At 40.9% G+C, this 110,150-nt stretch overlaps 2 protein-coding genes across 12 annotated transcripts; both read right to left on the reverse strand.

Moving 5' to 3' along the window:
* Positions 1-6,041: 6,041 nt before the first annotated feature.
* e2f6 (E2F transcription factor 6) lies at positions 6,042-11,419 on the reverse strand. The gene is made up of 9 exons (XM_033648096.2): positions 11,133-11,419; positions 9,614-9,934; positions 9,315-9,358; positions 8,984-9,039; positions 8,690-8,876; positions 7,783-7,938; positions 7,174-7,288; positions 6,897-7,047; positions 6,042-6,706 (listed from the first exon to the last, which is right to left on the reverse strand). Exons 1-9 carry the CDS (start codon positions 11,247-11,249, stop codon positions 6,669-6,671), a joined length of 1,185 nt encoding a protein of 394 aa, XP_033503987.1. The 5' UTR covers positions 11,250-11,419; the 3' UTR covers positions 6,042-6,668.
* A 4,778-nt stretch (positions 11,420-16,197) lies between these two features.
* Positions 16,198-89,493, reverse strand: myt1la (myelin transcription factor 1-like, a). 11 transcript variants are annotated; one of them, XM_033648573.2, is made up of 26 exons: positions 89,194-89,491; positions 88,893-89,044; positions 72,807-72,895; positions 72,624-72,678; positions 70,375-70,408; positions 61,612-61,674; positions 47,981-48,510; positions 43,959-44,589; positions 42,262-42,677; positions 40,377-40,511; positions 37,389-37,479; positions 34,764-34,874; positions 33,144-33,364; positions 31,079-31,374; positions 30,504-30,521; positions 29,975-30,199; positions 25,493-25,644; positions 25,023-25,091; positions 24,789-24,851; positions 24,610-24,693; positions 22,045-22,266; positions 21,743-21,834; positions 21,561-21,664; positions 20,427-20,570; positions 18,845-18,907; positions 16,198-16,412 (listed from the first exon to the last, which is right to left on the reverse strand). In XM_033648573.2, the coding sequence occupies exons 4-26, from the start codon at positions 72,676-72,678 to the stop codon at positions 16,272-16,274; spliced, it is 3,960 nt and encodes a 1,319-aa protein (XP_033504464.2). In that variant the 5' UTR covers positions 72,807-72,895; positions 88,893-89,044; positions 89,194-89,491; the 3' UTR covers positions 16,198-16,271. The 11 variants fall into 11 exon arrangements, with proteins under 11 accessions (XP_033504464.2, XP_033504466.2, XP_033504468.2 ...); XM_033648575.2 differs by having other exon boundaries at positions 43,959-44,586; positions 88,893-89,493; XM_033648577.2 differs by having other exon boundaries at positions 25,493-25,617; positions 88,893-89,493.
* Between the last annotated feature and the right edge of the window lie 20,657 nt (positions 89,494-110,150).

Here is a 110,150-nt window from a genome sequence, read left to right on the forward strand (position 1 = left end):
TTCAAAATAAACTTTTGTTTTTGAGAGGAAATGTAGTTCAGTCATGACCACTTCAGTCAAAGAAAATTTTCCATTTTCAGTATCACATTTGTCAGCATGGCTCTGTTCTGGGACCTCTCTGCCTTTCCTCGAGCTACGCAGAAAGCCTAAGGCGGAGAGAGCACACCTCCCTGCCCTTCAATGTGCCTACATGGAAAGCCTAAGGCAGGGAGAGCAGCAGCAAAGACCCCCCCCCCCCCTCGGGAACAGGACAGAGCAGCATCAATGACAAACAGAAATGACATTGATAAGTCAGACACAGCATAAAAAGGAGGAGCTGGGGTGGAGGCGGATTGCAAAGCGGCTTACAGAGGAAGCAGCAGCAGTAGACAGGCCAGACCGATTTAAATAAGGTGCCCTGAATGAGACTGGTTGCATAGAAAGAAAATCATGTGATCTATCAGCTGACTCCCTTCCATCAATCAGCTGCTCCATCAGTTGACTGGCTGTTTGAGATCAGCTTGACATAGTGTCCTGCGTGAACTAACACTATGCTCAATTTTCTGTTAGGTTTTCTTCCTTAGGTTTAGCAACAAAAGCACATGGTTTGATTTAGAAAAATACATCATGGCTTGGTTTAAAATAAGTACATTTGTTACTAACATAATGTAACATCATGCTACACATACTAGCACACTATGTCTTTATTAAAATAACTCCACTTACGTTTGGTTTTGCGCAAGATGCAAACAGCGATCTTCCGCTTGAAACTCATCCACCGCCCTTCCACCCAACCTGTGCAAACTTTCTCGCTCTTTATACTACAGCCATTGCTCGGATTGTCAAAAATATGTCACTGCCCAGTGTGCCTTAAACAGCCACATTAGACTGCTGTAGTGTATCGGCATCTAACACTGAGGGCCTCTGACCCAAGCATCAGTATCTGACAAGTTGAGTGTGAGACCCTCTCCTGTTGGTTTCTGATATTGGAGGTCTGACAGTTGAAGCTTGTTCTTTGGTCCGTTTTACCGTCAGTATGTGCTCCTTTGAATGAGAGCATCGTCTCCAAAACCAAGACAGCACAAAGTGCTCTGTGGGTCGCTCTGACAGCTTGATAGATAGAGGAAAGACTCGGCCACAGTTTGGCTGCAGGATTTCGGTTTGAGGTTTGGGGATGTTGTGGTGGCACTCATAGGAAACATTATCTGAGCGTGCACACACACACACACACACACACACACACACACACACACACACACACACACACACACACACACAGAGTGCCTAGCAGCCATAATGTTCCCATCCACAGGCAAAATGAGAGACAATCAAGTATCATTTCCTCTATTACTCTCTGTTCCATATTCACCATGTTCGTGGGAGGAAGGTAGCCTCTTCGTCATGTATATTTGTGACGGACAGGAAGACCCAGATACAGAGGATGCAAGTCTATTAGACGAGATGAATCCTGTAGGCAAATCTAAAAACAATCCAAAAAAACTGTGGCTTTGCTCCCGCTGTTAAAGACTGTCTTAAGGGCATCTGTTGGTCTCCTTCTGCTTTTTAAGAATTCCCAGAACAGGAATCAGGTTTCATTTTGGGAAAAAAATTGAGTCTCCTCTTTTGGAGATGCAGTGATGCAGTCTGTCCATTGGGTGGTGGTGATGTAAAGGGTCAAGATCATTTTAATGCTGCATTGTAAAATATTTGAGATAGTAAATGACCAATGATCATCAACCACAGTGGCTTAAAAAGGGGATACATTGAGGTGTGGGAAAGTAAACTATACAAACTCTCTCTAGTACTCTAGTACAAATACTAGTATGTCACTTTATATCCATCCATCCATCCATCCATCCATTAATAAAGTATTTTGAATCTGAATCTCAATCCATCCATCCATCCATCCATTTTCAACCGCTTATCTGGAGCCAGGTCATGAGGGCAGCAGGCTGAGCTGGTGGTAGCAGCAAATATTCAAATGAGAACTTTGAAGGCCGATTGGCAGAAGGGTTCCATGTGAACAGCAGTTGCACATGGGTCAGCCCATCACTTTATATTACTGATACAATTATTTTAAAGGGAAACTTGAGATTATTTTCACCCTGGACCCTATTTTCCCACGTTTTTGTGTCCAAACTCTTGTTACCACAAAGCAGTCCACTTCAGGTCAGTTATATATTACAAAACTCAGTTTTCTGTTTCCATTGTGAAAAGATGTCGACGGTACCAACAGAACTGTCCTCATTTTTCATCACCCCTCTGTTTGGGGACCTAGCACACTGATCCAATACTAAAAGGTGGAGCTAGAAACATTGCAGTCTGTTGATTGGTCATAGAGAACACTCTAGTTGTGACTGGTTTTGGAAGGTATCTAACCACTTTTCATACCGTGGCAGGTTTTTCATACATAAGTAAACTATAACTATAAAATAAAATGACGTTTTGCAGCCTGTAGCAGCAGCTAAAGACTGAGAAAAAACATAATTTACTTCACTGGGCCGACTGCTGGAGGCCAACTTTTCAGGTGAACGTTTACTCAATGCATGAGTTGGCAATATATCAGTGAACACACCTTAAATGTCAGTATAATAGCTTTGAGCATTCCATTTGTTTTTAATATCTGTTTTGACTGACATACACTGTATGTGTTAAAAAAATGTATATGAATTTCAACCAGCATATATTCTAATTCAAACTTGGGGGAAAAAATGTAGCAAAGGGTAGTTTCAGTGTGCTCTGGCTGCACTACACCCGTGCTCTTGCCTGACAAGGACTCAATGCAAAAACCCACTATTTTTAAATATCCCATCAGGAGAGACTATCACTTCAGCTTGTTCTCTTTTGTTCTGAAAATGTTGCCATGCTACCCTGTGCCATGGACGGTGAATAGTGAATACAGCAAGAGCTGAATGGAGCAGTGAGTGACAACAACCCCGCCTATATGTAAGGACACTGTCTCTGGTGGAAATGCTAAATAGATCTAGGGTCTAGGTACATGTCCATATAGGTTACTAAAGGTACCAAATAACATGACTTTGATCATCTTGTTACAATTCAATGTTCTGCTGAGAAACCTTTGGTCTTTGCATTCATGCGGAGGCCACTTGATGCACTCCACCCACTCAAACACCGTTGCACACCAAGTACACCAGTCATAGCACCGTCACTCCCCGACAAGCACCATGCAACACCCCAGGAACTGCTCAGAAACAGCTCAAGGAACGTGACACAGAACTTAAAGGGATAGTGCACCCAAAAATGAAAATTCAGCCATTATCTACTCACCCATATGCCAACGGAGGCCCTGGTGAAGTTTTAGAGTCCTCACATCCCTTGCAGAGATCGGCGGGGGGAGCGGCTAGCACACCTAATGGCAGACGGCGCCCCAGACTAACGTCCAAGAACACAAAATTGAATCCACAAAGTATCTCCATACTGCTCATCCATAGTGATCCAAGTGTGCTGCAGCTGCGACATAAAAAGTTGTTTCGAAAAACGTCATATGAACTCTGTTTTTAGCCTCACTGTAGCCTGTAGCTCTGACTGCTTCTCTGTGCTCCGTGCTCACGTGTGCGCGCTCAGGGTGATCGGTGATGCATGGTCTCTGAAGAGCAACAGTCTTGTCAGTACTGAGGTCCAGATTCTCAAGTGCAGGCATCGCCAATTCCCAGTCTGAGCAGCAAAGACTTTCCTCATCCATTGGCATTGCTTTGCATTTGAAACAACTACACCACCAGGTTTCCAGTGCTGGACTCCGGTATTCTGCGGCTGGCTGAGGGTTAGGCTCATGAGCTGCGGCGGCTGCTTCGTCCAGTAGCCTGAGTTCCGTCCGTATACTCAGGCTCAAATAAATACGGCTCAACAACAAAATGCTGTTCCTCCTCAGTTTGGTCTCTGCAGCTGTTCTGGGCTCCAGTACAACACACACAGAGCTTTGAGTGTAACTAGAGAGTTGTTAGTTCAGCAATGAAGAACAGTCATGAACAGAGATCCACATCTCACCTCTGAGCTTTGGTCTGGCTGTCTTTCATGTTCCCTACACAGAGTGGCTTAGGAGAAATGGACTCCTTCCTACCTGTCCTCACTCAGAGCTGACATCTTTAACAAAAACACATCTTTACATAATAATGGGAGGATGACAAAGTCATAACCAAGAGGGATCATGAAGGATGCAGATCTCAATCCAAACATCAATATGGCCACTTGTAATGAAAGATGAGTTGTCTGTGTGCAGTGACCCATATCACCTCATTAAAAGTATCAGCATGCATGCTTCCTTAAAATCTAACCCATTCTCTCTTTTCAACACACTGCACAATGCCTTTGAGGATTTTGCAGATCATGCAGTTGCAGTTTGGTGACACAAGAGGTCATAATAACACACCTAGATACAGTACGGGATGTCCATCCTGGAGAGCGATCCTTCCCCTGTTGCTCTTCCTGAGGTTTCCTCCATTTCCCCCCTTTAAATAGTTTTTAGGGGGAGTTTTATCCTGATTGGAATCAAGTGTCTAAAGACCGGGTCCATCAAATACTGTACAGATTGTAAAGCCCCTTGAGACAAATTGTGAATTGTGATATTGGGCTATTAAAGTAAAATTGAAAATTTAATCACATTTTGCTTTCAAGGTGTGTTTGTACTTTAATGTACTTCATTGTTTTCATTTTTTATTTCTGTTGTCATTTCATACTTAGAACTACACTGATTAAAAAAATCAAACCTAAAAAGTAACTCATTGTATGTTTAAATGATTCATTATTTTCTCCAATCTATATCAAAGAAGCTGAACAGCACCACAAACTGAAATTACAATGAAGCTAAATCGACATCTCTCCAAAACATTTTTCATTTGTCCATAACATCCTGAAACAAGGTCATGGGGGATGACGCGTAAAGACACGCTCACATTCATACCTACAGGCAATTTAGAGTCACCAGTTCACCAATTAAGCTAACGTGCCTGTCTTTGGACTGAGAGGAAGCCGGAGAACTCTGAAAACACACACTGACACAGGGAGAACATGTAAACTCCACACAGAAGGGCTGTGGCCTTATTGAGGGCTGAGGGAACTGAGCCAAGGCGTCTTTAGAGAAAGCATTTGTTTATATCTACAGTACTCTTTCTCACTTCTCTACAGATAATTTAAAATGAAAGCATTTGTCCTAAAGCAACTCCTTACCAAGGCTCTGATGATTAAACTAACTTGCCAAGTAAGTCCTCAAACCTTGAGCAGTACTCATGGCTATACAGCCAAAACTTGGCTGATGAAATTATGTAAAAGGACTTGTAGCCTACCTCGTTTCAGTGACTGAAGGCAGCCCACGGACTCTGCAGTTTCAAATGCAGTTCTGCAATAGCACCAATGATTTGGGTGCATCATATTCAACAATGTCGCCTGTATAAAATCAAACTTCAGTCTTCTCTTTCGACAGCTTCTTTAAGTGGTCCGTAATATATACACTGTACACAACAAAGACGAATAATTTTTTTGTGTCTGGCAGGTGAAGTCGGCTCCCTGGCACCGCCACAGTGATCACCTGCCTTGATGAAGTGTGTTTTTCCAAAACTCTATTCTAAACTTTGAGGGAATGAAAATAACAAAACTCACCACCAGTCTTATTGACTTTTAAAGGTGAAAATAAAACATCAAGCATGAAACTATACGGTCACTCCAAATGCTCAAATAACAGCAAATTCCAGTCGATTCAAACAAAGTGCTGCTACTTGAAAACAGGAAGCAATTTTGTCCCTCCCTCAAAAAACACGTACCTCATCGCTCAGATTCCTTGCTTTGTCTGACACATCTCAAGAGTCTGCTGGCAGGTTGAGCTACAGAGGTCAAAGGTCAGCAGCCAGGAAACAGTTGTAGCAGGCCTACAAGCTGGCAGCGATTCAGCACCTTGCTCATGGGCACCTCAGCGACATGTAGAGCCCAAGATGCTGCTGCCCCAGACCAGTCAAAACTTTCCATTTCCTTTACTGCTTCAGGGATTCAGACCAGCAACCTTGAAGGCTGCAGGCTGGTGAGAGGAAACAAGCTGATGTGCGAGAGATATATGAGTTCAATTTGTTTATTGATTACAGCGTGTTTGAGATGTGTTCTCCATTAGAAAGTTCAAGATGAAACAAAGAAAAGTTTAAGACAAACGTATAAACAAAATAAAATATACAACGTACTGCTGGTCAGTACATGATTGTGATATATAATACAAAGCCTCTCTGCAGTACAGAGGCACAGCTGCGTACTGCATCTACACATGAGCTGAGTCACTCCTCTGTCATCTCTCATACAAAAATAAAGCTACTAACATCCCAGTCAAAGTGTCGCCACCCTGTCCTTCATTGTTACGTCATTTCCTTCTTGTGAACCAATGTAATAAAACGACAAACAAATGAAACAGATCCATGAGTAGTGTCGTCCATGTTGATCTCTATGATGAAACGTCTTTGTTTTGCTTCTGATCAGTTTGAACCTGATGATATATGTGAATGCTTCAGCTGATTTAAACATGTATCAGCTGGGTATTATTTCAATATTGTACCACATGTGAGCTCAGTCAGCTGAAATCTCTGTAACTGTTGAGGCTTAGCTGTATTCACTACCCGGAGCACATCTACTCAGGCTTCTGTGGTTTTTCCTGGCTGGTGTCTGACAGCTGGCGCCTCCTGGTGGTCAGCTGGTGGCTACGCGCTCTGCACAGCACTCTGTGGACTTGATGACTCTGCAACAACATCAGCAAAAAACAAATGAAATGAAACAATATTAAACACTTAGTGGCTGAGTTTAGCTTATCATAGATGTACTGCTATCGCTGTCGGCCAATGAGAGACAAGAAACTGCAGTGTACACATGCAAAGGGGTGTTTAGGCATGTGTTGTTGTTGTTGTTGTTGTTGTTGTTGTTGTTGTTACCTGTGTGTAGCGTAGCAGTCTTTATCCGGCTTTCCTCCAGCGTTAACAAGCAGCCATTGCCATTCTCTGCAGATGCACCTCCTGCCCCGACCTCACAGGTCACCACCATGATGGGACCCTTACCCCCCTTCAGATGGACCTGGATGCTGTCCTGTGTCAACACACACACACACACACACACACACACACACACACACACACACACACTATCTTCTTGGATATTGAACCAAACACACCGGATCATCCAGAAAACTACTCAGTCATTGTTTTTTTTCACCTCTTTGGGTGCAGGAACCTCCAGCTTGGTTTCTTCCGGAGCTTTGACGACGATCACCGTCTGCTCCTCGAAGGCTCTGACTCTGCTGATATCCTCGCAGGTCACGTAGGCCAACGTGCAGAAAAGGTTAAAGAAAACCTGCTCAACATTTACAACTGTTTCATTCACTCCCTAGATTAAAAAACTTATTGTAGGCCTCCAAGATTAATCTGAAGGTTTACATGAGCTCGATGCCTGTTTTTCCTCCCATGTCTGTCTTGGCAACATGAGACAAATTAAATCTGATTCATAAAACAGTGTCTAATGTTTTTGCACTATGGGGAGAATGCACTAGGAAGTGAGGATTTTTGGTGGATTTCCTTCTTTTTGGTTTGTTTAATAAACCTGCATTAACTGATGTTTTGGCCACATGGGGGCAGTGAAGCAAGCTGGAAACACAACATAACATTTCATCCTATAGAGCTGATACGGCTCAAGTTGTGAGAAGCTCTGGGATTCAGGTCGTTAATTTCCCGTAGCAATAAAGGGCTCATGTCTGATGAATGGATAGAATGAAATCTATTCTAAAAAGACAGGACAGGCTCCTCTGGGTCTGGTGTGAAAGGATATGCTGCATTGTCCACGTCGTCGGTCATGTCAAAGAGCTGCTGGGCACAGCCTTTGATGAGGGTGTCGAGCGTTTCCTCCACCAGCTTCAGGTTCTCCAGCTCTCTCTCGAACCTTTGCCGGTTCTTCCACAGGAAGTTGGAGATCTGACAGCTTCCTCTGGACAGACGACAGTCAGACAGCAGGTTTACCGCAAAGCTTACCAGCAACACACAAGACTTTTTAACAGCGTTAAAGGATATTCTTGACCTTACAGATTAGAGCTCTCAAAATGAACGATTTTTCCGAGAAAATGCAAAATAGAGCCAGACAGATAAAGTGGCATGCCAAATATTATCAGATGATTTCAGCTCATCATACATACTACATATTGGGGCTGCAACTAGTGGATTTTGCTGCTTGTTTTATGTCAAAATTAAATAAAAAGATAAATGGCATAATCTTTTCCTACAGGCGCTCAGTAACATAATGTTTCTTCATGGTTCTCTCGTGCAACTTGATTGGAATCTGAAAGATTCGTTAAACAAAGTAGATTTGGAAATTAAAAGGGATAGTTTGGTTCTTTTGAAATGGGATCTTGGGAGGTACTGCTGTGGAGGGGTCAGCAACAAAATGTATTTTAGCTACCTTAAAAAAATCTAGGTAGTGGTCCAGGATCAGTTATTTTATTTGTGTTATTGTGTGACTTCGGCGATCACCTTATTCATCTTTTTTCACTTTGTCAAGACAAGTCTACAGTCATCAGATTTGTGACTCAAGTCCACATCTCTGGTTAATTGTTTTTAACTTGGGGTAACAGCGACTAGCAAAGTCCATAAAACACCAAGATATAAAGGCAAACATGCACAGTGTATAACAACACAACCTGAAGACATCCACCCTCATCATATCTTTTCATCCTTTTACTTACATCCACTTGATTTTATTGGCAGACTGCTTCTCAACGAGGCTGATGCCTTCCAGGACGTTGGTGATGTCGTAGACTCGCCGCCTGCGGGTCTGCAGGCTCGTGGTCACCTGCCGGAGATCCACCAAGTTGTCCGGAGCGTTCAGTATCAGCTCCAGGAAATGCTGTGTCAGCGCTCCCAAAGACACATCTGAGTACAACACCACATCCATCTTATTAGTATCTTATTATTTGTGTTAGATATTGTCAAATAAATAAAAGATCAGGTTTGGCTAAAGATATGACAGAAGCACACACCTGTTCTGTTGACTCTTTTGGTCTGGATGCTCTCTTTCTTCTGATAAAGGCTGACGCTGGAAAGAAGAGAAAATGTTTCATTCAACTTGAGTTAAAATTTGTCATTTCTGTCAAGCTCATGTAAAATACACTATGTGCCAACATGTGCAGGAACCACTTCAATGTCCCACCATCACATCTGCTCCTACATGGAAATTACAGCAGATTAATATATTTATTTTTAATCTAACCAAAACGAATTTTTATTTTAACTGATAAAAAGTAGGTGCAAATATTAAATTTAACCAGTAGGCTGTAACACATAAGAGGAAAACCAGAAGATGTGTTTTACCCAGGAGTCATGGCCTCTGAAGTGTTCATGGCTTCTGGATCCTCCTGGAATTCAGAAAGTGAAAACAGCAGATTAAATCTACTCTGATTACATCTAACACATTATAAAGTTTGATTATTAACCAATATTTAAGAGATTACATTTTGAACTTAAAAAACAATGTAGCCATTAATTACAGTTATGTTGATATTATGGGAGTTATTACATGTTATGTGCTTAGTACAAACAGTGTAAGAGAGATGTTTTTGACAGAGATGTGTCATATTCACAAGAGCATATGATATGAACAGTTTCCTGACCTGCTGTGGTATATCCACTACAGGAAGTTCTGGCGCTGGAGGCTCCACATTAGCAGGACCATCATCTACACCTTCATCAGCGTTGTCGTCATCATCATCGTCATCACAGCCGCCACCGGTGGCCCACTGATCTTCTTCCTCTGATGACTCAGCTCCCCAGGGGCTTATCAAGGGCCCATCCAGGCATGGGGGCATGATGGGAATGGCGTCACTGTTGACGCCGTTGGTGGAGATGTCCTCTGGCAGGAAGTGGTCTTCACAGATTAAATGCTGCTCTGTCGAGTCCTGCTTGTCTGTCTCCCTCAAGGCCGCCAGCCATACCTGGACAGAGTCAAAAGTGTTACTGTTGGTACGCTGTATATTTTTACACTGGATACATTTCAACAGAGCTTTGCTGACTAGTTGGAATTTCTGATTACACTATAAAACAAAGAGAGGGTTGCACAGGGTCGGTTAAAGGGTAACACTGCCTATATCAAGAATTCCAATAGGTTATTTTCGTGGCTGGAGAAAGTTCAGTCAGTATTTGTGAACATGAGCTGCTCTTTCTCTCAAAGCCAGAAACCAGAGAAGTTAGTTTCAAACTTGCCTGATTTTGTGAACCCACTGATTGTTTTTCTCTTTTACAACCAAATGGACTTTATTCTATTGTAGCGTCAGAAAATATACCCATATACACAGAACAGTCCCCTGGGTGCTCTCAGTGTCATCTCTAACATCTTTACCAATTCACTGTCTATGGAGCGACTCTAGACTTTATACCCCATGATATCACCATTTGCATTTTAGCACCCTAGTTTCTGGATTTGGGAGACAGTTGTTCGTGTTTACTAATATTTTGGACAGTTTGCACAGTTCGTCTTCAGCTCAGAAATGTTAAAATTTTAGCACACTGTTAATATAAAATTGCATTTTTTAATTATGAATCTATTTTGGCTGTGATACTAGGACTTTAGGCATGTTTTGGTGAAAACTATGCCCTGTCATTGAACTGTAAGTGCAGCACACTCCTCCATCACATGCACAGATCGTTTGCCAGCCTCCCATTAATTAGGACTTCAGCTTGGCTTGTGAAGATGAGGCAACAGCCTGAAATGAAAGACGTCCATAAAGAAAATATGAAGGCCTGGCAGGGAAACTATTGTTTGGAGAAAAGTTTCATAGGGGAGGTTTTCTTTCTGTTGTTCAATGAGAATAAAATACAATATTACCTGAATCAACTCATGTAATTACATTGTTCTTGTTGCCTTTTTCATTGTTATTACAAGGGTTTAAAGGCTCAGGGGCTGAAGAAATAACCCCTAACAGTTAATTTTAGTCCCTTAGCTCCCTGTTTAATCCCATAAATTAACATAAATCCCAAAATTTAAGTTTCCACCTAGAATATTCATTCATTGTTGGATTTTGCAGCCCTAGTTTTTAACAGTGTGAAGTGTTGTTCGCCAAAACACACCATACGTAACTTTACCGTTACATATGTAATAGTATGTTAGGTCTGGTTAAATTCACGTGTCCATACCTTGACTCGTGCGGGGTCTTTGGGGAAGTTGAAGAACCTCTTCGGTGCCCGGTTGTAGATCCCCCGGTTAACGTTCGCCTCGCGGTTCGGACACCCGGAGACAACACACTTCCCCATGGTAACCGTCACTCCTCCACCGGAACCGAGTCAACCCGGGCTAACGCTACATCCGAATCCCGTTAACAATAGCCGTTAACAACTGCTTCTACACGACTAACGTTGTCTCGGTTTGTTTATGTCGTGTTTAGCTGCTTCTTTTCAGACCGGAAAGGGTGTGTTTTTGAACCGGAAATACAACAATGGAGGGAAATATAGAGGAGCGCGCCAATTTGGCGCCATCTACTGTCTGAGCGCCGCTACTACACATTTACACAATAATAAATATATATTTTATGTATCATTATCTACTGATTTATCTCTACTATTATAAAGGTACAACACTGACAGTCTAAAAATCATGTTTTTTTATTTGAAACGCATGGCCTTTCTATTTTATCATGAGAATATCAAAATGACTGAAGTATAATTTGATATGTCTTTTATTTTATGCTATACTTACGTTTGATATTCGGTTACACTGCAATACTATATCATATTAAAATAATCCATAATATTTTGTTATAATTACTACTATTAGCTACATCCTCTATAGGCCTACTAGGCCTATATCTTAAATCCACTATACTGTAGGCTGCTATATCATATTACACTCTGTCTTACCACATCATATAGCCTGCTATATTATATTTCTATTTTGCTTCATTGATATATACAACATAAAGTATCATAACTTAATCACAGCATATATTACTCTGGTGTACACTTATTTGTGTAGCAGTCACTGCTATGAATCAAAGGCTACTGACAAAACATTTATCAGTACTGAGGTATGCTGTCAGAAATATGGTAATATTTGTCAATAGCCAGTAGCGTAATAAGTAGGCCTTATCAAAATAGTTTATATTATATTGGATTACAGCAATTAATGCATTTATTTGTTCATCACTTTAATGTGGCAGCTGGTAAATTGAAAGTCCTTTTTATATTCTTTAACAATACGTATTATTAATTCATTAGTTGATTCTGTATTGTTGTATTGATATGCTGCTGGAGGTTGATATTAATGAATTGAAACTGACAACTGCCTTGAAGGAAGAAAAATACACTTGACAGTAATGTTATAAAGCTAAAACATGAAAAAACACTGGTGTATTATACTTAATGTCTGTTACTAACTTTCCTAATCATCAGCTTGTGATTCAAAACAAGAACAGGTGGTGATCAGTGTTGCAACACAAGATTTATTCAGAGCAAGAGATGCCAACACCAGCATGATAAAAATTGTACAAACTTCACAAGTCAAATTAAAATATCACGTAGCGTATCTCGTGACCTTAAACATACAGCAAAAATATCAACAAAACCCATGCCATGTGGTAAGAAAACTGTTGTTGAAAGTTTGCGAGTAACACAGAAAAAGGGGTAAGAGGAGAGAAAATGAATGTTGTATAAAAACCCCTTATCGATGCACTGCTGAAAAGAAACTGTAACATTTTCATAAACTGATGATTTCACAAATATTCATATGGATTTCTTTTGCATTCTAGCATGTCACATGTTAGTGTTGAGATTCTCTATGTAAATAGTTACAGTTTAGCTTTTACATCTGATATTACAATATCTAGTCTATTGACTGTCTTTAAGTGGCAGAATTGTGCTTTAACTCCCATTTCCTTTGTTATCAATAAGAATAACTGACTAAATAAAAAATACAAGCTGTCAGTCTATCTAATGCAGTAGTTTACTGGCAGGAAGCTGCAGACACGAAGCTTTGGACAGAGATGTAAAGTCAGGGAATGAGGCTCTGCAGTAAAAGTCCAAAGAAGGAGCATCTTTAAAGGAAAACTCCCCCTGTTTGGTGGATATTTTTCTCCCTGTGGGGAAACTAGACTGATAGCAGAGAATGTTTCAGTCATCTAAAAATATGAAAATGGTGTTTTAGGGGTCAGTCCCTCGGAGTCACAAATCAAATTATGATGTTTATTTCTTGATTTTCCTCTTAAATGTCTACATTAGAAAATATTTCCCCCGCATTAGAGTCACATGATGCTTACACAGTGAAAATATGTTATTCAAACCCAAGTTGGCATGTTTTCATTCCATCTTAGCAAAAAATATTTTATATTGTTTTAACCACATTCATATATTTGGAAAGTTTGGGGTGGCTACTTCAATTTAAAGGGTCATAAATTAATCATATGTATTATTTAAATGAAAGCAACAAAGTTTGATGCCTTTCTCTGTTGAAAGGCATTCTGGGTAATGTAGGAAAACACAAACTGAACAGGAAATAGGAGAGACAGGTTAAAGTGTTACACCGAACCAGACTGAAGATTTGTAGTGCTTGAGAAATCAAGCTTTTTTCAACTGTCAGTTTGGAGTGGCGCATAGATCTAAATACTCTGGCACATGTACAGGGCTCAACAATAAGGACTGCCTAATGGACCGAGGCAAGTAAAATGCCACAATGGGCTAGTAAATCGAGCAACTCATGCAACTCAGGCAAGTATTAAACACATTGTTTTTCCTAAGCTGATGACAGAAGTAGCTAAGGAGTGAGCCATCTTCTTCGCCCCTCATCTCATGTTGCACATGCGCACTACCGATTGTACACTCGCAAAAAAAATGGAGGAGGGTAAAGACAAAGCTTGTGAGCTGAAGCGTAAGCAAGCATTTCAATTGTCAAGGGAACAGGAGTTTAGTTGAGTGGCATTGGAGGTTGTGGGAGAAACTCTGTATGTTATGCGCAGTTTTCCAAGTCTGAGATCAAGGCTGACAAAACTGGGCCATTTTTATGACAATTAACTTTGTTTTTATTCCATAACCACTTATAAATAAAACAATTTGTATAGGGGCAGGTAAAAATTGACTTCAGGCAAGTAGATTTCTGACCAACTTACACAACCAGGTAAGTCATTAACATTAAACCCTGCTGTAGGAAAATTTTAAGCTCTGTGGATGTGGTGTCCTGAAATACACCTTGGAAGTTGCATTTAACTTCTCCCCTTCAACTTTTATGTACACATGCTTGTGCCTTTGACTACAATATTTTCCAAAATAGTTATCTTTTGCTCTGATAATTCAACAAGGTGTTTCATGTCCAGCCAAGTTGCCAATGGGCGGACACTCCTATAACAGGAACAATTTACTTTCACAAAAGCTTGACGCCAGAAAAACTCCTCACATTTCTTGACTCTATTGACAGGCTGTACAAAGAGAGACAGGTCTTGTGATAACAAATGCAACAATGCATTTATGTTTTCAAATTTTAATTTGCAACATTATACTTTAGGAGGTTAAAAATAGAGTATTTCTGATGCCTAAGAAAAACCTTCACAAGGTAACATATCAGACAGAAGCTTATCAGTCTGGTTCAGCACTCTGTTTTTGGCTTTCTTTTAAAATGGATTTGATGTTAAAAAAATATACAAAGGTTAAAAATCTAAGGGGACCAGAGGGGGAGTTTTCCTTTAGGTAACAAATCAAATCAGTGAAATTTGTTCCAGGTTGCTTTCAAACAGAAACCACCAGCACAAAGTCTTGTCGAAGTCACAGTTTCCACAAACTCGCTGTACAGTTTTTGCTTCATTTACCACGTGATAATACTTTGACATACTCCAATAAAGTGCATGCATGATCGACGGTGTTCAGAAAACATTTTCCATCAGTACTGTGATTGCAGACTGAATGTCATCGTAAGGCCGATTTAGATCAAATACTCAGTCGGTAAATTCAGTGCGCAGACGTCGCGTCACAACTGCTGGCTCTAGTTTTTATTCTTCTTTTCAATAACAATCAAAGATAATAAAAAAAGTGCTGCTTGGTCATCATGTTGTCTGGCATCATGTCCCATTGTGTCTCACACAATAAGATACATGATTGGAAAGACGTTTTCTACAGAACGAGTGCAATATACAATGACGGATGGGGACGTTTGACCCTGTAAGTCCAGTGGAGCCGTCAGCCTTTAGAAAGAAAAATCATATCTACAAATCCCTTCGCCTGCCGAGTGCCTCTTAATTGACAATAAAAACATCAAAACATGGAAACAAAGGTGTCCCTGTGCAAAGTCGAACATGACAGAACCAAAGTCCTTTCACCCGCGTCAGATTCCTAAAACATGATTGTAGTAAAAGGTTTATACAAAACGCAATACATTTATAGTTAGTAAAAAGATCTATCAGCTCTTTGCTAGTTTTATTCATAAGAAATTGCATATACCCAAACATTTTTTCATATAGATTGCATCCCATATCTAAACAAATGATTTAATATTATCACACCAATATTGCTGACAAGTTGTCCTATTAGCTAGTCAAGGTTGATGATTAAAAGAAATTCATAATGGCAGATTGTCTCCTACATTTTCTGTAGCCATTGGTCTTTCTGCTTCGTTCTCCACACGAACAAAGAAAAGCAACACAACAGTGACAGTTTGAAATGAAACAACTCCGAAGGGGATGATGGGATTTGCACCAGTAAGTTTCCGTGTCATGATGTTTGAAATCTTCGTGCTTATAGCATTGGTTCTTCTCGTAATTTTAGCTAAAGATTTACATTAATATCAGAGTCCACTTTCCAAAGATTACAAAAATGAATGAATTACATCCATTAAACAACCTCAAGCTTGGAAAAGCCTTTCAAAAATGATTGCTCTTCGAGTTCTCCGCTCTGCTCCCCGTTAAACCCGTGACGCCCTGTTTTTTTGATGTATCGCGTTAAAATAAGAAATGATTCAAGCTTACAATAAATAAATACATACATATACACTAGAATGTGCATACATTAGCAGCTATAAACAGTACGTCACATTATATTAGGTCATATGAAAATGTACAAAACGTGAATGTTTGTTTAAAACATCGGTAATTGTTTTTCAAAGCAAGGCAACGACAATCAAAATAATAATTAAAAAAAGAGATAACCATGGAGTTGAGAGCATAACAGCAGAAGAAATAAAAGAACTATGGTAGATTACAGCAGCAAAAAACAACCCATTCCCCTCTTTTTGATTTTTTTGTTGTTGTTGTTGTTGTTGTTGTTTTTGCTTTGCATTTGTTATTTTGGCCTCAGTCAGGGCTAGACTTGGATACCCTGAACGGCCTGTTTGATGTTTTCCAGCAGCGCCTTGTTCTCTGGGCTCTGGTACTGGTCCTGGTGAGTGTACATGTCTGTCAATGTACTCACATAAGTGTCAAAGTTCTGTTCATTCATTGGCTCCTGTGAGGTGGAAAGAAACCCACGAAGAAACAAACAATCAGAGGGGTTAGAGTTGGTGTTTTTAGACAATCAATATATGTTCTGTTAAACACTGTGGGGAAAGGTTTGGAAGACAAGCGGGCAGCAAGGGAGGAAGGGGACACCATCAAGGAAGCATGGCTTGCTTACACAAACTTACTGAAATAGTCCTTTTATATTACATTTTAATATTATGCATAATATCTATACTTCAGCCTGTGAAGGTCTACGCAATGCAACTCCAAACCATGCAAAAATCAGGAGAGGAATGGTTAGCTGGTGGATAGATGGAAGATTAATGTTTAGCATATGGAGACAAAATCAGGATGTTAAAAACTAATGGGAGGTTAATGGGCAGAGGTGAAAGAGACACAACTCGTAGTTCAACTTAGCTTAGCTGACTGGGAGTTTTGGTCGCTGTGATATTTCTCAGAGACAGAGCAGCTTTGGCTTCACAATCTTATAGGTTGAGTTTGACCCCAGTGGGCAGTGGTTTCAAGTTTGTTCAAGTTCGACTGGAAATGTCATGAATTTCTCTTTGTTTGGATGAACGCAGTTAGTTTTGGCGTCCTGCAAGGCTCGATTTTGGAACCAGTTGTTTTTAGCCTGCATGTGGTGTGACAGCCCAGTATCTCTTGAAAATATGTCACTAGTATGCATTTCCCTATCTCTTGTCTAATGCCAGCATGAGAAACAACGTGCCCTATATGCAGCAAGGTGGAAAATAAGCAATGGTTTTTCATACCTAGATGACAAAATAGGTCAATTTCCACTGACTTCCACAGACACTTTTATAACCAGCCCCAGAACTATTGGTTGCAGTTTTAAACACATACTCAGTGTCTTGACACAGTTGCAGTTCTGCTTTTAAACTAGCCAACATTGACTTCAGGACGTAAAACACCAGTCTCCTGAGTGAAACTCCTGTAGTAAGCCCCTTTTACACTGCCAGATCTTCGGTGAATGTTGGGCCGTTTTGCAGGCAAGCTGTGAGCATTTAGACACAGAGCCGGATTGGAAACTTGATCCGAGGTGCCCAGTTTTCCGCCACGTAGGGGTAAACATATTGACAGAACCTTTTGGTTTAAAAAGAACGAGGCGCCCTTCCACCACAGGAATAGCTGTTGATGACTTGTGGAAGGAGCTGTTGATGATGCCACACGTACGACCTGCTGGCGGTGGACTAACAGGAAACAGCTGATAGCAGGAATGAGCAGCTAGTAGCAAGAGGGAAACGCAAACCTGAAAGACACTGTAAAGATGCGCAACTGGGGAGACAAGGAATTGCTCGCCCTCCTTGCCCTCACAAACGAAAAGGCCATTAACCGTCAAATGACGGGAATGGTAAAGGACGGGCCAACTTTTGAGAGAATCGCCGATTCACTCACCAGCCGCGGTTTCCCTCTGAGTACGTCACTGTTTACGTCACACGCTGAGCTACACGTTTTGTTACTTGCTCACGCCCCCCATTGCCCCGAAAAAGGCGCATTCTGTAGGAACAAAAGTAGGTAGGCGGCATTTTGCCGCACTCCCCGATTTTGTTTTTATACTGCCAATGCTGAATGAAAACTGATTGGACTTTACTCCAAATTTGCACAATTCCTATTTAAAAGGGGCTTTTGTTTGACTCATCCACTACACCTCCCACTCACCCTTTAGGGGCTTCTTCTGTAGTTGTACAAGATTACAAGCACTTTGTTGTTTTTTATGTACATCATGCTACTCCCCCTTCTGCTCCTGTAATAACTACTACAGTCACTGGAGGGCGCTGTCTTGCAATAAACTTAAGTATGGTTCATACAAAGCTGCTTGCACAGTCGATCTATGTAGTTGTTTTTTCGGTGGGAGTGGGCTGAAAGTAAGTATTGATGGATGTGTAGCACAGTGTATTTTTGTTATTACTTTTTATGTCATAAATCTGTATTTACATATTCCTGTATGTCGCCATTTACCAAACTTGGACCCAATTGCACTCTGGTTCAACTCAACCAATCATATTATTTCTGATTCCAAAGGAGCTCTGCCTCTAAGTTTGTGGATCTAAAACTACTGGTGGCATAGCTGCGACTTGAGCTATACTTTCATATTTCATATCGATTGCCAAACAAAGTCTTCATGTTAAATTAGCAATTGTTTTCTAATTAATTCTGATCTTAACATTTAAATGCTGGTAGAAATAGTAAATATCAGTTCCTGACCATATCAGATGTTTTTTGTCTGGAATTGTCCACCCATTGGTTAATTACTGATATCGTCAATATTAAAATGACTGAGTTACACTCTTGTAAACTGTGTGGTAGAAATGGAAAGTTATGATGTGCGTACGCTACAATGAGCTAAGGGAGCTATAGGAAGGGGAGAATGACAGTGCAGAAGAGAAGGATAATTGGATAAAGGATAAATGGATCTCTTACTCTGGGAGGCATCTGTAAACAGCAGTTATGCTTTACTGGGGCCTCTTTCTGTGGCAGCGGTCTCTACAGGAGAGGGTGTACAGAGAAGTCTATTAGCCCGCTAGACATACGGAGGTGTCACAAGGCTTCATAAGCTACACCGAGATAAATAAAAAAACACACAGCGTCCGCCTTAGCAAGTTATTTCCCCTCAGGATCTGTTCACACTGCAGCTGAAAGTTTCCCCAATTCCATGTCTTTACAATAAAAGACAAAACAAAAAATCTCTTCATAGGCTCAAATCAAAATGTCTGTTACTATTACAAGTGTATCTCTAATCATCGACTTGAACAATAATCTTAATGGTGTAAAGAATAACAGACATAATGCTGCCTCAAAGTTATTTTGAGCTGTAAGTGAAGGGCACTGAATCAAAAATGGATATGACCTGTTTTTGTCATATTTTACTGTGCATGTTGGTGATTTCCTATCATCAATGGGTATCTTATATCCTTGAGAATTTATGGACAGTCGCACAAAAGTCCTGCAGTGTGAATGGAGCCGTTGATTCAGTTTGTTTTTTTTCCTGGAAACAACAGAAGGGAAAATTCTACCAAATTTTCACTCTGTCCGACGCAAATCAACTAATCTACAGAAAGATTGCATGGTAATCTGAAAACAAGCTATTTTAAAGAATCTAAACGAGTAAAAGTGAGCAGGATTTCGATTTTGAGAGCATTAAAGATCAAATTCCTTGTTAAGATAGACATGTTTCTTGCAGCGTGATAGGAAGCAATCCCACACATGTATGAAAGGACAAGAAGCCAAGAGTCCAGTTATCGAGCAACTCGGGTTCATACAGCTTAAAGAGAGATTATCCAATTAGCCCCAGTCTTCTTTCTACACTGAGACAACATGACATCAAAACAGCCATGAGAACTTCACTCAAACTAAAACAAAAGACAGGGCCGTTTCTTTATGTGAAATTCTGTGAGGTATTGTAAAGCACAGAAGAAGCACAGCATGGACTGCTGGGGAAAAAAAGAAGAAGGTGGCGAACAGAAAGAAGCAGATGAGAAAAAACTTGAGTGTGACAACTTTAACACCTCCCTGGATTAAAACTGTGAGCAGTTCAAATCTTTTACTGTCCCACAAAGAAATTTCAATGTTTAGAATAAGGAAGGAAACAAATTTTGCACATTAAATATGAAACAGAGAAACATCTCCAAACTCCCTGAGATAAATTGATAGGTCACTGAAAATAAAGGATCTTTTATTTCAAGTTAAGAATTCTGCAAAAGATCTCAACTTTAATAAATCGTCTGTCTGTTATTTAGTCAGAAAATTGTATTGTCCTCAATGCAAGACCTAAAAAATCTGTCAACATAACATAATACAGACAAGATCTACCTGCTGGAGTAATTCGTGCAAATGTAAGATCACTCAACTGAAATTAATCTAAGACAAAGCTCATGAGTCTATATACCACAACATATTACTCTTTAAGCTTGTAACTTTCTTCTATTTGAAGCCTAACACTATATAAAAAAAATGTAGTCTTAACAAACCATTTGCCCAGCGATACTGTCAACTTATTTCTTACCATGTGTGGAAGCTGGATGTTAGCTAAACTGTTGATGAGCGACTGGCTGAGGTTGGCCAGCTCATGCAGCAGCGAGTCATTCTGCTGCTCGATCACCTTGTTCTCCTCCTCGATGGACTTCAGGTTGGTCTCCATAGTAGTGATCTACCAGACGAGGAAATCAGTTATCAGCAGCAGTTACTTTCTTAGAGGGCATTTAATGGAGAGAGACAGAGGGAATGAGCAAGAGACCAATTAAATTTCATCGTACCCACCACTCTTCTGCTCTTCCTATCTATAATGAAAATACTGTTTTTATTTACTCAATATAATATATATATATATATATATATATATAATATAATTTGCTTGATTCTGCTTTGCCATTTTTTAAAATCACTTCCTTCAGCTTTAACCTATACCCAGAAAGGACGTGATTTCCCTTAAATGCTCCTGAAAGGCTTTTAATGTGAAACATTTGCACAGGAAGTGTTTCATTTAAAGCAACTTAAAACCAAGCAATAAAACAGCAAAGCTGACATAATGTAGAAAATGTAAACAGTATCTATGTGAGGAACTCTACTTTATACTAAATCTATCAAAACAGATAAACATAGAAAAGATAATTGGAAACTGGGATCAGATAAACAAGATAGATGTCTCACTGAAATATATTATGCTTTATAACAAAGGGGAAATCAGGAGTAAAGGAATGTCTCTACCTTACACGTGTTTTAAATAAAGGCCTAGATGTCTCTGTAGTTGGGGTAAATAAAGGCCTGGATGCTATTTGACAATTTACAGCAAGTTGATTCTCTAAGGCTCTCTAAGATCTTCCATATAAAAGGCCACATCATCTGTAAAATGTTGGCGGTGAAAAGTTAATTCAGCAGAGGGTCTCCCTGTCACTCTCTTCTTGTGCTGTAGTGAATTCAGTTCACATATATTCTACTCATATTAATGTTTGTTTATATTTTATATAAACCCCCTGGTGCTGGGTATAATTACTTGGTTAATTAATGTTTGGCCTGTCAAAGAATTCACCAGACTCTGGTTTATTTTAATCTCTTTTAATCTTTTAAATCTTTTAATCTCTACCCATGTACCTAATGTATTAATGCTACAGTAAACACACACACGCCAAGGCCATCTTACTTGTGTCCTCAGTTTTATCATGTCGGACTCCACTTGATTGTTGGACTCATTTAGATCTTTGATTTCTTCATCCAGCTGTTTGATTTCTTCATCATTTTCGATCCCTAACACCAAAGAGATAATTTAATTAGATTCAAATATGTTTTTTTTCCTTCTGTCTCAGGTCAGGGTATGGCTCTGACCTTTGCTTGCTCTTTGCTTGATTGTCAGCATCTCCACGCCGCTCATTCTGGCCTTCTTCATGGCCGAGGTGGCACGGGGACAGCCAGAGAGACTGGAATACAACACAAACACATTGATGAAAGCTTGACTTTGATGGATTATTAATCAGACTGTAAGCAAGGAAATCAATCTACATTTTGGCAAAATGGTCATCAAGATTAACATCGCAGAGTTAAGAAAAGCATTCAGTAAAAACAGTTATAATAACAAATACAAATTTCTGTAATTTAGTTGAAACAGAATGACACAGAGCCACGCCCACCTTCGGTGGGTCAGGAAGCTCCCACTGACGTGTCCAGAGCCATCGCAGCCTGGGGTCGGGCAGCTCATGCCATCCGTCTTGCCAGATTTCCAGACAAACTGCGAGCCGTTGACGTAGCTGTCCTTCTGCCTCTTTGCCGCCAAGGGGCAGCCTGATGCACTGCGGTGGGAGGCGTACTTCCCCGTCACATGACCCTGTCCATCACAGCCCGGCACTGGACACCTGAAAGGAAGAACAAACACAGAGGTGTCACAGAGCTTGAAATAGGAAATCCATCACAGTCAACATTTAGTTGCCTTTGTTTGGTTTTTCTAACTAGCACAAAGAGCTTTCAAAACTCTTCCTGGTTGGTGCATTCAAAGGACAAGATTCATCAGCTCCTTTAACGCAAGAAACACTCAAAGTCATGTTAACCTTATCACAGCAATACTGAGTGTGAACTGCAGCTAACTCTCATTGTATACAAAAAAGAAACTGGGAATGATACAACACACATGCAGAAGAAAATCAATCAAACTGCCAATTTGTAATGCCATTGCAAATTAGACTTCATGAGGAGAAATCAAAATGTTTTCCTGCTTGCAACTGCATTATCAAGCAACAACTTAAATAAAAACCAGAATTACCACCTCGCAGTTGTATACCACCTAGAACCAGTCAAGTTGGAGTTACAGTTTTCACCCATGTCTGTCCAGACTCATATGCAGCCATGACAGTTGACAATGCTTCAACTATGGATGCTCTTGCAAATAAGCTATAAATTCTAAAAGGTGAATGCTGCACACACATTTCCCCCTAGGCAGCATGGAAGATATATACAATCAGCACAGTTTCAGGGTGGGCACCCAGTTTAGTGTCATCAATTCAGTATCCAACCAAATGTTTCTCCTTCTGTTCCTATGATGTTAAGTAATAGCCAGAAAAGTGTTTTTGCAGAACATTATCACAATGTCACAATGAAGCTGACCTTTGACATTTTAGATACAAAACATCATCACTTCATCATTTTATCCTTGAAATGTTGCTATAATTAGGGTATAAATTGTTACTTCAAAAAACATGTTTGGGATGTCACAGTGACCTTTGAGCTCGGAAAACCAAATTCTAATCGGTCTTCGTTGAGTCCTAGTGGATGTTTGTGCCAAATTTGAGGAAATTCCCTCAAGGCCTTCTTGAGATATCACTTTTACAAGAATGAGACGAATGCATGGCGACAGTTACCTTTACCTTTGACCATCAAAATCAATTCAGTTCATTGTAGTCCAAGTAGACGTTTGTGCCAAATTTGAAGAATTGTGTCTTAAGGCGCTCTTGACTGACAGACATAGGCAGAGGCATGAAAACTGTTGACGAAATGTTAGCTACAATGTTGTCTGTCTTGAGTAAAAAGTCACTGCAAGCTGATTTACACAGGAATTAATTCACTTTAAATCTCAAGAAACCTTAATACTGACAGATGTTTTGGAAAATGTTTGACAAAAACTTGACCTACGTATATGCAAGGTCTAGTTGTTGAGATGAAACAAAGAAAGAAAATGGTGCAGTTTGTTTTTTAAAAGTATCTGTTCAGGACTCATTTGATAGAAAGAGGGAGGATGCACAGAGTCACCTCCAACCCTCTCCTCCACCCACCTCCTCCTCTCATCGGCCTCAAGGCCACAGCAGTGCAACGACGAGCAGAACAAACACAGCTCGCTCTGCAGATGACACCTCCTCAGCTTCCAGACACTCTGCTCTGCCTCCTGCATCCCAAAACGCCCTTCGCAGTGACATTTGTGCTGATTAGAATGAGCCAAGCGTCAGCGGGGCCGCTCCCCAGCCGAGCTCAGGTTAAGCTTAATTATGATTCCACTGTTAACGATGATGGCGGATGGAACAGAGGTGGCAGCAACAGCTGGCTGCAGACTGACACCAGCTGAACTTATTATTCACAAGGTCGTATTGGCTTAACATTATGGCTCTGCTTTAAGGAAAATGTCAAACGCTCACTAGTGCTAACCTTTAGTGGACTCGGCCTGCTGGGAGCGGGAGGTGAAGTGGAGGACTGACCACAGCTCCTCTCTAAAATATTCTTTCCTAAAGTTAGAAAGGTCAGCGCACACAGGCAGCATTTTAAGAGAGTAGACGGATGAATCTGTCAGCATTACATCAGTGTGGCTGATTTAAATTTTATTTACACACCAGAAAATATTTATCTTGTATTTATAGAAATGATAAAAACTGTATCAATGCACAAAGTTTGGTAGGTTTCAAGGGGCAGATTTTTTTTTTTTTTTTTCAAATTTGATTTTAAATTCTTTTTTTTAATTTTAATTTTAGTTAGTGCTGGATTAATCTATTAGTCAACAGATTATTTATTGTCAACAAATTTTCTGACATTCTGATGTGATGAAAAGTATATGGCTTCCATGATGTAGATGTGAGGAGGTAATCTGAGAGCATAATTTAGCAATTGAGGGAATGACATGAGCATATTGACTGCAAAAATGACTAATCTGAGGTTTCTCACAATTCTCTGCTGACACACTTCCCAGGCTTTATATCAAAGCTACAAAGAAACCTTACTTGATTGGCTCTTGGTCGTCCTTGTCTTCTTTGCTGTGCAGGATTTTGATGCCGCTCTTCTTGGCTCGTGGACAACCTGACAGACTGCAGGACAGGAAGACATTTTTAATTTTGAAACACACGTATAGTGGAACTCCTTGAGTAGCTGCGGGCAGCTGTAGTGTGATGGTAACCTGTACCTCCTGTGGGAGGCGTAGTTTCCTGTGATGTGTCCGGATCCATCGCAGCCGGGGGTCGGACACCTGAGGTATAAGCACATGGGTGAAACAGCGTCTTGGTCTTGCACCATGAGCTCAACCCACATTTGGACTTCATCTTAACCTCCAAACTGCTCATTCCTGGTCTTGTTTAGTGGTCATGACTGCAGCCCTGTCCTGAATATGCTCAGATGTAAAGTGACTTTGTAGATTCACCTGAGTTCTTGGGAGTTGGTCGTCATCATTCCGCGGATGTTCTTGTCGGCCAGCTGGCAGCTTGACAACCTGCAGGAGGGAAAGAGACACAAACTGAGCACAAACTTAACTTGACTCTGATTGGGTTATTTATTTTTTAAAGGCACTAGTAATAAGTTTATGTTCGTCACACTAATGTAATGACTTGACTTATTTACTTCAAGTCAGAGTTTTTGTTTTTCATCATTAAGATAAGCAGCTTTATATTAAAAAATAAGAAACACATACAATTATTGTATACCTCTGGCTACTGTATCATGTTTCTAAATGTATGTTTATATGTATTCATTTATGTACTGCATGTTGTCAAAGCCAGTTTCACATGAAGGGACTGCAAAGTGAAGTCTGGTTGGCTTTGAGTACCTTGAGTACCTTTACACATCTCATGACAGCGCTGTGTTAATGAGAACACAGGTAATAGTGAGTCTTACGTGATGAGCTCCTTCTTGCTCTCCTTGCAGGGCGGGTACTTGTGGTGTTTGGGGCTGGGCATAGTGACCTCAGCGGGGTAGCGCTGCTCGTCCAGCAGCTCCTGGAAGGGATCCAGCTCGTCGCTCTGGTGTAGAGATGAGAAATAAGCAGACTACGACACGTCACTATGACATCTGTGTTAACACATTAACAAAGCAGGCTGCAGTTCTACAACATTATGTTTCCATTTGAGGCACAGATAGCTCGTACAAAGAACATCCATATCAAGTTATTTAATGTAGTGTTTTTCTAATCTTACTTTCTTGAACACTTGTTTTTAGAAGGAGAGGCACAACTCACTGGTAGATTTTTCATTTGCAAGACTTAATGACATTTTATTGTAAGACACATTTTTTTTTACAGTTTAGTGTAATTTTATCCTCTGTGGGACAGCTTATAATTAATTTCCCCTTAACTCCTAACAGGACATATGAGCGATCACAGCCATTCTGTCGCATGGCTGAACATGCAGTTTTGTGATAATTTAAGCCCTTTTAAGCCATTAAAAACTTTCAAAAGTCACTGGAACACAAGAAACTTCCTTCAGTTCACTACTGAACTTTAGGAAAATGACCAGCACTGTTTTGGTGTTTGCTTTTCTGATGATCAACATGATTAAAATGTTCCATGATTACATTTTGAAACTGTGATGATGAGAACTCTGCAGCTACTCTCAGCTTTTTTTAATTAATTTATTTATTTTTTTGTAGTTGTTTTTACAGTAGTGATGCATGTTTGTGGCAAGGCATTTATATTCCCATAGTATTGACAATGAAGAATAAATAAACATAATAATGTCAATATTAACTTCAAGCCTCATCTTTGTTTAATGACACAGAATCTGTTTGTTTTGATAACAAAATAATAAAGCTATGATCTGAATTAGAGCTGAAACATTTAGTCAAACGACAGAATAATCAAATTTTTAAGCCATTTTTCAAGCAAAAATGTGAAATATTTCCAGCTTCACTGTTGAGAGGATTCACGGCTTTTCTTCTTATGTGATAATAAAGTCAATATCTTTAGATTTCTAACTACATTGGGTCTGGGAAATTATATTTTATAGAACAAAAGAAAATAATAGTTGCAGCTGTGATCTCATTTTAAAAAAGCCGACAGAATTATGAGCAACTGCAGCTGCCATTGGCTTCTGTATATTTCTGATACGGACCAAGGAAAACCTACTAAGGCTGTAAATGTACTGTTCAGTTAACAGGACACATAGGACAGCCTGATAATCTCAGCATTATACATGTTTGGCTGCTTTTGAGAGCCTGTTTATTTTCTTAATGTCATTATATATCCATGTATGTATTGTTTGATTCAACACATGATAATGCTTCAGTGAATTGTATCAGTCCCAGTTAACCAGTTCAAAGTCCTCCTGCACCAGTTGAACTCAGTGAACAGGAGCCTTTGTGGCTGTGTAGCACTGCAGTCTGCTCTGCAGTCCACACATCACACCTCCTCAGTCGGGAGCAGAAATTGTTCAGGACTGTCTGGAGAAAATCCCATCAGCCGGCAAGCTCCAGGCTCCGGCCTCCTCTGCAATGTCGTGCTTCATTAACAAACGCAATTACTCTCCTGATTAAAACCTTTCACTTCAGCGCTCTAAATCCAATGAGGCAAATGTAGCAATTTGCTGCATGGATTGCTCTGTGTGATATCAGATCTGTGAGGATTTAAAGTGTGCAGATGATCTATCGTGTTTTACTTATGTATTAGTGGTGTAATTCAGCATTTTAATGCACCATGCTCGAGCTCCTGAAGCGTTCATTCAGAGAGCTGCTGGATCTGAACTGATGCAGTGCAGCCTTTCACCACAGGAGAGCGCAATGAGCCTGCTGGAGGGATGGCTGCGTCTCCCCTATCAACCAGAGTGATTCATCAAACTGCTAGAAGTGAAATTTTAACTTCAGCGAAAGTAAAATTACTTTTACTTTTACTCCTACTCACACACTTACAGAATACATGTTATCTATCACATTTATTTTGAATTTAATCAAAAGTTTTGAAGTGATTGCACAAAATGTTATTTAAATATACATGTGTAATTCAGAGTAAGGCAGATCTACTATTAGCATAATTAGCAGCACAAACCTAAAGCTGGCATGGGTTGAGTTTGCAATCACTTTTCATGCATCTTCACAGTCTGCACCTGTCAGTGTGGTCCTAGAGTATAACTTGTCTATATGTTGGATTTACATATTCAAAACTTAATACAATCCCATATGTTTTTTTCTTTTCTTTTTTTTAAAATTCAAAATAACATCACAGTGTAGGCTAAAAAAAGTTTTTTTTAAAGACAGCACTGGGGCCAATGTAGTCTTCTGTATGGAAGCCCATTTTCACTATTGTGATGAAGAAGTAAGGCATTATAATGAGAAACTTTCACAAAATAATTACATAGTATCTCTAAATAATGACTTACTATCTTAAAATAATGACTTGGTATCTTAAAATAATGACTATGTATCTCTAAATAATGATTAAGTATCTTAAAATAATGACTTAGTATCTCTAAATAATGACTTAGTATCTTATAATAATGACTTAGTATCTCTAAATAATGACTTCTTATCTTAAAATAATGACTTAGTATCTCTAAATAATGACTATCTTAAAATAATGACTTGGTATCTTAAAATAATGACTTAGTATCTCTAAATAATGACTAAGTATCTTAAAATAATGACTTAGTATCTCTAAATAATGACTGTGTATCTTAAAATAATGACTTAGTATCTCTAAATAATGACTTAGTATCTTATAATAATGACTTCTTATCTTAAAATAATGACTTAGTATCTCTAAATAATGACTATCTTAAAATAATGACTTGGTATCTTAAAATAATGACTTAGTATCTCTAAATAATGACTAAGTATCTTAAAATAATGACTTAGTATCTCTAAATAATGACTATGTATCTTAAAATAATGACTTAGTATCTCTAAATAATGACTTAGAATCTCTAAATAATGACTTCTTATCTTAAAATAATGACTAAGTATCTCTAAATAATGACTTAGTATCTTAAAATAATGACTAAGTATCTCTAAATAATGACTTGATATCTTTAAATAATGACTAAGTATCTTAAAATAATGACTTAGTATCTTAAAATAATGACTAAGTATCTTAAAATAATGACTTCATATCTCTAAATATTGCCATAAAATCTTAGAATAATAACAAAGTGTCTCAAAACAATGAAAACTTTCTTTATGAATGACTTCATATCTTAAAATAATGACTTTTTGAATTTTCTCCCTAACTCTCTAGGGTTCACACTTTGCTGTTAGTAGTAAATTAAATTGCTTTAATATGTGTCTTATTCTCCTCTATAGTCAAAGAATTTGTTTTTTTAAAGCACTCTTAAGTGTAATTGTCAGAAGTTTGATGAATATGTATCCTGCTCTGATTAGGGTTATCTTCTGTCACTTAGAACATTTAAACTACCCCTCTGCAACAGCTGTGGCACCTTTTCTTTTTCTATATCATAGTTAATAAAACTCAAACAATATTCTATTTCCTTGAGAGTAAAACAAGCCCCTACAGCACCGCCTTTGTCTTTGGCCTTTCCTTATTATTTGCAGTGCTGAACTACTTCTATGTAGCAGCTCCAGGGTGAGGAATAACAACAATAACCGCGCTGTGATGTACAACTTTGGCAAGCACTGTCGTTCTGTGCGGTCTCCATGCCTTTGGTTAGTGAAGTTGTACATACACACACACACTGGCCCTTTCCAAACTCACAAAATTCCCTCTTATGTATGTAAAGTGATGCAAAAATTATGCGTACTAGCAACCAGAGCTACGCCCTCGCAAAATAAGTCCACAACTTCTCCGTGGCGCTTTTCTGCTATGCACCAGGGGACAAGCATCCCTTTAAATAGCTTATAAAGCGTAATCATCTCTTAATCTATGCGTGCACCCTTTAATATAAACTCTGGGTTCCTTAAATCTCTCAATTTCATGCTTCAAATTATCCTTACTTGGCATGATTAGGGGACAGGCTGCCTAAATATTAAATTAGGTGCTTAAAGCCTTTAATCATAACTATAAGGGCAGAGTGTGGAGCATGAGCAGCATTTAAAGCTTCAATTTGGTCTAAAATTGATTCCATTTTTACATTTTCATGTCACTTATTCAATGCCTACCTTACATTCATCTTCCAATGAAAAGTTTAGGGTGGCTTTAAGGTTCAGAGTTAAGTGATTTTATTCTCTCTGCCTCCACATCACTGAACTTTAGAATAGTTTGAACTGAAGCTATTGTACAGAGATCACCCCAAGAATCCATTAAAATGTGTCGGTGTAAATCAGTTCATCTACAAAACTCACTGACTGATCTGCAGTGCCTTTTGTCAATATGATGCCTGTAAACTTTGAACTATAAATAGTATGATGTCGTTTCTATGACATAGACCTTCCAGTTACCTCTTTGTGGTCCTGCTCATCCCCCAGCCGTTTGATCTTGGTGTAGTCGACTGGCAGGTCCCAGCAGTCGGTGTCGCTCAGCTGGTAGCAGCGACTGCTGAGAAGAGCCTGCCGCTGGGGCGACATCGGCTGCAGGGGGGTTAACACCGTCCCGCTGCCCTCTGGACCGCCGGGCTGTCCCGCAACATCCACAGCACCGCTGTCGTCCATGTCGCCAACAGGGCTCTGATGGAAAGAGAGGCAGACGATCACTTGTGTAGCAGTAAACAATTAACAGTGGTTGGTGACAATCCTGAGGGTCAGTATCTGCCTTAAATGTCAAAATTGGTCTGGCTTTCATGTCCAAGACTTTAAGCAGTCTCAGGGTCACAAAAAGGTGTTCATATTGCCAAAGCGTCATCTGAACTGATCCCAGATTTAGATTAACTCCTACATGAAATCACCCTTAACCCTCATTTTATTACGACTTGGGCCCTTTTTTCATGGTGTTGTCCATCATTTCTGTCAGTAATAATAACATTGTACTCACCAAGTTGACTGCTGAGATCTAGAAACACGGAAAACATGGGGAAAAAGAAAAGTTTATCCAGATTATCTAAGATACTTTATTTAGAGGTAAAACAGCAAGTAAGTACACTTTAAATGTTAGCCATAATCTCTCATTGCCGAGCAGAACTGTGTGCAAACAAGTATGCTAAGTACAGCAGGTCAAAGTTGACCGTAGAGGTGAGTCTGTAACTGTGATGGATGTTTAAAACAGACAGTTTGGTAACATTTAATAATCACTGCTCGAGTTTCTTCACCTGTCTGACTTCTTTTAAGTGATTTCACCATGTTCTGAAATCTTAACAGTTACCTTGGTGGGTACAATGTTATTGCTGATAGAACAAAACAAAGGCTACAGTTGTAATAAATATGAATTATCCTATAAAAACTCACCATGATGAACATGAGTCAAACTTTATTTGATATCTTATATATAGTATTTCTTACACATAATATCAAAATAATGTTCTGATAGTAATATAATGTTTATTGTTTCATGCTCTTGTGTAACTGTGGTGTGTGAAGGCAGACATGTTTGTGCACACCGCCTCAGACTACCTGAGTCAGCAGGTCCTGGGGTTTCCCTCCCAGAGCATGCGGGAGCTCCCTGCACCTTGTCGACAGGTTGAGGATGGCCGTGGCCGCCATGTGGGCCGCCTCCATGTCGTGGGTGTAGTCGAAGCTGCTCTTACTGCAGGTGCTGCTGGCGCTGCTTCCTCCTCCTCCTCCTCCTCCACCACCTCCTCCTCCGCCACCACCTCCTCCTCCTCCACAGCTTAGGCTGCTGCTGCTGCTGGGAGCGTAGCTGCTGGTCGTACTGCTGGCCGGGCTTGATGTCTTACAGTAGCGTTTGGCTGTGGGGAGGCGCGCACACACGTATGGTTTATTTGTTTGATTGGTGCTGGCTTTTGGCCAAAGTGTGCAGCAGATGGATGAAAAATTACAGAAAGAGGTTCTGTTGTATTTAAAAACTAGACTGATGAAGGCAAAGAGAGACAGAATGGTGATATTCTGTATTCAGACCCAAACCAACAGTGAATGTATCAACTACTGAGTTTCAAGTGTGTATAAAAGCCTGATATATCTTCTTCCTCTGTGCCATAGAGCTCCACTGTTACCCAAAAACTATTAAAAACACATCAATGAGCCGCACTGTTGCACTGGGTGACATGTTCCTTCATTACCATGAACACACACACTGTAGTTTATTTTGACTCAGTTCCACATGCACCATCCTGCTGCCTCAGATACTCACAAGAGCACCAAATGTGGATTAATCCGCCACTGAAAATAGTTCCCAACAAATTCACTCTTTCCTCCTGTTTGAGTGACATTTCCTAAAAACTACAATGACCACCTGTTTTTGGAAATTCTGGACTACATATTAAAACTACATGTATGAGGATTTAAGTCTTCAGTAGGAGCGAATGGGCCTGGAGCCACAGACAGTGGTAGAGAAGTCATAAAGTACTGAGAGATGGACAAACACATTGTTGGTTTTGCTCTTTTCATGGGATTTGTTGACAACAGTAAGAATATAGAATAACACCAGGCAAGAAGAGACACACAGAGAGTCAAAATATGACAGGCAGAGGTAAAAAGAGAGGCAGCTGTAGGGACAAAGAACAAGGGAGAAAGCCACAGCGATTGTATGCTGGTGCGATGGTGAATCGGGGCTCGGCAGGCTGGAGTGATGCTGATGGAGGGAAGGATGTTGGAAAGGAGGGAGGGAGTCGTGACGGAGAGGGGAGCGCAGACACCTCGTTTAAAAAACCTCCCTCTTGCCTGCGTCTCACTAATGGCTCCCAGCCAAAGGAACAGGGCTCGCCTCCATTATCTCTCTCCTGTTTCACAATCCCTCCATCTGCACCTCCTCCCTTCCTCCATCCCTCCATCCACTGCTCAGAGGAGGCAGGCTCTTGGCTTGGCATTTCCATAACTCTGCTCTGCTTTCACTCTAGCCATGTGGAGAGGCGGAAAACACCGGCGTTTTCAGCGCTATAACAAAGAGAATACACTGAGTGCTGAGTGTGTGTGCGTGTGTGTGTGTTATCAAGCTTTTGTCGTCAAGTACAAAATGTTCTTGCTAGAATAGGAAAATGAATAGAAATCCTCCATAGTGGTTTTATTCCCTAAAACTGAGACAAAGGACTGATCGTAAATCTATTTCAGTCCACCTGGTGTTTTTTTGCTCATTTTGAATTTATAAGAAAAATTACGAATAAAAGCACCATGATTTTAAATAATGTGTTTTATGTTTGCCAGGGGTGGAGAATTCGACATATCCAAAAACATAAATTGGATTTAGACTGACTGTAACAGATTTTTCAGATAAATAATGACGCTGTGACACCTGCTTCTTCTTGTTACTACTTGTTATTCTTCTTCTAACTTATTTAAATTCTAGCATTGTACTGTAGATGCAGCATCTGTGTTGTTGCCACCCACTGTGACATATTTCTTTCCACCAGCAAGCCAAAAAAAAGAAACAAGAACACCACACCTCCTCTGAACAAAGGAGACAAATAAATGACATAAATGATAAATGATGGCACATCCCCAGACTGTGAGACTGACGATTTAGAATTCGATCATCGTGTTGATGTGCGTTCATTTTTCTTACCATCGTATCCCTTTGGGGAGGTGTCTCGCCCGTGGTGGGATTTGGTTGACGGGCCTCTCTTTCCATAGCTGCCATGCTGACTGTCGTAGCCACCGTAGTCGTAGCTGGTCTTGGAGTATTTTTCCAGCTCCTTGGCCAGATTGGATCGCGGCGTGCTGGTGGGAACGTTATTTTTGTAGCCATACTGAGGAATCTCCAGCTGCTTGACGAAACACATTGGCCTGAAAGGCAACCATAAGGGATTTCTCTGCACCATTCAGCATCCCTGATATAAGCATTATGTGTTAATATAATTGACATGTCTCCCAATGCCAAGATGACAATCAACAAGATAACGTAGACTGTGGGTTCATAATGTATGCTGGAAATTTGACTGCACCATTCAGCATCCCTTAATAATACTAATTAGCGGTTTACCTACATAACAAAACACACTGGCTCAGGAGGAGAATGTCTGCATACTGCTAATTGCTCTGCATTATTTGACATGCCTGCTATCTGTGGAATATGTAAATGTAATCAAAACATGGTTCCAAATCTTAGGAAATAGGAAACCATTTAGCATCCTTCATTTGAGAGACAAGAAAATGGAGTCTAAAGATATGTTCCAAAGCTTTTTTGTCTTGTGAATGTTTCTAAGAGGTTGCACTATTTTTCTTCCCCAGTCAATTAAGGTTAGTATGACCTACAGCTGCTTCCCGCCATCACAAGTATGAAGAATTTGCTGCATTTACTACACCATTTAGCATACCTGATTTAGGTAACATTGTTAAATATAATCTACTGCTATTTTCCCATCCCAAATTGCAATGAACAAACCAAGGGATGTGCTGTATTTATGGCTTATGCTTACATTTCAATGTCCTATTTGGCATCCCTAATTAACATATGACAGTTGGAAGTTAAGCTGCATTGACCAATATACTCAGAAAACATACTCAATCTGCTTCCACATCTTAGGAGACAATCAACAAGGACAGTTAATTTGTTTTCTATGCTGGTTATCTACTAGCTATTTGGCATCCCTGATCTAAGACATCTTCAATTTTCACAGTACTATTTGGCATCCACAGTGTACCAGAACTGACTGCACATATGTCTGAAAGCTGTTTCAGAATCCATGTTGGCTTTTAGGACAGCACAGAAAAGGAAAATTTTAATGTGCTGGTGACTTCACTGCACTATTTGACATCCCTATTTACAAGACACACAATAACCTTTAGACACTTGCTAAAGCCTACTTGTCTTATGGAGCTTTTTGAGAGGATAACTGGACTGTTTTTTTTGTTTGTTTGTTTTTTTTTTACAGTTTTTCCTCATCTAAATAAGATTGACATTATCTGTAGCTGCAATTGTAGGGATTCAGCACCATTAAGAATGAGCACCATTTGGCATCCCTGATTTAACTGAGTATGGTAAATGTACTCCATAGCTGTTTCCCAAACCAAAAAGAAATAAGACAAGGTAGGCTTTGTGATTATGGTACATGTTCAAATTTGAATGCACCATTCAGCATCCCTCAATAATACATGACAATTAACTGTACGCTTAATGACAAAGCAGATCATTTTTATTAAAACACGTTATGTAAATCCGTCTAACTCTCTAAGTGGGAGGTACCTGAGGACACGGTCTGATGTCTGATTGGTCTTACTGCCGCTGTCAGTCGGGAGGCTCTTCTCGTGGACCTTCGCCATCTTCTCTGCGGCAGCAATGGGACAGCCGGACAGACTGGAGGAGGAGGCGTGAGGATGGAGGAGGGGGGAAGAAAGCACACGGCCTGGTTACATACTGTACTGTCCACACACACACACACACACACACACACACACACACACACACACACACACACACACACACACACAGCATCTGGCTCTGAATGAAGAGCGGTTCAGCTGTCAGTAACAGCAGTTCAATATGAATTATGGATTTAATATGGCCTACTTCATGATGACTGCATTACGGGTTTACTGACTGATGGTTCGTGACTGATGCACTGACTAACTGGTTTACAAGCTGAGGGTTAAACTGGTTTTCTAGCTGACTAACTGGTCAACTAGTGGGCTGTTCTGCACTAACTGTCTGCTTTATAAATTTCACAGCACTGATGAGTTCACACAACAGAACTGTTGCTGACTCATTTACGAACGGACTGGTTTACTGGTTCTCTGACTGCCTGGTTATATACTGGCTTACTGGTGCAGTGACTGTTCAAACTGTACCTAACTAGTTTGGTACTGGTTTACCATTTTACTGACTACTGTTTACTGACTGGTTGACAGACAGCTGTAAGCAAAAAGCAGCGAAGACTGCTCCAAACAAACACTGTTTTCTCGAGTGACAAATGTGTTACTTCACACCAACTCCCAAAGACGAGCATAAGTAAGCAACACTCTCTAAATTTGTATCAAGTTCAATTTTTTTTTTTCTGTCTACAGTCAAGTGTAACCCCGCAGGCAGCTATGCAGATGACACAAATCTACTACTTTCCATCAGCTGTTATATCTGCAGTGATTGTTTAAATAGAGTACATTACACTTATTTACTGTAGCAGCTGTGTCGGCTCTAATTAACATGGTTTCATTCAACCTCCACAAGAACAAAGGCTGGAAGTTGCCAACAATTGTAAGTGCATTCCTTTTAAACAAAAAAGTAAACTACAAGTCAAAAGTGAGAATAGAAATAGTCCTGTTAACGCAGGCTGACATGTACATATCTGTTGGTTTAGCTAATGAAAACTCATTTTGTCCACCAAACAGTCTGATGGTATCATGGTATTTCTGGTGAAGACAGTTTGTCCTAAATAAAGTTGGTGTTGACTGGACAGGCAGTCATTTCCGAGTTGCTGACGGGGTTATTCTGATGTGAATTTGGGGTAAAAGAGAAGTCGATTGCCTGAAACACACTTTGTATTCAAAACTAAAACTTCCTGCTTCTCCCTCTGTCTGTCACTCCGGGCAATTTCTAATCACTTCATACACAGAGGGAATGAAATACTGTTATTACCAATACACACATACACACACACACACACACACACACACACGCGCGCACGCACACATTTTTAAGGATGATAGGAGTGTGTGAGGAGTGTGTGACAGATCAGCACGGCGGCTGCTGCTAGTGCTGCTATGAAGGCGTTTCCATGGTGACTGCCAGACATGAAAGCTATGTGAGCTGGTAGCTAACAGTAGCTAAGCTAACTAGCTAGTGCTTTGTTTCCTCTCCCAGCGGAGCTGTGCTACATAACACACCCTGCAGCCACGTCTGAGCGAGTGTGTGTGTGTGTGTGTGTGTGTGTGTGTGTGTGCTTCTCTGTCTGCCAGCGCACGTGTGCTGCTGTCTGTGAGCTAATTTGTAAGTGTCTGTGTGTGTGTGTGTGTAAGTGTGTGTGTGTGTGCGCGTGCGCACAAGAGTGTGTTCCAGTCAGAGTGTGTGCATAAGACAGTGTGTATGTCTGTGATTTGAGGCTCTACGTATGTGTGAGAAAATGAGTGTGAATCCTAATCACTTTACATAATTCAAAAAAATGCATGTGTGTAAGCATGTGTGCGTGTGTGTGTGTGTGCATTCACTGCCTGTATGTGATGCTCTGCTCTGCCTGTTAAACAGCTGAACTGCTGCTGTGACGCAGACACACCTTCAACTCAAACATGGCAACATTTAAAACATAAAACGTTTTAAGCCCCTTTCCCACACACATCCAAACCTGGGAATGTTCCAGCATGTCTGCATGAAGGCGGCAGAAACAGAGATAATTTTCTACGAAAGAGAATGTGGCAATTTTTGGTATCAGGGTTGAGATAATCCTCTGTAAGTCTGTGGCCAATAGCTCTTTTTGGGACAAAAACTGTACCTTTAGTGGGTAACAAACACCCACAAGACTACCTGTGAGCAGTTCCTCTTGGTTTTTGACAGACTTGACTTACATGAGACTTTACATTTTACGACTGAACTCATGATAATGCTCATGTTCCACCTAGAAAAACACTTTTAACAGCTTTAAACAAAAAATATCCAAATGCCGTGTCATTTAATGGTCAGCATTCAGAGTCTGAAAGACTCACAACTGACTTGACTGAGTTTTCTCATTAAGACTAAACTTCAGGCAGCACTGAAATGACCCCCTTTTAATGTTCTCTATAAAACAACACACAAGCTGACACTGTCTGTGCTGTAAATCTGCCACATTCACATGTCGGCGGTGTATTCAGCGGCCCAGCTGAAGGCCACTCACTCACTCACCTGCGATGCGAGTTCCTGTTGCTATTGACATGACCCCGTCCAGAGCAGCCAGGAGTGGGGCACTTTAAAACATTCTCATACATGGCAAGGACTTTGACAGACAGGAAAAGGTGAGAAAGACAGCGAGGGTTAGGAGCAGACAGGAGAGTTACCGGGTGTTTAGCTGCGACGGTTAGGCATGCACAGATTACAGCTGCACGACTGGCACGACAGATTATAGATGCACGACTGACACGACAGTGGGCCACTAAAATTTCCCAAAATGAGCATGAATGCTGCAACAAAGAGTCAGTGTTGTGACAAACTCCAGCATGAAAGAATTACATGTCAATGGCAGAAAATGAACACACAACTGTTCATTTAGTGAAACTACTTTAACAAGTTGCAAAAACAATTTAAGTTGGAGGTAAATGTCTCTTTCTGTTTCTAGTCATGTCTTCTCCGTGTAATCCTTTCCTGCTGGGGAAACACAAGTCTCATTTGCATTTTGATCACTGGGCTCATTTTCATGAAATTTCATGAGACGAGAACATACTGGAAGCAAAAGTTTGTCATGCACTGTTAAAATCTGCTGATGACTCTGCAGATGGTAAAGGAACAACGAGTGCGGTGATAAAAATACAAGGGTTTATGATTTTGCATCATGAGAACTAAGTATTGGGTTGCAACAATGGTTTACATGGTGTGTATCCATCTACAGTGTAAGTTCAGCTTGCATGTCTCTACACCAAGACTTTACCTTTATACAGGTTAGGTTTATTTTCCATAATTTTTCTGCATAATGTTTCTCATTTTTAATTTATTGTGTTGTCTTAATGTACTATACATGCCATAATGCATACTTCCATCCACATATTTCATTTAAAATTACCCTCTTTGAGGAAAATACTGGAAAAGTTGGGATTTGATGTGTCTTGGAAAATGTAATGTAACTTTTAGAAAATGTTTGCTTTATTACCATAAATTTAACGATGGTAACAATGCTACATTTCTCAGTTGTAGTAATCTTAATTTGTATTCTATTCTGGTCTTCTTTATATTGTTACATTTTGCAAGTGCGACACCAAGATAGCGCCACCAAGCTGACTTAAGTTTTATCTAATCTAATGTCACACATAACCTGTGACTTTAGTATGTGTGATTAAAGCAGGTTCAGATGTTCGGAGGTGTTTTCATGCAGGTTGGTTTGTGAGATTTTTGCAGCCAGCAGGTGAAATGAAACTGATTGTTCATGCTGTTCACGTTACATCAGCAACACAGATACCAAAACCAGACATCAGGCAGGTGTGATGAGGAGAAAGAAAAGAAAGTAAAGGAGGACACGAAAACTAAAGCAAAAAAAAAAGAAAAACCTTCTCAATTGTGCCACTGTAAACATACTATACAACAACCAACGCTTTTGCACTATGGAGACTGCACAGAAACAATGAAATCTTCACTTCAACACTAAAATAAAACCACCAGTAGTTTAAATGTGCTTTTTCACACATGATTAAGTTCTCATTTATAACACTGCTAATTATTTCGATATAGATGAGCAATACATCCTCAGCTCCATTTGTAGCTTTTACCAAGTCAAATGCAGCATATCTATAAAACACTCCCAACACAACAAAACACGATGCAGAGTCATGCAGGACAAATGCATGATGGTGGACGGCTAACATGCCAAAAACTGTCCAACTTTCACTGCGACACAGTCCATCAAACAAGTCATTTGAAGTCTGAGTTAATTCTTCAAATCTTAATCTATAAATATCTACATGTTGAGAAGATACCAGTTTTGTACAATGGGAATTTAGTTTTAAGAGTTTTCTGAAATCAGGTGATATTATCCTGGTCTGACCAGTAAATTAACTTAAATTTTGAAATAAGACAGTGAGTGAGTTTTGGATCATGGAGCATGTGTCATGATACTGTGTATACAAGAATTTACTTTTCTATAGACATCTAGCACTGTGGTGTAGCTGTTGACTGTTATTTTTGAATACTGTTATGTAATGAGGTTGGGAAGTAATTTATTTGTTTCAAGGTTAAAAAAAAGAAGTTTCAGATCTACAAACATTTCTCAGAGGCAAAAATAATCAGATTTATTGTAAGTTAAACCTCAGATGTTGAAGCTAAAGGACTGTGATTTTCTGGATGAGTAACACTGCATTATTCCAACATATGGTAGTAATTCTCTTTGCTACACTTGTAGTCACACCACATAAAGAGCCAAAATTAGCTACTTTGTTGTGTTATTTCTTATTTGTGTTAATCACCTTTTAATTAGCTGACGTTAATGTAACTGCAAGCGGTTGGTTGTTTCACAGACATTTTACCTCAGATTTGACGACAGTTCTATATTGTGTTTTCAGTAAATGGTAAATATCATAGCTAGAAAAACCAAATACCTCCAAATCTTTACTATAACTAGGAAACTGGAAAGTTTTTCCCTTTCAGCTGCTTAATTAGCTACAATCTGAACAATATCACGTGAATGCAGCATTAGACCCAGTGAGACCCATTAAGCTGAAATATGATAAATTAAAGAGAAAGAAACAATGTTATAGCCAAAACCACGAAAGCAAGCTAACTAGCCAAGGCAATTTAACTTAGCTAATTAGCCTAGCTTACCCCTAAAGTTCAGTCTAGTGGTTATACAGTATTATTGTTCACTAGCCTGCTAAACTTCATACTTTATTTTGTAATGCTAATTGTTTTATTACACCGGAGTTCCTTCTTTGACATTTAATTTTGGCATTTACCCAAATTTCGCTAACTAGAGCACATTTGGGGATCCTTATCTCCCCAGCTGAGGTTTAACTCAAATAATAACATCATTTGTGGCCTCAAGCAGCTCTACCTTTGAGAAATGATAAGCTAGCTAAAATGCTACTACTACTACTACTACTACTAAGTTAGCTGAAATGACTTGTCAGACTGTTATTATTTTGAGCTGGGTGTTTTTTCAGTGCAGCATAACATCCAGGCAGTGGGACCTACTTTCAGGCGGGACTCTGTCTTTGTGAGGACACCCAGACAGGCTGCGGTGGTGTGGGTACAGACCCGTCACATGTCCAGTCCCGTCACAGCCCGGCGTCGGACACTTGCTCTCCTTCTTCTCCCCCCTGGAAGAGTCTGCAAAGGATAGAGAGATGAGGTGGTGTTGAGTCAAAAGGTCAAGTGTCGGCACAGTCACCTAGGTCTGATGTTGTTCCCACTCATGATCGTAATTGAAAAATGGCGACAAGCTTAGATGATAATGACACAGTTGTACAAGTTGTTGTTTGTTGAAATGACAACTCTTAAATTGGCATATTTCTGCTACTACTGCAGCTGCTGTGTCAACTGAAGATGACCTTTTTTCTAGGATGAATACATCACAAGCTAAAAAAGAAATTACCAACAAGAAATCAGCGAACATGACCACAAAATAAGGCTAAATGAATAAAGTGAAACAAAATGGCAGGCTACAGTTTAAGGGGCGCAGGTTTTGGTCAGTTGGGCTGAGAATTAGCTCAAGTTAGCAGAACTCAGGTCAGCTTTGAGCCAGAGATTGACACCTGGAATTGGCCCGAATCTAATGTCCTTGGTGAGATTCTTGCTCTTGAAGCTTTCCTGCGGACTAATAAAAACTTCCTGTGGGCTGACAAAGGTATCCTGTGTGCTAATGAAGCAGTCTGAAGCCAATCTGAGCCTGTTGTGTGGCTGATAACCGCACAGCTCCCGCTCCCTCCCAGCGGCAGTGGGGTTGTATTTGAGTGGATTTAGAGAAATAGGCCGCAGATAGCGTCCCACAGATGGATTTGCTCTCCTAACGGGCCGTGCAGATTGCCATTACTCATGCCTGACAAGTCGGTCGTCTGATGTTCCCACACCGGCCTATTTTAACAACATAAGCTGCTGTCAGAGGAAAACCATGCATCTGCGGAAAAAAACAACAAAAAACTGTGTTGGTCCTGAATGCTGAAAATGAGCGCCCATTATCTCATTGGCGGCCATGTACAACATTTCTGGAATAACACAATGGGATTTTAACAGGTTCCAAGAGCCCAGGGGTCAGAAAACTCATTCAGTGCGCACAGAAATGTTCAAATCAGGGGGGAAAAAGACAGACATTAAAGTTACAGTTATGTGTTTTTTTTTCCTGCTACAGCAGTGATAGCCTCTGGCTGCTGCAGTGCTGAGGATTACAATAAGTCAGGCAGACAAGATAAACTTCCTCCTTGCTGACCTGGGGTCAGATTTTTGGAGTAAAAGCAGTTGCAGGTCAAACATGATGCAAAGAGGTGATGTGAAGTTGGCAGAATTTGGAGAGGAAACATGATGAGATGATAACTTTGTGAGTGCCGTTTTTAGGAATATTTGTTGTAGAGAACAAACATTGTTTTATTGTTTTTATCATCTTGCAGTGTGACTTGTTTGAAGATTCTGTCGTTTCAGAGATTGCTTATTACTTAATTTTACTGTAACACATTTCTCTTAGAATTGTTATGAAATGATTTTGTTCAGGTGCTGTAAATAGTGATGCAGTTTAATACTGTAGAGCTACACACACTGACTGACTGAACTAAATTTGCCTCTGGAAGTCCAGCAGTCAAGGTAAAAATAGTCCTGGCATGAAAAAAAAACCTCCCAGACAATAGTTTCTCTTTCACAGATGTAAAATATCTGAGTGTACAACCACGTGGATAAGGATACAATGTAGACAAAACTCCTCATGAACACAAAACACAACATGTCTATAACTCAATATGTGATATACCAACATTTTCCATTTTCCCAGTGTTTATAATGAACAAACATCGAGAATCAACATATATGACTGACAACTTTGCTGAACACAAATCAATGATGACACAGTCAGGGTCAGTGTGTGGGTTTTTACCTTTAGGGTAGTACGCCCTCTTCAACCCGTCGTGGTGCATCCTGGACTTGCGCTCCTCGCCGGCGCAGCTCAGCCTTGAGCTATGCTCGCCGTGACCTCGATGATGATGGTGATCCCGACGGGGCAACGAGTGCTCTGAGGCCATACGGTCCCTCATGACCTTCGCCCTCTCTGATTCCAAGGCGATGGCCTTCTCCAGCAGCGACAGGTTTCCTTTGGCCATGTCAAAGGTCTCGTCCGAGCGATCGGAGGCCACAGATGTGGTGTCCTCATCACCCTCCTGACTGCAGCTGGTTGGATAACCTCTGGACCCTGGGCTCAGCTGCTCCTCTAGCTTCATCAGGTTCACCATGTCGGAGTAGTTGCGTTCCAGAGACCTGTTCTCGTCCTGGTCGCCCTGCTGGCAGCTGTCATACCTGAGCCGTAAGTAGGACAAGAAATTACCAACAGTGACAAAATACTGGAAAATTGTGGTGAAGATTCTCCATCATCCAGGTCATGGTTGTCTTAAGTGCTATATCTTAGACAACTGGACTTGCTTGAGTTTCTTGAAGACGTTTCACCTCTCATCCAAGAGACTTCTTCAGTTCTTTAAGACACTCAAGCAAGACCAGTTGCCTCAGATATAACATTTAAGACTGAGCTTGAGTAGTAAGTTAGAAGAGGTCCAAATCTGTTCTCAGAGCCTGGAGGCATAATGGTTTACCCAGGAAACCAGATAATGTTTGGAGTTCCTGTTCCACCCAGCCACAAATAGAGGTTCAGTGCAGTTTGATGTAAGGCAACACTTGGTGTGTAGTCTGAAATTATTGTCAATTTGTGATACAAAAAGCTCATACCTTCTTTTGTTCGATTAAATCAATAGTTGACCCGTAGGCCAGATCTGGCCCTCCAGCAAAAATAGTTACATATAAACTGAATTTTCACTTTTAGAATTTACATCAAAACTAAGATTTTTCACAAATATGCTGTTGATAACTGTGGCGGTTTAAGGCTCTTGGAAATCCTAAATATGATCTTGTAAAATCTGATATGTCTGGACATGAAGAAAGAGGCAAACCAATGCAACCAACAAATTAAAATGTTGCCATGGAATCAGTTAGGTGTGTGCTACAACTTCAGGGACTTTTTTAGCCTAGACTTGTTTACATTTTTGGCAAATTGGTACCATTTTAAGTATGTTGAATTACCCATTAGCAGTTCCTGTTTGCAGTGTACCCATGGATGCTCAGACAGCTTTCACTGGATTACTTTGATACTGAAGAGAACTTAAAAATGTGGTGATTCTCAGGCAAACTCTGGGACCATCTTTTTTTCAGGTTGCTATGGTTTGTAAGTATTTTAATTGCCTCTACGACCTGTGTCACAGCTGTTGACAGTGTTGATAAGGGGTCCGAGTCACACAGTAACTAACATCCTGTTGTTTTTAGTAGACCACTGTTATGCACCTGTCTCTTTCATCTCACTATCTCACCATTGCCTCATGTCTCTCCCCCTGCGCCCACCCTTCAACTCGCTTCAAATCCAGCCCATTGAGTCACAGTAGAAATGTCAGTGGTAATTATGCTAATATGGGTCATTAGTATAAAGAATACTCTAATCTACCTGCAGAGCCTTTAATATGACACAAAAGTGGATAAAATATGAATATTTGGAATAAACAAAAACATGATCAAAAGACTTTAGAGATGACGTACCTGTTCAGGTGATGCACCTGATGGTCTGTTGGGATTTGGAGTTGGTGATGGAGGACGTGGTGGACGGGTCGATCACATGTCTGTGTCTCGCTCAGTTTCCGAGCCAGATCGAAGCATTGGTTCCTCAGACACTCCAGACTGCTGAGACACACCTCCTCCTCGCTCTCCTCCGCCTGACCTCTAGGCCCCAAACCAGGCCGCCCATTAGCGTGGCCAACATCGTCCACCATAGCGCCTTCTGGGTAGCCGTCCTCAGGCAGCATGGCACCATGTCCCTGCGCCAGGAGCTTCAGAGAATCCACTGTCTCCCTGACTACATCGCTGTCCAGGTCCACGCTGAGTTCGCCCTTCCGGTCGCCATGATTGCTGCCATCATATTCCTCATCATCGTCATCTTCTCCGGCGCTGTTGGAAGAGTTGCTGTTCATCTCAGACTCGGTCATGGCCTGGTAAGCGGCGTCTTCTGCGATCTTCCCTAGGTTGAGGAGCGACTTGGCAACAAGCTCGTCGTAGTTCTCGTACTCCTCTCCGGTGCCGTTACCGGTGCTGATGGTGCAGCTGTTGTTGTTGTTGTCGTCCTTCTGAATTGGAATGAGCTTTGATTGTCCACTGGGTTTGTAGTGGTTCTCTACTGTCAGGAAAGAAAAAAAACAAACCTCTCAGGCTTTACATCTAAACACAAAACCCATCTCAAATCACAGTCAGCTATCAGCACAGTTTCGCTCAGTATTTTTCCCTCTAAACAACATAAACAGAAGGTAATTGGTCAAAAATAAAAGAGAAAATGGATTCATTTTGTAGATAATGTAACTATCTGTTCGTTTATAGAATAAAAATCCTGCAGATGAAAAGGAAATGAAGCTTATACAGCCTCTAATAAACTCAGCAATGCTGATGAACCCAGTTTCTTCTCATATATTCCTGAATACATTAGCTGCATCCCTCCCAATTATGATCCACTGTTTACTCACAAAAAACATACAACCCAGAGCTGTGCAGAGCTGTGCAGAGCAGCGCTGCTCTCCCCACTAAACCTCGCTGTTGATTTTGGGGACAGAGACGGCGAATGAGAGCAGAGAAATTGAAAAGGGAGGCGTGTGAGGTGCTCCGATTCGGGAGCCATAAATATTCTCAGGAGGAGAAGCCGAGGCAGAGCGCATGTGACACGTCCGCCGAGACGAGGAGGCGAATGGGGAAGGAAGGGAGGGGAGGGTGGGAGTTAATAACTCAGCAGAGCTCCTCTCCCGATTATTCGTGAAGCGCTGTCAGAAGCGATTGAGGACACGGGGGGTGTTGGGGGGAATCGAGGGAAACGTGACGGGAGGGAGAGCGCAGAGCATCTGGTCTACCACAGATTCTGCTCAGCAGCTCTCATCACTTTCTCCTCTCCTACTGCTGATCCAAAATACAATGCAAATTAAGACTGGACACCAGTTTGACCCAGAACAGGACCTGAATATGAGCATGTTACTGGCTTCATCTATCCATAAAAGTTAGAGCATTTTGGCTTTCATACATAGCCTATGTTCGCCTTTTGGAAAAGTTCCATGTTGACTTTTTTCAAACATGGACACTTGCAGATTGAGCTGCAGCTGTCCCAAGATATTTAGCATCAAACTTGCAAGACTCAGGGACTGTGTTCCTAAAAAAACATAATCAGACATTTCCTCTTGACTTATGACCTCATGCGGCCATGAGAATAATGACTGCAATACTATGGCTATATTGTGAACTGCAGCAAAGACCAGCTGGGATGCCGACTGGAATGCACACTGGAAAGGTCCCCAGTCTATCACAGGGCTGACACATACAAGCAGACAACTATTCACACCTACTATGGGCAATTAAGACATTCCAGTTAACCAAAATGCAATTGGACTGGGAGAGGAAACTGGGGCACCTGGAGAAAACCCATGCAAGCACAGGGAGATCATGCAAACACACTTCTTGCTGTGGGGCCACAGTGTTAACCACTGCACCAGACCTATGACACAAATTCATGTACTTTACAAGCAAAGTTGGTGAGGTGAGCTGTAGTCTGGATCTCATTATACAATAGTTTGCCCTGAAATATAATAATTCCAGAGCAGGGACACTCAACTTGCTTCGCAAAATAACGGGAGCCCAAGGGCCAGTTAATAAAAAACATTAATATATTTATCAGTGGATGAATTGTCTGTTTTCAACCTTTAGATCTTTGTTGTCCTCATTCATCTTTGCCAAGAGGTAAATCCAATCATGGCAGTCCCTCAAAGGTCAGGTGTGTGCAGGGACGCTTCTAAGATTTGAGAATATTTGGGGCTGTTGGGGGATCCAGGGGGTCCTCCCTGTTTTTATTTCTGACTTTAATGCACTTTCTCACCTTCTTTAGTTTCAAAAAACAGTGTGAATCGATTTATTTTGAGTGTGTATTAGAAAACGGTTGGCGGGACTAGCACTCTGGTCGTTGTATGAATTTGTTTTGTTGCACCACAGAAGCAGGGGAGGAAGTTAGGGAACAGCAAGTGTCTAAGGTTGGCACCAGAGACAGCGAAACATATCATGACTCCTACCAACAATCGACTTTGATTCCTGTTAACCATGATCCCAATGTGTATCTTACCCAAATAGGTTTTTTCTAGGGATGGGCAGCACAAGCAAAAACAGTATTCGAAAATCTTGGCAACTATTCGACGATTTTTCGAATAATAGCCAGCTGGGTTGTTTACCGTTTGCCAAGCCGACAGGCTGCATGTAGGCTACATGAAATGTTAAAGTTATTACATACATTTGAGTTATCTACAAGTTTACTGTACTGTTTGTCATCTAGGCTACTCGCTTTCAAATGTCCGCCACAGACATTTACACAATGTCACGGATAAACATGGGTAAATGCATGAAAAAAAAAATCATCACATATCACCTCTAATAATGGTTTATTCATTTAAAAACACATTGTGCTCGTTTAGCACACTATTTCATGTAGTTTTTATCCGCTGGAGGGTCGCGTAGGGGAGCGTAGCGCGACAAAAATAGAAGAGCCGCGTAAAATAGAGAGCTGTCGCGCGACAGACGGGGGTTGTCGCGCTGCTCCCGTTGCCGTTGGAGCCGCTGTAATTGATTAACAGGGGGGCGAGCTGCTACGGGACTCGTGCTGCAGACGTTTCGCACCGCTGAGCCCGGCCATAAGGTCCCTCGCCGCCTCCTGCGTGCCTCGCTCTCAAATGACTGTGCATACTTGTTGTAGACTTGTGATATGCAAGCTTTGCCTCACAGAGTTTGCACTGCACCTCATTTTTGTTTATTTTGTCAAAGTTGTTCCACACGGAACTTTTTGATGACTGTAGTAGTCTCTGCATGTTTCTCCTGTTTGTAGAAGCCCATCTCACACCGCTGTAGCAATCCTATACTGCCCTCGTGCGGTTAGGAGCTGAATTGCATGTCAAATAAAGGGGGGAAATAAGACGGCGAATAGTAATAGTCGCATTAAAAAATCGATTTTTCAAAATAAAACGACTATTCGAAAATTCGAAAATCGTGACCCATCCCTAGTTTTTTCCCATCTAAATCATACCTTTTGGACAGCCAGGGCTGCCACAAGATTTATTTCTATTTCAATGTACACTTTTAATAATGTTTCACAACATCAGCAGACAATTTGTCTTTTTTCAATGTGAGTGGCGGAGTCCACCATTTCCATGCTTAATTTAGATCTCCTACCTACACACAAGAGATTTACAGGAAATGAGGCATGCACGTAATCCAACATTAAACTGATGAAATACGGGGTGGCTTTTATTGTGAAGCAGTCACAGGAAACCCCATTAATTTTGGGTAAACCCAATGCAATTGTTCACCAAGACTGCATTGACGAAACAGTCACTTCTGCACATAGGGATACAATGGGGGAAAAAATCGGTGATAGGGTGGCATGGCTTCATAGATTTTAAACCCACCATATGATGTCATCTAGCAAACAACCACATAGAAAGCAGAATGAAAATGCAGGAAATAAGCAGCAATAGCCAAATAGAGAAACTCACCATGCTGACGATTCTGCTCCTCCTCTTCCTCCTCCTCTTCTTGCTCGTCATCCTCTCCTTCATCCTCCTGCTCCTCCTCATCATCACCATCCTCCACTTCTTCCTCCTCCTCATACATCCCTTCCTCCTCCTCGTCCTCCTCCTCCTCTGCCCGCACTCCTCCCATTGTTGTATCTGCTCTCTCTACCTCTACCTCCTCCTCTTCTTCTTCCTCCTCCTCCTCTTCTTCCTCCTCTTCTCCCTGCTCCTCGTTGTCCTCTGAGAACTCGTCCTCCACATCACCGTCTTCGTCTCCTTCTCTCTCCCCCTCCTCTTCCTCCTCTTCCTCCTCCACTATCTCCCCCTGCTCCTTCCCTTCCTCCCCCACTTCCATGGCTTCATTCTCGTAGGTGGTGTAGGCACTGGGGTCCTCTTCCTCCTCCTCCTCCTCGCCTGTGCAGGAGGTGAGGAAGGGCCTCCTCTTGGCAGCCGGCTCCAGTGGTTGTTTTTCCAGAGCCTTCCTCTTCTTGGCCAGCGGGCAGCCGTAGACACTGAAGTGAGACAGAGGGCACATACATGATCAGTAGCCATCTTTGTTCTGGTATTTACTATTTGATCTTCACTGCCCCAAAGCTTTCCTTCCTGCCGCTAACTGGAGCCGATTCTCAGGTCAAATAAGTTTGAACACTGAGCCACATCTGGCAGACACATATGGGCCAGACCTGGCTCACACTGGCTCCCACAGAGCCAGAACACAGCCAAGCCTGCCGACACTCAGCTGAAAACAACACAACATGGTTGGCACGCATGGTAATGCTATATTTGGCCCTTCAAAACTATCAAGGGATTAATAAACCCTGCTGTCACTAGACGTCAGAAAGATGTTGGACTCTTATGTTGGACAGACGTTAACTTTTAGTTGGAATGAAAATCGGAATGACAATATTTCAAATGTCTAATGTCAGAATTTCACATTGTGTAGACATTAACATTAAAGTGTTTTGCTTAATATGTCTCTGAGATTTGATAAAAAAAACCCACTTTAATTTCAGCCATTCCTTTTGCTTTAGCTCAGATTCATTGTGAAAAGTCAATAGAATCATCAGCTTTTCGAGTTTTTGACTCAAGTTAATAATCATTACTTGAGAATTTCTGAAAACGTTCTCTTGTATTTGTCTGTGATTGACCTGCAAGAGAATGAAATTAGTGAGCAAAGCAAAATCATATTGTTGCAAGCGAATAACTCTATGCCTTGTTTTCTCTTCTCTGGGAGGTACACGTAATTGGTAGACTGGGTGGGAACACCTGGGCCCAGAGCTCCCAGTCATTACATAAGGTGTCCCTAAATCCTATCTGAGACACTCTCCAGGCTCTTTCTTTGAGACTTCCTTAGTCATTTTTCCCCCAAAACACCCACACTTATGTCCCACATGTCCACTAACTGACATCACTGACTTTACTGCCATCCACATTTCGGCTAATTATTTAATTTAAATAACACCCAATACTTTTGTTGAATTGCTTTGTGATTTCAAAGTTTAAAAAAACAATTTTGAGACCACTAAATACTTATAGCCTGAGAACATAAAGCTTGCTCTGTCAAGACCACACCACAATTACAATTTTCACAATTAAAAAAGAAAGCTGCTCAGCTGTCAAAATTGAAAAATATTAATAGAAAAAAAACAAAAATAAGTACCTATGACCACAAATTTCACTTGACTTTGATGTTTCTATCTCTAACAGCAAGTATCAGCACAGACCCACATGGAGGCCTTAGATGTACATGTTTTGGTCGAGCAGCAACCTTCAGGGCTGAAAAATGAAGCCAATACGGAAGTGCCAAAAACTGCAGTTCTTTGAATGGCCACACAAGGCTGACTCCAGAAGCCAGTCAATCCCCATAGACCCCCATTTTTAAATGCCCAAATTCACAGCAGAAATAAACATGTTTACAGCCTGGTACAAAAAAACTGTTTTGGTCTCTATAGCTCATTTCCCCCTTTATGACAACTATGTGGGGGTGAATTTTTATATTACTCACCCGTTTACATTTTATTAAAGCTTAAAGTTACACAAAATGAAGGGGAGCTGCTTTGAGTGACAGGCTGTCTGCCAGTAGCGTCCTCGGCTTCTTAGTCAGATCCACCCTTTGCTTCTCCATAGCTGCAGCCTCTTGCCCAAAATGGTCACTCCTGTCTCCAAAAAACCAAGATGGTGAGAGCAGTAATGCTGATCTTGAGGCTTCAAAACACAAGTCCACAAACCAGTGGGCCACTTCACTGTGGCTATGTCCATGTTTTTTTTGTTTTTTTACAGTCTATGGTTTTTCTACATCAAATGTCATTCTGTTGTATAGAGAGATGTTTTCTCGCTCATGGAAAAATCCCCTTCCACAGATAAATTGTCAAAACAAAAGGCCAGAGTTTGATGTCATATGTTTTTATAACCAGAAGGGTCATATGCAGGCATGGCTTTGTGTGTAAAGGTCAAAGGTTAAAGTGCTGTGACTCCCTCTCCTGTAGCTCATGTGCTGAGACACTGCAGTGGATTTCCACTCGCCTTTACTGAGGAGGAGAATCAGCTTCTAAAAAAAACAAAAAACCCAAAGCTTATTCAACCGGGGCCTCAATTACGCAAATCCCATAATAGTCATTAACTGTTGGGAAAATTCTGCTTTAATTGCTCCAAAACAGCAAGCACAATTATACACGGCTTTAATGTGGATTTTAGGAAATCAATTAGTCCATTTCCATATGAAAGAGCTTATTTTGTGTTTGGAGGGCGGGTTGGAGGAGGTTACGCTGCTTTTGACTGAAACCGCTGTGTGCTCGTCTGACAAACCTGCAAAAATATACAACATTTTAAACATTTGACAATTACTTTCTTATTTTTCAAGTGTCAGTGTTTCAATCAACGCTATCCTGCCATTGAACTGCTTTCATACAAGTTCCCAGTTATTTTGAGAAAATGTCTGAGATAAACTAAACTATACTGAAGGCATTGAAGCTCTGCTAGTTGTTTTGTATTTTCACATTTACTGGAGCCAGAAAGTCCCAATTTGGTGAAAAGGGGCTCGAGCTTGGGATAAAAAAAAGCTGAGAAAATAAAGCCCTTTGAAAGGTCTTCTTAATGCATCATAATTATGAGATTCTGAGCTAGAGAACATAGGACCCTGGAAACACAGGACTCCGGGGACATATGTTCACATATATATGGTCACAAATTTTACTTTTGGCTATGAGCTTTTAGCTCATGTCTTTTCATTGATCCCTGGATTAAAAAAAATGCAGGATTTCAGCCATGACGTTAACTATTTTTGCAGTAAACACTGGTCACCTGCAGTGTTGGGATTGACGAATTATAAGGTAACACGTAACTATAATTCCACTACCTTTGGTGGAAACAAGACATGTAGCTTATTACTTTTTCAAATCAATAACTTGATTACAACTGAAATTTAAATCAGCTCATTATTCATTACTTGTCTTGATCCTGGCAGAAAAACACAGCCTATTCCCCGTAGTTGTTCTTGGTTATGATCTAACATCACACATAGTGATGGGCAGCTCAGGTGAGCAGTGCTCAGGCCCTCTGTCTTGTGTGTGTTTGAGAGACTGAGAGAGACCATTTCAGAGAGGGAAAGAGAGAGTGGAAGGTGGACTATTGCACGCAGTGTTTCAGTAAGTTGTTAAAACTTACTCAGAATGCCACTGGACCTGCCTGTTGTCCAGTGCATTACTGGTCACCTGACCTTACAGCAAAGCAATAAATGGTGTGAATCGTTCAGTCAATAAAATAATAAAATTGTCACTGTACACAACAGCCAACAGTTCAGGTAGGCTGAGCTTGCTGTCCTGATTACATGGACATTATCTTTCCCTCCTCGACATCAAGGACAAATTAGGCCTATGGTGGTGATTAGTAATCTATGTGCAATATTGGACTTACTGTTAAGACTAAATAAATCTAAATATCAGTGTGTTTTTGTAAATCACTAATCAATTTTATTTTATTAGGCCTATAGTGCTAAGAAACTACTGTAAAATGTCTGAGAAAAGTTGTATTTTTTTTTTTTTACTGTGCCTAGAGTATTAAAAACTAACTTGTGTTGCTTGATTTGAAGGCCTGTCCAGGCTGCGATAAAAGGGCCTATAAAAACATGTTGTGTTTTCATCATCATGATAATGGGTACAATCATAGATAAAATTTAACAGTTGTTTTATCTCACACTTTTCACAGCAACACAAAAATGTGCCCTTATAAGAGAACTGAAGCAGATATTTTAGAGTAACGCAAAAGTTTATTTTCCCTGTAACAAACTACTTTTTTATGCAATAATTGGTAAAATAAGTCAATTATTTTTGAGAGAATTCACTAGTAACTATAATCAATCAATCAGTTTTATTTATAAAGCCCAATATCACAAATCACAGTTTGCCTCACAGGGCTTTACAGCATACGACATCCCTCTGTCCTTTGGACCCTCACAGCAGATAAGGAAAAACTCCCCCAAAAAAACCTTTAACGGGGGAAAAAAACGGTAGAAACCTCAGGAAGAGCAACTGAGGAGGGATCCCTCTTCCAGGACGGACAGACATGTAATAGATGTCGTACAGAACAGATCAACATGATAAATTAACAGTAATGACAACTAACTAATTACTAATTTTCAGTAACTTGCACAAGACTTGTCACCTGGCAGTAAAAGGGAAGTTTAAACTCAAAATTATGCCAAATTCACTAATATTGATAAAGAGACCTGATTTTTCGTGACTGTCCTAATTTTGAGAGCCAAATAAAATGATACATTCTAAAATCTCCAACACTTCAATATCAATTACCAGTTGCCATAATTGCAGGACTTATAGTGCAACATATAGCTGAGTGTCAGCAGCATATTTGCAGAAACATATTATGTGTTTCAAGGAAAAATGTGACCCAAGGAGTCTGAACAACAATTGAGGACCTAGGATTGACCCCTGTTGAACTCCAAAGGAAAGACTACATTTTTAAATGTCACTCTTTTTATTTTTAAAATCAGAAATTTGATTTTCACATCAGTGAGACAAACAAGGTCATCCAGCTTTAGTTAACATTATCTACAGAAATTCACTAAACCTATGACTTTAATACCCAATGCTTAATAAACAAAATAATGCTAAATGTAGTCATATTGTTATAATATTCGTAAGAAAATGTATATGAGAACACCATTGCTTCAGTAGAAGGTTTTATCCATTATCATTTTTCATCTTATGTACTCATTGTCTTGATCTGTTTTTAGATGTTGTCATCTCTTCACAAAAAGATAGATATTCAATTTCCTGTAATCAAATTAATTACAGTAATATGTTCATGATTTGGCAGCATTTGATATGTCACAAAGACCAGTATAGAATCGGAATTTGATTAGAGAGAACAGAGAGAGAAAAGAAACTGTGCTTGCATCAGTTTCATACACCATATAACACTGCAGCATATATTCCTACCACCAGATAACACACATACACACACACACACACACACACACACAGGCTTCTCCTCAAATGATCCCTCCATCTTTTACCTTATAGGCTGTCTGCTTTCCTGTGTGTGTGTGTGTGTGTGTGTGTGTGTGTGTGTGTGTGTGTGACCTTAGCCACCTTGCTGTCTCCCGCCAATTAAAATTCTGGTGGTAATTAAAGCAGATCAGAAACGAGGGAATGCTGCAGACAAGGGCGAGAGACTACGCATGGTAATTATGTGGAGGGAGAGAGAGAGAGAGAGAGAGAGAGAGAGAGGAGGAGGGGGTTCACACATCCCATTTTCTCTTCTCACTAATCTGATCTGCTGCAGTCTGATATGATGCACCGTCATTGATTACATACTGTGCCTTGAATCGATCAGTAACTGATTGGTTGTCTATATGAAGACCTTGACTGATGCTAATGAGGATCGGCCAAAATATGTATCCTAAATTTTCATAGAAGAATTACATTTGAGAAACAGTTATATTGTAGGATGACACATTCATCAGATGTACTTTTTAAATGATGAGAGTAGCATACGAGAGCTTCTGCAGCGTTTGAAGCCTTACTGTCGCTAGGCTCGCAATTACTTCAGGTCCATTTATAGTGTTTCTTTTAGAATTAGTGCTTAATTAGCCCCTGTTAACCCAGAACACCTGGAACTGCACTACTGCCTCTACAATGACACCTGTAGTCCATTTCTGTCTCTAGGATGATGCCTGGAAGTCATTGTTGTCTCTAAATTGTTTATGTTCTCTACATGAATACCTGGAAGTCTATTATTGTCTCTGTGCGTGTTCTGGCAGTATACCATGATCTTCATGTAGATACTTGTCTCTGTGTGGACACCTGGAGTCCATTGTCTCTACATGGAATCTACATTTTGCCTCTAAAAGGATACCTAGTGTACTTTTTGTTCCCCAATGTGGACATTTAAGGTCCATTTTTCTTTCTACGAGGACACCTGCAGTCCCTTATTGTCTCTACAGAGATGCCTGTAGTCCATTATTGTCTCTACATGAAGCCTGTCTCAATAATTACATTACTGACTTATCGTACGATTTATGGACATTACCTCAATCTATTTGCTGACCTTGATATTCCCTGTCGTTTGTTTACATAAGAATGTCACCAACATTTTAGCCAATACAATGCCAGAATAAACAGCAGGATTTTCCCAACCATCATTTCTCTCCACCCCCGCCCATTTGCAAGAGTCCTAGGAAATATAAGACACTTTAAAGACAACACAGCGTATCATTAGCTCAACGGTGGAAGAGTCCTGATAGTCGTTAGCTTGCCAACTCCTGGCACTGAGGGAAAAAGGTAGTTGTTTTATATTCCATTTCCAACGTATGAACATTCTACTTGTATTATTATGCCCTCATATTATCATTATATCAGTGGTATAAAATAATCTAAAAATGACAATATCATTTGTTGCAATTATTTCTGAGACAATATATAATATACTTTCCTGCAAAAGTGGTTATTGCGACAGGCCTACTCTACATGAACACCTGGGGTCCATTATTGTCTCTATGAGGATACCTGGAGCGCATTTTCATTGCTATGTACACACCTACAGTCCAGTTTTTTCTACAGGCACACCTGAAGTCTACTATTGTCTCTATAGGACACCTGGAGCCCATTATTGTCTCAACATGGGCACCTGGAGTTTATTTTTGTCATTATGTAGACACCTGAAGTCTATTATTGTCCCTACATGGTCACTTGAGGTCCATTTTTGTCTCTATGAAGTCACCTGCAGTTGGTTATTGTTTCTACAGGGATACCTGGAGTCCATGAAGACATCTAGGGGTCCATATTTGCCTCCTATACTATTGTTAACTTTTTCAAAGCAACAAAGAGACGCTGTGTTTAAATCCACCTTTTACGGTTTAAAGTGTTGTTTGTAGTCACAAGTCACTTAACTGCTATCAGAGCCTGAAGCATCGGTACTGTTGCTACGGTTACCTGCAGTTTATTATACCTTGAGCACTTATTTAAACCAGAACTATGCTTGAGGCCAATACCTGTCAGCCAATCAGAAACGGGTATTTTCTGCCACTGGGGTCTCATCATTATCAAACACTGAGGAGAGATATAATTTGGAATTTTATTTACTGTATCCATTAAATTATCCAGTTCTCCATTTATGAAAATAGACTGAATCACTGTTTAATTTGTCAGATAATCAACTTGAAGACTGTTATTTTAATATTATCAGGTTTAAAAAAAAAAAGTTAGTTCTTGGTGTCAATGAAGAGAGTGATTCAGGCGACAGAAATATCTGCAGTGTGATAATTACATCTAGGTATGTGTGGTTAGGTGGAATCATTGCCCCCGGCAACGCCACGTGCCAACACTCATCGCCGTGGCAACGCTTTGGCACCAACAGAGGGTGGCGGTGGTGGAGGTGGGGGGCTATATAAGAGATTGGATGGTGGCGATGAGATGAATAGGGGGGGCGGGGGGGGGGGGGGGTGGGGGGGGGGGGGGGGTAATGTGGGCGACATGATGTTCACATCCTATACTAGCGGTTGCCATGGGAGACAGGCTGCATCCCTCCTGGTCCTCATACTGCAGCATCCGCACGGTGCTGTCGCCATGGTGACATCCTCCAGAGAGAGAGAGGGAGGGAGGGAGAGGTAAAGTGAAAGAGAGAGACAAAGAAAGGTAGGGGAGGAAGAAAGAAACACAGGGGGGAGAGACAATGACTTTGAACCCCCCCCCACCCCCCCCCCCCCCCCCCCCCCCCCCCCCCCCCCCCCCTTCCCAACCCCCAACTCATTCAGTACCAGGCACTGCACTACAACTGTGTCTCTGCTTTAGGAAGTTAAAGATTCCAGCAGCCTGATGTGGAGAAATGTGATTGTGGAAAGGTTAGGTTAGGAATGAGATTAGGTTAAAGGAAATAAGCACACCCTATACTCGTCATCTTCTTATTGTCAACAAATTTAAAAGCCAAATCTCAAAACTGCTTGCCTATGCACAAGGGATTCACACGCCGTGGTCTGGTTCCATACCACATACTAACTGTAGGAGTCAACCAGAAATGAAATCCTAAGAATTTCAAGGCGTAGGTTAAGTGGGGAAGAGGTTAAAAATGATCACTTTAGCTAGTTTTCCTTTAGCTCTTCATAGCATTTTAGCATCTTTCAGATCATTGTTTTGGTCTCTACAGATTTACAGTGTTCTTTCTGTTTCTTATACGTCATTTCCAGTAGCAGCAGAGAGTTGTTTAAAGCCACTGTACGCTACCTGCTCAGCAGCAAACAGCAGACAGTCAGAAACTAGCCGGTGAAGAAAGTGGAACATCTACCATAGCAGCTAAAGAGCTAATGGAGACCTAACCAAGGAGAGTTCATGTTGGATTTCCAGTGCTTTCAGAAAGTATTCAGACCCTCTCACATTTTTTCACACTTTGTCATATTGCAGCCTTGTACTAAAATCATTTCAATTCATTTTCCCTTCATCAATCTATACTCAGCACCCCATAGTGACAGAGCAAAAATATGAGTTTTTCCTTCAAAAACAATTCAAGGCACACTGTGGGGTTTGTACAAAAATTAAAATGCCTTTATCTTATATGGCAATATAGATTAAAAAGACACATGCATCAACACTTACAGGTCTTCATCAGGGTTATTGTCTGCTGTAGCTGACACACCTGTGTTGTGTTACACCAATGAGCTGAGTGAGAGGATGACACCTTAAGTGTGCAAGTTTATTAGTCAAAAAACAAGGAAGTGATACACCAATAGAAAGGAGGAGGGGGAGGGAGAGTGATATCTCATCCGCCTCATCAGCAATCAGCTTCAGAGCCATCAACCACCACCTCCACCGGTGTCTGGACTGCATGGGGAGATTTATCTTGCTGCTGCTCAGATTTCCTTCAATCACAAAAAAATCTCCCTCTGGTGTCCAAGTGCCAAAGACTTCAGTTAAATCTTAATCAGCACAAATCATCTGCTAATCTGTACACTCATTCTGTATTAAATTCTATCTTTACTTCACTGTCTGTTTCTCCTGATTGAAACATTTCCATTTACATGCAGCCCTGCATTCTCAGTTTAACGTGTCCTAACATGTCATTCAAAAAAAAAAAAAAAAAATGCTCCACTAGTGGCGAACATGTTTGACTGGGTGAATACTTCTTTCATTCCTTTATCCACCTTCTTGAAAAGTATGGTTTTGCAACATTTGCACATATCCAAAAACATGATATCCAAGTCTATCAAAATGTTTAAAACTTTGTTTCTACTCCTGACCAGAAATGTGGGCTTTTCTCTTAGGCATGCATCCCTACTCCACAGCCTTGCAAACTGCTGGGTAGTTGTGTACAATGCAAAGAGTTGATCATAAACAGGCCGTGTGTTACAAACTTCAGTAAAAACCCCAGTTGAGATGCATATTCTGAATAAGCTGCACATATATCCAAAGATTGCTCCCAAAACCAGAATGATATTGGCACATCTCTCATCTTAATTCGGAAAAAGCGACATTTGAAAAATGTAAAAATAAACAAACAGAATAGGCTGTTTACATGACCCGGATCAAATTCAGAGTATTGTTATACTCAGAATAATAGCAGAGTGTGCATGTAAACGTAGTCTCTGAGTTTCCTAGCTGCCTTTGTCAAGGCTGAAAGGAGTAATAAAGTTTGCCATCAGAGTTCAGACTATGGAGCCTCTGTGTTGTTGTTTTATTATCCTTCAAGCATGGGCACAACATGATTGGTTGATGCCTTTATTCCTGGAGCGAAAGCTCAGAAAAATCGACCTCTTTTGGGGAAAAAAAATGCTTTTTGCTGCATCATATTTGCATTGTGTGTGGAAGTACTCATGACAAAAGGAACAGTTCCTGTTGCCATGTGAATTCATCGAATCAAAAAAGGCCCTCAGTGTGTGAAAAATTGAATTCAAATACTTTCTGGATGCAATGTTCATTCCCCTAAGTGGCCAAAAAGCGTTTTATCATAACACTATGTCAGCACTCTCTTCTGAAAAAGGAGCTAGACAGCTAGTTTCAGTGCTTGAGATTATGAGGTCACCCTACCAATTGTACACTGACTGTACAAAGATAAAGATTCGAAAGAAAAGATTTACCAAGCAAATTTGGAAATTTTGTTGAGTGTAATGCATTAGATTGGATGCTATGAGCAACACATTCTCACTCCGACCTTGTCACATATTTACGTTTGGTCATGGACTTTCCACGTCCATAAACGACGTGCAAGGTACCCTGGGTGCATTGGTTGTTGACGTTCTAGGACGCCATGTCAAGTTATGCCTCTTACATGCACTGTCTTCTTTCAAGATACACTTACGTTTTTACAGGAAATTTAAAGCTAACACATGGTTAGCTTTATGAAAAAAGGACAGGGTTTGGCTATAGAATCTTAAAGGACAAGAACACGCTCTCTCGACTGAAAGTCAGTGTCTGTTGGACCCATCTAGCCTGAGTGTCAAACTGAAGCTCCCAGAACCTTCAGTCTGACATCGCCTCCACTGAAGGCGATTTACAAGGGGGAGGGATTTTGATTTTTCCCTAACCAATCAGTAGAGATCAACGACTCACCCGGAATCTGACGTCATTAGTATCCATGCCTCAGGGGTGTCGTGCACGCCCAGCTGCATTGCCATTAAATTGTATTTCTTCATACCTGACCTAGGCAAGCAGTTAGTTTCGTGCTAAGCTAGACAAAACACATCCAGCACCTATCTCTGTACTGCACACACCGAGATGAAACATATCCATTTCTCTTCTGACTCTGTAAAAGGCACTTATGGCAAATAAAGCAAGTTAGATATGGTTGATCTATGTTTGGGAGAGTTAGAGGAAACTTTCCAACCTGTATAGAATGAACTAAAAAGAAAACAAAGAAGTGAGTGATTTTGCAGATGCTGTGTTCTCCCTCTCTGCTGCATGACTTTGTAAAATCAGATGTTTGTGTACTGTACACCCCTGTGATCAGCTGATGATTAACTGATTAAATGATTCAGCCGTCGTATCCCCAGAGAGGGAGACATCAGACGACCTACTTCTCTCTCTCTACCTCTCCTTCTCAGTCTGTCTGGCTCTATGTGTCTCTACCTCTGTCTTTCCTTCTCTGTCACTTCAGTAATTTGTCGGCACGACTATTTCTGAGACACGATAAAAGGAAAAACAGTCCTGCGGTGAGATTGTTACCGCTTGTTTCCACTGTCAAGAGAGAACTCTGAGCCTCAGCTTTTTAGTCAACATGGATGAGAAGTCTTTAAAGTGTTCGGAAAACATGGAAAATTACAATTCTATGACAATCAGCAGATGAAAAACGTAATGATCTAAAGAAGGAACAGTTTAGAAAAAGTATCATTTCATAAAGCAACTCAGTTTGTTAATATTCCCACAAACATTATGTCTTATCCTTTAAGAAGTGCCATTAAGGTTTTTATAAGAAGATACATGTAAATATCTGAGCTCTTATTTTGGAGTTTGATTTTCTAAACGCCTGATGCTGAATTTTCCTGAGAGTCTCGGTGCCCTTTGCAGCACCATCAGTCTGCTCTGCCAGCGATTCGCCATCCTGCCCTTCTCATTATCTCCCTGTTACCTCGGGCGTCAAACCACCGCTGTCCTGAGCTGTGCAACCTCTCTATATGCCAGCCTCCCACACACACACACACACACACACACACACACACACACACACACACACACACATGCAAGCCTCTACACTGAAAAACAATACCATAGAGATACTCCAAAATAACCTCAAAACATCTCAACCAGTGCTTTGATTTCATAATGGATGTTTAAATCTGATTGTTTAGCCTAAAATATGCCTATACCTAAAAGAAAAATACTCCAATTTACTCCCCCACAGCCTTGTATTCAGCCTTCAAATGATATTTTCTTTGAGTGACAACCACTGCTACGTCAATGCAGCTACAGTGCACCTGCTTTGATGTATATTTCACCTGTTTTATAAAATGTATGATGTTTCGACAGGGGTTTTTGCAGAAGAATGTTTTTGTAGCCTCCCTAAAATATGGAATCAACATATTTGTATTAGAAGAAAATGAAATCGTCACATCTCATTGGCAGTTTTTTTAATCATGAAAGTAAATAAGATAATATTAAGACCTAAGCATAATGATCTCACTCTGCCTGCAGGTTTACTTCAGAAAAACAGAGATTTCAGCACTTGACTCAGGCTGAAATGACTCGTAGAGAGCGTCACTTTTTGAAGCGGCCCCCTGCATTTGTTAGTAATTCACCGTTTCCAAAGGCGACGGAGATCTGAGGCAGAAACCATCAAGCATTCCCACCCCTTGGGCTGCAGGATGGACAACCATCGGTAGGGGTGACCTGGGGCCGTCACAGCTCTAGACTCTGCCTGATTGGTTTTCTATGTGCAGCCCTGTGACAGAGCGGTAGATTTACTGAGCTGGAGGCTGCGACCTGCTGCCAATCCTGGAGGTTTGAAACCGTGACTTGAGATCACTTATTGCTGGTACGATTGCTGAGCTGCTGAGTGAGACGTTTGAAGCCTGCAGGCCAGGCCAGAGCCAACCACACCCCTTCAATTTTTTTCATGATCCAGCATGAGGATGCTGTACAATTTTCTGATTATTTTTCAGCTTTTTAAACATTTTATTATTATGTGTTTGATTCATTCGAATTTTGAGAGTGTGATACCATGGCCAGGAAATCCGGAACCACTATGGACATAAACCATCCACATTCAGACACAAAAGAATAAGATAACTGGGCTGATTCTTCCATCATCCATTTTGATATTCATAGAAGTACCCAAGACTATACATGCCATATGTGTATATGATATAGAAATGTACATATAATATTTTATGTACATGTATTATGTGCATGTATAGCATGTATAGAATATTCTGAACAAACAACAAGTAGTAAAATATATAAAACCATGACTGAAAGAGCCAATTAACCACAAACATTTATATTAAAACAAGCATCAGGGCAAATGTCATCAGTATCAGGTGGCACAATTGCAATAAGTCTCTTCTTCTATCCAGAGTTACAGAGTCCCTTTGACACCTAAGAATCACTGACTTAGAGAACTGTCTAAACGATAACTGCATTATCAGCATACAAAATAGGTTGAGCAGTTCATACCTGCGGTGTCTGGCGTACTTCCCACTGACATGACCGCTGCCATCACAGCCTGGAGTGGGACAGCTGAAGAGGAAACACACATGTGGTCAGGACACACACAGCAGCACACAAACTGTGGTGTTGATGCAACTTTAGGAAGTGTTTGTCATGCAAGGGTTCATATGGCATCTTATGAAAATGCACATACAACAGGTCTTATGATATCTAACAAGTTAGTGCCCACTGAATAAGCGCCCCAACTGGTTAGGTTAGATTTAGGGAAAGAATCATGGTTGGGCATCGTCACATTATGTATGTAATGTAAAGTTACATACTTAACTACAGTTATGCAGGTTAGGTTTAGGAAAGTAAAGTTACGTAGGTTAGGTTTGGGAAAAGAATTATGATTGGGCATCATCACAATACATACTTAACATAAATGCAAAGTTACGCAGGTTAGGGTTAGGAAAACAAACACAGTTAGGCATTGTCACGCTACATACTTCCTACATATGTTAAGTTATGTACTTAACATTACATGACGACCCTAAAATAACTCAAAGTCCACTTGATTTCACACGGGACACAAACACCAGTCTCCTGGGGAAAAGTCCTTTGTTGTTTGACCCATCCATCACTCCAGCCCACTTCCTTATGGGGAGATTCGTCCTCTCATACTACTTCCTTCTTTCCTCCTGTAGCGCATTTGTCATGTGATCACAGCCTTCATGATTACGTGGGTTCTGCACAAATTACTGGCTCATAATCATTTGGGTTACAACAATTCTGATGGATGACTTTTCATAGGTATACACAGTGCATAAGAACAGCCTACTGGATTTTGTTGTTCACTAGCTAGTTCTGAAGCTCTTGTGAAAGTAGCATCATTTGTGGTTTCTGGCAAAGTGACTACTATTTAGAGCACGCTGAATTTACAAACTAATGCTGCAGATGTTGATTATATTGCAGGAATGGTCTGAGAAATGACCACCATGACTCTGGGTCTCCACTGTAACTGCTAAAGTAGGAGTCTGTCCTCCAGATACAAGCACGATACAAACCTGCTCACTAGATGTTTGGTGGATTGCTCCTACAGGCTGTGTTTAGATAGACCACAGCTCTGCATGAAAGAACTCAGCCCCCTCATTCATTTCAATGAGGCCACTGCAACACAGGGAGTTCTGGCAAAAGGAGGTCTGTTAAAAAAGTTTAACCTGGCATAACTTTTTCGCATTACAATACGACCTCACCCGCCAACGCACAATGTTGGCCAGTCAAATACATGCAAGCGTACATTCCTGGTAGATTACTTTTTGACATGAATGCTGTATTTCTACTTTCGCTTTTACTTTTGAAAGGGAAACTTACTTCACTTTACCTTACTTTACTTTCCTTGTTTTCCCTTATGAGCGTAAAGAAAGAGGATACAAGTTTGCAGCTGTGATAACTTTCCAAAGTTGTAAAATCTTGCCTCATAGTATATAACGATAGTGCAGTTTGATATTTCTTCAACATCATGGATCTATAGCTCAAACTAGCCTATATCATTGTCTCACTGGTACCTGAATTAACACCACTAGTGCAGCCCCTTGTGTTGTTGCCCTTTCCACCTAAACATCCGTTAACCCAGACTTACTGTTAGCCTGTGGTTAATAAATACGAATGAAACAAGGTTAAGCTGGGGTTTCTGTAGTCCAGAGTGTACATTAGCACAGGGCTAAGAAATGTGAGCAAAGTGGATTTTGAAAAAGCTTGTGAAGATAAAGGATGAATTTTCTACATTATTTTCATCTGGCCTTGATTTGGAAAACTCCAACACATCTCATTCAGCAGCAGGTTGAAGTGTTTCTGTCTGGATGTGTTTTGTTTATTTATTTATTTATTTATTTATTTTGTATTGTGGCTGCAGTCGGCAGCAGGTTTCTCCAGAGCTCTGAGTCACTCTGCTGCAGCTCTCAGGCCGCTCTGCCCTGAAGACACGCAGACCGCCAGCCAACGCATGCCGCCTGCCTCCGGGGACTCCACACCCACGACCTCTGACCCCCCCACACTGCGGAGCTCCACCCACCCTCCACCCAACATCACCTGATCTATACACTCTGTAACTGCAGGCTAAAAATGTGAGCTGCACCAAGATAAATGTGAAGATTTAACATCACGAGCACAGGGCAGGAGAGGAGGAGGAGGAGGAGGAGGAGGAGGAGAATGAAGAGGAGGAGGAAGAAGAGGGAGAGAGGGAAGGAAGATGTGAAGAAGACAGAGGAAGAGGGTGAGGAAAAGAGGGTAACAGTGAGGAACATAGGGGGAGAAGGGGGTAGGAGGGAATGAAGAGAGGAGGATAAGAAGAAAAGAAGCAGGTTGAGGTGGTGGAAGAAGAGGAGGATGAAAATATTGTAGAAAGAGGGGAAATAACACAAAGAGGAGCAGAAGGAGAAAATAATGAGAAGGAGAGCGCGGCAGGAAAAAGGAAAAAGAACAGGAGGAAAAGCAGAGGGAGAAGGAACGTGATGAGAAGGAGAAAAGAGAAGGAAGAACAGGAGGAAGAGCAGAGGGAGAAAGAACATGATGAGAAGGAGAAAGAGAGGAGGAAGAACAGGAGGAAGAGCAGAGGGAGAAAGAACATGATGAGAAGGAGAAAGAGAGGAGGAAGAAAAGGCAGACATGCAGAGGGAGAAAAAAACATAATGAGAAGTGAAACAAGAGGAGGGAGAACAGGAGGAAGAGGAGAGGAAAAACATGATGAAAAGGAGAATGAGAGGAGGAAAAACAAGAGGAGAGAAAAACATGATTAGAAGGAGAAAGAGAGGAGGAAGAGCAGAAAGAAAAAACACAATGAGAAGGCAAACAAGAGGAGGAAGAACAGGAAAAAGAGGAGAGGGAGAAAAACATGATGAAAAGGAGAACGGGGGAGGAAACAGGAGGAGGAAGGACAAGAGGAAGAGCAGAGTAAAAACATGAAGGAAGGAGAGCAAGAGAAGGAAATACAAGAGAAAGAGAACAGGAGGAAAAACAAGAGGAAGAGAGGATGGAGAAAAAGAATGATGAGGAGAATTAGAGGAGGAAGACCAGGAGGAGAAGGAGAGCGAAAAACATAATGAGGAGAAGAATTAGAGGAGGAAGAGCAGAGAGAGAAAAAACAGTATGAAAAGGAGTACGGGGGAGGAAACAGGAGGAGAAATAACACGAGGAAGAGAACATGGAGAAAAAGAACGAGGAGGAAAATTAGAGAATGAAGAACAGGAGGAAAAGGAGAGGGAAAAACATAATGAGGAGAAGAATGAGAGGAGGAGGAACAGGAGGATGAACAGAGAGAGAAAAAACATGACAAGAAGGAGAATGGAGGAGGAAAAAGGAGGAGGAAGACCAGGAGGAAGAGAGCAAGGAGAAAAAGCATGACGAGGAGAATTAAAGGAGGAAGAACAGAAGGAAAAGGAGAGGGAAAACATGATGAAAAATGAGAGGAGAAACAGGAGGAAGAGGAGGAGAAAAAAACATGGAGAGAGCTACAATGGGGAAGGAAAATGGAGGAGGAAGAACAGGGGGAAGAGGAAAGGGGGAAAAAATATTAGAAGGAGAGAAGGAAGAATAGGAGGAAGAGCAGAGGGAGTGAAAATATGATGAGAAGGGGTATGAGAGGAGTAAAAAAAGAGTGAGGAAGAAGAGGCAGTTTGTTCAAGGTGAGGCGGCTCATCAATCAGAGTGGTAGCAGAGACTGATCGAGTTGCCATATTGATCCCGGCACAGCTGTGTGTGTGTGTGTGTGTGTGTGTGTTTGAGTGTGTGTAAGCAATACAATGTCAGACACACTTTCCAATCATGCTAAAATTCCCAAAATGCATCAGTGCAACCTTAACCTCAACAAGCTGTTGCGCCGAGTCTCAAAATCCTCCTTTTCTTAAGACTACAAAATATTTCTTTTTCCCTCTGTGGAGTGAAACTTCCACTTGTTTCCAAAGCAACTGAATATTTCTTTCACTAAGTTTCTTGACTCCAGTGCTACTTTTCTTGATCTCAGTGCAGAGATCTGAATTACTTATTGATGTCAACATCAACGCAGACAGGAGACACATAGAAACAGTTTCAATCATTTTTTAAGTAGGGAAGGCAGCGTGCTAAACCTTCCTGTGCTATTGAAGCTGAAACAGAAGGCCAGAGCTGTGCCGGAAAACCAGAAGGCTTTTTACAACAAGAAAAATGATTGGAGAATAAAGACGTATGATCCAGACAAAGCAGCAAGTGGCACAGGAGAATTCGTTTTCACACAACACTGTAGGTGGTACAGGAAGCTTGGAGGGTAGTGACGTCTTTGGGTCATGTGACACAGGTAATAGAATATAGTAGCTACCCTTAAATCAATCAATCAAAAGTATTGCAGAGATGGTGCAAATCTCCATCTCAAATTAAGTAAATCCATTGATTGAAGCCATTCCACTGACATTAATTGCTTTCTGTCTAAGGTTTTGCTGTTATAACCTGGTCCGAAGGCTGCCCATGCCTACTGCAAACAGACCACAAAGCACTTAACAGTAAAAGCCTGTTTGACACAGCTATATAAACTAACAGTGCACACAACTTAAAGACTGCTGGAGACAACATTAGTAATTTCTGAACAAAAACAAAAGAGGTGTTTCTGTTATTTAGCTTACCCCCACTGACGTAAACAGGATGGATAAAATAATAGAAACACTTATCAATATAATATAGCTCAGTTCAACAGCACAACTACATCTCTACATCCTCCAAAATGACCATAAAGTTGACTAAGCAACTCTCAAACAGTTTCAACAAGAACAGAACACTATAACCTTCATGAAGGGAGGATTTATTGCAAGACTGCTGTACTATGCCTCATTTTCACGGCTTGGTATGGCACATCCAACTTGACTCAACTTGTTTTTCATTAGCAAAAGTTGAGGACCGTGCCCGGTATCTGGAACTTTTTTTGGGATGATCTCGGTAAAGTTTCCAAGTAAGCTGAGCCGATAAGGTGGAGTTAAAACACTGCAGACCACTGAATATATTGCGATGCAAGACATCCTGCACAAACCCATTATATTCAAATGGTGACGCTATAGTCAATAGTGACAGCAACTTTTAAGTCACTCTTCCCACATTTTAAACTAGTAATACTGCCTTGCTGTTGTTTGTCTTTGCCAACCAGTTAAGTTGCGGTTACAGTTTTCATCCAAGATGTTGCTGCAAAGAAGCCACTAATTCTAAAACATGGATGCTTCTCACACATCTTCAACACAACAGCACCGATTTATACAACCAGCAAAGTTTCAAGATGGACAGCCAAGATTAGTGTCATCAATTCAATATCTGACCAAATGTCCCCCCTTCTGTTCCTGAGATGGAGTGTTGAGTAATGACCAGAAAAGTGTTTTTGTAGAACATTATGATGTCACAGTGATGTTGGCCTTTGACCTTTTGGAAGTAAAACATCATTGCATCATCATTCTATCCTATTAGACAGTTGTGTGAAATTTTGTTATAATTAGTGGATGAATTCTTCAGTTATGGCCAGAATCAAAAAACTGAGTCTGCGTGGACGTTTGTGCCAAATTTGAGGAAATTACCTCAAAGCCATCTTGGGATATTGCATTCACGAGAATAAGATGGATGTGAGATCACAGTGACCTTGATCTTTGACCACAAAAATCGAATCAGTTCATTGTGGAGTCAAAGTGGACGTTTGTGCCAAATTTGAAGAAATCCCATCAATGCGGAGAGGCATACCAAAGGCAGCCAACTAATGGTCAACTAATGAAGCGCAGCCATTCCTCTGTTTGGTTGCTGATGAAAAGACTACATTAGACTACATTAGTTTAAGCAACAGAGCACCTGTCTGCATCCTGCTTTGGTGTTTCTTTTAAATCTGTATGTTTCTGGCACCATGTTTTTGCTTCCATTCTTTCTCTCATCGTCAACACAATGTGTGGAACAGTGTCAATCTCAATCACCCACTCTTAAGAGATCAGGCTAAGGTGGGACTGTACCCACTCATTTATTCCCCTACTGCTGACTTGGTTGCAATGTTATCAGGGTGCTTCAACTCCGTCAACTCACGGTGCTGCCAAAAACACACCCAGCACTCTCTGGATGGTGTGGATGCATCCTCAGAGGAGCATGGCCAGGCTCATCAAAGTTCACTAGAATGCATCCATTGAATTTTGCTATTTCTTGTGTACAAGGAGGAAATGTCATTTTGTCATTGACATGTTAGGATTCATCCTCAGAGGACCATGAATATATAATATGGACAGTCAGTCTGTGTTACAACATTTCCATCTTTATTCCCCTCAGTTAGGAGAACAAAAATCACTTATAGGCAAACTGGAATTAAAGTTAAAATTCCGAGCTTTGATGCAGCACACACTGCGGCTCTTATTCCCTGAGCTGACAGATGTGATGAGTTTATTTAGCAATTAACATTAAGTCATGGAAGACTTTTAATATCGCGGCCACATGTCTTTTTCCCCCAAATCTGCCACATCACACCACAATGACAAATTAATTTATATACGGTATGTTTATCCCCGCAGATTAGTCAGATTAGTCACTAACTGTGATGGGAAAAAAATAAAATTGATGAAAAACATTCAATGACTGCTCATAGCATGCTTATAGTATTTCACAGTATTTACTGTATGAGTCATTTCTACCATTGCTGCTAACTTCAAAGCTTCGCTGTCCACATCAGGCCCCCGGGTGCACAGCCCTCACCAGCACCCATCAGATTTAAATTCTGGGTGAATCACGCTGAGTTGTCTGCTCCTCTGCTCAGGGCTCGCACAGCACAGACAGGACATGTTGTTTACAGTAAAGCATTGACCTGGATCAAACCGGGTTCAACCATAATCTGCTGCACACACCAATATTTGTCAGTTTTACTAAATGAGATTAAGTGAAGCAGAAACACACACACACACACACACACACACACACACAGGTAGCAGTGATATTCAGCATTTACCGCGACAGCTGCTGGTGTGTTTTCCAGTCATGATGTAAAATGTAGTAAGTCAACATTATGTAATGAATTATTGGTTGATTTAGATTAAAACTGTCACATATTAACAGAAAACACCACTGACCCACAACTGACTCACTACTGTATGTGATAATATCAAGATTTTCTCAGAGCAACCACATCCATCTATTCACTTTGCCTTTAACGTCAGCTCCGTCTTCGGCTCAAAAAGCTGGTATAGATTCTGCTTCGCTGCCAATGTAAGGCATCAATCCACCTATTAATCTCACACTCCGTCTTCGGCTCACTCGTGACTAAGACAATCCATTGTTTTGTGAAAAGTACCATGGTTTTAAACTTGAATCATTCCGGCTGCTTCATTCTCAGTTGCAAGCCACCCAAACATGCTCAAGAAGACTTAACTGAACTCTATCATCTGCAAGAAGCAAACATGTAATTCATGAAAGTATTCTGAATTTCATGACGATCGTGTAAACAGCATATTCCATTTGGATATTACAAATAAGGCCCTTTCCAGAATGTAGCATTTTCAGGTTCAGATATGTGGGATATGCCAATATTACTCAGGTTTTAGCAGCATTCTTTGGGCATGTATACAGCGCATTTGGGATATGCAGCTCAACTGGGGTTTTTACTGCAGTTTGCTACACATGGCCTTTTGTTTGTTTACTATCAGCTCTGTGTGGACACATTGTACACAAACCAACTCGCCAACAGTTTGCGAGGCTGGGGGTAAAGTATGCCCAAAAGAAAAGGCCATATTTCTTGCCAAAAGAGAAACACACCTGCTTTTAAATATTATGAAAGACATGGATATCAACCTATTTTTGGATATGTGCAAATATCGCAATGCTGACCTTTTCAAGAGGGTGGTTAAAGGAATGAAAGAGGGAGGCTGTATTTTCACAATCCATCAAGGGTACTAATGGTGGAAAACTATCAAAAAAATCCTATTTTGATGGAAAGAAGCAAAATAGCACAAGCAGCTCCGGCTCCATTTTCATTAACCATGTAAACAGCTTCGTAGACATATTGTCTTTTTGGGAATAAGGGTAAAAAAATATTTTGTGCATGTAAATGTAGTCAGTGTCTCTCTCATTGTCTCCTTTTCCCTCCAGCTCGTAATTGTTGTCAGTGTCATTATTGTCAAACAGTTTTTTCTTGTTTACAAAGTTTAATACTGAACCATAGTGTGTTCACTTCATATTTGTAGTAAATGTGTGCTGTAATTAGCTATTAAGCTCAAGGCTTATGGAACGACGAGGGGACATTTGGTTCCTCAGTTTGTCTTCAAGACCAGGCTTGGTGCTGTTTTACTGGATTACTTATGTTGCCTGGGAAGAGGCGCTGTCTTAAAGGCGAAAGCCAGGGAACAAAAATCTCTAGTGTGCAATAAAAAAAACCCACAGATTATATGAAAGATTGTAACGTAATTGCCTGTGGTTTATTCTGCAAGATGTGCAATGACATGTATTTATAATAAATCCCCATAACCAAACTAAAATAAAAGTCACAAAAATAATCTGTCTCTCAACCTTGGTGAAGTCCAGCTCTCAGTGAGAGCAGGTTCGACTCAAGCTTGTCAAAAACACTGATACAGTTATTGCACTCATTCCTGGGTGACATGTATACTGCATGGCTAAACTCCCATGACTCCCCATGCAAGCATAAAGACCTGATCTATTCTTCCACAACCAGGACAGATAAATATAATACCAAAACTGCAGTAATGATAGTGCAAAACATTAAAGAATGTATTTGTGAGGGTGGCTCAGCAGAGGTTTACCTACCTGAATAACTCCTGTGTTACTGCTTCCACGGCAGCTGCAGACAGAACAAAAAGACTCATGTTATAACCTCGACAATCAAGAGGCCACAATAACTTGCACTTCTACTGTACGTGGGCTTCAAATTAATAATCAGTTATGTTTAGAGTCAAGTATTAACCTATTTGTGTTTAGTATAATGTCTCTTTTGTTATCACTCAAATTTGTTACTATAGAAGTTATTATAAAATCAAAGGAAATTATTAACGAAAGTATTTGTTGTACACAGCAGTTTAAATAATGTACATTAGTATTAGGGAAATATATACAGTATGCAGTGATGAATTGTAATTACTCAAGTATTGTAGTTTAATACAAATTCAAGGTACTTGTAGGCTACTCGTACAGTTTTGACATATTTGAGGATTTCCATTTTCTGCACCTCATAACTCTAACGTTACTCCACAACATCTCAGAGTTAAATACTTCACTTTTTATTTCAATACATTTGTCTGACAGCTTTAGATAGTTGTCAAATTACAGTTGTTCATCACCTTCCTGTCCAGTAAAAACTTCACTTCCACTTCTTAAGATGAATACACTTTTGAAAACTCTCTTGGATCAGCTGGAAAATTCATTGCCACAAAGCTGAAAACAGGGCTGCTTTTCTGACACCATAAAAATTTGACTTTTAAGATATATGTGGTTCTCACAGGACAGCAATGCTAGAAAAATATGATGATATCATTGAATATGATGCATTACTGTAGATTAAACTACCCAACTTTTTATAAAGGAGTCAGCGTTGCCAGATGTATGATAATTATCGTATTTGTTTAATTTTGTCTTCTCAATGGTATATAATCAATGATGCTAAAAAGTGCCATAATGTACGTTGATTTGACCATTTTGTGACACTTACAACAAGTAGTTTTGGTTTTACTCTGCTCTGTCTCGTTTTAATTTGTTTCCTGACATGACCAGGGTAGCAAAATACGGGTTCTACATCTCTGCAACCTCTATAATGAATGTGACACATGAGCACAGCTGTGTGCTAGGTCATCATTGCTAGGTTAGCATGCTTTAAAGATGTGGGTAGATTTGTAGACGCATCAAAAGTCGTTAAATACGTGTTTTGTAAAATTACACATTGTTCCCTATTTGTTCACATGGTTATGACTCCCATGCAACAAAGTTATTCAAAATACCATAATTTTAAACCTCTAGTACCATAGTTTAACATTTCAAGCTAAAAGAAGTAAGAATTAGCATCTTATACATCAACGGCAGAAAAATGCAACATTCACATTAATGCAGCAATGGCCTAATATTAATCACATCAAATACAACAACATCATATATAATAGATAGACATTGACAGAGAACACTTTACTGTACAATGAATACTTTTACTTTTCTAATTTCAAGTACATTTTGCTAATAATAAGTTCATACTTTTACTTATGTAAGGTTTTGAATGCATACCTTTGTCTTAATGGAGTATTTTCAGTGTGATATTATCAAGGCTTCTAGGTTAGTTATTGTCGAATGAACAACAATTAAGAGCAGTTGTTGCCATTGAAAGACTTGTGTCACAGTCTCCTTCCAACAATTCAAACTTGATATAAGGACATCAAGTAGTGAATGTTATACTAAAGGATACAATGGAAAAAAAATATAGAGTAAGTGATATAAATCAGTAGTTACATGAATACACAGAATATAATCGGAGTGTGCTGTGCTAAAATGTATATGCTTTGCAAGACTGTAAATAAATATGAATATACAGAGGTGCAAACAGTTTTGTTTTACTAGTACTTTTACTAAAATAAAGGATGTAAATACAGTATTTTGTTAATCCAACAATGTCAAGAAAAGTTAAGAGGGCATTATTGTTGTTGTTAAAGCATAAACCCTCACCAGATAAACAAAGAAAAGTTGTTTATCACTTTCAGACTTAAGGCTACACAGGCTTCATAGCATGGCAGGCTAATATTTGAAAGCTAGCAAGGTAACGTTTACCTTACAATGTTAACATTCCTGCTTCACACTGAGCCAGCTATTTCATCATGTTTGTAACACTGATGTTTTTTTTCGCAAGGAAAATGCATTTAACTAAAGATATGTTACATTAACATGAGTAAAAATAGGTGGTTGGGCAGTTGCTGACTTATTAGCTAGCGTGACAAGCTAAGGCTGCCTTCTTCTAATGTGGAGTGATTCAGGCGTCATGAACCAGGCTATGAATAGAAAGCAGACAGACAGGCTCATACCTCTGACTCCTTTGGATCGTGTACGATGGCGTTTTTTAACCGCATTCACCTCCATCTGAAGAGAAAAACATATCCTCATCAAACATGTTGTGTTTTTTTGTTCATTGCATAATTAGGTGTGTTTACTGCCTGGAAAAACCCTTCAGACAGAAACACCAGTTGGTTAGGACAGTGTACCTTTACCTGGTCAGAGCTCGGTGTGGCCGTGGTGCTGTAGCTGAAGAGTCTTTATACCAAACAGAATTTCAGAAGCCGTCTTCCAGAGTCATGATCTGCAAAAACAAAACACAGCAACGTCAGATTCCCATCGCAGGAATCAAACCTCTCAGCAGCTGTTGTTCTACTTAAGTGTCCTTTAGCAAGAGACTGAACTGTGGGGAGCTTCTGAGTTTTATTGTCTCTGTGAAAATTAGAATTTTCTAATGACATTTCAACACTCGAGAGGCATCAGCCAAATACCATCTACACATTTTTACTGCTATTTTAAAATGTGACATTTCGTTCATTCAGCTTTTACAGGCTGAAAAGATTTCAGCAACCTGCGCCATAACATTTCATTCATTCAGTAGATTAGATGTTTCTTTGGAGAGGTTTTACAGACTCTGCTAAAAACATTTCAGTGACCCACATTATAGACTGCAAATGACCTGTAATAAGGCCAACAACATAGATAAAAGACGTCCTCTACAGCATTTATCTAATTCCTGAAAGGATGAGTTGCTTCAAAGGACAAGACTTCTTCTTACTCCACCAGACGAGAATGAGAAAATTTGAAACTTATGATGGTAGAACCACATTTCAATCAGTTATTTCATTTTCAGTATTGTCTAACCAACCACAATTACAACAACTACATTTATTGGACACATAGCAAATTGTTTTTACTTTAAATAACTCTAGTTATCACTGCATCATGGGGAGTTTGGCTGACATCATACACTGTATACAGAGAACTACTAGAGACATTAAGACAATGATAATTGCGAACATCTCATCGTATGGATAGAGTTTCAGTTAAGAATTTGTAACGCTGCAAATACTCAAAAAAAAAAAAAGATTTAAACTGGAAGGATTGACTTTGGACTGTAAAATAATATCCTTGAGGACGATGTTTCGTGACTAGAAGTTGGAGCTCTTCAGTGCTTGGTCAAACACGAAACTGGTTGAATTATCAGTACAAAATACAAGTGTTTCTTAGATTTAAAATAAAAAGTCAAAGGTGGAAGTTAAAATTTGCATTTCAGTAGAAACAGCATTTAGTTACTTCAAACCACAGACTTGTAGCAAACTTTCAGAATATATGTATATAACTGACTTTGACTACCTTTAAATCCAGGTTCAAAACTTTCATGTTCTCCATTGCCTTTGACTAAACCATAAAACACTCATTGTTTTTCACCTTGCACTTCCATGCTACATGCCCTGATATTTATTTTATACCTAATGTTTTAATTTGCATGTTAATGTTTAATGCTGTATTCCTGTTGTAATGTTCTGAATGCATTATGTGAAGCGTTTTGAATTACCTTGTGTATGAGATGCTCTACAAGAAAACTTGCCTTTGCCTAAAAACACATCTGACCACCGAGCCGCTAATGGTGGGAGATTCTGGGTCAATTCTGAATGAATACAACAACTGAAGTGGTGTTTTGATCTTAACTGCAATGACAAAGTGTTCTGAATTGATCTGCTCTCCTGACTGGCTTCTTCTCCAAATGGCAGCTGAGGGTCATGGTTATTGTAGTATTTTAAAGCCATACCAGACCATACTCCACACCAAACTGACAGAAAACGGATGATATCTCAGAAACAATGATGAGATCTATATTGTTAAATTATTGTTAGTATTGTTCTGAAGCACAGAACCAAAGAGTCTTCCTGCATAATTTAAGGATATGGACTGAATCACCCTGATGTGTTGCACTAACAACAATGATCACTTATGGGTAGACAACTGGCAGTTCATTTCAGATATGTGAAATCTGCAAGCTTGTTTATTGATGTTGTCATTATAACACTTACTGTAACATTTAAAGGTATACAGTATAGTTAAACAAGGTGGCCCAACCTATCTAACATTTCAGCTGTGCTTATTTTATGTAGTGTGTTGCTTTGCTAGCATCTTTGATAAATCAAATCTATAGGCACAGAAGCTAATGTACAGGGGCTGCAAAAACATTTTTTGACCACCTAAAAAAATCAACATCATTGTAAGTGTATGCTATATTTGGAATACTTTCTCCACTTTAACTTACACACTAACCAATTGAGGCAGCGGTAGACCAGCCACTCCCATGTTCTACAAAGTAAAATTACTGTTTTTGAGACACCATTTCATTTTATGTACCTGATGCAGGGGTTTTCTATCTGAAAGTTAACATGAACAAACATTGTGATTGGGCCTGTATACTGTATATTTTAATTTGAAATACAGTAGAGAAAAGTACTCCACTTTGCAACTCTGTAGCAGTTTAAATTAGCTCTATAGATAAACTCTATTGGTTATAAATGGCTAAATTTCTAGGGCTGTGTCTGAAATCATTCCTATGTGTTCATTCTCTCACTCACTTAGTAGTTTACTTTAAAGCTAGCGGTAAATTGAGATCCCAGACACTTATTAATCATCGTCATTAAGACCACTGCAATGCTAATATATCACAAATGCCATCCAAACAAACCTTCCACTTTTTTTTTTTTGGTCTTTTTCAAAATTTTAAATAACATGAAAATCTCATGAGATTTTGCTGGGAGTGTTTTATTGTGAACAGCAACATGAAAGAGAGTAAGACAACACTGAAACAACAGTTTGATGATGAAGACGTGAACACAGCCGCTCTGCGTGCTTCTCTCTCCTCAGCTGCAGTGCAGCTCGGGGGGTTTGCAGCGTTAATATAAATGTAAATTCTGGACAGCCTCGCCTGAACTCTCAGCCTACTCCCATTATGTTGCCACAGCGTACCGAGTCCGGGTGCATCTGAGGCCGCCACTCCACTGAGCGTGCTCCAACGCAACTTACATCAAACATTGTCTTCCCTCCCTCCACTGTGAAGAGCTCAGCCGAAAGAAGAAAAAAAAATTCTTCACCTCCCTATACAACTGAGTGGGCTGCACACTAAATGGGTGTGTGTATGTGCTGCAGTGTGTGCATGCATGTACATGTCTGTGTGTGTGTGTGCAGGCAGATGTTCCAACCTCACCAGTGTGCATGTGTGTCGTCACAAATGTGTGTCCATAGGCTGTGTCCTTGTTCTGCCTCTGCATCTGTGTGTGTGTTTGTCAGTTCTTGTACTGCTATCTTTGTGAGGACCAATTTCATTATCAAACCTCCAGCATGAGGACATTTTGGATTGTCAGGACATTTATGGAAAATGAGGAGTTATTTGTAGAGTGAGGATATTTCTGGAGAGTCAAGACTTTGTACTGTGAGGATTATTGAGAACGTTTTTTTGGGAGGGCCATGATATCTTGCAAAATGAGGACATTTTGGATTGTCAGGACATTTATGAAAAATTAGGATTTACTTGCAAAGGGTGGACACTTGGAGATTCATGATCCTTTATTTAGTGAGGACAAGAAGAATATTTCTTGGGAGGGCCATGACATTTTACAAAGTGAGGACATTTTTGGAAAGTAAGAACCTTTTTGGAATTGGAGGATATTTTTGGAAAGTCACGACATTTTTAGAATGTCAGGACGTATCTGGAAAATGAGCACATTTTTGGAAAGTGAGGACATCATGTTCGTTCTTCATTTCTTCAAAGGGTTAAAACTTGGTTCTAAGGGGAGTGTACTGTGTCAGTGAAGGTTCTCACAAGTGTAAACCCATATGTGGGTGTACACATCTATGTATAATAATGTATTATATTACTTTTTTATTAATATTATACTCCCTGTGAGTTTTTTCATATGTTCTTTCATTTATTTTGCTGTTATGGAAGACTAACCTGAATTATTGAAGCAAAAAAAGTCAGTCTGTGTGTGTGTGTGTGTGTGTGTGTGTGTGTGTGTGTGTCACAGTGTCCTATATGGCTGGGTTGGTGCTGTGTGAAGAGGAGCTTCCTGCTGTTTAGTATTCAGTCCAACACTCTGCCTGTCTGGTACAATATGATGCAGAGCTCCCACACAGACGCACACATCAATTTACCAGCATGTACTTACACACTCACACACACACGCACACACACACACACATAGACATGTAGACTAACAGAATAGCACAGAGGTTCTCCCATTTTGCCACAGAAGTATAGAAATGTACACTCTGTACCTGTGTGATTTTTCTCTCTGAACACAGCCTAGTGGCTGTAGCGTCCCCTGTAGCTCAAAGCCAACACAACACCTCGCACTAATGACACGTTTGTTTTTCTTATGGCTCTAACCGATCATAAAACAACCACATAATGAGCTTGGGAGACTAGTAAGTGAACAACAATGTACAGCAAAGTGCACTAAAGTAAGAGTTTCCTCTGTCAAGTCAAATTTTTTCCATATCAAGGCATCTCAGAGAGTGTCAGGATGCATACAGAATGTGTTTGTTGTAAGTTCAACCCAATGATTAGGTAACTTTCACCAGTCAATTAGCTGCTTATGGAGCCTAATGCATCAGTACTGTTGCTATGGTCACCTGCAGTTTAATATAACTTTTCAGTTGATTGGGAACAGTGATTAAATTGCTGTTGTCGTATGTCTATAGGTGCCTGAAAAACAGACACCTGCCAGCAAATCAACAACAAAGGCAGCCTCTGAAACTGCTTATGACACACGCTTAGGTAAAAATATCATCCAAGCACAATTTGTCTTACCTCCACACCATGGATCTGAACATACTGTCTAGTAATTTAGCTCTTTTGCCCACCTTTATGTACTGTAATCTGATTAAATCAAGTGGCATTCTACAGGACTGAAAAATGAAGTTAACACAGAAGTGCCAAAAACTGCAGTTCTTTGAATGGCCACTTGAGGCCAGCTCCAGAAGCCAGTCAATCCCCATAGACCCCCATGTGAAAATGCACAACTTTACAGCAGAAATGAACATGTTTACAGCCTGGTACAAACACGGTTTTGGTCTCTATTGTGACAACTGTACATTAGGTGATTTTTTTTTTAACTGATCCGTTTACACTTTATTAACACTTAAAAGTATGCATAACTAAGGGTGGGCCGCTATGAGTGATAGGCTGTCTGCCGATAGTGTCCACGGCTCAGTCAGATCCACCCCTCGCTTCTCCACAGCACTTCCCTCCCACATAAAGTCCCTTCTGGCTCCAAAAAATCAAGATGGCAATGGCTGCAATGTTGAATTTGAGGCTTCAAAATGTGAATCCACAAACCAGTGGGTGATGTCATGGTAGCTACATCTATTATTTTTACAGTCTATCGATTAAATACATGGAAATATGTGAAATACAAAAAGGGAAATTTTCCTTTGTGGCATGAGAGCATAATGTTAACTGTACAGAGCATGTGGTTTTTGGAATGAGCAGCTCAGACAATTTTGGGATGGATTCAAAATGAAAATGACTTCGTGGTGCAGAGACTTGAGTACTGAGCCATTTTTGTGAGATTTGCAGGAGGCAAAAAACATCCGGCCATCTATTAAAAGTGAGCCACATAATGTTGGAAAGTTTTATATACATCGATAAGTAGGACGGTCTACAAGATCTCTTGGACACATTTCTCGGCAAAAGCTGTACACAAGATGCCTTAAAACTGAAACAATGAAGTGTTATTGCACAGTTTTACAAGTGAGATGCAGCTTGTTTACTTCCTCCTACAACACAGGTTAGTCTATAGAGTCATCCCCAGCCAATTATCATGATCAGATCAGATAAAAAAAATGACCCAACCACCTGAGGACTCAATTCTGTACTTAAAAATGCTTGTTAGTCACATGTCACAACTCTCTAAAATTGTTCCAGTTTCAGGCCTGCAGAGTCTGCGACACAAACACTCACAGGCAAATGTTTGTGAGCCCAAACAAAGCACACACATACACACACACACACAGCAGCCAGGTGAGGTGTGTGTTTGCCGCGGAGCCCGACAGCAGCTCAGTGTTTTATTACAGCAGAGCACTTTTATCAAACCCAACAAACAGAAACACCTGGTGTGTGATGTGACGCTGCAGTGCACAAACCAAACAACACAACTGAACAGAGAGAGAGGCGCAGCGCTGCTTCAGGTCTGTCTGTTCTTCCGTCTGTCTGTACATCAAAAGTGCGTCAAAGTGCCTACATTTTTAGCCACGGTCGTGTCAGGGCTCCAGGGAGGGCGATGATTGGTCGACTACTTTGGTACAATCTCAAATATCTACCCAATTACCAGATGGAATACCATGAAATTCTGTGCAGAAATTGAGGTTTCCCAGAGGATAAATCCTAAGGTCTTTAGTGATCCTCTGACTTTTTTCTAAGCTCCACCTGCAGGTCAAAAAAATCTCACTCATCCAGAAAAATACCTCAACACCTGCTTGAGATTTTGGCACCAAATTTGGCACAGACATTCGTAATTCCCCGCTGATGAATTCTGCTGCATTCTGATGCATTTCAAAATGTTCTGCGGTACAGTTTGTACAGTTGGTGGTGTAAACACACACACACACACACACACACACACACAAAAGCAGCAGCCGCAGCTAAGCCTGGTGTAAAGGCCCCCCGACTCCCTCCTGTACATCAGCCCCACTCATGGTTTCCATGGAGACTGGCCTGATCGGGTGATTAGCCGCGTCAATTAACCTCTGACCAATCACAGCGAGAGAGTCCGAACAGAAGCAGCTGACTGTGATCTGCAGATACTGAATTGAGACATCTGAACACCGCATGCTAAACAACAATGGAAGCATATGGGAATTCTGCATTAGCATAGCAGATTACATTCCTGCACTTGTTTTATAACCAGCTCCATAGAGTCATTGTTGAGTTTGTAAGCATGTACTTATTTTCTGTCTAAAAAAAAAAAAAGAAAACGAAAATATTAAGGTTTTTGCGAATGTTTTTTTCGAAAATGTAAAACAATTTCATTTTTTTCTTGTTTTCATCTCCCATCTGTCTTCATCATCCAAAATAACTCTTTTTTCTTTTTTTCCTGTTATTTTTTGTGTCTTTTTGAGAATTCCCACTTTCCATGAATAGATGGACACATGTGCCCACTCCACATGAACTTAAAAAAAGTCCCTGCAGGGCTCACTGGCCATAATGAACCCTGGTACACTTCATGTTCACCTTCTAAGCCCTGTAAATGTGAGAATGTGAAAGGGGCCTGGACACAAACGCACCATCGGCCTGCTCTCCCCCCCACGGCTCGATGACCAGGTCTGTAGTGTCATGTCAGCACTTCAGAAGAGATAAAGTCCTCTTCAGCCCTCAGAGCATCTTCTGTCAGAGGATATTCACCTCATAACAGGAACTCATCTACTGTGAGTATCTGCACACAGTCGCAGTATTTAACAATTGCAGGCTGAGTTTATTTTACATGGGATTTGGCTTTTCCTGATGACTGAAATAAGCTGTTTATGTTTGTCAGATAACTGAAAAAGTCTCATAACGTTAAAAGAGTAAGTAAGAGTAATGTTAGGTAATTTCTGTCATCAAATCAGTTTATTATGATCCCACTTATCTTACAGTGGAGACTGTGACTTTCATATAAGTCAGTGTCTTTGAATGATTTGCAACTATAACCTGATTATTGTGAGTTAAAAGTCATTACATACTTCTCAAAAACTTGTTTTTTCTTTAATAATGTGAGTTTGATTTCTTTGATAATCTGGTCACAACACAAAATAAAAGACTGAACATAGAGGATTGTGTTCGGAGGAATGTGGAGAACTATATGTTGAAATTTATTTATTCATACCCCTGGCAGTTAAGGAATGAAATCATGCAAAAGAAGGCACTGAATTTCTGCTAAATTCAAAATGTTACTTAAGTAAAAGTACTGAAGTAATGGCGTAAAAATACACTTAACGTACTAAAAGTAGAAGTAGTCATTATGCAGAAAGGTTTCAGAATAATATACAGTATTTTATATTGCTGGATTATAAGGTTTTGCTCATTTTAATTTCTTTATATCATGCTGAGTATGATCTATAATTATACATCATAATTTACTAGTTGCATGGATGGATTATTAAATGGACCCCACCATTCGGTAATGGGGCCTTCATCCGCAAAATTTCACTGAAATTAACATATACCAACCAGGAGGAGACTCAAAAAGACCAGAAAAAATGCATAGAAACTAGAAAGACAAACAACATAAACTACAGAGAGACATAAAACTGCAAAAAGATGCATGACAACTACAAAAAATGGGCAAAACTACCACAGAGTCTGTGTGTCTTGCCCATATGTAGGAGAGGTGGTTGGCCTTTTACATATCTGTAGCCAGATAGTTAGCGGTTTGTTTCACCTCCCCCCCTTAATTAAAGGTTCTGTATGTGGCATTCAGAGCATTAATTTAGCAGCAAACCACTATTTGCAATGTAAAGATATAGTGGAGTAATGGCGTCCTGAGCAGAGACTGAAGTCACGCTCCTCTGGGCTGTTGTAGCAAACTGATCCGGCTGCATGTGCATGTTAGTACGTGTGTTTCCCACTGAATCGCAGTTGCTCTGCATTGTGCGCATATGGCAGTAACCACTGATGTCAGTGTGGCGTCATCACAGAAGCGTAGTACCCACCCTGCAGTCCCCCCAGTTAACACCGTTAGCTCTGTCAGCACTGTCGCCGTTGTTTAGCTCTGTTTATGGAGTTATCAGTGTTAGCTGCTAGCTGCCAGCTCAGCAACCTCCATGCTGAGAGCCGTGTCCAGACAAATCATATGCTCTGAATTTTGCATAAAGCCCCTGTAAGCCAGCTCACTACCCTGCAGTGAAGAAAACTTAAATTTAAATTATACATTCCTTTAAAATTAAGGTGATTTAATATTGATATTAATGCTACTAATTAGTGTACTGAGCCACCAATTTGCACATGGTCCCTCCCTCTGCTATCAGTCACCTCTGTCGACCAGTCAGAGTAGAGCAGGGGGGGCTCTGTGATTGACAGGTCAAGGAGTGGATGCGGTCAGTGAGTGAAGCTTTAATGATCTGTAACAAGCAGACGAGGCAGGTCGTCAGTGGCAACAGAGATCCACAATCGTTACTCCTCAAGGATTAGTGTGAGTGTGAAGAGAAAACATCCAGATGCATCAGAGGTGATTCAGTGGGTAATTTCTCACTTTTTTATGACTAAAAACCTGAAACAAACCAAGATATTTGACTCAGTGTTTTCTTTCTGTAGCCAGACAGACAGCAGTTAAAAAAAACCAAACCTTCAGCTCAGACATCAGATGTGTTACAGTGTAACTGAGGATGGGGAGGTCAGAGGTCACAGCAGATGGAGCAAATTAAGAAAGTTTTTCATTAATCACAGCTCTAAACCAGCTGCCATTCACATGCAGGGTTTTACACACATGCACATCATCAAGAACAGGATCTACCCACGATTAATCATTAAAAATGTGTGTGTGTCATCAACTAGTGCCTGTGTGTGTGTGTATGTGTGGTTTTTACACTATGAGTCATTCGGAGCTCCAGAATAGAAAGTGGATGATGCCTCTCTGCTGCATGTGTGTGTGTGTGTATGTGTGTGCTGCTGACCTCCATTGATCAGAATGAGTTAATCAGATTGATGGGTGTCTTGGCAGCAGCTCAGATTTAATAAACCTCAGACAGACAGATGGACAGACGGACAGGTAGTTCAAATGAGGTCTCAGTGGTTTAACGTGACAGTTTTATTACCAACTCGACTGTAACCAGCTGAACCTCCATCATGGAGGAGTCAGACACGAGCCTCGCTACATAAATGAATGTGACTATCATGTCACCGCTTCGAAAGCACCAAAGTTACTTTTCTTGCCTGGTTGGTTATAGTAACATTTCCCTAATGCTGTGCACACACCGGCAGATTTTAGCCTTGAATTGGTCGCCCAGGATTCGAATTCTGCCAGATCGGCTGTCATGTGACCTGCAGTTTGAGGTCACAGTGAACTATCAACGATCTGATCTGATGGATTTCTGGAAAATTTTAGTCAGCTATTCTTTAACACTTCTATCATACAGCTCTTTCGATGGGCATGGTGCTAGCCAAAAAACTCATTTTAAAAGACTGAAAGACATCAAATCCAACATGCCTCAGAAACTTGCTGTGTTTCGGTTATTCACATGTAAAAACTGTGATTTAATCATCCAAAATGTGAACAGAAATGGGGAGAATCTTGGGGGTTCTTTTGCAATTTCTGGACTCAATGAACGCATCTGGATATACATATTAACTGCATGCTTTCCCTTTATCCTTTAGCTGCGTACTCTAGTCCGTGATGGGCTGTGTATGATAATCATACATAGATGATATGTATTGCTATGTGCTTTTGTGTTATTAACTCTTAACTATGTTGAATTTAGGTGTCAAGATCCCTCTTTCACTTGTGTGTGTATGTGTTGTGTTTGCTGGGGTTTGTATGTTCATGTTGAAATACATTATCATCAATAAAAATAATACTTAAAACAAAGAAATTTTAGTCAGTTGTCTTTTGGTTTGAGCAGTCCAACAGTCTGATTTCCCAAAAGATCGTGAATGGGCTTGATTTATGTTCTGCTGTGACAATGCTAAACAATGATGAACGCTTGGTTGGGTTTAGGCACAAAAAACAGTTGGTTATAGTGAGAAAAAACATCATGATCTGGCTTAAAATACCCAGTTTTGTTGCCATAAACAGCTGGAAATGTCACAACCTGTCGTTTAAAAATGCTCATGTTGGTCTTGAATCTCACCTAGGTCTTACACAAGATCTGAACTACGTCACTTTGTTATTTTGATAAGATATGTATGAAACATATCAATGTAACGTATCCATGGTTTGCAGAAACATACAATGCCAACATTTTTTTCTGGCGACTGGGCTGTGCTGTGATATAAAACTGAACTTTGCTGCAGAACAGACAGTCTGCATCTTCCAGACATCTGACTGACTTTCTGCTTGAAGAAGAATTGCACAAAGTAGCGCTACCTTTCTCTCTTTCTTGTGTCCACACTGAGGATGTGGTTGTCTTATTTAAATTAATTTTATTGGAATTGTAAAGAGGAAGAACCAACCAGGGGTTTCCTGCTTACATTCAGAGTGAGCTCCTCATTGTGGTCGATCAGTACAGTGTAAGGAGGAGAGTTGCGGGTTCTAGCCATGCAGAAAGACCGATTTAAAAGTGTAGTGTGAGTTAACAAAGCGTACATGATTAATAAAAGCATACAGCGTCCTCACATTAATGTAAAGGCTACAGGTTAAAAGAGAGAGAAATTTAATGTGTGATTTATTCTCCTTTCTAACAGTTAGTGAAAGGAGTGCCCACCCGATGACCCCGTAGAATACTGGAACCATTTTATTCTTTGGTGCGACAGGTCAAGGGACACGCTTGGAAGCTTCTCAGACCAGAGAGGTTGCTAATTAGTGGCTATTTGTAAAACTTGTGGAGCTAGAGTATCTGCTCTTTACGTGGTTGAGAGTCACATTCACAGGCAGCTTTAAAGGAGGGGTCAAGGTTGGAGAGCTGCGCATTTGTTGTCGTAACCACACACACACACACAAAAAAAAAATCAACTGGTAACATACAGATTGCAAATGGTGGCAGCATCATGTTTCACAAAGCTCTTCCATGCTCATCCAACAAGTATGAGCTTTGGTTGTAATTCGTGAAGCGTGCCAAATTAAGCGAGAGGAAATGATCTTATGTTCAAATCCCAGCTTGCATATTGCAAATTTGGTGAAACGGCTCCCTGGTTTCGTTTGTTTTAAAGCTGCGATCAGCATTGTTGCTGCAGCCACAGATCTTTGCAATTAAGGTGGTGATTAAAAGCTATATCTGATGTGAATGACAGTTACAACGTACAAAAAATGTCAGTGACACTCAGGTTGCATTCACTGACTTGAAACACTATAGTTAAGCTCATCACAGATAGCTGGCACTGGTCTGTGACTGAGCTGTGATGTGAATAGACCCACAGGTGTGAATGGAGAGTTTTATCTGTGAGCCAGCAGTCTGGTATGACCGGTGGACTGTAAGCTGAAGCTGTGTTTAATATCCTCTGTCACACACAGGTGGTGTGAGGCTGCAGAGAGGAGGGAAGGTTTATTTTGTATTGCAGTTATGAATGATCACCAGCTCCGGTCTGTCTCTGACTCTCCGTCTCTGCAGAGAGCAGACAGGAAATAAAGGAGGGTTTTTTTTCTTTCATTACTTTTCAGCTGAGTTCACCTGATCTCAGTGTTTACACAACAAAGGTCATCTCTTCTGCTGGAGCCACAAGTCAGCTGTAACTGAACCAGATTAGTGTTTTGTCCCGTTTTCACCTGTCCTCCATATCACTAGAGAAGACAGTCATTTGCTCCAATCAACAAAGAGCAGATCAAAGGTCACTTAGCCAATATTCATGTGACCCCAGAATGATGAAGATGATGATGACTGCTGATAAAAAAGTGTTTCTTGGACACAAAAAGTCTAACTGACTGAAGTACTAAATAACCAAATAATGGACTAATTAGCTCACTGACCAACTAGAAAGAAAACTACAATCCAATCACCAAAACAAATGTTGGTATCTTACGTTTCTGCAAACCACAGATATGTTACATTTGTACGTCCACATGTAGCCGATATGTTGAAACTCTTTACATTTCAATTTTCAGTTTCATGACGTGACACTGTGACGTTCTTAGGTTAAGGTACAAAAACCACTCGGCCACAATTCAGAAAATATGTCTTGGCTGGAAATACCCAATTTGGTCTCTACTAACTCTCATTAAAAATCTCCGCTTTTGTTGGTCTCAAACAGTCTGCTGCTGTCTGCTACTTGGCAGTCGAGTCACCCGAGGAGTCTCAAGCCTTCCACCATCCCCTCTTCCTCCTGATATGTGAAACTCAGCTCACATACTTGCAATCCAAACTATGCCACTTTAGAAATGTTGATATGACACGTACGAAATGCACAAATGCAACGTATCTCTGGTTTTCAGAAATGTACAATGTAAACATCTTATTCTGGCATCTGGGCCGATAACTAACAAGCCAACTGACAAATTGTCTTTGCTTAAATTGGATTCGCAGTTGTCTTTGTGTTAAAACAATATTAACTGATATCTTTGGCCACCTGGGGGCAGTGAAACAAACTGAGAAGACAGAACGACACAGTATTGATTGTAATTAATGTGGCTTTAGCGGAAAAGTTCAACTCTTTACTTTTTGTTTTGTTTGATAAAGTAATGCAGAAAGTCACTGTTGTAAAATGTATATATATTATTTCGGTGTTGTGGTACTTATTCACCCTGATCTGCTACTCTTCGGATTGTACCTCATTTGAACAAAAATATTTCCCAAATGAATAAATAGAATGTAAATGTACTTTGTCGTACCTGCTCCATGGTATGTAAACATAATCTCATCCCCAATCAACATATTCTGGCACTTGGCCAGAAGCCCCAGCATCTTTATAATGCCCTTTGTGTTGTGTTGTTGTAGGGTAAGTTAAGGCAAGAAAACTACTTAGTAAGGAAAAGACCATGGTTGATGTCAGTCACATCAGTCGACTCATGTGACTAACAAGTGACTAATGTCTGACATGACAAAATAACTCTACTTTAACTTTTAGTTACACAAGAGGCACAAACATCTGTCTCCTGGGTCAAAGTCCTGTGCGTGTTGAACCCATCCACCTTCCCTCCCAACCTCCTCACTAAGTGGACTTTCTCGATCTTTTTTTTTTAGCCTTTAATTGACAGGACAGACAAGTGTGAAGGGGGGAGAGAGAGGGGGAGTGACATGCGGGAATTGGCCACAGGCTGGAGTCGAACCCGGGCCCCTGCGGCAACGGCCTGCTTTATCCACTAAGCCACCGACGCCCTAACTTTCTCGATATTTATACCACATCACATTGCTCTGAACATGTCATAATGATGTGGAGAGGTTTACAATGAGTTTGAAAGCCCGGTACATCTTATATAGACACTAAAGGATGCATTGTGCTTCTGTATTTGACGCCTAGGGCCACTGATTAAGCAGCATTTTTTGATGCCATGACAGTGAGACCGGGCTGTACATGGCTACTCTTTGCAGTGAAAATTTCATATTAGAAATAATTCAGAAAGCTACATGTAGGATTTGCCTAAAACAATGTATAGACTCATACAGAAGTAATCTCTCTTAATTATCACATATGACCTACTAGAATTGTGTGGCGGTTTATTTCTCTGCAGAGCCCCCTGCCTGTATTTTCTTATGTTCTTCTTATTTTGCCATGTTGAGGACATTCTTGTGCACAACCCACATGTCTACATTAAAAGTCAGGACTTTATATAAATGTAGCAACCAGGTGCCAAACCATAAGCAGCATGCATCCAAGAGGAAGCTACAAAAATCACGGACACCGCACCAAAATAACGCAAATACAGCAAGGCGAAACATCAAGCCGAGTATCACTTTAGCTGTCGATAATATTAACAAATGAAAATTCCATAGTATACCTTTAACTCTGGAAATCATGTCTCTCCTGTGCAACTAAACAATACTAAACAATAAAATAGTCACAATGTAGTGTGTGAATTAAAGCATATTTTCATACAAAGGGCATCACTGCAAGCTCTCACCCTATAGCAAGCCATGCCTTTATTTTTCTCCATTACTCCCTATATAGAGACGCACATCAGACAGTTGAAAAAAAAAACCTCACAGCAAAGTTTCAGTCGTCTGACTCTCTGATTCTGGATAAACAGGCAACAGCTTTTGGGGATCAAGTCCTCACAAAGTGAAGTCACCAGTCGTTAGTACTGAACCTGGAACCTCCAGAACCCCAAATCTGCTCCTATGGACAACATGTAACAGCGCTGAGACAAAAACAATGAGTTTACCACTGCAGATATCAAACTTTTTAAATTAAGCAACTAAAGTTTGATGCTCTGATCCCAACATGAATAGCAGGGATATTTTACATGAATACCTTAAGGTCACTGTTCACCTACTATAAAGAATATATTATAATCCATAGGTCCCTGTAGTGAAAGTCACTCCAGGACACATAGCATACCTTTACTGTGCTACTGATGATGACAGCTGGATGTATTCAAAGTAAATTGTTTTATACAATACTGCATTTATTTTTGCATTTGTCTATTATGTGTTTAATGTACTTTATTATATTTTATGCATATTACTTTCCATTCATTGGAGGCAATAAACTTTAAAAGTCATATTTCTCTGACGTGAAGCAGAGTTACCTCACTATTGTTCATTCACTTCTGTTACTTCCCTTCATTTTACCACACAATGGTCTCGGATTCCAGTAAATTAAATAAATCCTTTAAGGATATTATTATTATTATTATTATTAAACTAATGTGGATGCTACATGTACATTAGAAATTTTCTAGTGCAAACAGAGGAGATACATTTAATAAAAAGGTGCCATAAGGTCACTGCAGCCTCACTAATTAGTAACACAGACACACTGTGGAAGCATTATGGCGATATTATAGGAACACTGACACCCTGTAGGAATATAACATATTATACACAGTGGTCCCAGCCTGGATTATCATATCCTATTAAGGTCCTATACCCTACACTCTCTATACAGAACAATACCGGCTTCACAGCACCCTATAGGAACATTACGGACATATTACAAAGATATTATAAGGTATTATGGAGCACTGGGCGCCTCAGAGTAATAACACAGAAATTATACATGGCTTTGATAATGAAACATGAGCATAAACATAATCAAAAGGTGCCATAAGGTCACAACAGACTGAGCAACACAGCTCACTGTAGGAATGTCGTGTGGGTATTATTAAACTAAAGACAAGACTCGCAACAAAGAATTTCAGCACCATGCATCATGACACAATGGGGTATAAATATTAGGAATATAATAAGTCGCCAGCCTTGAGACAACAGAGCTGCCACACTGTGTAGTATTAGGCTATAGGAGTATCATAAAGCAGACAATGTCCCTGTAAAGGCGCGTACAGACACACGGTCAGAGCTCAGGAATATTGTAAAAGACTGTCAACAAAACTGAGCCAACAGAAGCATGACTGACACGCTGTATGAATATTACAGGGATATGGCAGAGGTGACCGGCGCTGTCAAGGCGCATTAAAAGGCGCATATACAGAGCATCAGAGGTACAGGAGTATTTATTATGGGCATTATTACAGGAAGAAAGAAAAGGGAAAACATACTGGTATGGCGAAGATGGAGACTCCTCTATCTCTGTCTCTTCTTCCTCCCTCTCCTCTTCCTCTCTGGTCGGAAAGTCTGCAGCCTCCTTCACTCTCTCTCTCTAACACACACACTCTCTCTTTTGTCGCCGTGATATCTGGCCGTGCCTTCACTGGGAGGAGGGGGAGGAGGAGGAGGAGGGGGAAGACCCAGACAGACAGACAGGAGGGAGAAGAGGATGATGACGGTGGCGGTGATGAAGATGGTGGAGGGAGAATCAGACACTGCAGCAGTAGGAGAGGATGAAGACGGCGGGTTTACCTCTCTTTCCTTCCTCCTCTTCCCTTTTCCTCCTCTTTCTTTATTTCTCACGGACGCGCACGCAAGAGCCGGCGACGCGCCGATGATGGAGAGCCAGCGGCGGGCGCGCGCATGCAGGCTCTCCAAGGATAGCAATGCATTGCCTGCCTCTCTCTACCACTCATCTCTCTCCCCCTCTCTCTTTCTGAATTAATTCCAAGCGTGTAGACTGTGTGTGTGTGTGTGTGTGTGTGTGTGTGTGTGTGTGTGTGTGTGCGGCCCTGCAGTCAGTCTCTGGGTGTTGTTTTGATTTTCCACCCCGCAGACCAGATCTTCCTCTTTCTCTCTCTCCCTTGCTCACACACACACACACACATATGAACATACACACACACGCGAACACACACAAAAGTCTCTATAGGCGTCGAAATGCATCAGTGTGTAATTTCCTTTGTTCAGCTCTGTGTAACAAAGCAGTCAGACCCTAATTTAAATTGTAACTTTATTATTATTATTACACACATCCCAGTATTAGTATTACTACATTTTCTTTTTCAGAAGCTTAATAGATTATTGATATGCCATCAATTAAAATAACTTCCCTCCACAACGCCTGCTTTGTCCTTTTTTGCTCTCTCCTTGATGAAGAAGACCCCCTCCAATGGACTGTTTGATCACTGGGAAAGTGCTGCACAGTGTCTGCACCAAGGTCCGTTGATCAAATCCTATATTAAGTAATATCTTTTGGGGTTTTTCCTTGGCATCCTGTGCCAATGATTTTAAAATCACTCTCTACAGTATCAACTGTAAGGTGGTCACATTGCGTTTAGACTTCAGGCTCTGTGTAACAGAGCAGCATGCAGCACAGCCTGCATACACTCAGAGTGGAAGGATATCTCCCAATGCTCAGCAGAGACTGAACTCCTAAAAAATCTGCTAGCATTTCAGAGAGTATGCCCCCAAAACAAATTTTTTAATGGTCAAATGATGAAACCCCTTCAGCAGGAATTAGGCTATGACTCTCGTCTGTAAGAATCAAAGGAGGAAGTCAGGTGACATTGAGATGCAAGGTCAGAGTGGATGGATTGGTCAATGAAACGTCAGACGTAAGAGGAAGATGACTGCATTCTGTTTCCGATTTCATACTGACAGTTGATGTTGGTTTCCTTGACATACAGCCACAGTCATTCCCTGACCTCAATGGAGAGGTCATTTTGACTCAAACCTTGATCTCTCCCTGAACCTACCCAAGTTCATAACTATTTGTTCCAAATTTAAATTGGCAAAAACAGTTAAAATACTTACACACAGCTAAGTATTGAGAGAGATCAACAAAATTAAACAAAGTTGTGCATGGCAGCTACAGTATGGTTAAGGTTAGGGATCTAAAACCCTTGTAAAGATAAGAGAAATATGATGGTTACCATACCAAAGTCTAGTTTCATGCATTAAATTTGGATAAGTTACACGCTCATCTACCTTTTGTCCTTATGTTCAAAAGTAGCTGCCATCTTAAGACTAGTGTTACTTTTGCAATTTTTGTCGTTTTTGGCTTGCAGTGTTGATCACCCTAGCACTCTGAAACCTTTGGAAAGGTGTAGGCAAGAGAAGGTGACAGATTTAGTCAGTGTCGGACTCAATGCAAGGCTAGGACTATTTACTGGAAGCAGTACATAGTGTACTAGTACCATATAGAAATACAGGTTGTGCATTTATGTTTGGTTAGCATGAGGGTGTAGAGTTGGTCAACATGATGGCGGCTCAGAGTTCATCAGCAGATTGAGTCTTCTCACACTTGATGGTTTGAGACTTTTTAATTGACACATTTTTGCTTCCTTTCTTAATATGATTTTCTCTCCCTCTGTACATTTGTCCATCATCCCCACCACTTCCCTGCCATCTTTGATCATTTCCCTCCCTAATCCTGTCATTTATCATTTCCCTCAATCTTTCTTCCTTCCATTTCTGTTTTACCTGTCTTCCTGAGATTTGTACCCTCCATTCTTTCCATTTTTTCCTGCTTCCTTACTTTTATTCTCCAGTCTTTTCCTCCACCTTTCCTTGACCCTCCCCTCTTCCACTGATTACTTCCTCCTGCCCTCATCCTTCTCCCCACATCCCTCTGACTGTCTTATCCTTCCCTTCATCGGTCTCCCTCTTCTTCCACACCTCTTTGCAGTCTCTTCTTCCTCCTCTCCGTCTCTCTGACAGCAGACCAGAGTGAACTGAGGACACGGAGACAGAGAGGAAGAGGTAGAGCGAGCTTGGTTTGAACAGGCTGACCTAGTTAGACTCTCCCTTCAATAAAACATTGAGACTGAGAAAAGAAGCACAGGTCTCTCTATCTCTCAGTCTCTTTCTGCCGGTGTCTCTCTATCGCTATCTTTGCTTCTTTTGGAGAGTTCAGTTTTCGCTTCAAGATTTAAGTCTTAAATCTCATGAATCCATTTTCAGCTCAGTCAGTGTGACCAACCAGCATCGTTCGAAGCTGCTGATCTGACTTAATATTAAATATAAAAGTAGAAGGTATAAAAAGAAGTATAATTCCCCACCTTATGGTGTAATTTTACCAGAGATCTCTCCCAGTCTCTCAGTGTCAAAACCCCTTTGTGTAAAGTTTGACCATTTCTGACTTTGGCGACCTCTAGTGGTGACTGCAAAAAATGACATTAATGAATAACTGCACACACTTATTGCTACACACACAACAGAAAGCTGAGCTGGAAAAAAATGTAAAAGACAAATAAACTAATTGTGCACAGTTGAGAGGCAGTGTAGGAAAAAAAAGGTTTAAATATTTGCCTTCGCTGAGAATTTTCCAGAAATTTGGAACTGACGTGTTATTCTGTCGTTTCCTCTCAGTCCAAAACAGTAGGCTGGTGAATGTGAACCTCTCACATACCAGTTGCCAAGGCAGTATACTGTGTATGTATTTTTAGACCAGTCTTCATTTACATCCTCTAGCTCTTTTTGAGCATCTCTAAATTGTACATTGAAGAAATTCCTCTACTAGGAACAAAGCACTCATGTTTTGCATTTGCTTTGGTCTCCACTGAAGACACCAAAAAATGTTTAAAAGTAAAAATGCCATGTGAGGTTCTCATGGTAAACCTGAGGCCTGCAAGGCACAGCCAGGGGTCGAGGTTGGTCGTAAACACTGGTTTCATGTCACCCCAACCAATCTGCAGTGGTGGAGAGTAAATGCGTAACAAAGAACATTTACATTTACTTGAGTATTTCAATTTTATGCAACTGTTTAATTTTACTCTACACTATTTCAAAGAGAAATATTCTTATCTTTACATGAAGTTATGTTACTTTACAGATTTAAAAATAAAACATATGATCAGTTTTTAAAATATGATACTGTTCTAAAGATTAAACTATCTAGCAGTATATAAAGTTAATAGTGCTCCACCTTCACCAGATATAACTATAATATGATAAATATGATATATAACATCTGTTTTAAAACTGTTAGGTTCATTTACTTTATTTCATTCAAGGAATTTAATAATTAAACATTTACTTATTATTAAAGTGACAGTTCAACGCAAAATCAAAAATACATGCTTTTCGTCTTACCGGCAGTGCTATTTATCAATCAACACTATTCAGTTCAATTTTACTTATAAAGCCCAATATCACAACAGCATACGACATCCCTCTGTCACCTTTAACAGGGAAAAAAATGGTGAAACACTATTTTGGTGTGAGTTGCCGCGAGTTGGAGATATCGGCCGTAGAGATGTCTGCCTTCTTTCCAATATAATGGAACTAGATGGCACTCAGCTTGTTGCGCTCAAAGTGCCAAAACATATGTTTGAGAAACTCAACATCAATGTCTTTTTCCAGAAATCATGACCCAGTTACTCAAGATAATCCACAGACCTTGTTGTGAGCAGTTTCATATAGGAACCTTTTTCTTTCTATTGAACTACACCCGCCAACCATATCACCAGAAGGAAGTGCCCATCTACTGCTACTACTGAGCTAACTAACGTGGCAGCTCAGCTGAGGAGAATGCCATTAATGTTAACATCTTGTGCCGTCTGAGCATGACCCTCTGGTCCATGGCAACTTGTTCTCATTCCCAGGTTGTCAAATACAGACGCAATACAATATACAAACTGTATATCCATCTATCCATTTTTGTAACCGCTTATCCTCTTGAGGGTCGCAGGGGGGAGCTGGAGCATATCCCAGCTGACATTGGGCAGGAAGCAGGGTACACCCTGGACAGGTCAGCAGGCTAATGCAGGGCTGACACATAGAGACAGACAATCATTCACACTCACATTCACACTTCAAGCAATTTAGAGTCCCCAATTATAGCCCCAACCTGCATTTCTTTGGACTGTGGGAGGAAGCCGGAGTACCCTGACAAGGTGAGAACATGCAAACTCCACACAGAAGGGCTCCCACCTAAGGGTGAACCACGAACCGTCTTGCTGTGAGGCAACAGTGCTAACCACTACACCACCGTGGCACCCTGTATAATGCTACGTTAAACCAATGCTGACTTTTAGTTTCACACAGGTTGTAATCTGTGATCTCTCGATGAAAGTCTAATTTTCTTTGACCCATCCATCTCAGCTTCCTCTTGCCCTACACAGACTTTCTCACTATACAATGTCAACTGCTCTCAGCATCAAGTATGGTCATGGATGGGTTTACATGGGAGTTAGCTGACAGGCCTATGCATCCCATAAAGATGCAAAAGTGTGCCTTTAGCATGAATATCACATACTGAGGAGTGTGACGAAGCATCTGTATTTGACACCCTGGAAATGAGAACAAGCTGTCCATGAGTAGATGCACGCCTCCTTCTGTGCGGTGATACGGTTGGCAGGTGTAGTTCGGTAGAAAGAAAATAGTTCCTACATGAAACTGCTCACAACAAGGTTTGTGGATTATCTTGAGTAACCTAGTCATGATTTCTGCAAAGGGACACTGATGTTGAGTTTTACAAATGGATTTTTGATATGGAGGTGAACTGTCGCTTTACCAGTTTAAATGTCTGTGTGTTTTTGGTTGTGGTATATTTCAGTGCAACACATTTTAATGCTAGTAATTTTTGCAGTAGTATAATTAGATTGAGGCAGGCCAACGCATGTACTGCAAGTTAACACAACATACAAGATGAATATAAAAGGCACAGTGTCTGCTCAGTTTAACCTCATCATCTCTTGCAGTCAGGAAGTCATTAGCCTAATGTGGTGACACCTGTTTGGGCCTCCGCCGAGCTCATAAACGCCAGCCGTCCTCTCATTTGTCTCTGTCTCTCTCCTGGGCTCTGACATTGTATTTAATGTTTGTTTATTTCTAATAAGAAACACATTTATTGGCACCTTAGCTTGACTTGTCTCCCCTCATTGTCACTTGCTTTGAGCTACAGAAAGCTACATATAAGCCAAGAATCCAGAGGTGCCAAAAAAGAGTACGTCTCCATCATTTTTCTTGACAGTAAAAGTGTCTCTGTCATAACTGATGCCTCTCATCACTTCCAGAACCTCATGCTGAAAGTCAAGTTTCACTTTAGTTGAACTTTGGCTTCTCTTTCACTTGTAAATAATGGCCTTTCTCTGTGCAGCGTTCAACTGGTGCTTTTGCTGTGAAAGGCAAGGCAGGTTTATCTGTATCGCACCTTTCAACAAGGCAGTTCGAGACATAAAAAGCACTAAAACAAGATGTACAGGATGTAAAGGAAAAAAGACAACACAGAGTGGAGGACATGTGGCTCAGGGAGACACCTGGAAGCTGCTTGACGTCATCCTGGAGTCATTCTTCATATCTGTCTAGAATCTAACCCATCTATCTTTTGGTCATCCTGACTGTCTGTGCTGTAATTTTATTATGTTGGGTATTCTGTTCACATGACGGCTATTACATGTCTGTCCATCCTCATCCGAACTAAAGGTCTAAGGACAGAGGTAGCCTCAAGCAGCAACATTCTCTTAAATTCTTCCTATATATTCTCTTCATTTTCTGTTACAATAAAAAATAAGAGAAGTAAACTCCAAATGCACAATTGTTAACCATCCAAATCTGCTCTAACACAAGTGCTCTGAATGATGAATGGGGTGAGAGGCTGGGTACACCCTGGACAGGTTACCAGACTAACACAGGGCTGACACACAGAGACAGACAACCATTCACACTCTCATTCACACCTACAGGCAATTTAGAGTCACCAGTTAACCTGCATGTCTTTGGACTGTGGGAGGAAGCTGGAGTACCCAGAGAAAACTCATGCTGACACGGGGAGAACATGCAAACTCTGCACAGAGGGGCTCCCCCACCCTGGGTTCGAACCAGGAACCCTCTCGCTGTGAGGCAACCACCATGCCGCCATTGAGCAAGTCGTGTATCCGCAAAAAAATTGGGGAAAATGTCTTCATATATTGCTTCCTGCGTGAGTCCCAGGGTGTCGTATGCTGTAAAGACTGTAAAGCCATTGGGCAATATAAATAAAACTGATCTGACTTAAGCTGATCAGATCAGCAAAGAGGAAATGACTGCAATATACTTCCATTACAATAGAGAAACAGCAGAGAGGAAAGTTTAACATCACTCTGTTCCTGTACTGATGAAATCTATTCTGTGGAAATCATGTACATTACACTAAATTTAGTGAGTAATTCCACCGCCCTTAAGTGCTTTTTCACCTGGCCTTTGTTTGTTCACGGCCACGTATGACAAACTTTTCCATGAGAATTTACGACACACTAGAAGAAGGTGACCTTGTCTTCCTCCTCAATTTGGCCCTGGCTGTCAGCTCTCTTCACATAACTCTGACAATAAAGGCAGCATGATGTTTACTGTGATAGATTACAGAAACTTGAGCAAATTTCAAGCCTCTGCAGGTTTGTTTTGTCTGATCACATTCACACCTTTACACACACACACACACACACACACACAAATCCGTCATCCTCACACTGATCTAAGCTGGTTAGTCAGATTTCTGTCATTCCTACCTGTTTGGATCTGAACCAACAGACACACGCTGTCGACTTCTCTAGATGAATTCAGAGACGCACTCCCTCCTCCCCTCCCTCTCCCTCTATAGGTCTGCAGTGTGTAGGTGTGCAGCAGTGTGTAATAGGTTTTTCAGTGCAGCTCTGCAGCCTGAAGCCTCCACCGGGCTCAGTGGGAGAAAGTCAATTACAGCAGGGCTGAGCCTGGCCTGCGGGGGGGCGTATGGGAGGGAGATAAGAACGTAAAGATGGCTGCCGCCGAGCGCTCCCCCGGCTGCATGCATGGGCGGCGAGCTGCTGCACTTTGCCCTCCTGCATCTTTCCAGACACAGAGCCAGAAAGCTGCAGCAGAGAAACATGGGAGAGGAGACAATGTGACTGGATTCAATATAATTTATTTTTAAGTTTATTATCGATCGCTTGTTTTTTGTTTTGTTTTTTTTCAATTTAAATTCTTAATCAGTAACTTTTTTTATCAGCTCACGTTTAAAGATAACTCTGGTTTATTATTTATCACAACTTAATGTATTGTAGTTTTGACCATTATTTATATCTGTAGTGATAACCTCTTACAACCACGCTGAAACCTGGGAACACGACATCATCACTACAACAACGTACAACTGTCACAATATCCTCCTGATTCTTGCCATCTTTCTCTCCCAGCCTCTTTATTAACCTGCAAACTGCAAACTCCTTTATGACCTGCAGTAACACCTTGTTCCCATAATTACCTGTAACCTGCATGCCCCACCCACCCACTCACCTGTTCCCACTTCCCCCCATAGCCATTTCCACCCGTTCCCTGTGAGATATGGCTCGTTCAAGATGAACTGCACCTCGTATGGAAAGTGGACGAGAGCAGGCGGCTGCAGCAGGGGTCCGTGACAAAAGTCTACGGTCAAGTCAGACAGTTTCCCAATGGTTTCCAGCAGCCTTCAGTCTGTCCAATGATGTACAATTAAGAGATTATATGAAACGTCATATTGTTTGGTCAACATCTAAACCCACCAGCTGTTCGATCAGATGAGAGCCAGGACGTTCCCATCATGCCTTGAGTTTTGCAGTTGGTGGAGAGTGCAGTGCCTGGCTCTAAAAACTGCACAGCTCTCGTGAGATTAGCACTGTTTGACGTCAGAGCAAGTCAGGGTGAAGTTGGACACAAATCTAACCGGCATGCATTGTGCGACGATCGCCGGCGATCAAATCAGCGCAGGCCTGGCTCATCTCGAATGAGCCTCCTGTCTTGCTTTTGGGTCTAAACCTTAATTCACTGATTCAAAAATACACAAGCAGACAGGTGATCAAGGTTGTAAACAAGGCAGCAGTTCATCTGGATGATCTAAACCACTGAATTTGGAGGTGAATCTAAAAGTGAGCGCTTCTTAGAAGTTAGTGATAATCCCCCATGAAAGAGGAAAGAGGCTGCAGTTGCAACAACTACATTAACATGCCCAAAGTATTGCCCTTATTCTGAAAAAGACAATATTCCCGATAGCGGATACATGTCTAAAGAAAATGAATATTCTACTAATATTCCCGTTTACATGCAGCCATGCATACGCCCAATAACGTGCCCTAACATGTTGTTTATCATTCACCCGAATAATACCAGCATACCCTTCGTCTTAATCGTAAAATGCTTCATCTCGAAAAAGGCTTAATTTGGAATATCCAAATGGAAAATGCTGTTTACATGACCTGTATCAAAGGAACAGTAGTGGAATACTAGTGTGTATGTAAACGTAGTTAATGCCATCATATACTCTGAATTTGGGGAATTTTAACAGCTTTAAGTTTTTTTTTTTTCATTCTACAGTTAAAAACATGATTTTTTTTTCTGGCTGATGCCAGTCTGTAAGCCCAACCAATTTAAGCCAAAATAAATAAAGAACACAGTATTTCTCCATCAGAGTTAAATTGCTTTAATTGGTAGTGTGTAGAGGACATTGAAATAGCATTTTAGACCTTCCTGTTTATATTTAGAAGTCCGTAATTTCGTAGAAAGCATCCTGGACATAACTGTCATTTGTTTCTAGTTAGTACCAGAGGGGAAGTAAAGACGAGTTCTGAGACACTTGTTAAGCACTTGTTAAGCGCGCGTTGGTTTCCAGCTGAAATCTAAAAACCTAAAATGTGAAAAATTAAAATAAATGTATAATATAATGTATATATAAATAAATAAAAGGAACTGCGGCCCCAAATCACTGCTGTTTTATATCGATGGGTCACAACAAGCAGAAGAACAGATTGTCCTGAAACAGGAAGCTGAGCTCTGTGTGTCTGCTGTAAATCCCTGGCTCAGACGACTACCAGGCAACAGCAAACTGGAGGCTGTTGTTGTTGTTTGCTGTTGTTGTGTTCGTTATGAGCCACACATTTAACACACAGTGTCATGAGCTGCACACACAAACAGACATACATGAATCCAAATATACCTGGAGATGGATAGGCTTTCAGCTGGTGTGTTTGTGTGGTCTCATTTTTTTTGTTTTTATCCCAGCACAGAGCACAGAGAAAGTGACTCCAACCAGATATGTGTGTGATCTTGTACTTCTATATTTATGAGGACTGCAGTCACTGATGGGATTTTTTTTTGGGCAACTTGAAGGAAATGGAAACAAATTGTACCACAGCATATATAATTTGACATACAGTATAGGTTAATATGGTTAACTAGCTGCATGTTAACACATCCTTGTCTGAGTCCAGATCTTGGAATCTGCCCACTCCATTGAGTTTGAGGTGACAGATTCATCTGGCATCGTGACGTGAAATAGCGCTTTTTCGGTTAAGCCGTGGCGGGACTCAGTTAGCCAATCAGCCCCCCTGGCACACCCTTGTCAAGCTGTTGTCAAGCTGTGCACTGAAACCAATGAGGAGTAATAATAACAATGGTGACGCTGCTGATCAAGGCTGTTCTAAATCCACATCTTCTCAAAATCACCCGATATCCTAGTTTATTTTATTTTGCTCAGCTCCACTCTTAAAACTGCGGCAAAACAGGTATGTTGGCGAGGCTACGCATCAGTGTGGACTTCAAATAACATTAGATTCAGGCAGGTACGTTGGTCTCTAATGATTAGTTAGGGAAATCAAATTCCCTCCCCCACAGAAATTGGTTAGAGTGTAATGAGCTGACAATTCTGTCTCAAATCAGGCAAATCACATTCAGCAGTTACTGAGCAACATGGTGATTCATTAGATGTTGTATTTATATCCACCTGATAAATCTAAGTACGATATTCACTCTCTTTTAGCTCTGTTTTTGGTCTCTACCAACTCCGGAGGGAAATATCTGTCTCTTCAGCTGCTAAATGGTTCTCCCGAACTGTGTCAACCTGCAGTTTGCCGCTGAATATCAATTATATCTCCTTTAAACGGAGGACATTATGACTGTCCTTCATTTCTACAAAGGGCTGAGGGTTAAAGTTAGAATTTATTTACCATTGTGACGGGATACAGAATGTGTTTTGTCAGTGGAGAGTCCTCACAAGTATAGAAATAAAATTGTGTGTGTGTGTGTGTGTGTGTGTGTGTGTGTGTGTTATTGAAAGCCTAAAGCTCCTGGCTGCACAGGATTAGCAGTCTTGCGTTTCAAACAGAGAGCGAATGTCAGCCTGATTCTCTCTCCCTCTCTGTCTGCAGAAGCTAATAAGCTCCACTGGTTTCCCTCCTGCAGTGAGCTGATTACAGCGTTATACCTCATATACCCCCATTCACCTCCCAATACACCAATATACTCGCCAATAAACTACAATGTACTGTACCTTTGTACCTGAGTATACCCTACCATATACGCCAATGCACTATTACAAGACAGATCATGTTATTAGGGTTATTTTTCCAATCTAAACGATCCCACTATACCCGTATGTCTCCTTACATGTATTCCCATGTACACTTCTATACTTTTTAGTACTTTGAAAGATGAGTCAATTAATGTATCTACAGACAAGTACTGTAGATGTATCAAAGTTCTTCCTCTGTGCCATAGAGCTCCATTGTTGTCCAAAAACTACTAAAGACACATCAGTGAGTCACACTGCTGCACTGGGTGACATGTTCCTTCATTACCATGAACACACACACTGTAGTTTATTTTGGCTCAGTCCCACATACACCATCCCGCTCCCCCAAATACTCACTAGAATGCCATAATAATAATATAATAATAATAACTTTATTTATATAGCACCTTTAAAAAACAAAGTTTACAAAGTGCTTTGACAAACAAAGCAAAATCAGTACAATCAACAATATGACAGCAGCAGGTAATACAGCAACAACACACAATATAGCAGAGGCAGACATATACAACATGGCAGCAATAAGGTAGCAGCAAGGAGTACAGGAGAAAACAGCAAAGGGAATAAAATCAGTACAATACAACTAAAACACTAATAAATAAACAATACAAGAAAAAAAGAGGAGAACGATGACATCACATAAAAGCAAGTCTATAAAAATGGGTTTGAAGAAGTGATTTAAAAGAAGTTACTGATTCTGCAAACCTTATATCCTCGGGCAGGTCGTTCCAAAGCCGAGGGGCCCTGATGGAAAAAGCTCAGTCACCCTTAGACTTCAGCCTCGACTCTGGAACAACCAAAAGGCCCCTGCCCAAGGATCTAAGGCTGCGCATAGGCTCATATGGGGTCAACATTTCTGTTATATAGCTAGGGGCCAGACCCAGACGTGCTTTAAAAGTGATCAGTAAAATCTTAAAATCAATTCTAAAACAGACAGGGAGCCAATGAAGGGAAGCAAGAACAGGGGTGATGTGATGTCGTCTGTTAAAACCAGTGAGAAGCCTAGCTGCTGCGTTCTGAACTAGCTGAGGCGGGAGAGTGATTTATGGTTGATGCCGGAAAGGGGGGAGTTACAGTAGTCTAGTCTGGAGAAGATGAATGCGTGGATAACTTTTTCTAGGTCAGGGCGTGAAAGCATGGGTTTAATTTTTGAAATAATTCGTAATTGATAGAAACAGGACTGAACAACTTTTTTGATGTGGGGTTGAAAACTGAGATCTGAATCAAATATAACTCCAAGGTTTTTGGCTGTGGGCTGAACATTTGAGGATTATGGACCGATATTGTTTTTGATGAGGCTGATTGAATCTGAGGAACTGAACAGCAGAATTTCTGATTTTGAGTTGTTGAGTTGAAAATTTTGTGCCATCCAACAGTTGATATTTTTGATACAGTCTACGACAGCAGCTAGGCTTCTGGGGTCACCGGGTCTCAGCGGGAGGTATATCTGTGTGTCGTCCACATAACAATGAAAAGAGACATTGTGCCGCTGAATGATATGACCGAGAGGAAGCATATAAATAGAAAATAAAATTGGATAAAATTGAACCTTGCGGTACACCACAGGTAATGTGAGCTGTTGAAGATGAGTAATTACCTATGGTGACCGCAAAGGTTCTTTCTAAAAGATAAGAATAAAACCAACTAAGTGCAGTGTCCCTGATGCCAACCCAGGTTTTAAGGAGGTCGATTAAAATGGCATGATCTACAGTATCAAAGGCTGCACTTAGGTCTAAAAGAATTAAAATTGCACTCTCCCCTCTATCGGTTGCTAAAAGAAGATCACGAGTTACTTTGAGGAGGGCAGTTTCTGTGCTGTGTAAAACTCTAAAACCTGATTGAAATTTCTCAAAGATGTTATTATGACACATAAAAGCTAAAAGCTGTGTTGAAACCACCTTTTCTAAAACTTTGGATAAAAACCAAAGTTTAGAAATTGGCCTAAAATTATTAAGAATTGAAGGATCAAGGTTAGGTTATTTTAAAAGAGGTTGGACCTCAGCATGTTTAAAAGCAGCAGGAAAAATACCTTTTGTGAGAGAGCTGTTAATAATCAATAAAATACTGGGCCCAACTGTGTCAATGACATCTTTAAGAAAACTGGATGGAATAAAAGTAAGACTGCATGTAGTTGGCTTCATGTGAGAGATAGTTTTAGTTCAAAGGGATAGAGAGATGGGTTCAAAACTGTTAAAATAGATGTGAGTCTCCCTACTGGCATGTACAGCATGAACTGGGGGGGGGGGGGGGGGGGGGGTAATCTGTTGCCTAATATTTGCAACTTTATCAATAAAAATTTTTAAAAACCTCTCACAGAGTTCTTGTGAGGTGTCAGTAAAATGACTGGGGGAGGGAATTTTAAAACCTTAAATAAAATTCTAGGGTTAGAATGATTAGTTAAAATAAGATTAGAATAGAAGGAGACTTTTGCCTCCTTAACTACCCTTTGATAGTTAATCATTGCATCTTTCCAAATTTGATAAAATACTTGTAAACCTGTTTTCTTCCTATTTCTTTCTTTTCTTCTGCAGTCTCTCTTCAAATCATGGGTGGATTCATTTAGCCAGGGTTGTAAAATTTTGCTAGACCTTTTGTCCCTGTAGGGGCGACAGAGTCGAGGACAATCTGGCAGGTTTCGTTAAAAAGGCAGACCAGCTCCTCTGTGCTAAAATGCCAGATTAATTCTTCTGTGTTAAAACTGGGATAAGAGGCTGTTAAAGAAGCAGGAGTAAAAAGCTCAGAAAACTTAAAAACAGAGGAAGGATTAAAAGCACGGCGACGGACAGGTGTACAGTGATTAAAAGGTATCTGGGATAAAACCACATAAAATAAAACTGCTTTGTGATCAGACACACAGATATCCTCTGTCTTAAAATTGTTAGGGCTGAGACCAGTAAATAAAACAAGATCCAGAATGTGTCGCTTTGAGTGTGTGGGTTCATGAATAGCTTGAGTGAGGTTAAAAGTTTCCTAAGTATCCATAAAATCAGTCACAAAGGTCTGGGAGGGACAACACACATGTATGTTAAAATCGCCTAAGATGAGGATTTTTTCATACTTTACCATAAAATGTGATAAAAGCTCTGTAAATTCTTCGATAAAAACATTATTAGGCTTAGGTGGTCTGTAAATAATTAAAAATAAAACGGGATCTTTACAATTAACCGTAAAACCAAGATGCTCAAAAGAGGTAAAATTACTATAAGAGATAGAGGTGCATTTGAAATCTTTTCTATAAATGACAGCCACCCCCCCTCCCCTACCTGACAGCCGGGGCTGATGAAGGTAAGTAAAATCAGGGGGGATGGCTTCAATAAGAGGGCTGCAGTCTTCTTGGGATAGCCAGGATTCAGTTATAATAAAAAAGTCCAATTTATTACAAGTAATAAAATCATGACATAAAAACAATTTATTATTTAGGGATCTGATATTTAAAAGGCCGAAATTCACAGGGTCACTGTTAAAAACAAGGGGTGGAAGAGACTGACGGTGTACTTGAATTAAGTTGTCATGATTAGTGGCCGAAGGGCGTGATGATGAACGTGCTGTTGGTTTGCGGTGGGAAATGACGGTAGAGATGAAAGAGGGTATGCCAGTAATTTTATCTGAATAAACAGTTTGAGTGGGGAGATGGGCCGGTGAGAGTGGCAGTACCTGGGGTGGGTGACAGGTGGAGCTGGCGCAGGAGATGGTGGTCTGAGAGGCAGGAGAGGAAGACGGGGGTAGAGTGGGTGTGTGGGTGTAATCAGAAAACTGTCATGCACGTGTGGATGATTGCACTGCATATTGAATGTTTGATCGGAGCATTTGGTTTCCTTGTGGGCTTGGATGAATCCCATCTCTGCTAAAAAGTTCGGCGCGGTCCCAGAACCGGTTAAAATTGTCTATAAAATCCATGTTGTGGGAATTGCAGGTGGACTGGAGCCAGGTGTGGAGGTAGAGCATACAGCTAAAACGTTCAGATCCGTGGCCAAACGGGGGAAGAGGGCCACTGATAAAAACAGACTTTCCACAATCCTTTAAAACATTAAAAAGGAGATTAAAATCAGCTATGGTGCGCTCGGACTGGGACGTGTTGTTGCAACCAACATGGACAACTATTTCTGTGACAGAAGTGGGGAGTGAGGGCAATATGTTCAGAAGTTTATTGTGGATGAAGCGGACTGTGGCACCAGGGAAGCAGTCAGTGATGGCATTAATGAAGGGATATCCCTGGTTATGCTGTCACCGATGATTAGAGTGGTAGGGGGGAAAAGGGGGTGAGGAGGTGGTGTGTGTGGACCAGTTGGACGGGTTGCCGGATGCTCAGCTTCCACCGCCTCCGTCTGACCGGCACTGGGCGCAGGTGGAGGAGGTGGAGCAGCGGCAGGAGGAGCGGAGACGCTGGCCGGTGGTGAAGAGGACACAGCGGTGGTTGCAGGAGAGGTGCCGCCAGCCGCAGGTTGAGGAGACACAGCGGAGGCTGCGGGAGTGCTGCCGCCGGCCGCAAGTGGAGGTGGAGTAGCGGCGGCAGGGTGAGCCATGAGAGCTGGGACTGCGGGGGAATCGCCGGGGTGAACCGCAGCCGGATCTCCCTTTCGGCCACGGCGCACCTCTGTCCAGGATGACCCGGACGGCTTTGGGGTGGAGGTATGGACCGGGAGGAGCCCAGTTCCATTACCAACCACCGGATCAGGTGGTAACTTCGGTGGCGCTTCTCCGTCCCCTGCGGCAGTGGTGGTGGTGGTATCCGGTGCTCCTGCAACCAGCTGTCCAGCGGAAGAGCAGCTCAACTCAGCTGCAGCGTCCCTCGGGCCGGTCGGTGCGATGTCAGCGTACAGCGACGGCAGCCAGGGGAGCGTAGCTGTGGAGTCCGAGGCCACCTGTGACGGGGCGAGATGGCTGGAGGACCGGAGATAGGAGATGTGTTTCGACTGGGTGGCAGCCACAGCGATGAAACCATCGAGCATCCGGTCCTTTTTTCGGATTACACTCTTAAGCCGCTCGATTAGCTGTGAGTAATCATGATTGCAGTTCACGCACACAGCCATTATAGCAGGGAACAGTCCACAAAGCAGCCAACTTATAAAATGACGCGATCACTAAAAGGAAAACTTAAAACAATAAAAGTAATCCCTTGACCGGTAAAATAAATAGCAGTAAAAGCAGGTCTTGCGAGGTCCAGGCCTGTGCTTCCGCCGTCCGTTGAGTGCACTGGCGAAGGATAATCTTAAAACAAGATAAAATCTGTGTCCGATGACTAAAACCTCTATCCAGCTAAAAAGATATGACTAAAACAACCCTGAATTAAAAGTATATCCAGGGATGTGGCCTATAACTGGATTAAAAACTAGATAAAAATCAAATCGCGACAAAGCCTCTGACAGGTGGACACAGGACCACCTGTCAGACCACCTGTGTATTAATCCGCCGCTGAAAGTAGTCCCCAACAAATGCACTATTTGTGACCAGCTGTTTTAGGAAATCAATGAGATGTTGTTTTTTTAATGTGTGTTTAATGTGTATTTAATGTTAAACACTAAACTTTACAGCACTTGACAGAAACCGTGACCTACTAGTGTTTCGGAGGTGTAACTTGTGCAGCTGTATATTTTCAAACGGGAATAAAATCCCTGTCTTTGTATTCTATTTTGATCACAGTCTGTTTTTATAAAAGTGCTTGTGACACCTCAAATGTGGCTTTGACTTGTTACTGAAAACATGTAGCTCATTTTGTAGAAAATACTGATATTGCATATCACCAGTCAACCTGTAAATACTGAGATATGAATTTTTGTCCACATCGCCCAGCCAGTGAGACACCGTACGTGTCCATAAGTGTGCATTCTTTGTTCACCTACCTGCCGGCTCCTAGATCCCTCACCTGGTCTCTGTTTGCTTTCTGCTAGTTTTCGGCACATGTGCTCTGTCTGCTTGCCTACCTGGTTCTGATTCCACTGCCTTGTCCCGGTTTCCCTGCTGCTCATCCCTCATCAGTTTCTCTGCCTCATACGCCTGCTTGTCTGGTTCTGAACCCTCTGCCTCGTCAACCACGTCCCTTGCCTGCCCCTTTCAGGTACCGTCACCCCCCCCAGCAGTTTGAGCTGTGTTGATCCGTGGGCTCATGGCCCCGTTTCTGGGTTCAGACTGGTTCAACACTCGAGCCTAAACCCCAGAGACTGTGAGTGGGCTTCCAGCCTGATGAACAAACTGTTACCTGAGTTAGTTCCTGTTCTGCCTGTATTAAAATACAGGTCATTACTAACTGTTGCTGACTTCCAGAGCGTTGCACTGGGGTCTTAAATACACTCATCACAGTTAGGTTGTATCTGAATACCCGATTTATGGACGTCCTAGCCAAGCCCAGTCCGTTCTCATTCCCATGCCAGTCCAGTGAGTGAATGGGTGTGTGATGGCTCCTTGGCCTCTGACCTACATTTGTTTGGTTGCCTGGGATCTGGAGAGTGGCTCATTAGGAGAGATGGCTAACACCTGATTTGGTGTGAATTATAAAAACAGTAGCAAGCAGCAGACTGGTGGCAAGTGGTCGTTTATGTTTATTTTTAACATGCATATTTTTACTGACCAAAATGTCTGCATGTTGGGTATGACTGTAGTATTTAATTATCTAAAAATGCTGCAGTACTTGAAAATGATTACAGAGGTAGTTAGAGACCTGTTGAACGAGAATATAAAGGGGGTTGCTGATAGCAACTTGATTTGGTTTTAAATAGAATTTTTAAAATCTACCCATAGAAATAAATGGTATATGGTGAATTTAGCATCTAGTAAACATGAATAAATAGAAACTAGTCCATACTCATTGAGTGCACAGTTGCTCACACACAGTTTCACATGGTGTGTGTTTGGGATACAGGTCATAGGAAATTGCAGATTAAATAATCAACGGAACCCATTAAGAAGAGCAATGTATTCAGACAGAGTTTTTGTGAATTTGATAGTACGCTTGCTTTATTGAAAGTACAGTAGTACCATTGCCAATAGTGGGATAGTTAGTGGGTTAAAACTGTACATTAGTAGTTGAGGTAGCACGTTGAAAGGCAGATAGTTAAAGTGTTTATATGTTGTATTGACTTAAAAGTGGGGCGCACTGGTAGTTCACATGGGAAAGGTGCAGCTAGCCCTTGTTGCAGCAGCATACCATGCCATGACTTAGTCATACCAAAAATGATATATATATATATATAAAAAAAAACAACATTCGGCCACAGGGAGAGCCACATGTGATCGGTTGCATTTTAGCCATTTTTAAGCATTTTTCTGTTGTTATAACGCCACCCAGTTGCCAATTAGAGTTAAATTTCTCCAGTCCTGTTCTACATATCTACCAAGTTTAGTAAAAATCCATATGGTGGTTAGGCCTAGATAAGAAATTAGCTCTCTAGCGCCCCCATTTTGTTTGATGGGGTCAATAATGGAGGGGTCCCCTCAGATTATGTGTGGTCATATGTCTACAAAGTTGGGTGGTGATCGGTGAAACTCTTGAGATGTTCTCCACCTTTATGTGATAGGCCACGCCCTCCGCAATATTCATTGCCTTATAGAAGCTCAATTTTAGTAAGTTTTCCAACTTTTGCCAAGAGGGAACTTTAGATATTGGTTCCTAGATTATGTTCACCGAGTTTCATGCAGATTGGTCAAACTTCCCAGGAAGAGATTGATTTTAAGTGTTTTTCAAAAAATTTTTGGGAATTTGGTGACCATAAGAGAAACACAGAATATCACCAGACCTGATGGAACTGATGCCTCACAGTGTGACGTCAACCTGGAAGAGTGTGTGACGCTCAGTCATAAAATGTGTCGGTTGTGTTACAGCCATTTCTTTTGTAATGATTGTGTGAGTGGAATCAGTGGGAACAGCGTGTGTGTGTGTGTGTGTGTGTGTGTGTGACAGCGATGTCCTCTCTGTAGGTCATTCACATGCATGCACACACACACACACACAAACATCCCAAACTTGTGCAAACACACAGTGGGTGTCTCTCACACAGCAGTGCATCATGGGTAAAAGAAACATCTGAATGGCCCAAAAACACAAAACTGACTCCTCTCTCACACTGACCTCCTCTTCACCTCCTTCATGTCATCCTCTTTTCTCTTCTCTCCACTATTCTTCCTCTTTCCTCTCATCTCCTTTGCCACCTCTCTCTCTTTCCTCTTGCTCCTTTCATTTATGTTCTTGCTGCCTTCCCTTGATCATCTCCTCTCATGTCCTGTTCTCATCCTCTCCTTCTGTTCCCTTTATGCCTCCCCTCCTCTCCTCCCCTCCTCTTGTCTCGTTTCCTCCTCTCAACTTTTGTTTCCCCTGTCGTGTACTGTTATGTCTTTCCTCCTCTCCTCTCCTATAGCCTTTTGTTTCCTCTCCTCTTGTTTTCTCCACTTCCCTCCTCTTCTCTTGTTTCCTCTACCTCCCTCTTCTTGTCCCATTTCCTCCTCTCATCTTGTTTCCTTCTCTCTTTTCCTCTTCTACTTGTTTCCTCCTCTCCTAGCCTCTGAACTCCTGTTCTCTTGTTTCCTCGCTGCTTGTTTCATCTCCTCCCCTCCTCTCCTCTTGGTTCCTCTTCTTCCCTCCTCTTGTCTTGTTTCCTCGTTTTTTTCCTCTTCCTTGTTGTTTCCTCCTCTTCTCTCCTCGTAATTCCTCGCCTCTGGTTTTATTTCCTTCTCCCCTCTCCTCTTGTTTCCTCTACCTCCCTGTCCTGTTTCCCATCACTGTTTCCTTTATCTCATTTCCTCCTCTCCTCTCATATTTTGTTTCCTCCTTTCCTATCTTCTTCTGTCTCATGTCCTCCTCTCCTTGCCTCTCAATTCCTCTCGCATCTTGTTTCTTCTACTCCCCTTCTGTCATCTTTTGTTTCCTCCTTTTTTATCCTCTCCTGTCATGTTTCCTCTTATCCTCTCCTCTTGTTTCTTGTTTCCTGCTCTCCTTCCTCCTTTTCTATCTTCTTCTATCTTGTTTCCTCTGTCCTTACCTCTTAATTCCTCTCCTCTCATTTCCTCTACTCCCCCATCATCTTTCATTTCCTCCTTTCTTAACCTCCTCTGTCATGTTTCCTCCTCCTCTCCCCCCTCGTCTTCCTCCTCCCTCTTCTCCTGTCTTCCCCTCCTACATTCTTATGTCTTCTTGTCCTTCACCCTCACCTCTTCCCCTCCTCTGCCTGGTTTCCTTCTCTCCTCTCACCTCCACCTCTTCTCTCCTGTCTTCTTCGTTTACCTCCTTCTCTTCTTCTCCTTGTCCTCAGGACAGAAAGTTTCACCTGTGGGTTCTCAGCATTGGCGCCTCAGGCACGAAGATCTCCTCCTCACACCCCCTCAAAGCCTACCACCTCCTGCACACACACACACACACACACACACACACACACAGAAATCCATATTTGAACTCAGTTATCTAACGTTATTGAGGCCTGTCATGTTGCGGTGGGCTGTACGTTCGATGTTCGGATGGGGGAGATTTGGGAGTCGTGTGTGCGTAAATTATTCATCGCCCCTTGAAATGCAAACGACAGCCGAGGCGAGGGAGCCGCCACACTATGTAGGTCACTTCCTATCTCACATGGCCGCCGCGCTGGAGGAGAGAGAGGGGTATTGAAGTGATGAATCGCCAATCAGAGGTGCACGCAATCACCACCGACAGGAAGAGGAGGTAATGGTGAAGGTGAACTCGTCTTCACTGGCTCTCTCACAGGGACCAACATCTCTGTGAAGTAGAAAGTAAAAATTTTACTCCAACAGAGGTAACTTAGACTTAAGTTAAAGTAGAATTTCTGCGTTATTATTATCAGTTTCTATTGTCACTAACTTTTTTGTTCCATGTGCAAAAGTATCGTCTAATAAACTAAATAAAATAAGTACCAGAAGTAAAGAAAAGAAAGGTCACAGAAAGACCCATTTCAGAATGATATGTAGGCTATTATTATATTATTGGAATACTGATTGATCGATTAATAAATTCATAAGTTTGATGTTGCAGCCGATAAAGGTGGGACACATTATCTTGATCTAAGATAATACATCATAGTTTATTTGTTGATTATATTTTGTGTTAATAATCTGAATCTGCAAAGTAACTAAAGCTTGGAAAAAAAATGTACTGGAAGAAGGGGGGGGGGGGGGGTCTTCTGTTGTCTCCATGGAAACAGACAGCCATTTTGGAATCTCACAGGGAAGCTGATGGTGTAAATGCGGCTGC

Source organism: Epinephelus lanceolatus, chromosome 13 (genome assembly GCF_041903045.1).
Source record: "Epinephelus lanceolatus isolate andai-2023 chromosome 13, ASM4190304v1, whole genome shotgun sequence".
In the NCBI taxonomy this organism is placed as follows: Eukaryota; Metazoa; Chordata; class Actinopteri; order Perciformes; family Serranidae; genus Epinephelus; species Epinephelus lanceolatus.

What these genes read in the sequence shown, in the direction of transcription:
- e2f6 (XM_033648096.2), bottom strand. Translation starts at nt 11,249, where the DNA reads ATGGGGAAGTGTGTTGTCTCCGGGTGTCCGAACCGCGAGGCGAACGTT. An exon ending in GACGACGTGGACAATGCAGC is followed by an intron (nt 7,289 to 7,782) that starts ATATCCTTTCAC and finishes CCTTTTCTGCAC; the next exon opens with GTTGGCCTACGTGACCTGCG. An exon ending in GACTGCTACGCTACACACAG is followed by an intron (nt 6,707 to 6,896) that starts GTAACAACAACA and finishes ATGTTGTTGCAG; the next exon opens with AGTCATCAAGTCCACAGAGT.
- myt1la (XM_033648574.2), bottom strand. Translation starts at nt 72,678, where the DNA reads ATGGAGGTGAATGCGGTTAAAAAACGCCATCGTACACGATCCAAAGGA. An exon ending in GTAACACAGGAGTTATTCAG is followed by an intron (nt 61,675 to 70,374) that starts GTAGGTAAACCT and finishes TTTCCTCTTCAG; the next exon opens with CTGTCCCACTCCAGGCTGTG. An exon ending in ACCAACTCCCAAGAACTCAG is followed by an intron (nt 24,852 to 25,022) that starts GTGAATCTACAA and finishes CTTATACCTCAG; the next exon opens with GTGTCCGACCCCCGGCTGCG.